This window comes from Homalodisca vitripennis, unplaced genomic scaffold (genome assembly GCF_021130785.1).
Source record: "Homalodisca vitripennis isolate AUS2020 unplaced genomic scaffold, UT_GWSS_2.1 ScUCBcl_1220;HRSCAF=4570, whole genome shotgun sequence".
NCBI classification, from domain to species: Eukaryota; Metazoa; Arthropoda; class Insecta; order Hemiptera; family Cicadellidae; genus Homalodisca; species Homalodisca vitripennis.
The window spans coordinates 1-128,154 of NW_025777368.1; the positions used below are offsets into that span (position 1 = coordinate 1).

The 128,154-nt window shown below is 38.2% G+C and overlaps 1 protein-coding gene across 1 annotated transcript; it reads left to right on the forward strand.

Moving 5' to 3' along the window:
* The first annotated feature begins 861 nt into the window (after positions 1–861).
* On the forward strand, positions 862–61,830 carry LOC124371300 (organic cation transporter protein-like). The gene is given in 13 exon segments (XM_046829637.1): positions 862–1,044; positions 14,061–14,298; positions 17,218–17,324; positions 18,152–18,300; positions 19,807–19,975; positions 27,385–27,535; positions 49,958–50,058; positions 56,584–56,804; positions 57,427–57,479; positions 58,387–58,434; positions 58,437–58,529; positions 60,691–60,738; positions 61,523–61,830. Coding segments are annotated over 13 exon segments (1,608 nt in total). The 5' UTR covers positions 862–901; the 3' UTR covers positions 61,610–61,830.
* The last annotated feature ends 66,324 nt before the right edge of the window (positions 61,831–128,154 follow it).

The window sequence follows — 128,154 nt, forward strand, 5'->3', positions numbered from 1 at the left end:
GGACACGGCATAAACTGTCGCCAAGATCAAGATTAGCAGCTTGCGTACTTGTAGAAGGGTCCACTCGTAGTTGAATCAATCACAACCCAGTGTCACAAGACACGGCATAAACTGTCGCCAAGATCAAGATTAGCAGCTTGCGTACTTGTAGAAGGGTCCACTCGTAGTTGAATCAATCACAACCCAGTGTCACAAGACACGGCATAAACTGTCGCCAAGATCAAGATTAGCAGCTTGCGTACTTGTAGAAGGGTCCACTCGTAGTTGAAATCAATCACAACCCAGTGTCACAAGACACGGCATAAACTGTCGCCAAGATCAAGATTAGCAGCTTGCGTACTTGTAGAAGGGTCCACTCGTAGTTGAATCAATCACAACCCAGTGTCACAAGACACGGCATAAACTGTCGCCAAGATCAAGATTAGCAGCTTGCGTACTTGTAGAAGGGTCCACTCGTAGTTGAATCAATCACAACCCAGTGTCACAGGACACGGTATTATTATCAGTGTCATATGAAATAATATTTTCAAACTCTGCATCTCGAAAACAATACATCCTGGCTATTACAATAAATCGATATTACTTACTTTTTTACGTCCAAGCGAGCATTTCCAAAATGTTACTCATCAGAAGCAGAGATTGTATTTTTCAAAATATTCAAAATACACATTAAATGATATTTTCCTAGAACTTAAATTTATACTACGTACCAAGTAGCACAGAAGGAATGTAAAACAGATATTTATTTTTTTATTTTTGAGGGATTTAGGACTGAATAAATCCGTTTTCGAAAAAATTGTTACATTATAATGGCTTTTCTACATTATGCTCTACTCTAGAGATTGTTGCATGATTTGTACACAGCCTGTATTTACCACCAGGATGTTTCTGCCAGTGTCAGATGGATTTGGAGGTAGTGTTCACGGAGCTGGGACAGTTCGGCAAGTACCAGACCTTGCAGTACGCCCTGCTCACCATACCTCTCTTAGCTTCCGCCTTCGAGGAGATCTCATACATCTTCACGTCCAGCGAGGTCGACTACAGGTTAGAGCACACAAGTCTGTTGTTTTCAATATTATGTGAGTAGTTCGGCAAGTGCCAGACCTTGCAGTACGCGCTGCTCACCATACCTCTCTTAGCTTCCGCCTTCGAGAGATCTCATACATCTTCACGTCCAGTGAGGTCGACTACAGGTTAGAGCACACAAGTCTGTTGTTTCAATATTATGTGAGTAGTTCGGCAAGTGCCAGACCTTGCAGTACGCGCTGCTCACCATACCTCTCTTAGCTTCCGCCTTCGAGAGTTCTCATACATCTTCACGTCCAACGAGGTCGACTACAGGTTAGAGCACACAAGTCTGTTGTTACAATATTATATGAGTAGTTCGGCAAGTACCAGACCTTGCAGTACGCGCCTGCTCACCATATTACCTCTCTTAGCTTCCGCCTTCGAGGAGATCTCATACATCTTCACGTCCAGCGAAGTCGACTACAGGTTAGAGCACACAAGTCTGTTGTTTCAATATTATGTGAGTAGTTCGGCAAGTACCAGACCTTGCAGTACGCGCTGCTCACCATACCTCTCTTAGCTTCCGCCTTCGAGGAGATCTCATACATCTTCACGTCCAGTGAGATCGACTACAGGTTAGAGCACACAAGTCTATTGTTTCAATATTATGTGAGTAGTTCGGCAAGTACCAGACCTTGCAGTACGCGCTGCTCACCATACCTCTCTTAGCTTCCGCCTTCGAGGAGATCTCATACATCTTCACGTCCAACGAAGTCGACTACAGGTTAGAGCACACAAGTCTGTTGTTTACGATATTATATGAGTAGTTCGGCAAGTACCAGACCTTGCAGTACGCGCTGCTCACCATACCTCTCTTAGCTTCCGCCTTCGAGGAGATCTCATACATCTTCACGTCCAACGAAGTCGACTACAGGTTAGAGCACACAAGTCTATTGTTACGATATTATATGAGTAGTTCGGCAAGTACCAGACCTTGCAGTACGCGCTGCTCACCATACCTCTCTTAGCTTCCGCCTTCGAGGAGATCTCATACATCTTCACGTCCAACGAAGTCGACTACAGGTTAGAGCACACAAGTCTGTTGTTACGATATTATATGAGTAGTTCGGCAAGTACCAGACCTTGCAGTACGCGCTGCTCACCATACCTCTCTTAGCTTCCGCCTTCGAGGAGATCTCATACATCTTCACGTCCAACGAAGTCGACTACAGGTTAGAGCACACAAGTCTATTGTTACGATATTATTTGAGTAGTTCGGCAAGTACCAGACCTTGCAGTACGCGCTGCTCACCATACCTCTCTTAGCTTCCGCCTTCCAGGAGATCTCATACATCTTCACGTCCAGCGAAGTCGACTACAGGTTAGAGCACACAAGTCTGTTGTTTCAATATTATATGAGTAGTTAGGCAAGTACCAGACCTTACAGTACGCGCTGCTCACCATACCTCTCTTAGCTTCCGCCTTCCAGGAGATCTCATACATCTTCACGTCCAACGAAGTCGACTACAGGTTAGAGCACACAAGTCTGTTGTTACGATATTATATGAGTAGTTCGGCAAGTACCAGACCTTGCAGTACGCGCTGCTCACCATACCTCTCTTAGCTTCCGCCTTCGAGGAGATCCATCCATCTCCACGTCCAGCGAAGTCGACTACAGGTTAGAGGCCACAAACCTGTTATAGCTCCGATATAAGTATGTTTCGTAGGTAATTTATTATTTTAGAATACATTATTATAATATTCAGCTTCGTTTTAAATCAATAAAATTGAAGTTATTGTAACTACCAACCTGACGTAGTAATTACTTCTAATAATTATCCAGCAAATGGATCTTATTTCTACAGATGAATTGAGAAAACATTCCTGGGCGGAAGCTTGTTATAAATAGGACTTTCCCTACCAAATATATTTTGTACTTTGATACAATACGAAATATTGATATCTAGTAACAAAACTCAGCTATTGTGAAATGGATTGATTCAAAGCTGTTGTGCAAGTTATGAGACAATGAGAATACTCTTAATGTAGATTGCACTATATGTTGTAGTCTAAGTGTTTCTGATGTCGATACGATGTAGTAAGTTCATTTTGAAACTTTTTTCGTCGCCGACTTTTTGATCTCTTCGGACGACCATGACACCTGATTTCAGGAGTCAAGTCTGTGATAAAGTCAGATTACAGACACTTCGCTAAGGGTTAGGTGAACTGGAGCATTCACATAGCCATAAACTTATCCTTCTGTAGACACATAGCCTAATTTATCAGATTATCTTGTATGTTTGTAAAAGGGTTGCTATTTATATTATTAGCCTATAAGTTCACTTTGAAGTTTTTCGTCGCCGACTCTATTTCTAGCCTCGGTAACACTGGAAGTTGTTAGGCACCAGCTGAAAGTTTCCAGAAGCACATTAGAGTAAATGGTTGCTATCTCTTCGGCATTACCAGTCCTGTGGCGAATGTGCCATTGGAGTAAAGTAGGACGGTCAGTTTGGAATAGTTTGCAGAAGTACTTGAGAAACTTTCAGAAAACTCAAATAAAAGACGTATCTCTTCAACATAATAATGCGAGCTTACACAGACCGACTGAAACACAGAGACGGAGTCTTTGACAGTGCAAAACATTGAATTGATCCGCCCTACATCAAAAATACAGCCCTAACTTGGCAGCCAATGACTTTTTTGTTCCCGAATATCAAGAAAAAATTAAGTGGGCAACGGTTTCCTACACCTAAACAAGCGGAAAACCTTCGCAGAGCATGCAAAGGTGCAAGAAACTCAGATAGGAGTCTTTGATAACACGAGTATTCAATCAATAGTGTGTAAGCTTACATTCAGGGATACTGAGAAACCTGTAGTTAGATGGGTAAAGAGCATGCAAAGGTGCAAGGAACTGAGATAGGAGTCTTTGATAACACGAGTATTCAATCAATAGTGTGTAAGCTTACATTCAGGGATACTGAGAAACCTGTAGTTAGATGGGTAAAGAGCATGCAAAGGTGCAAGGAACTGAGATAGGAGTCTTTGATAACACGAGTATTCAATCAATAGTGTGTAAGCTTACATTCAGGGATACTGAGAAACCTGTAGTTAGATGGGTAAAGAGCATGCAAAGGTGCAAGGAACTGAGATAGGAGTCTTTGATAACACGAGTATTCAATCAATAGTGTGTAAGCTTACATTCAGGGATACTGAGAAACCTGTAGTTAGATGGGTAAAGAGCATGCAAAGGTGCAGAGGAACTGAGATAGGAGTCTTTGATAACACGAGTATTCAATCAATAGTGTGTAAGCTTACATTCAGGGATACTGAGAAACCTGTAGTTAGATGGGTAAAGAGCATGCAAAGGTGCAAGGAACTGAGATAGGAGTCTTTGATAACACGAGTATTCAATCAATAGTGTGTAAGCTTACATTCAGGGATACTGAGAAACCTGTAGTTAGATGGGTAAAGAGCATGCAAAGGTGCAAGAACTGAGATAGGAGTCTTTGATAACACGAGTATTCAATCAATAGTGTGTAAGCTTACATTCAGGGATACTGAGAAACCTGTTAGTTAGATGGTTGGTAGACCTGATCCTACCCTACAAACACTACTTTACGTTCGCTCCCTGGTTTAATTTAGTTTTTGTGTAATTTTTAAGTCATAACGAGTATTTTTGGACTCCGGAAATTGTTTTATTTATTGACATAGTTATGACCTTACAGTAAACAGGACATTTTAATTTTGTTTCCGTAAGTAATTACTAGCTGTATATCTAACCACCAGACTAACAAGGTTAGACGTGCATACAGCAATACAATCCACGTTTGACGTAACCAGGAGCGACGCGATTAAAGATTGATTATCTTATCACTCTTACTACACGTCCACTTAGTCAAGACGGTAGTGTCACAGCCTCGTAAATAGAGAGATCGCCGGTTCAAGTCTCGGACTAAGCATAACTTTTTTGCACAAGATTTTACTCTTCATATTTATTTCTCATTACTATTTGTATTATTTTTTTATATATAACTGTAATTAATTTTAATTTATTTAACACTTTTACCATATTTAAAAGTTGTTTATACAATTTTATTACAATCGTTCTTGTTATAAATTAAAAATATTTTATTATTGTTAAAAATACTTGTTAGCTTTATATTTTAAACTCTTGTTATTTGTTACAAAAATTTTATATTTATTCGTTATTTGTTTTTAATATTTTACTGATTTTTAACCATATATTTATTTTATTCTATTTTATATATTCATATCCTCAATTTATTATGAACATGTCGTTTACTGTTGAAAAAGACGAAGACTGGTAAGCCGTGCATTCTTTTTTTAACGATGTTAAATATAGGCAGCAACGGATTCTTAAAAATGGTGAAGTGTCTTGGCGCTGTCTAGGTAAAAGCTGTGGCGCGTCCATTAAAACTGATGCGGGTATGACAAAAGTTATTACTTATAACCAAAAACATAGTGGCGAGCATCCTGTCACGATGGCGTACCCTCCTATCACCACTGCTGAAGTCTCAGTCTGCGACCGCCGCGCTACCTGCGGTGCCTTCTACGCCGGTTGCACCACCTGTACTGGATTGCTGTAGAACGCCCGTCTGCTCCACACCCGCCTTAGATCTCTCACTGTCTGACGATCCGCCTGGTACAACAGAACAAAGAGATATATACAACAAAATATCTGAAGATCCGGTAGCGGAGATTTCCCGACTCAGAACAGAGATTGAGCGCCTTGAGACTGAATACCAAAAGCTGCTAAACCACACTATAGAATCGGACACTCGTTTGCTGGAGTTCACGGACCAGATATTTCAAGTGAACGCATCTCGCGTCGACCAGAGCGCCCGCGCTTTCGCGACGGTGGACTGCGGTGTCCAGTGCGAACCGTCCCCCACTGCTGCGGACTTCGGTACGCAGTGCGACCTATCGGAACAGTCTGTCGATGTGCCGGAAACACTGAGATTATTCGCTGCATGAAAACGACCATAGAAGTTCTAGAAGCAGAAAATCAGTGCTTAAAACATCAGCAAACTTCTTGCAAGGTTTCGAATTTTAAAGCTGAACAGAAATGGACCAAAGTTAAAATTAGAAATATAAAAAACAAAAGTAATAAACAAACGTCTCCAATACCTATACATAATAAATTCCAAATCCTATCACATGAAAAACAAATACCACCGAATCACCAATCCAACAAGACATCTCAAAATGTAAAAACAGATCATTTTACATCAGTAATTATCAGAGGTGACAGCCACGCCCGTCACATCGTGGACTGGTGAGTGACTTGACCGCCCCTGGAACCTCAGTTGATGGCGTGTGCCTGCCAGGGCGCAAAGCTGCTCGACATTCTAAACTCGGACCAAACATCCCCTCGACCCGGAACGCGCTGCGAGGTGTTGATCGCTGGCACCAATGACCTGGCAGTGGGCAAGCAGCAAAATATCTACCGTCACTTAGAGACATACATCACGTCCCGATCAAAAGACACCGAGATCGTTCTAACCTCCCTTCCACACCGTCACGATCTGAAACCGAACCACCCTATCCACGATGAACCGTGCTCGTGAATGCCTACATTGAAGAACTGGCAATTCGACACAACGTCCGTGTCATAAACTTCAATGACATCGGCCGTAGGTATTTCACGAGACATTGAACATTGTCAGCATCTTTCAATGCGTGGCAAGAGACTACTGGCGAGGATGATCGTGGGCGGCCTCGTACTCTCGGGTTCTGCCGGTACAAGACTTGAGACGCGCTCACCACCACCACTCCTAGTGACTGCCCCAGCAGTAACCGTCTCACCCCCCCATCTTGCCGACGTCTGCTGCTACCCACGGTGAATTAAGTTTTGCCCCTCGGCGATCATCTGGTCTCCAGCTACTCACGTACGCGGAGGTGGTCAGAGTACCTTCTACACCGGGAGGTCCGGGCCAGCCTGCGCCTCCACAAACTCAACTGCATGATGCAAACATTAAATAGCATTTCACATCAAACTGTTTTTTTTAGGGACTCCACTTGCCAACAACAGACTAAATTGACAGACACCTCTCCATCACAACAAACAACCACCTCAAAATTTCTCAATCAAAACAATTCAGTCCGACTGCTTCACCAAAACGCCCAATCAGCGAGAAACAAACTGGAGGAACTGCAACTCATTTGTGAGGACGAAAAAACAGATATCCTAGTTGTGACCGAAAACGGTTTCAACGACAGGAACATTGCCCTCTGCAAAATTCCAAATTTCACTTTGGCCAACGCATTTGTAGACAACTCTCCAAAGGAGGGGGTGTCGCCATTTTTATGAAGGAAAATTTTTAAGTTCAACCTTTTTCCAGTCAAGGAAACAATTGAAAAAAGATTTTGAAGCAGTTGGAGTCAAAATTTACACCAAAAAGTCAAAATTAATCGTCGTTGGGCGTTTATAGGTCTCCCCAACGGGAACGAAGATGTTTTCATGTCAAAATTTTGAAGCTTTGCTGACGGAATTGACTACCCAGCAACTGAACTTCGTTCTGATGGGTGATTTTAAACATCGATGCGATGAACCAAACTCATCCGTCGACTAAACGCTTTGTCGATATGCTACAATGCTTTGGCTTGGAGTTGCTGGTCAAAACTCCAACGAGAGTGACGCCCGCAACACAATCTGCTATCGACAATGTCATTTCAAATCTCCCAAATGTCGAAGTGTCCGTGATCAACACAGCAATCGCGGATCATTATGGCCAAGAGGGCTATAATTACAGGACAACAAATCGAGAGGGAGCCCAAAATTAATAAAACAATAAGAGACATAAGGCCTAGCAACATTGCTCTCCTAAACGCCTCTCTTTTTAAAGAACAATGGCACTTTCTAAATTCAAGCCAAACAGTAGAACAGCAGTTCCAGGCATTCAATAATTGCCTAAATTTTCATCTAAATCTATGCTGTCCTACAAAAACAATTTAAAATATGCCAAAAAAAGACAAGAAATACTTGGATCACGAAAGGAATATTGGTTTCAAGAGATAAACTAAAATTCCTTTCTGAAATTTATATAGATCAGATTCAAAATGAAAATTTCAAAATTTATTACCGAAACTACAAAAGAATTTACCGAAAAGTGATCCAAGCCGCGAAATCATATGATGTCTCAAAAAAAATTCTTTCTTCTAAAAATGTTTCTAAAACTGTTTGGGACATTATTAACAATAAAAATAAAGCTCACAAACAGATCAAAATTGAAATTGGAGATACCTTGGTGCAGGATGAAGCTGGGATCGCCCATGAGTTTAATAGATTTTTTGCGTCTGTTGCTTGTGGGCGAGGTCCTCGACCGTCAGAGCCCCAGGTTAATCACGCGCGAAGACGTAGTCCAGTAGAATCAATGATACTGGCACCTGTACTTGAGGAAGAATTGGAAAAAATTATTCAGCAGCTCCCCGGCCAAAAAATCAACCGATCTAAATTTATTGTCCATGTGGATCTTGAAAAAAATGTGCCAAGCATATTGTGAGCCCTCTGACTCAATTGGTAAATCTGTCTTTTCAAACAGGAGTTTTCCCCTCCCTCCTGAAAAATGCTAAAGTACACCCCATTTTCAAAAAAGATGACCCATGCTCCCTTAACAATTATCGGCCTGTCTCTATTTTGCCAACTGTGAGCAAGATTTTCGAAAACTATTTTTGACAAGAATGCTTTGTTTTCTTAGCAAACACAACCAGCTCTCTGAAGACCAATTTGGCTTCAGAACGGGAAAATCGACGGTAGACGCTGTGGTGAGTCTGGTCGAAATGGTTTGTAGAGGGTTTAGAATGTCGGAATCCCACCATAAGTGTGTTTCTCGACTTATCCAAAGCATTCGACTGTGTTGACCATAATACACTTCTTGACAAACTTGAATCTCATGGCATTCGAGGTGTGCCCCTGCTGTGGATTAAATCATTTCTAAGCCATAGAACACAGACTGTCCAAATTACAAATCACCTTTCAAGTCCATTGAATTTGAGATATGGAGTTCCCCAAGGCTCCATCCTCAGTCCAATCCTTTTTCTGGTCTATGTCAATGACATCGAGTCATCACTTCTGTACGGAATCTCGTGCAGTATGCTGATGACACGACTCTCTGTTTTAACGATAAATCAAAAGAAGTTTTTGGAACAAAAAGCTTTTGTTGACCTTAACAATTGCGTCCAACACTTTCATAGCCTCAATCTCACAACAAATTCCACAAAATCTAATTTTCTGAATTTCGCCCTGCGACCAATGGACGTTGGGTGTGGGCCTTCCGTCATGCTGGGAGACTCCACATTAGAAGAAGTTTACTCCTCCAAATTCCTTGGTATATACCTTGATCGAGGTTTGACATGGAATGTTCACATTGATTCAGTTTGTTCAAAATTAGCATCTGGCGTTTATGTTTTAAGATCTTTAGCCAAATACTGCCCAAGTCAGGTTCTGATGGCGGCGTATTACGGCCTGATTTACCCACATCTTTCCTACGGAGTGATTTTGTGGGGAGCTTGTTCGAACAATCAAATTTATGAGAGTTTTCAGGCTTTAAAAGAAAGCGATTAGAACAATCGCCAACATTAACTTCAGAGAGTCGTGTAGACCAACTTTCAAAAAATTGCAGCTGTTGACCCTGCCATGTCTCTATATCTTGGAGGCAGTTTTTATTCTGTAAGTCAAAATGTGCCCTGACTAGGGCCGTGACGTGCATGAATATGAAACGAGAGGCAGAGACAACTACCGTACTGGGCGACACAGAACGGTGGTTTATGAACACCTGCCCTCGCAGGCAGGTGTCCGTTTCATCAACAGTTTGCCGGATTCCATGAAAAACGTACAAACGCCCAAGGCGTTAAAAAACTCGTCTGAAGCGCTTTTTAGCGTCTAAAGCATTCTATAGCGTCGACGAGTTTTTGAATTATAGTTGGGAGACCTCCAATCTAGAAGACTGACACTGGCGTTGGCAGTGGAGAGAATTAGCGAGTAAGTGGTATGGATGAATGTAACGATTGTATGTCTGAATGTGGTATTGTGAACGAATGTAAAAATTATAGATTTATTATTCGGTATGACTTTTGCCACATAATTGTAATATTATCAACGGCAATAAAAGACTTGACTTTGACTTTGACTTTGAGATGGGTAAAGAGCATGCAAAGGTGCAAGGAACTGAGATAGGAGTCTTTGATAACACGAGTATTCAATCAATAGTGTGTAAGCTTACATTCAGGGATACTGAGAAACCTGTAGTTAGATGGGTAAAGAGCATGCTTAGTAGCAGCAGAGTACAGGCATCTCTGTGTTGAGTCACAAGAGAGATCAAAACGTAACGAGGATGTCCACGAGGTGGTGTACTATCACCAAGCCTGTAGTTAGATGGGTAAAGAGCATGCTTAGTAGCAGCAGAGTACAGGCATCTCTGTGTTGAGTCACAAGAGAGATCAAAACGTAACGAGGATGTCCACGAGGTGGTGTACTATCACCAAACCTGTAGTTAGATGGGTAAAGAGCATGCTTAGTAGCAGCAGAGTACAGGCATCTCTGTGTTGAGTCACAAGAGAGATCAAAACGTAACGAGGATGTCCACGAGGTGGTGTACTATCACCAAGCCTGTAGTTAGATGGGTAAAGAGCATGCTTAGTAGCAGCAGAGTACAGGCATCTCTGTGTTGAGTCACAAGAGAGATCAAAACGTAACGAGGATGTCCACGAGGTGGTGTACTATCACCAAGCCTGTAGTTAGATGGGTAAAGAGCATGCTTAGTAGCAGCAGAGTACAGGCATCTCTGTGTTGAGTCACAAGAGAGATCAAAACGTAACGAGGATGTCCACGAGGTGGTGTACTATCACCAAGCCTGTAGTTAGATGGGTAAAGAGCATGCTTAGTAGCAGCAGAGTACAGGCATCTCTGTGTTGAGTCACAAGAGAGATCAAAACGTAACGAGGATATCCACGAGGTGGTGTACTATCACCAAGCCTGTAGTTAGATGGGTAAAGAGCATGCTTAGTAGCAGCAGAGTACAGGCATCTCTGTGTTGAGTCACAAGAGAGATCAAAACGTAACGAGGATGTCCACGAGGTGGTGTACTATCACCAAACCTGTAGTTAGATGGGTAAAGAGCATGCTTAGTAGCAGCAGAGTACAGGCATCTCTGTGTTGAGTCACAAGAGAGATCAAAACGTAACGAGGATGTCCACGAGGTGGTGTACTATCACCAAACCTGTAGTTAGATGGGTAAAGAGCATGCTTAGTAGCAGCAGAGTACAGGCATCTCTGTGTTGAGTCACAAGAGAGATCAAAACGTAACGAGGATGTCCACGAGGTGGTGTACTATCACCAAGCCTGTAGTTAGATGGGTAAAGAGCATGCTTAGTAGCAGCAGAGTACAGGCATCTCTGTGTTGAGTCACAAGAGAGATCAAAACGTAACGAGGATGTCCACGAGGTGGTGTACTATCACCAAACCTGTAGTTAGATGGGTAAAGAGCATGCTTAGTAGCAGCAGAGTACAGGCATCTCTGTGTTGAGTCACAAGAGAGATCAAAACGTAACGAGAATATCCACGAGGTGGTGTACTATCACCAAACCTGTAGTTAGATGGGTAAAGAGCATGCTTAGTAGCAGCAGAGTACAGGCATCTCTGTGTTGAGTCACAAGAGAGATCAAAACGTAACGAGGATGTCCACGAGGTGGTGTACTATCACCAAACCTGTAGTTAGATGGGTAAAGAGCATGCTTAGTAGCAGCAGAGTACAGGCATCTCTGTGTTGAGTCACAAGAGAGATCAAAACGTAACGAGGATGTCCACGAGGTGGTGTACTATCACCAAACCTGTAGTTAGATGGGTAAAGAGCATGCTTAGTAGCAGCAGAGTACAGGCATCTCTGTGTTGAGTCACAAGAGAGATCAAAACGTAACGAGGATGTCCACGAGGTGGTGTACTATCACCAAACCTGTAGTTAGATGGGTAAAGAGCATGCTTAGTAGCAGCAGAGTACAGGCATCTCTGTGTTGAGTCACAAGAGAGATCAAAACGTAACGAGGATATCCACGAGGTGGTGTACTATCACCAAACCTGTAGTTAGATGGGTAAAGAGCATGCTTAGTAGCAGCAGAGTACAGGCATCTCTGTGTTGAGTCACAAGAGAGATCAAAACGTAACGAGGATGTCCACGAGGTGGTGTACTATCACCAAACCTGTAGTTAGATGGGTAAAGAGCATGCTTAGTAGCAGCAGAGTACAGGCATCTCTGTGTTGAGTCACAAGAGAGATCAAAACGTAACGAGGATGTCCACGAGGTGGTGTACTATCACCAAACCTGTAGTTAGATGGGTAAAGAGCATGCTTAGTAGCAGCAGAGTACAGGCATCTCTGTGTTGAGTCACAAGAGAGATCAAAACGTAACGAGGATATCCACGAGGTGGTGTACTATCACCAAGCCTGTAGTTAGATGGGTAAAGAGCATGCTTAGTAGCAGCAGAGTACAGGCATCTCTGTGTTGAGTCACAAGAGAGATCAAAACGTAACGAGGATGTCCACGAGGTGGTGTACTATCACCAAGCCTGTAGAACATAGTTTGTGGATGACTTATTCTGACTCTGAATGAACAGAGCGTGTATTCTAAGAACTATGCAACATGTTGTCATACTCATCAGGGGCAAGTATATGGCCACGTGCACAGAAATGAACCGTGGTACACGGTGGAAGACTCTGAAGGGTACAGGGGCAGGTGTCTGGGGAGCCAGACCTAGAGCCAGTTTTAGACTAGACAAACTGGCGACTGTCTTTCGGGCTGAAGTTACAGTCCTTGCGGAATGTGTAAAGAGGCTACAAAGGCAAAACCATTACCATTAACTCGGATAGCATGGCTGCTCTGCAAGCCTTGGCCAACTATGACTATCTGAATGACAGTATGGGAATGCCATAAGGTCGTGAAATTAATGGCGAAAACCAATACATTTATTCTAACATGGGTGCCTGGACATAGGGGAATCACAAGTAATGAAAGGGCAGACAGTTGTGCTAACTTAGGAGCCAACTGTCCTCTTACTTGTCTGACCCAATGCGTGGGTTTCCTATAACTTAGCACGTAGTTCAGTTGCCAAGTGGGTGTTTAACAAAAATCGGAGAAAAACAGAGGGAAACGTACAAGCAAAGCGGATGCTTGACGGACCATTAAAGAACATTGTAGCAGATGCCTTTAGAATGAGTAGGACGGAGATCCGTAAGATGACTGGTTTTATTACGGGTCATTGGATATTCCAAAGCCTCCTGAACAGAATATGTATTCCGGTTCAGGAAACCCTCTGCAGGAAATGTGGGAGGCTAAGAGGAAATTACAGGTGCAAGAACCTAGCTCTCTGTTTTAAAAAATGCACAAGTGTATCATTTTTCATGAAGAATATTTTGAAAAATTCCGATTTTGTCCTTAAATTTTTATATTTTTATCCTTAGGCCAGAAACATAAATAGCAGCCCTCATAGTATCTTTATTCATTACATAGAGAGCATATTATATATAATTAACATTGATTCTTGATTAATATGTAGTATGTAGAATTTAAGAATATATTGATCATCGTGCAGCTTAGGGGTAAGTTTGCCTCTAACCTACCGTTTCCCCCTAAAACACGTTTATTATACTGATCAATTAAAGCGCTATTCGCTCAGAAAGAACTCACAAAAACTCCATAAAAAGGACATTTTCTATCCGTCAATTCAATATACTGCTGTAGTGAAGCTGCGAACAATATAGCGTTACCGAATTAAAAATATGTGAATTATCTCACTATGTTTTAAAATTGTATTTTTAAACGTCCATTACACTTGCATTCCGATTCTCTTCAAATTGGTATACAACTTATTAAATTGTTGTGGAATGAAAGACTCTTAATTATAGACTTTCAAAGACACCAAAACAGTTATTGATAATCATACGCAAGAGAATTCAAGAGATTCAACGTTATTTTGGCATAAATTTAGAAATCTTGGATTAAAGATCGCGATTATAAATATAAAGTGTTTCTTGCCGACAGATGTCTAGTGCCCGAGTGCGAGCAAGCGAACACGACCGAGTTCTCTCCTCCATGGTTGTCTCTGGCGGTGCCGTACAGAGGGGACCCGCTGCAGCCGGCATGGTGTGACCGCTACGGTGTAAACCTGGCCATCAACACCACGGCGCAGCTCTGCTCTTCGGAGATGTTCTTGACCAACGTGACCCAGACCTGCAACCAATGGGTGTTTGAGTCCAAGGAGAAAACTATAGCCACCGAGGTACCGTACTAAACTTGTCAGGTATCAAGGACAATTTTAGTATAACTTTTAATAATTCTGTTGTACCTCAGTATAATAGAAATGTGATTTTGATTTATGCTAATGTCAGAAGTCTACGGAGGAATTGAAACGACTTCCTATTAATACTTGGTCAAATAGAGTGTAAGATAAATTTCATAGTTCTCGGTGAAATTTGGAGTAGCAGTAACGAAGTCGAACCGCAATCACACTTATCGAGCGGGGGGTGTGATATGTTATATTTCAGATGATATTTGTGTAACTGATTTAAAAATAAAGTGTTTGACTTCTGACTCATTACTTCTAAATATTCAACTTAATAACTTGTTTTTGTTAATCTGTTATGTGTTTACAGACTGAATAACGTCTCACGACGAATTATCAAATAATGTGTCTAATGTTTCACACCCAATTGTATTAATAGGAGATTTTAACCCCAATACTCTAGACAATACACGTAGTACTAACAGTTATTTAATTATGTTACATCGTTACGGTGTTTCACAATAATCAAGGGTCGAACAAGAATCACAGCCAATTCACAAACCTGCTTAGACCATATTTTTTAATCGTGACGACCATTTTTAATAGTGATCTTTTCTATGTAAATTTTAATGATCGTTGTATTTTAATCTTACACATAAGAGCTTCACATTGAAGAAACTTATCGCAATATAATACTACGAGCTAATAATACGAGCTAGGTAAACCTTTTATAGATTTTGATAAACTGAGTAGTGTTAATTGGAGTTCTTGTTTTAGTAATGAAAATACTAATGTCTCTTTTTTACCCTTTCATGAATTCTTAGGTGTCAGTGTTAATAGTTGTAATAAAGCTGTATATGTGAGAAAAATTAGATAAAGCTAAAATCTTAGCCATTGGATCTCGTTATTTTAGAAGATTTTGTTTAGTTAAAAAAATTAAATAAATAATACCAAGAACTTATATCACAGTAAAGAAATAATTAAGCGAAAGGTGATAGATAGGTGGAAAATTGTTAATTATTCTTTAACTGCCACAGTTTTGAAAAATATCTGTAGATAAATAGAACTTGAAAGTGGAGAAATTTGATCCGATTCAAGAGCTTTAGCTCACACATTAAACCAATAACCTGGTAAACGTCAAATATGATCAACAAAAAATTTTTAAAATGAAGTAAATTTAGATCAACAGGTTATGTCATTTTTGCATTTCCGAATGATGGAAATGAGGGTTTAGGAGTTATAAGAGAGTTAAAAAATAATAAATCATCATGATGTGGTGGTTTAAAACATTACTAACCTGTTTTGGCTAAGTTAATAAGTATTAGTTTTTCTATGAGAGTATTACCGGAATTATTGAAATCAAGTATTATTATCCCTATGAATAAAAAGACCTCGTCCTCTAAGTTTGATAATATAGGGCCTATTCGCATACTATCAATATCTTCTAAGATTTTGAAAAATTTATGAAAAAGAGGTTAATTAGTTATTATATATTATTTTTTTAAGTAGAAATTAATTTGGTTTTAGATAAGGTCAACGGAAGAGGCTCATGTACGAATTATTCTAGTTTAAACGTAGGTGAGAAGTCGACAGGCCTTTTTATTTTGTCCAGTTTGAGATTTTACTGGCGAAATTGGAAGCGGCGGGGGTGCGAGGTGTGTTCCTCGGTAATGGGTCGCTGGCAGCGAGTTCGAGACGGGCTGAGTGTGAGCGCGCCTCTCCCCATTACAGCGGGGGTGCGAGGTGTGTCCCTGGGTAACGTGTCGCTGGCAGCGAGTTCGAGATGGGCAGAGTGTGAGCGCGCCTCTCCCCATTACAGCGGGGGTGCGAGGTGTGTCCCTGGGTAACGTGTCGCTGGCAGCGAGTTCGAGATGGGCAGAGTGTGAGCGCGCCTCTCCCCATTACAGCGGGGGTGCGAGGTGTGTCCCTGGGTAACGTGTCGCTGGCAGCGAGTTCGAGATGGGCAGAGTGTGAGCGCGCCTCTCCCCATTACAGCGGGGGTGCGAGGTGTGTCCCTGGGTAACGTGTCGCTGGCAGCGAGTTCGAGATGGGCAGAGTGTGAGCGCGCCTCTCCCCATTACAGCGGGGGTGCGAGGTGTGTCCCTGGGTAACGTGTCGCTGGCAGCGAGTTCGAGATGGGCAGAGTGTGAGCGCGCCTCTCCCCATTACAGCGGGGGTGCGAGGTGTGTCCCTGGGTAACGTGTCGCTGGCAGCGAGTTCGAGATGGGCAGAGTGTGAGCGCGCCTCTCCCCATTACAGCGGGGGTGCGAGGTGTGTCCCTGGGTAACGTGTCGCTGGCAGCGAGTTCGAGATGGGCAGAGTGTGAGCGCGCCTCTCCCCATTACAGCGGGGGTGCGAGGTGTGTCCCTGGGTAACGTGTCGCTGGCAGCGAGTTCGAGATGGGCAGAGTGTGAGCGCGCCTCTCCCCATTACAGCGGGGGTGCGAGGTGTGTCCCTGGGTAACGTGTCGCTGGCAGCGAGTTCGAGATGGGCAGAGTGTGAGCGCGCCTCTCCCCATTACAGCGGGGGTGCGAGGTGTGTCCCTGGGTAACGTGTCGCTGGCAGCGAGTTCGAGATGGGCAGAGTGTGAGCGCGCCTCTCCCCATTACAGCGGGGGTGCGAGGTGTGTCCCTGGGTAACGTGTCGTTGGCAGCGAGTTCGAGATGGGCAGAGTGTGAGCGCGCCTCTCCCCATTACAGCGGGGGTGCGAGGTGTGTCCCTGGGTAACGTGTCGCTGGCAGCGAGTTCGAGATGGGCAGAGTGTGAGCGCGCCTCTCCCCGTTACAGCGGGGGTGCCTCGGTGCTCTGTCAACACTGCTAGTCCCTTCCTAATACATATTAATAATTTGTTGGAATTTAAACGTGTGAAGTGTATAATTCCAAATAAATAAAAAACATTTCTCTGTTTGACTTTAGTTCAAGTTGTTCTGTGAGGAGAACATCTGGCGGAGAACGATGGTGGGAACTGTCAACAACCTGGGGCTCATCACGAACTACATCATCGTCTGCTATCTCTCTGACAGGTTAGCGAGGCCTTGCCTAACACCTGTCATAGATTGTAACCCCTAGCTCACATCTAAAAAGATTCGGCTATTTAGTATTGTCAATCCTAATTAATTGCTATGAAATCTATAAGTGAATTAATTGATAGTTTCTAGAATGAAATTCAAGATTAACGTACGGTTTCGAAGGGGGAATGGAAAATGTTTGCAATTATTCAAAATCAAAATAGAACGATTGATAGGGAAGGTCTACAGTAGCTCCGAAGAAAAGGTTTTTATAAGGAGCTATGCCAACTAGTAACGGATTTACAAAGGGATAAGGGCCCCGTACTTTGTCTAAAGGACCGTTCACTCTCGGTGATAACGCAATCAACTCCGTTATACCAGTAACGGGTTTACAAAAGGGTAAAGGGTCATACCGATAGCTCCCACGATACTCTCGTCTGACGGGCGTCCAGCACAAGGTACCTAAACAATCAGACATCAAGCCATGTCTATCCACCAAGTGGAGACGATCACCCGATCTAATGTCTGGGAACAATGTGTAAGTCTGACCAGTTTATGAGTTATTTTGCACCGAGCACGAGAATACCAAAATTAATATTCTAAGTAAAGAAACTGAATCTTACTCTAATAAAACACAATTTTTAATATTATACATCTTGTTTGTACTAAGGTAACTAAATATTTTGATTTAAACACTATCTCAACGAACACTACCATTTTCATGTCTTTGTTTAGCACTAATAAGGATATAGTATGTTGAAAACAATGAACTATTAGCTAATTCTATTAGCTAATTAGGTTTCTTCTAGTTTTATGTCTTATTTTAACATATTTTATTGCAGATTCGGCCGTAAATCAGCACTATTGACCTTGACTTTAGTCCAAGGACTTCTTGTAATTCTGCAATCCTTTTCTCCATCGTATTCTACGTTCATCCTGTTGGAGTATTTGGTCTGCTTCTGCTCAACCTTCAACTCTGCATTCGTCTTGGGTGAGTACAACACAGTTTGTTTCTTTACGTTGCATGAAGTACCCGAAATAACAGCTTTTATAGAACATGTAACTCGTATATTATAGAGAAGACATGCTGGTAGAGTAACTTAGTATTTCGGAGTGGATTCCAATCATTGTCCCAAAATCAAGTTAGAGTTATTTACCTTATTTGTCAAGGTATATTGACCATGACATTGAGATCCAGGACTAAAATGTAAGGCTGAAGGTATCTACCATTTACCCCCTCCCCTTCCCGACAATTTTCTTCCTGTTCTCTTTGACTCAGATGACGCCCCCTATAACACAGAAAATTCTTACATTGATTTTCCCCAAGTCTTCTACCTTCCCTGGTGTGCAGTGACATCGCTTGGGTCCATTGTCACCAGTCTGAGGCTATGCTGTTGTACTAGTTGTCAGATAATTGCTTTTTACGAACATTTTTCCCCGTTGTGTAATTTAGTTTATTGTGTGGAAAGTCCATCGCTGTAAGATTTTGTTTATTTTACGTATTAGTGATTATTAACCGGGTGTTAAGTTTCACCCCTCGAAGTAAAGAGTTACATATTTTTGAACAACTAGCTCTAGCAAATGTCAAACATTATATTAACGTTTGAACTTATCTATTATCAGCAATAAGCAATTGGTTACGACGAGTAATGGTTTAATCGTGTCTGATTTAAGCTATTAGGATCCGCTATCCAAGTTTGTTCACTTCGAATACCAATCAATGTGTATTCCCTACATAAATGCATGGTTTATCACCTTTTGAAAAGGATAAAATACCAATAATTCGTTTTGAGAAAAGTGTAAGTAAGATATGATTTCATAATATTTACCAACTTAAGACACCTTACCGTATGGTTGCAGCTAAAGAGATGGTGGGCAGAGACAAGCGCATGTTTGCCAACTGCCTGTTGAACACCCTGTACTCTCTAGGAGAAGTAGCGGTCGCTATCATCATGTGTTGGGTCCAGGACTATCGAGTGTTATTGTTGCAGCCATAGAGATGGTGGGCGGAGACAAGCGCATGTTTGCCAACTGCCTGTTGAACACCCTGTACTCTCTAGGAGAAGTAGTAGTCGCTATCATCATGTGTTGGGTCCAGGACTATCGAGTGTTATTGTTGCAGCCATAGAGATGGTGGGCGGAGACAAGCGCATGTTTGCCAACTGCCTGTTGAACACCCTGTACTCTCTAGGAGAAGTAGTGGTCGCTATCATCATGTGTTGGGTCCAGGACTATCGTGTGTTATTGTTGCAGGAGACAAGCGCATGTTTGCCAACTGCCTGTTGAACACCCTGTACTCTCTAGGAGAAGTAGCGGTCGCTATCATCATGTGTTGGGTCCAGGACTATCGAGTGTTATTGTTGCAGCCATAGAGATGGTGGGCGGAGACAAGCGCATGTTTGCCAACTGCCTGTTGAACACCCTGTACTCTCTAGGAGAAGTAGTGGTCGCTATCATCATGTGTTGGGTCCAGGACTATCGAGTGTTATTGTTGCAGCCATAGAGATGGTGGGCGGAGACAAGCGCATGTTTGCCAACTGCCTGATGAACACCCTGTACTCTCTAGGAGAAGTAGTGGTCGCTATCATCATGTGGTGGGTCCAGGACTATCGAGTGTTATTGCGGTTCATAGGAGCCATTAAACTGGTCAACATTCTCTACTTATGGTAACTATTCTTTCATTATATCTCATTAATATTGCTTAACATTCTAACTAATTGTTGATATTAGTTGTTAGGAAGTAGGAAGTTTGGACAGTGGATGGAAGTTATAGAACCCGTACTTTGGTCATACTCGTATGTTACAGATTCTTGAACAGGATGTACTTCAATGTCTGTCATTTGATCATCCGTAAATATCCACAATATTCATTGGCCTGTTTATTCATTTTATTACAATTATTATCACCTGATCTATTGTAACTATGGATTACACTTGTCAATAGTTTGAGGGACCTTGCAAAGTAAGGTTAAAAATGAGAACGGTTGTTTTATTTAAATAACATTTTAATAATCATGTGTACAGTTTAAATCGATTTTTATCAGTAGCCTAGCAAGCGGTTCGTGAAGCAGATGAAACAATGATCTAGATAACCAAAAGTGAAGTCATGTTTATATTTATAAATATATGGTAGTATTTCAAGTATATAGATAACTTTAGACACATAATAAGAAGTATTTCACCTACAAACGATAGATATAAATTGTAGTAAAATGTACCACCATCTTGTGTTTACTTCAAACGATTCCGGCTAACATCTAGACGAAAGTGCAGCAGAGAAGACAGCTAAGGGCGTGGCTCCTACAGCCCCACTACCTAGCCTCAACCAATCAGAGCTGCGTTGGCAGTGTTGCCAAACTGCCCTCCCGGCTGACAGTGACGTTTTCAATATTTAATATTGGAGTTCCAAAAAATACTTGTTTTAGTAACAGAAATATTTTTTGGGCTCAAAATTAAGAGTATTACATCAATATTTCAAACTAATTGTGTAATAAAACTCAGCAGTTTTCATCTTGTATTATATAATAAATTGCAATTTTTTTATAATTTTCAATAATATATTTTACTATACAAACATAATAAGAATATGCGTAAGATGTATACCAATGATGACTAAAGCTTTGAAATATTATTGTTATAAACTGCATTTTGAAAGATATTATGATAGTTATTCATACATTATTTATGATCTGTTCTTATTTAAAAAAAAAAAAAGAACAAAAGAACTTTTACAAACCTGTCAGGTCTTAAGCTTTGTTACTGATTGTTACCTATAAACCATTGTGAATTTATATTTCATATCATTTAATGTTAATATGCACGTGAAGTGCAAAATGTGTAAATATCTTCAGGACACATGCATTATTAAATATTAAACAAATCACCTTTATAGTTAATGTTATAATACAATGGCAATATACAAGTATTTAAATATGTCCGTATAATTGTAAAATACAATAACAATATGCAAATATTAAAATATGTTCGCATTTTAATAGTAATAATTGTAAAATATCTTAATTCGAAGGGAGATGGAAAGTGTTTCATCATTTGTCATGTTGGGCCGAATGAATTTGTGAATGAAGAAGCTAAATGGATTTTTCAATTTAAATTTAAATTTTGCACTGCCGTATGCAGAAGTCATAACATTTAATATAACATTTTGCATTCATAGCACAGTGCCACAGTCATACATACAAATGTTGCACTAATTTACGCCATCTTCAACGTCAAGGTCAGCTTTCAAAATGGTGGTATCTCAGATAGGCTACGCGCTTAAAGCTCGCCTACATTTAAAAATATCATTGTTTTAAAATCAAAACTATAAAACAACAACATTATAAGGAGGTGCTTTTACCAGGAGTGAGGCGATATGTGGCAACAGCGATGTCACACCGTGCGTACAGTCTCTTACGCTTCTATTGGTCGGATCCCAGCCGTCTTCTTTGTTGCTCCCGGGTGTAGTAGGCGTCGATATCTGTGACAGGGTCGGTTATACTCGGTTACGTGGCGTACATTCTCTTGCGCTTCTATTGGTCGGATCCTAGTCTTCTTTGTTGCTCCCGGTTGTAGTAGGCGTCGATATCTGTGACAGAGTCGGTTATACTCGGTTATGTTGCGTACATTCTCTTGCGCTTCTATTGGTCGGATCCTAGTCTTCTTTGTTGCTCCAGGGTGTAGTAGGCGTCGATATCTGTGACAGAGTCGGTTATACTCGGTTATGTTGCGTACATTCTCTTGCGCTTCTATTGGTCGGATCCTAGTCTTCTTTGTTGCTCCAGGGTGTAGTAGGCGTCGATATCTGTGACAGAGTCGGTTATACTCGGTTATGTTGCGTACATTCTCTTGCGCTTCTATTGGTCGGATCCTAGTCTTCTTTGTTGCTCCAGGGTGTAGTAGGCGTCGATATCTGTGACAGAGTCGGTTATACTCGGTTATGTCGCGTACATTCACGACGCACGACTCTCTGTGTTAAAGCCAAAACACTTCAAAACTTGGAAATAATTACTTTTTCTTAGTTGAATTCCTGCATTCAATTTTTTTCTGAAATAAACCTGAAAACAAATGAATCAAAATCAAATTTCATGAAATTTTCGCTAAGCAAACGAGAATCTGAAACAAGACCTTCAGTATTTGTGGATGACCACCCGCTCGATGAAATGGAATCAACAAAATTCCTAGGAATGTTCCTAGATCAAGGACTAACCTGGGACGTTCACGTGGATCATGTCTGTGCCAAGGTTGCATCGGGCATCTTTGCCCTTCGCAATTTGGCAAAGCACTGCCCTATTACGGTATTAAAAACGGCCTATTATGGTTTGATTTATCCCCACTTGGGATATGGAATCAAACTTTGGGGCAGTTGTGCACAGCACAAGCTGGAGCGAGTCTTCAGGCTCCAAAAAAAAGCCGTAAGAGTAATTTTGAATTTAAACAATAAAGAGTCGTGTAGAAGCGCGTTTAGGGAGCTGGGATTTCTGACTCTGCCCTGTCTCTACATTCTCGAGGTGATCATCTACTCCGTGTCAAGGTGTGCTTTAGTTAGGGGACGGGATGTTCACCAACACGGGACGAGAGGCATGGACAACTTGCGCGTCCAACAGCACAGGACAAATGCGTTCAGAAATTTACCATCCCAGGTTGGTGTAGATTGATCAATAGTTTCCCTGATCACATCAAACAACAAAATGGAAAACATTTCAAAACTCAGTTGAAAACTCTTTTAATTTCGAGGGCATTTTACTCAGTTGGTGAGTTTATGATGGGTCGCTGGGATGATTAAAACCTAAAATTCTCAAAGACCATCAAAACAAATAAATTTGCCGGGCCTGTAAATCGTGTGAGAGAGGCATGAGTGATACAATGTATGTCTGAATGGTGTATTGTCAGTATGAATGATTAGGTTAGGTAGGACTATTGTGATACAATGTGTGCATTGTCTGTTCACAATAAAGTTTATTATTATTATTATTCTCTTGCGCTTCTATTTGTCGGATCCTAGTCTTCTTTGTTGCTCCAGGGTGTAGTAGGCGTCGATATCTGTGACAGAGTCGGTTATACTCGGTTATGTTGCGTACATTCTCTTGCGCTTCTATTGGTCGGATCCTAGTCTTCTTTGTTGCTCCCGGGTGTAGTAGGCGTCGATATCTGTGACAGAGTCGGTTATACTCGGTTATGTCGCGTACATTCTCTGGCGCTTCTAGCAATGAAACGGCGCGGCGCTCCTGATATGAGCGTTTTTTAGGTTTATTTTGATTGAAACATCAAAGTAATTAGAAATGTTTTGTGCGATTCTACAACACAATTACACAAGTACTTTGTTCTGATATGTAAGTAGGCAATGAAGGTGGAATATCTGACATACTTAATACTTACAATATGGTTTACTTTTTGGCTGTTGGTAATAACAATAAGGAATAATATGACGGAAATCTCACGCTTGTAAAAACAGGAAAAATAGGATGACACTGAACATTATTAAAATTATATTTTTCACCCCTGTCTAGAAACTCCGTCGTTTCATGAACCCGTTAAAAATACAAACAATTTCGTAATTATATTATTCATTAATGTTTATAAAAACAATAATATATAAAATAATAGAATTTCAGAAGTTGTAATCTTTATATATTACAAAAATTAACATTTCATCCAGCTTCAATAACAAACTAAAAACAAGAAATGATAACTTTGAATTCTATAATAACTATTATATCTATAATATAATAATTAGTATTATTTTATCAGAAAAATTTCTATTAGAAACTTTACAATCAGTTTTCTTAAAGATAGTAAATTTTTTCTCCATACAAAACAATTTCGTTAACCATTTGTTAAAATTATAATGCGATCTGGTTGCGGGGTTCAAAGCAATTCAAGATTAAAGTTTTACATGGAAGCACACGGAAAAGCTGTAATGTTCCCACTCCTACTTTGATACAATTTCCAATCCATATTTGGATCCTCGGTGTCCAATACTTGAGAAGATATTGAGTTATATCACGGTTTTACACATAACACTTCTCAATGCGATGAAAGTAGATGTTAAAAGCACATCAGCCGTCGATTATACCATAATAAAATCGGTAGAAATAATATATTAGCCATTCGATATGCGTTAAAATTTATGTAACTGATCAAAATATTTAATATATTTAAACTAATGTTTATAGAGTTAGTGAAGTTGACAAACAACATGTAAACTTAATTGTTTGAAGACTTCGAATCTGCTCTGTTATCAGTACAGTATGGTTTGTTGTAAAAGACTTACTAAACATGAGTTTTAAGACAATTTAAAGATTATACTCTAGGGCAAAATTTAAATGTTTATTTTACCGCATGAAAGCCTTAAAAATGTAATAGAAAAACACATTAATTAACTATTTATTCAGCTCATGTTATACAACAATTTTATTTTTCAGTGTTTTAAATTGAATCAAAATGCTACCAATATGACAAGTTTGGCAATTTTATGTTTTAATAAAATTGAATCACGATATTTCCGAGATTACTTTATTTGTTAGTGATCATTTGTGTCCAAATTTGTCTCAAAAAGTTTATATTTTTAAGCGTAAACTCCCAACAAGTAAATGTATATAATGGTGTAAAAAATATAAAGAAGTACTGTGGTGATTCGTGTAAAGAAAGCGTACTGCGATGTTTCGTGTGGAGAGTGGATACTGCTATGTTTTACGTAAAGAAAGCGTACTGCGATGTTTCGTGTGGAGAGTGGGTACTGCTGTGTTTTACGTAAAGAAAGCGTACTGCGATGTTTCGTGTGGAGAGTGGGTACTGCTGTGTTTTACGTAAAGAAAGCGTACTGCGATGTTTCGTGTAGCGAGTGGGTACTACTGTGTTTTACGTAAAGAAAGCGTACTGCGATGTTTCGTGTGGAGAGTGGGTACTGTTGTGTTTTACGTAAAGAAAGCGTACTGCGATGTTTCGTGTGGAGAGTGGGTACTGCTGTGTTTTACGTAAAGAACGGGTACTGCGATGTTTCCTGTGGAGAGTGGGTACTGCTGTGTTTTACGTAAAGAAAGCATACTGCGATGTTTCATGTGGAGAGTGGGTACTGCTGTGTTTTACGTAAAGAAAGAGTACTGCGATGTTTCGTGTGGAGAGTGGGTACTGCTGTGTTTTACGTAAAGAACGGGTACTGCGATGTTTCGTGTACACAGTTGGTACTGCGGTGTTTCGTGTAGAGAGTTGCTACTGCGGTGTTTCGTGTAGAGAGTTGGTACTGCGGTGTTTCGTGTAGAGAGTTGCTACTGCGGTGTTTCGTGTAGAGAGTTGGTACTGCGGTGTTTCGTGTAGAGAGTTGCTACTGCGGTGTTTCGTGTAGAGAGTTGGTACTGCGATGTTTCGTGTAGAGAGTTGCTACTGCGGTGTTTCGTGTAGAGAGTTGCTACTGCGGTGTTTCGTGTGGAGAGTTGGTACTGCGATGTTTCGTGTAGAGAGTTGCTTCTGAGGTGTTTCGTGTAGAGAGTTGCTACTGCGGTGTTTCGTGTAGAGAGTTGCTACTGCGGTGTTTCGTGTAGAGAGTTGGTACTGCGATGTTTCGTGTAGAGAGTTGCTTCTGAGGTGTTTCGTGTAGAGAGTTGGTACTGCGATGTTTTGTGTAAAGAATTTGTGTAGAACCGCAAATGCTAAATTTATTTTTTTTAACCGACTTGGGACAATACAAAGTCTAAGGTTTTCGCGGATTCCCGTTATTTGAGGACGACATGTTCAACCCCGTTTCTCAGCGAGCGTCTAAGAGTTAGGACAAACATATGTACAAAGTTTCATATAAATCCATAGTTTTCGATATTTCATGATGATTCAGTCAGTGATATTTGACCAATGTATTTACATAGCATGTAAATAGACGAAGAAAACAGTGATATGTTTGGATTTTGATAGGCCTTTTGGTTTGGGAAAGATATCTTTCAATATAGGAATTGTTATAATTTTTGTCCTCCTTCACCCAACAATAAAAATGTTCAATATTCATCTTATCAGTTTGAGTCAGATTCACAGATAAAAAGGATGATCGAAATGTGAAAAGGATACTGATAACGTATAGAGTGTTTTAATAATTAATTAATCATATTATTTGTATTGAATACATTTTAAGCTTATTGAACTTGTGCCGAAGGCACAACGGTTAGTTATCATGTGGTCAGATAGGCATAGTTGTCTTGCATGATAGAGGGCGCTACTGACGCCGGTTATCAAAGGTCGGGGGAGTCGCTCAAAAGACGAGCGCAGTTGTTCCGGTGGCTCCGTGGCTGTATGGGTGAGATCCTTCCAATAGTTCTTAGGACTTAATTTGGTTAATTTTAGGGGAATTATACTATGGTGCTTTTTTACAGAAGATACTATTACCATTTATAAATGTGGTGCACCTTAGTTGCTGTCTGAATAGGATCACGATTTACGCTTACGCTTACACGAGTACAAGACTTACTACCTGGCAAAAAATCATTGAAATCGCCTATAAATTGTCAACACATTTAATTTCTATAATTTATGTTTGTATAGATCTCTTTTATATTTTTAAATAACTAAAATAGTTACTGTTAGTGTACAATTTACAAACATTTCCCCGTGGACCTCCAATAAACATAAACACTATGTACATCACTGCAGATTATCATCTGGGACCCTACTTCTTCAGTAATGCTCAGAGTGTATAACGACGACAAAAAAGAAGCACTTAAAAATAAATCTAACCTTTTTTCTAAACGTCCTTGGCTTGTGATAACATTTATATTTAATGTGGAAATTTCTTCATAATTGTAAGAGTTAAAATATTTGTACTCTACTTACATTTTAATCAAGTGAATTTCAAAAATATATATTACTTTAAAATACACTTTTTCTGTTCAGTATTGGTTCAATATTGGATTTATAGGAGGTAATTTTCTTTAAAAATTCGCTGAATGGACACTGTACCCATAACTTAAGGCTCAACAAGAAACAGTTGTTAGAGTCTACAAAGCACACACTAGTACTGATACATGCTTATAATATTAGTGTTAATTAATAAGGCATAGCTATAAGTGATTACGGTTCTAACCCAACGTCTGTACAGGCTGGTGAGTGAGTCAGTACACTGGTACCTGACCATGGAGTACTATGAACAAGTGGTCAACGTCGTGAAGAATATTGCAAGACTCAACAAGAAACAGTTGTCAGAGTCTACACAGCATACTCTGGACAATCTGGTCGCCAAGAGAGAAAAGGCAAGTGGGTGTCAATTCCGATGCTTTACCATTCATTCTTACCAGTTCTATTCTATAAATAAATGAATTCATGACTTTTGGAAACGTTTTTATAGCTTCACTACCAAAGTTTGGTCTGCATGATTGAATTTGTTGTTCCAATTGCTTTAATTATATTGTTAGGCAATGGGAATTAGGAAATCAGATTAATGAAAGACCATTTATCATAGTAAACTTATATTGTTATAATAACAAACAAAATATAATATAAGTATTCATTAATAAAACATACAGGGGTTCCCAGTTTTCGTGTTTTTAGGTTTAAACTCCATTGTAGCTTGCAAGTATATTTCGTAATAAAATCAAATTATTACTTAAAACTTTAAAATATCAATAAATTTAGCAAATAAGTAAATACGTTATTGATAATAATAATAACTTAAAACAATGTCGTAATAATATTTAACAATGACATTATTGACACATCAGTGACATTATTGAATATCAAATAGTAAAATGGTTATGGTTGGATTGTTATGTTTAGATCAGCAAGAATAGAAACTGTTGATCTTGACTGCTGAAATTGATCTCATCAACACATGTTTATCTATTAGGTACTATAGCCACTATAACGACAGAGCGATGACGATGAGATTACGCAACGTGTGTGTAGGGTGTTTGTTCTACGGAATGATGTACGAGTATGTTCACTTAGTTTGGCCTGTTTATCAATGAGGTACTACAGCTACTAGATTGACAGAGCGATGGCGATAAGATTAAGCAACGTATGTGTAAGGTGCTTGTTCTACGGAATGATGTACGAGTATGTTCACTTAGTTTGGCCTGTCTATCAGTGAGGTACTATAGCTACTAGATTGACAGAGCGATGACGATGAGATTACGCAACGTGTGTGTAAGGTGTTTGTTCTACGGAATGATGTACGAGTATGTTCACTTAGTTTGGCCTGTCTATCAGTGAGGTACTATACGCACTAGATTGACAGAGCGATGACGATGAGATTACGCAACGTGTGTGTAAGGTGTTTGTTCTACGGAATGATGTACGAGTATGTTCACTTAGTTTGGCCTGTCTATCAGTGAGGTACTATAGCTACTAGATTGACAGAGCGATGGCGATAAGATTAAGCAACGTATGTGTAAGGTGCTTGTTCTACGGAATGATGTACGAGTATGTTCACTTAGTTTGGCCTGTCTATCAGTGAGGTACTATAGCTACTAGATTGACAGAGCGATGACGATGAGATTACGCAACGTGTGTGTAAGGTGTTTGTTCTACGGAATGATGTACGAGTATGTTCACTTAGTTTGGCCTGTCTATCAGTGAGGTACTATAGCTACTAGATTGACAGAGCGATGGCGATAAGATTAAGCAACGTATGTGTAAGGTGCTTGTTCTACGGAATGATGTACGAGTATGTTCACTTAGTTTGGCCTGTCTATCAGTGAGGTACTATAGCTACTAGATTGACAGAGCGATGACGATGAGATTACGCAACGTGTGTGTAAGGTGTTTGTTCTACGGAATGATGTACGAGTATGTTCACTTAGTTTGCCCTGTCTATCAGTGAGGTACTATAGCTACTAGATTGACAGAGCGATGACGATGAGATTACGCAACGTATGTGTAAGGTGTTTGTTCTACGGAATGATGTACGAGTATGTTCACTTAGTTTGGCCTGTCTATCAGTGAGGTACTATACGCTACTAGATTGACAGAGCGATGACGATGAGATTACGCAACGTGTGTGTAAGGTGTTTGTTCTACGGAATGATGTACGAGTATGTTCACTTAGTTTGCCCTGTCTATCAGTGAGGTACTATACGCACTAGATTGACAGAGCGATGACGATGAGATTACGCAACGTGTGTGTAAGGTGTTTGTTCTACGGAATGATGTACGAGTATGTTCACTTAGTTTGCCCTGTCTATCAGTGAGGTACTATACGCACTAGATTGACAGAGCGATGACGATGAGATTACGCAACGTATGTGTAAGGTGTTTGTTCTACGGAATGATGTACGAGTATGTTCACTTAGTTTGGCCTGTCTATCAGTGAGGTACTACAGCTACTAGATTGACAGAGCCATGACAACGGGATTGACGCAACGTGTATGTAAGGTGTTTGTTCTACGGAATGATGTACGAGTATGTTCACTTAGTTTGCCCTGTCTATCAGTGAGGTACTATACGCACTAGATTGACAGAGCGATGACGATGAGATTACGCAACGTGTGTGTAAGGTGTTTGTTCTACGGAATGATGTACGAGTATGTTCACTTAGTTTGCCCTGTCTATCAGTGAGGTACTATACGCACTAGATTGACAGAGCGATGACGATGAGATTACGCAACGTGTGTGTAAGGTGTTTGTTCTACGGAATGATGTACGAGTATGTTCACTTAGTTTGGCCTGTCTATCAGTGAGGTACTATACGCACTAGATTGACAGAGCGATGACGATGAGATTACGCAACGTGTGTGTAAGGTGTTTGTTCTACGGAATGATGTACGAGTATGTTCACTTAGTTTGGCCTGTCTATCAGTGAGGTACTATACGCACTAGATTGACAGAGCGATGACGATGAGATTACGCAACGTATGTGTAAGGTGTTTGTTCTACGGAATGATGTACGAGTATGTTCACTTAGTTTGGCCTGTCTGTGAGTGAGGTACTACAGCTATTAGATTGACAGAGCCATGACAACGGGATGACGCAACGTGTATGTAAGGTGTTTGTTCTACGGAATGATGTACGAGTATGTTCACTTAGTTTGGCCTGTCTATCAGTGAGGTACTATACGCACTAGATTGACAGAGCGATGACGATGAGATTACGCAACGTATGTGTAAGGTGTTTGTTCTACGGAATGATGTACGAGTATGTTCACTTAGTTTGCCCTGTCTATCAGTGAGGTACTATACGCACTAGATTGACAGAGCGATGACGATGAGATTACGCAACGTGTGTGTAAGGTGTTTGTTCTACGGAATGATGTACGAGTATGTTCACTTAGTTTGGCCTGTCTATCAGTGAGGTACTATACGCACTAGATTGACAGAGCGATGACGATGAGATTACGCAACGTGTGTGTAAGGTGTTTGTTCTACGGAATGATGTACGAGTATGTTCACTTAGTTTGGCCTGTCTATCAGTGAGGTACTATAGCTACTAGATTGACAGAGCGATGACGATGAGATTACGCAACGCGTATGTGTAAGGTGTTTGTTCTACGGAATGATGTACGAGTATGTTCACTTAGTTTGGCCTGTCTATCAGTGAGGTACTATACGCACTAGATTGACAGAGCGATGACAACGGGATCACGCAACGTATGTGTAAGGTGTATGTTCTACGGAATGATGTACGAGTATGTTCACTTAGTTTGCCCTGTCTATCAGTGAGGTACTATACGCACTAGATTGACAGAGCGATGACGATGAGATTACGCAACGTATGTGTAAGGTGTTTGTTCTACGGAATGATGTACGAGTATGTTCACTTAGTTTGGCCTGTCTATCAGTGAGGTACTATACGCACTAGATTGACAGAGCGATGACGATGAGATTACGCAACGTATGTGTAAGGTGTTTGTTCTACGGAATGATGTACGAGTATGTTCACTTAGTTTGGCCTGTCTGTGAGTGAGGTACTACAGCTATTAGATTGACAGAGCCATGACAACGGGATGACGCAACGTGTATGTAAGGTGTTTGTTCTACGGAATGATGTACGAGTATGTTCACTTAGTTTGGCCTGTCTATCAGTGAGGTACTATACGCACTAGATTGACAGAGCGATGACGATGAGATTACGCAACGTATGTGTAAGGTGTTTGTTCTACGGAATGATGTACGAGTATATTCACTTAGTTTGCCCTGTCTATCAGTGAGGTACTATACGCACTAGATTGACAGAGCGATGACGATGAGATTACGCAACGTATGTGTAAGGTGTTTGTTCTACGGAATGATGTACGAGTATGTTCACTTAGTTTGGCCTGTCTGTGAGTGAGGTACTACAGCTATTAGATTGACAGAGCCATGACAACGGGATGACGCAACGTGTATGGAAGGTGTTTGTTCTACGGAATGATGTACGAGTATGTTCACTTAGTTTGGCCTGTCTGTGAGTGAGGTACTACAGCTATTAGATTGACAGAGCCATGACAACGGGATGACGCAACGTGTATGGAAGGTGTTTGTTCTACGGAATGATGTACGAGTATGTTCACTTAGTTTGCCCTGTCTATCAGTGAGGTACTATACGCACTAGATTGACAGAGCGATGACGATGAGATTACGCAACGTGTGTGTAAGGTGTTTGTTCTACGGAATGATGTACGAGTATGTTCACTTAGTTTGCCCTGTCTATCAGTGAGGTACTATACGCACTAGATTGACAGAGCGATGACGATGAGATTACGCAACGTATGTGTAAGGTGTTTGTTCTACGGAATGATGTACGAGTATGTTCACTTAGTTTGGCCTGTCTATCAGTGAGGTACTATAGCTACTAGATTGACAGAGCGATGACGATGAGATTACGCAACGTATGTGTAAGGTGTTTGTTCTACGGAATGATGTACGAGTATGTTCACTTAGTTTGGCCTGTCTATCAGTGAGGTACTATAGCTACTAGATTGACAGAGCGATGACGATGAGATTACGCAACGTGTGTGTAAGGTGTTTGTTCTACGGAATGATGTACGAGTATGTTCACTTAGTTTGGCCTGTCTATCAGTGAGGTACTATAGCTACTAGATTGACAGAGCGATGACGATGAGATTACGCAACGTGTGTGTAAGGTGTTTGTTCTACGGAATGATGTACGAGTATGTTCACTTAGTTTGGCCTGTCTATCAGTGAGGTACTATACGCACTAGATTGACAGAGCGATGACGATGAGATTACGCAACGTGTGTGTAAGGTGTTTGTTCTACGGAATGATGTACGAGTATGTTCACTTAGTTTGCCCTGTCTATCAGTGAGGTACTATACGCACTAGATTGACAGAGCGATGACGATGAGATTACGCAACGTGTGTGTAAGGTGTTTGTTCTACGGAATGATGTACGAGTATGTTCACTTAGTTTGGCCTGTCTATCAGTGAGGTACTATACGCTACTAGATTGACAGAGCGATGACGATGAGATTACGCAACGTGTGTGTAAGGTGTTTGTTCTACGGAATGATGTACGAGTATGTTCACTTAGTTTGGCCTGTCTATCAGTGAGGTACTATACGCACTAGATTGACAGAGCGATGACGATGAGATTACGCAACGTATGTGTAAGGTGTTTGTTCTACGGAATGATGTACGAGTATGTTCACTTAGTTTGGCCTGTCTATCAGTGAGGTACTATACGCACTAGATTGACAGAGCGATGACGATGAGATTACGCAACGTATGTGTAAGGTGTTTGTTCTACGGAATGATGTACGAGTATGTTCACTTAGTTTGGCCTGTCTATCAGTGAGGTACTATACGCACTAGATTGACAGAGCGATGACGATGAGATTACGCAACGTATGTGTAAGGTGTTTGTTCTACGGAATGATGTACGAGTATGTTCACTTAGTTTGGCCTGTCTATCAGTGAGGTACTATACGCTACTAGATTGACAGAGCGATGACGATGAGATTACGCAACGTGTGTGTAAGGTGTTTGTTCTACGGAATGATGTACGAGTATGTTCACTTAGTTTGGCCTGTCTATCAGTGAGGTACTATACGCACTAGATTGACAGAGCGATGACGATGAGATTACGCAACGTATGTGTAAGGTGTTTGTTCTACGGAATGATGTACGAGTATGTTCACTTAGTTTGCCCTGTCTATCAGTGAGGTACTATACGCACTAGATTGACAGAGCGATGACGATGAGATTACGCAACGTGTGTGTAAGGTGTTTGTTCTACGGAATGATGTACGAGTATGTTCACTTAGTTTGGCCTGTCTATCAGTGAGGTACTATACGCACTAGATTGACAGAGCGATGACGATGAGATTACGCAACGTATGTGTAAGGTGTTTGTTCTACGGAATGATGTACGAGTATGTTCACTTAGTTTGGCCTGTCTATCAGTGAGGTACTATACGCTACTAGATTGACAGAGCGATGACGATGAGATTACGCAACGTGTGTGTAAGGTGTTTGTTCTACGGAATGATGTACGAGTATGTTCACTTAGTTTGGCCTGTCTATCAGTGAGGTACTATACGCACTAGATTGACAGAGCGATGACAACGGGATTACGCAACGTATGTGTAAGGTGTTTGTTCTACGGAATGATGTACGAGTATATTCACTTAGTTTGCCCTGTCTATCAGTGAGGTACTATACGCACTAGATTGACAGAGCGATGACGATGAGATTACGCAACGTATGTGTAAGGTGTTTGTTCTACGGAATGATGTACGAGTATGTTCACTTAGTTTGGCCTGTCTATCAGTGAGGTACTATACGCACTAGATTGACAGAGCGATGACGATGAGATTACGCAACGTATGTGTAAGGTGTTTGTTCTACGGAATGATGTACGAGTATGTTCACTTAGTTTGGCCTGTCTGTGAGTGAGGTACTACAGCTATTAGATTGACAGAGCCATGACAACGGGATGACGCAACGTGTATGTAAGGTGTTTGTTCTACGGAATGATGTACGAGTATGTTCACTTAGTTTGGCCTGTCTATCAGTGAGGTACTATACGCACTAGATTGACAGAGCGATGACGATGAGATTACGCAACGTATGTGTAAGGTGTTTGTTCTACGGAATGATGTACGAGTATGTTCACTTAGTTTGCCCTGTCTATCAGTGAGGTACTATACGCACTAGATTGACAGAGCGATGACGATGAGATTACGCAACGTATGTGTAAGGTGTTTGTTCTACGGAATGATGTACGAGTATGTTCACTTAGTTTGGCCTGTCTGTCAGTGAGGTACTACAGCTATTAGATTGACAGAGCCATGACAACGGGATGACGCAACGTGTATGTAAGGTGTTTGTTCTACGGAATGATGTACGAGTATGTTCACTTAGTTTGGCCTGTCTATCAGTGAGGTACTACAGCTACTAGATTGACAGAGCCATGACAACGGGATGACGCAACGTGTATGTAAGGTGTTTGTTCTACGGAATGATGTACGAGTATGTTCACTTAGTTTGCCCTGTCTATCAGTGAGGTACTATACGCACTAGATTGACAGAGCGATGACGATGAGATTACGCAACGTATGTGTAAGGTGTTTGTTCTACGGAATGATGTACGAGTATGTTCACTTAGTTTGGCCTGTCTATCAGTGAGGTACTATACGCTACTAGATTGACAGAGCGATGACGATGAGATTACGCAACGTATGTGTAAGGTGTTTGTTCTACGGAATGATGTACGAGTATGTTCACTTAGTTTGGCCTGTCTATCAGTGAGGTACTATACGCACTAGATTGACAGAGCGATGACGATGAGATTACGCAACGTATGTGTAAGGTGTTTGTTCTACGGAATGATGTACGAGTATGTTCACTTAGTTTGCCCTGTCTATCAGTGAGGTACTATACGCACTAGATTGACAGAGCGATGACGATGAGATTACGCAACGTGTGTGTAAGGTGTTTGTTCTACGGAATGATGTACGAGTATGTTCACTTAGTTTGGCCTGTCTATCAGTGAGGTACTATACGCACTAGATTGACAGAGCGATGACGATGAGATTACGCAACGTGTGTGTAAGGTGTTTGTTCTACGGAATGATGTACGAGTATGTTCACTTAGTTTGGCCTGTCTATCAGTGAGGTACTATACGCACTAGATTGACAGAGCGATGACGATGAGATTACGCAACGTGTGTGTAAGGTGTTTGTTCTACGGAATGATGTACGAGTATGTTCACTTAGTTTGGCCTGTCTATCAGTGAGGTACTATACGCACTAGATTGACAGAGCGATGACGATGAGATTACGCAACGTGTGTGTAAGGTGTTTGTTCTACGGAATGATGTACGAGTATGTTCACTTAGTTTGGCCTGTCTATCAGTGAGGTACTATACGCACTAGATTGACAGAGCGATGACGATGAGATTACGCAACGTATGTGTAAGGTGTTTGTTCTACGGAATGATGTACGAGTATGTTCACTTAGTTTGGCCTGTCTGTGAGTGAGGTACTACAGCTATTAGATTGACAGAGCCATGACAACGGGATGACGCAACGTGTATGTAAGGTGTTTGTTCTACGGAATGATGTACGAGTATGTTCACTTAGTTTGGCCTGTCTATCAGTGAGGTACTATACGCACTAGATTGACAGAGCGATGACAATGAGATTACGCAACGTATGTGTAAGGTGTTTGTTCTACGGAATGATGTACGAGTATGTTCACTTAGTTTGGCCTGTCTATCAGTGAGGTACTACAGCTACTAGATTGACAGAGCCATGACAACGGGATGACGCAACGTGTGTGTAAGGTGTTTGTTCTACGGAATGATGTACGAGTATGTTCACTTAGTTTGGCCTGTCTATCAGTGAGGTACTATACGCACTAGATTGACAGAGCGATGACGATGAGATTACGCAACGTATGTGTAAGGTGTTTGTTCTACGGAATGATGTACGAGTATATTCACTTAGTTTGCCCTGTCTATCAGTGAGGTACTATACGCACTAGATTGACAGAGCGATGACGATGAGATTACGCAACGTATGTGTAAGGTGTTTGTTCTACGGAATGATGTACGAGTATGTTCACTTAGTTTGGCCTGTCTATCAGTGAGGTACTATACGCACTAGATTGACAGAGCGATGACGATGAGATTACGCAACGTGTGTGTAAGGTGTTTGTTCTACGGAATGATGTACGAGTATATTCACTTAGTTTGGCCTGTCTATCAGTGAGGTACTATACGCACTAGATTGACAGAGCGATGACGATGAGATTACGCAACGTATGTGTAAGGTGTTTGTTCTACGGAATGATGTACGAGTATGTTCACTTAGTTTGGCCTGTCTATCAGTGAGGTACTATACGCACTAGATTGACAGAGCGATGACGATGAGATTACGCAACGTGTGTGTAAGGTGTTTGTTCTACGGAATGATGTACGAGTATGTTCACTTAGTTTGGCCTGTCTATCAGTGAGGTACTATACGCACTAGATTGACAGAGCGATGACGATGAGATTACGCAACGTATGTGTAAGGTGTTTGTTCTACGGAATGATGTACGAGTATGTTCACTTAGTTTGCCCTGTCTATCAGTGAGGTACTATACGCACTAGATTGACAGAGCGATGACGATGAGATTACGCAACGTATGTGTAAGGTGTTTGTTCTACGGAATGATGTACGAGTATGTTCACTTAGTTTGGCCTGTCTATCAGTGAGGTACTATACGCACTAGATTGACAGAGCGATGACAACGGGATTACGCAACGTGTATGTAAGGTGTTTGTTCTACGGAATGATGTACGAGTATGTTCACTTAGTTTGGCCTGTCTATCAGTGAGGTACTATACGCACTAGATTGACAGAGCGATGACGATGAGATTACGCAACGTATGTGTAAGGTGTTTGTTCTACGGAATGATGTACGAGTATGTTCACTTAGTTTGCCCTGTCTATCAGTGAGGTACTATACGCACTAGATTGACAGAGCGATGACGATGAGATTACGCAACGTATGTGTAAGGTGTTTGTTCTACGGAATGATGTACGAGTATGTTCACTTAGTTTGGCCTGTCTATCAGTGAGGTACTATACGCACTAGATTGACAGAGCGATGACGATGAGATTACGCAACGTGTGTGTAAGGTGTTTGTTCTACGGAATGATGTACGAGTATGTTCACTTAGTTTGGCCTGTCTATCAGTGAGTGAGGTACTATACGCACTAGATTGACAGAGCGATGACGATGAGATTACGCAACGTATGTGTAAGGTGTTTGTTCTACGGAATGATGTACGAGTATGTTCACTTAGTTTGCCCTGTCTATCAGTGAGGTACTATACGCACTAGATTGACAGAGCGATGACGATGAGATTACGCAACGTATGTGTAAGGTGTTTGTTCTACGGAATGATGTACGAGTATGTTCACTTAGTTTTGGCCTGTCTATCAGTGAGGTACTATACGCACTAGATTGACAGAGCGATGACGATGAGATTACGCAACGTATGTGTAAGGTGTTTGTTCTACGGAATGATGTACGAGTATGTTCACTTAGTTTGGCCTGTCTATCAGTGAGGTACTACTATACGCACTAGATTGACAGAGCGATGACGATGAGATTACGCAACGTATGTGTAAGGTGTTTGTTCTACGGAATGATGTACGAGTATGTTCACTTAGTTTGGCCTGTCTATCAGTGAGGTACTATACGCACTAGATTGACAGAGCGATGACGATGAGATTACGCAACGTATGTGTAAGGTGTTTGTTCTACGGAATGATGTACGAGTATGTTCACTTAGTTTGGCCTGTCTGTGAGTGAGGTACTACAGCTACTAGATTGACAGAGCCATGACAACGGGATGACGCAACGTGTATGTAAGGTGTTTGTTCTACGGAATGATGTACGAGTATGTTCACTTAGTTTGGCCTGTCTATCAGTGAGGTACTATACGCACTAGATTGACAGAGCGATGACGATGAGATTACGCAACGTATGTGTAAGGTGTTTGTTCTACGGAATGATGTACGAGTATGTTCACTTAGTTTGCCCTGTCTATCAGTGAGGTACTATACGCACTAGATTGACAGAGCGATGACGATGAGATTACGCAACGTATGTGTAAGGTGTTTGTTCTACGGAATGATGTACGAGTATATTCACTTAGTTTGCCCTGTCTATCAGTGAGGTACTATACGCACTAGATTGACAGAGCGATGACGATGAGATTACGCAACGTATGTGTAAGGTGTTTGTTCTACGGAATGATGTACGAGTATGTTCACTTAGTTTGGCCTGTCTATCAGTGAGGTACTATACGCACTAGATTGACAGAGCGATGACGATGAGATTACGCAACGTATGTGTAAGGTGTTTGTTCTACGGAATGATGTACGAGTATGTTCACTTAGTTTGCCCTGTCTATCAGTGAGGTACTATACGCACTAGATTGACAGAGCGATGACGATGAGATTACGCAACGTATGTGTAAGGTGTTTGTTCTACGGAATGATGTACGAGTATGTTCACTTAGTTTGCCCTGTCTATCAGTGAGGTACTATACGCACTAGATTGACAGAGCGATGACGATGAGATTACGCAACGTATGTGTAAGGTGTTTGTTCTACGGAATGATGTACGAGTATGTTCACTTAGTTTGCCCTGTCTATCAGTGAGGTACTATACGCACTAGATTGACAGAGCGATGACGATGAGATTACGCAACGTATGTGTAAGGTGTTTGTTCTACGGAATGATGTACGAGTATGTTCACTTAGTTTGCCCTGTCTATCAGTGAGGTACTATACGCACTAGATTGACAGAGCGATGACGATGAGATTACGCAACGTGTGTGTAAGGTGTTTGTTCTACGGAATGATGTACGAGTATGTTCACTTAGTTTGGCCTGTCTATCAGTGAGGTACTATATACGCACTAGATTGACAGAGCGATGACGATGAGATTACGCAACGTACGTGTAAGGTGTTTGTTCTACGGAATGATGTACGAGTATATTCACTTAGTTTGCCCTGTCTATCAGTGAGGTACTATACGCACTAGATTGACAGAGCGATGACGATGAGATTACGCAACGTATGTGTAAGGTGTTTGTTCTACGGAATGATGTACGAGTATATTCACTTAGTTTGCCCTGTCTATCAGTGAGGTACTATACGCACTAGATTGACAGAGCGATGACGATGAGATTACGCAACGTGTGTAAGGTGTTTGTTCTACGGAATGATGTACGAGTATATTCACTTAGTTTGGCCTGTCTATCAGTGAGGTACTATACGCACTAGATTGACAGAGCGATGACAACGGGATCACGCAACGTATGTGTAAGGTGTATGTTCTACGGAATGATGTACGAGTATATTCACTTAGTTTGGCCAGTCTATGAGTGAGGTACTTCAGCTACTAGATTGACAGAGCCACGAAAAAGAAATTCGTGTGCTAGCGATTTATTTTTGTTTATTTGTACGTTGTCCTTAAAGTTGAGAGACCAGGTGGGTGTCACCCCAAAAAAGTGACCCCCTGTGCGGCCCGCTTCCGCTACTCCCCTTTGCTACGCCACTCCCTTCAAGTCCTCGAGAAGCGATGAAGAAGCTTTATCCATGAGATGTAACCTTATCTTGAAAGGCTGTGAATTAAACATAAAAAAAATCCGGAGAGAGCTGCGTATCCCGTACCGCTACGACATTATATCCAGACCGCCCTGTATGAGAGCTCCGGACCCCCTACCACTACGACATTATATCCAGACCGCCCTGTATGAGAGCTTCGGACCCCCTACCGCTAGGACACTATATCCAGACAGCCATGTATCAGAGCTCCGGACCCCCTACCACTACATTATATCCAGACCGCCCTGTATGAGAGCTCCGGACCCCCTGTCACTAGTACATTATATTCAGACCACCCTGTATGAGAGCTCCGGACCCCCTACCACTAGGACATTATATCCAGGCCGCCCTGTATGAGAGGATATATTCACGCCGCCTTATATGAGCGCTTCGTCAATGTAATAATAATAATAATAAATAATAATTTTATTCCTTTAGAACATGTACATGTTATAGCAATTGTCAAGGAAGAAAATAAACTAATATTTTGGAATCATACATGACATCTAGATTACTTTCATACTTACAATTTATTCCATCCATCCTACTGCACATTCATTCGAATTTCCCACTCTAGCACCAGCGTCAGTCAGCCAATTATGTGGTCACCCAAACATGTGCCATGAACGCGTCTGTACTGTAAAACGCTTCTGAGAGCAATGCAGTTTTCAGACGAGTTTTAAATGCCTTAGGCATTGCGGCACTTTTTATGAAATTTGGCAGTTTGTTGACAAACTGAGCTCCTGCCTGAGAAGGCAAACGCTCATGTACTACCGTCCTGTGTCTCCCAGTTCGGTAGTTGTCCCTGCCTCTAGTCTCATATGAGTGTATATCACTAACTCTGATGCGATTGCATTTTGAGTTCCAACTCTCTCTCTCGAAAGAAAAGAGTTTAGAAGAGCAATGTTTGAGGGCTTTGTGTTTCTGATTGTTGTTTGTATGATTGGATCCCGTGTTGATTTGAGACCACTCACAATGGCCTGTTGGCCATAGTGGTCTGAGATGGCTGTGTTGATCACAGACACCCGGAGGTCAGTCAAGTTTGATATGATGTTATCTATTGCTGCCGCTGAAGTGCTGGTAATTCTTGTTGGTGTGTCTATCGACCAGAAAAGACCAAAGGACCCCAACAAGTCAGCGAAATGTTTCGTCAAGGGACCATCGGTATCTAGAACATCGATGTTAAAATCTCCCATGACGATAAATTTTCGATCCCTCCTTGTCATGTCAGTCAGAAGTTTTTCAAATTTGGAAAAGAATTGTTTTTCATCTCCGTTTGGGGACCTGTACACTCCAATTACTTGGATTGTACTGTTGTTTCTGTGAATTTTTACCCCTGTGACTTCTAAGTCTTTGTCAGTTGTGCTTTCGACAGAAACAGGGGTAAACGAAAGATTGTTCCAAACAAAAACCACAACACCCCCACCTTTGGCTAATGTGCGACAGCATTTGTATTTGGCTCTATAGAAATGTGTATTTGCACAGCCTCCCCACAAGAACACTCCGTATGACAGGTGGGGGTATATCAATCCATAATACGCCGTCATCAGTACCTGAGTTGGGCAGTATTTGGATAGCTGCCTCAAAACATAAATGCCTGAGGACAATTTTGAACAAATGTTGTCTACATGACTATCCCATGTCAACCCTCAATCAAGGTGTATTCAAAGGAATTTAGTCGAATAGACTTCTTCGATCTCAGTCTCCTCCAACATCACTATAGGACTTTGATCAGAGACGGTCGGCCGCAAACGAAATTCAACAAACACCGATTTTGACGGGTTTGTTTTAAGATTGAGCTCATTGAAATGTTGAATTAAGTTGTTGAGCTCAGTGAATATTGTCATTTCAAGTTGTGTGTTTGATTTTCCTTTGAAACAGAGAGTCGTGTCATCGGCATATTGGACTATTCGTTCTTGGTGCAAAGATGAGCCAGCGTCGTTGACATACAATAGAAAGAGTAGCGGACTGAGAATGGAGCCCTGAGGAACACCACAACCCAGCTCACCCCCCTCCGACCGTACGTCAGAAATTTTTACGAATTGAGTTCTATTACTGAGATACGATTCAAGCCACAAGAGTGGCACTCCTCGTATCTCGTAATACTCCAGTCTGTGAATTGGGGTGTTGTGATCAACGCAGTCAAATGCTTTAGATAAGTCAAGAAACACACTAAGTGTGTCTCTAAGACTTTCAATTCCTTCTACTATCATCTCGACCAGCCCAACGACTGCGTCTATTGTCGACTTCCCACTTCGGAAACCGAACTGGTTTGATGATAGTAAGCTGTGTTTTTCCAAAAAATTCAAGAGTCGACTGAGGAAGATCTTTTCAAAAACTTTACTGAAAACTGGTAAAATTGAGATGGGACGATAATTTTGAACTAATTTGGGGTCACCTTTTTTGAATATCGGGGTGATTTTGGCTTTTTTTCAGAGAAGATGGAAATATTCCTGAGCGAAGAGAGAGAGAGATTTATAAAATGTTCAAGTGGCCTCAACAGGTGCTGTGCACATTGTTTAAGAAGCCACGTCGAAACGATTCAAATCGTTTGATTTTTTTGAAGGAAGATCTCTCATCACTCTGGCAATTTCCTCCTCTGTAGTAGGAGCCAGAGCCATGGAAGCTGCTGGGCTCCGTACCAAAGTGGAATGTGGCTGATACTGCTTTGGACTGAATCCTTGGTCAGCACCAACCGAGGCAAAGAAATTATTGAAAGCGTCCCCGACTTTGGCTGCATCACTGACTTGATCGTTTCCAATCTGAAGCTCAATTTGTCTTTCAGTTGGTGGACTTTTATTTTTGATGATAGCCCATGCCGTTTTTGAACAATTATTTGACGTGAGCAATTTTTTGGTGACGTCATATGCTTTTGCAGCTCTGATCACCTTTTTATAAATCCGCTTGTAATTTGTAAAAACATTTTGAAAGCCTCGTCACTCGAGTGCTTGTTGATTTCAGAGTAAAATCGTAATTTCTCCCTTGAAACCAAAATGCCTCTTGTAATCCATTCACATTTTTTTATTGTAGCCTTTTGATGGATTGTTTTTAGGGGACAGCTCACGTTCAGATGGAAAATAAAATTGTCTTCAAAGTTTTTGAATTGTAACTCAACGGGATCTCTAAAATTTAGGTAGTTCCAACTCTCTCTCGAAAGAAAAGAGTTTAGAAGAGCAATGTTTGAGGGCTTTGTGTTTCTGATTGTTGTTTGTATGATTGGATCCCGTGTTGATTTGAGACCACTCACAATGGCCTGTTGGCCATAGTGGTCTGAGATGGCTGTGTTGATCACAGACACCCGGAGGTCAGTCAAGTTTGATATGATGTTATCTATTGCTGCCGCTGAAGTGCTGGTAATTCTTGTTGGTGTGTCTATCGACCAGAAAAGACCAAAGGACCCCAACAAGTCAGCGAAATGTTTCGTCAAGGGACCATCGGTATCTAGAACATCGATGTTAAAATCTCCCATGACGATAAATTTTCGATCCCTCCTTGTCATGTCAGTCAGAAGTTTTTCAAATTTGGAAAAGAATTGTTTTTCATCTCCGTTTGGGGACCTGTACACTCCAATTACTTGGATTGTACTGTTGTTTCTGTGAATTTTTACCCCTGTGACTTCTAAGTCTTTGTCAGTTGTGCTTTCGACAGAAACAGGGGTAAACGAAAGATTGTTCCAAACAAAAACCACAACACCCCCACCTTTGGCTAATGTGCGACAGCATTTGTATTTGGCTCTATAGAAATGTGTATTTGCACAGCCTCCCCACAAGAACACTCCGTATGACAGGTGGGGGTATATCAATCCATAATACGCCGTCATCAGTACCTGAGTTGGGCAGTATTTGGATAGCTGCCTCAAAACATAAATGCCTGAGGACAATTTTGAACAAATGTTGTCTACATGACTATCCCATGTCAACCCTCAATCAAGGTGTATTCAAAGGAATTTAGTCGAATAGACTTCTTCGATCTCAGTCTCCTCCAACATCACTATAGGACTTTGATCAGAGACGGTCGGCCGCAAACGAAATTCAACAAACACCGATTTTGACGGGTTTGTTTTAAGATTGAGCTCATTGAAATGTTGAATTAAGTTGTTGAGCTCAGTGAATATTGTCATTTCAAGTTGTGTGTTTGATTTTCCTTTGAAACAGAGAGTCGTGTCATCGGCATATTGGACTATTCGTTCTTGGTGCAAAGATGAGCCAGCGTCGTTGACATACAATAGAAAGAGTAGCGGACTGAGAATGGAGCCCTGAGGAACACCACAACCCAGCTCACCCCCCTCCGACCGTACGTCAGAAATTTTTACGAATTGAGTTCTATTACTGAGATACGATTCAAGCCACAAGAGTGGCACTCCTCGTATCTCGTAATACTCCAGTCTGTGAATTGGGGTGTTGTGATCAACGCAGTCAAATGCTTTAGATAAGTCAAGAAAGCTTTAGCACGTCGAGAAGAAGCTCTTCACACAAGAGGGAAAGTTCCATTCTCTTGTTTGTAGCCATTTGTGCATTTTGGTGCAAAAATGTCAAGCTGTCTGAAAATTTGCTTTTCGAATTGGTTTTTTTAAATTTCGATTTGAGGTCAGTCAATTTGTTTTGGTGACTAGTAGTGGGTTCCCTAAAAAATTTTGGTTGTCTAATATATTGCCATGCTGCTGGTGTCCTGTGCTCTTAACGGCGTCAGCGAATGATTCACAAAGCAACATCCTTGGCTGCTTTGGCGTCTCCTGAAGATCGGGGTCCGGTCCTCCTTCGGTTCTCGACATAGCAGTGGGCAGTGAGTGGCTAGGTGCAGCGACAAGCGGAGGTTTGTGGCGGCGAAGGTCTGGTGCCATGGTGGCCAGGTGCGCAATCATGAGGCACGTCAGTAGTCGCTTCCCACTCTCGCGAATATGCTGGCCGTGAGAGGTGAAGAACTGTCGCCCGATGCGGCTAATGTCGAGCATCTCCACTCCCTCACTCCGAACACAGAGCTCGCTGATGTAGGCATTTGCGACTCTTGATGGTCTCCTGTATCGGGCTATTGGGGGGCAGGTCGTACCTTGGAAATAAAGGCGTTATCAGGACTTTAGACGTCCTGCAGTTTTTAATTATTTCTTCAAGGTTATTGAAGATTATGTTCTGCCTCCCTGCAGCCACATCGTTGTTCCCGAAGATCAAGATGAAACAGTTGTCCGGAGGAGGGGCGGCGTCTGGGATGGTGTTGAGGAGGCCGGCTCCGGGTTTGCAGGTTCCACATACATTAGTAACACCGTCCACTCCCGCCCTCACCATACTGGCAAGATGTTTGGGTTTTTAATACTATTGAGTTTTTCAAAATGCAACAGCTTTTCATTTTTTAATGTTTTTATTTCCTCCTCCAAGGTCTTGATGGTAGTCAACATGTTTTGCACTTCCTCTTCTAAGATTGGACACCTCTCACAAGAACGTTTTAAATGAGTCTGTGGTCTGACAATATTGATTTTTGGCGTGAGGCGAAGAAGTAGACATGTTCACAGAAGGACGTGCCACAAAAATCTGATCCGTGTACTCGAGGAGCCTCTGATCCGACTCTATCGAGTGGTTAAGGATGACTTTCATCTGCTCCTGGAGGTCGAAAATCTTCTGATTGAGGGCTTGGTTTTCTAAAAGGAGTTGAGACGGACACGGAGTCGACGGCGTGGGCGGGTCAGGTGTACCAACGACAGCGCAAGGTGGCGAGCCGGCTGGTGCTACAGCAGTAGGTGTGGTAGGGGCTGCAGGTAACGATGGTGTGGCTTCCGGTGAAGATTCTGGGTCGGGCGTGGAGCAGATAGCCGCGGGTGCTGCCGGCGGCGTGTGGGGCGCCGAGGATGCGGGTGACGTGACAGCGCGGGGCAACGGTGACAGGAGCGACCGCATAGTGACGGGGTGTTCCCCAGTATGGGTTTGGTTACCTGCAGTCACTAAAGTCTGATTCACATCAGTTTTGATGGAAGCACCTCAACTTCTTCCCAAGCACCGCCAAGATGTCTCACCGTTCTTCAGAACCCTATGATGTCTGTACTTTATCCCGTTGAAGATGATAATACATGGTTTACCAGTTCTCGTTTTCTCAATTTTAAACATTTGATAAATAATAAATTTCAATTAGTGAATAAATAGTTAACCAATATATAAATAAATAAATAATTATTACTAAGTAAGACAAATAGTTACTAATAAATAAATAAATATATAAAATGTAATAGAATTTTAATAATAACAATACGATAAAAACTTTAATAAAAACAAATTAATTTGATAAGTGTAAGGATTAAAATAAGTTGAGTGGTCACAAGTAATAAAAAGTTATATCAGGTACTAGGTTTCGATCCGTCAATCTCTTCATTCCTACACTGCGACGCTATCGATTCAGCCACATATGGCTGTAGATATATAGGCTCGATGAGAACCTGTAGATTAAGTGCGGCGCTCGGCAGTTCGATAAAACCGTGGTTATTTCTGTGAGCAGGCCTAACCTTGTTGGAGCAGCGATTAGATTTTTTTTTTTTTTTTTTTTTTTTTCCTTTGGGATATTGGGTGGATTCATAGATCCTCACACGTCAACCTGAGCTTATTGTGTGCCCCTTTGATGTTAGAGGGGTAAGCCTATCTTCGTGCCCTTAAATTAGGCTAAGAAGGCTTTTCCCCGATACTAGCATCTGGTTCGTCGCCTGGTTGTTTTGTCACCGAAAAGAGCCCTTCTCCTTGCTCCCAGTCTCTCACAGTCCAGTATTATGTGTTTTGCAGTCTCTTCAGACTTATTGCAGAGTCTACACTCCGAGGCCTCATTTCGTAAACCTAGAGTGTTTAGGTGTTTCCTGAAGTGGCCGTGTCCCAGTGATCAAGGCAATCACTTTGCTTAACCCGATCCCTGCCCAGCCCCATCAGCCATCTGGTGAATCCGGAGCTAGAATCGGCAAGCAGTCTTTTGCCGAGTGCTTGTCCTTGGTGACTCTGCCACCGCACGCGGTGTGTCTTCCTGGACCATTGTTTATACTTTGGTAAGCGGCTGACTTGCTTATACCACAACTCGGTTCTGGACCGGTGTATGGCATGCTTGCTCCGCTTTTGGCAAGCCTGTCGGCGCATTCGTTGCCACCTATGCCTGTGTGGCCCGGTACCCAACCAAGACGCACACAGTTGCGTGATCCAAGCTTGCAGAGAGTGTTAAAGCACTCCCACACAAGCCTGGATGAAATGCTGTTGGAGTCAAGAGCTTTAAGAGCTGCCTGACTGTCTGACATTATACAGATGTTCATTCCCTGGTACCCTTCTGGTGAGGCCTAGGTTGGCACAGGCTAGGATACCATAGATTTCGGCTTGAAATATGGAGCAGTTCCGACCCAAACTGCCGCTAAGGGCAGTTCTAGGGGATTTGACTAAACACTCCATATCCAGTTCTACCCTTAATAAGCGAGCCATCCGTGTACCAGACAAAGCTCTTTCTTATTGTTGGGATGTTATCTTGCGATTTCCACTCATCTCTGGAGTAGAAGTCAACAGAGAATGGCTTATTGAATACGAACTCCGTTCTCATTGTGTCGGAGACCATTTCGAGAATAGCGCTTGGGTTTACAGCTTCAGTGATGGCGCCATGGCTCGCGTTAGACGCGCCATTCCTCCACAAGCCAGCAACCATCAGCCGATAAGCTGACTTACGCGCTTCAGCTTTTATATGGACATCAAGAGGTAGAAGTCCTATAAGCCACCTCGAGGGTCGCTGAGGGACTGCTCCTGAATGCTCCGGTTACAAAGATTGTGCCAAGCCTTTGTAAGCTTTCAAGCTTGGCTTTGGCAGTTACCTGATTTCACCTTTGTCCACCAGACTAATGAACCATAAGTGATTTGAGGCCTTACAACTGCTTTGTAAAGCCATAGTGCTATGTGGGGTTTTACGCCCCATGAGAATCCTGCAAGTCTCCCTGGACGTCATGAGCGCCCACTTTGCTTTGTGCAGGATATTATTAAGATGATCATTCCACGTAAGCTTATGATCTAGAGTCAGTCCTAAATATTTGACTGTCTTTGACCACTCCAGCTGAGTGGATGCGAGTTTCAGCCTAGAAAGAGACTCTAGGTTCTTTTTCCTAGTGAATGGTACAACTACTGTCTTAGAGGGATTTACTTTCAGTCCCTCTCCCTGACACCAGTTGTGTACATGTTGAAGGTTGGTATTCATGATATCAACAACAACATTTGTATATTTTCCCTGTACCATAAGGACTATGTCGTCTGCATATCCTTGGACATAGATTCCGTTGTTAGTAAGGTCCTCAAGTAGACCATCTACTACTAGGTTCCACAGTAGAGGTGACAGGATGCCTCCTTGAGGACATCCCCTTGTGGGTGCGATCACAAGCGATACTTCATTAAGATCGGCCCTGATCCGTCTGGAGCACAGCATGGCCCTAAGCCACCGGCACAGAGCTGGCTCGAGGCCACGTCGCTGTGCTCCACTTACCATTGCAGTGAATTTGGCATTGTCGAAAGCTCCTTCAATGTCTATGAAGGTGCACAATGCCAGTTCCTTGGCGGACAGGCTATCCTCAATCCTACTGACTAGTTGGTGCAGTGCTGATTCACAGGATTTGCCTTGCTGGTATGCATGTTGGTTGCGACGAAGGGGAGTGTCTGAGAGAACTCCCTTTCTCAGGTGCCTCTCCACCAGTCTTTCTAATGTTTTCATAGAAACGAAGATAAACTGATGGGACGAAAAGATTTTGGGACAGAGTAGTCCGCTCTCCCTTTTTTAGGGATGAAGACCACCCTGTTGAGACGCCAGACTTGTGGTATGTACCCATAGGCTAGGCTCGCCCTGAATAGTTCACATAGAAGGGTAAGGAGATTCTCCGGCCCTTGTTGAAGCAGGGCCGGAAAGATTCCATCCCCTCCTGCAGATTTGAAAGGGGCAAATTTAGAAATTGCCCATTTGGCTTTAGAGAGAGTGACAATCCTTCTGGCAATGGCCCAGCTTACCACGACAAGCTCTTGGCCGTGAGCCTGCCTCGCGGTTACCAGACGTTCCAGTGTCGTCATTCTCAAAGATACAGTCAGGGAAGTGAGTCTCAAGGAGAAGTTTGAGGCTATCACTAGACCCGGAAGTGTGTTGACCTCCCTGGGACCTTAAAGATCCCAAGTGACCGGTTGGACTTGAGGCTAGTAAGCGTTGCAGTCCTAGCTGCCGCGCTTAACTCATTTACCTTCTGTGTAAAACTGCCTCCAGGAACTTTGTTTTGCTTTTTTAATCGCTAGGCTGTATTCTGTAAGAGCTCTATGATAGGACTCCAGATACGGCTCCTTTTGCATTGATTGTACAGCTTCCTGACATTAGCCCTTTTGCGAGCGAGGTCCGCAGTCCACCATTAGATTTATAGCCAGCAATCACTTACTAGATAACAGAAGTTCATGTCCGATTCACAGATAGATTGGAACTGATAAGTTAGTTTATATCTACTTATTTGAAACTGGTCACTATCAGTAAAAACCACTCGAAATTAAATTATACTGCGGAGCGTGTGCCACCAGTACGTCCACCTTCTACCACTCCATTCTACCATGTATTCCTGTTTAAATTATGTCGTTACATATATCTCAATCAACATATTATACCTTTTATTAGTTATACTTACCTCACGATGAAAACAAAGACGAACGTTTTAAAATCTTAGCATGGATTGGTACAATTATATTCCATTATTTAGTATTTTAGTGACTCTGTAAAATACTATTACTGTGCGCTTCCAAGTCTAAGTAGATTGCATAACATCCAAGTAGAGTAAACCTTTACTGACAGTTCTAATATTTCGCTTGTTCTACAAGATTTACCTCGTAATATACTAAAATCTTGTTCTGTAGGCATGATTTTTATTAACCACACTATCATAATTCCTCTATAACAAACACAAATAATGTCTCTACGGTGGGAATGGTTGATTCAATGTGAATGTTGAGATAGTGTTAGCTTGTATTATAAATATTTACATAAATCTATTTAATTGTGTTTTCTCGTACACATTTGTTTCAGAAGATGTAGTAGTAGTGTTCTTATTCACCTTATTCCTCAAATGTTAGGATAATTAATACACAAATATGTTGTGCATTAAAATGTTTGGATTTCAGATTAAAAAGGCGGAAGTGAAGGTTCCAACTCGATCTGTCATCAGAGAGCTGTTCAATTCTCGGCCTCTGCTATCTAGATTTGCCATCTGTTCACTTACCTGGTAACTTATAACTAGCCCATATGTATTTAGACATTATATTTGGTCGACATAGTTGAACAAAGCTGGAACAAGATCGACATCTATTGAGTCTTGATTCGATCATAAACGTAACACTTGACAAAGTTTCGAGAAATGAAAATGTCAGAGCTGAGCAATATTATCATTCATCAGCAAGTATCATTCATTGAGTTTGAGCTAATATTAACTGTGCACTCTCCAGTACAGACTGCCGGAGTGCAGATAACTGCTACCATACACTCTCCAGTACAGACTGCCGGAGTGCAGATAACTGCTACCATACACTCTCCAGTACAGACTGCCGTAGTGCAGGTAACTGCTACCATACACTCTCCAGTACAGACTGCCGTAGTGCAGGTAACTGCTACCATACACTCTCCAGTACAGACTGCCGTAGTGCAGATAACTGCTACCATACACTCTCCAGTACAGACTGCCGGAGTGCAGATAACTGCTACCATACACTCTCCAGTACAGACTGCCGTAGTGCAGATAACTGCTACCATACACTCTCCAGTACAGACTGCCGTAGTGCAGATAACTGCTACCATACACTCTCCAGTACAGTCTGCCGGAGTGCAGATAACTGCTACCATACACTCTCCAGTACAGACTGCCGTAGTGCAGATAACTGCTACCATACACTCTCCAGTACAGACTGCCGGAGTGCAGATAACTGCTACCATACACTCTCCAGTACAGACTGCCGTAGTGCAGATAACTGCTACCATACACTCTCCAGTACAGACTGCCGGAGTGCAGATAACTGCTACCATACACTCTCCAGTACAGACTGCCGTAGTGCAGATAACTGCTACCATACACTCTCCAGTACAGACTGCCGTAGTGCAGATAACTGCTACCATACACTCTCCAGTACAGACTGCCGGAGTGCAGATAACTGCTACCATACACTCTCCAGTACAGACTGCCGTAGTGCAGATAACTGCTACCATACACTCTCCAGTACAGACTGCCGTAGTGCAGATAACTGCTACCATACACTCTCCAGTACAGACTGCCGTAGTGCAGATAACTGCTACCATACACTCTCCAGTACAGACTGCCGTAGTGCAGATAACTGCTACCATACACTCTCCAGTACAGACTGCCGGAGTGCAGATAACTGCTACCATACACTCTCCAGTACAGACTGCCGGAGTGCAGATAACTGCTACCATACACTCTCCAGTACAGACTGCCGTAGTGCAGATAACTGCTACCATACACTCTCCAGTACAGACTGCCGGAGTGCAGATAACTGCTACCATACACTTTCTTCAATCTACAGTAGTTAACTGTTCTTAAAGATGAATTGATTATAAACCATTTACAAGAAAACTTTTCATTTTTCCTATCCTTCTTCAGGTCCTCTTGTGCTAAGTTGAAAATAAGATAGCTTTTACCAGATTCATTTAAACTGCTATGGAGTAAATACCAGATATGACAAAATTGCCAGGCTCAACCCCACTGGTCTTTGAAATTGAAGAGACCACCATATTAAATGCATTGCAGAATAAACTAACCAAGGTAAATAAATCAATTTCCGTCAGCACTTGGGTCTGAAATTGTTTAATCGACTTCTCCTTTACATACAAAATGTAACAAATAACACATATTTTTGCCGGAAGGCAATCACTTGGCTTTATTGTCAACAGGACATAGACTACCTCACAAGCTTCTTAGTATAACAGTAAGTTTATACTATACATAAACTCACTACATTATATACACAATTATGTTTTCTATACTTAAAATTATGTATTATACTTTTTAAGCTGCATTATTTACCATCAGATGTCACAGCAGCAGGCGGATACAAAGACTTACAAATAATGCTAGACTGTAATGATTCTTATTTGTAATTTATATATTTTTTATAACACTTATCACACAACTTGTTAATGAGGCTAGTTTAATTTCTCAAACGTATATATGTCACCATGATGTATGACGTATGATGTATTGCCATGATTTTTGTATTAAGAGAAATAAAATTTATTTATCATTTATTCATAATAAGTCTGAATGTTAGTCACAGTTTCAAAGTAACCCTTGACCATCTTTACAGTGGTTTTATTAATAACCTGTTTTAAATATATCAACTGGTGTGTATACAAGGTAATGTATACATTTTACTGTTCTGTTTAAAATGTACTGCTCGCGTGTATAAGTGTTGTCCAAATTACTCTTTTAATTATTATTTACTAGAACCTCTTACAGGAAACATATTAGGCCGTCTTAAAAGATTTTATTTCTTAATTTATTAATATTTTAGAATATCGAATAAATATCATCAGGAAAAAACTTATAGCATCGATTTTTCCTAGTTAAAAAATTAATCTTAAGGATGTCATAGACAGCTGAGTTGTGAACTGTTGACAATAGGTTGGTGAACGTGTTTGTCTACTTCGGCTTCTCTCTGATGTCGGTGACTCTCGCAGGCAACAAGTATGTTATAGACAGCTGAGTTGTGAAATGTTGACAATAGGTCGGTGAACGTGTTTGTCTACTTCGGCTTCTCTCTGATGTCGGTGACTCTCGCAGGCAACAAGTATGTTATAGACAGCTGAGTTGTGAACTGTTGACAATAGGTCGGTGAACGTGTTTGTCTACTTCGGCTTCTCTCTGATGTCGGTGACTCTCGCAGGCAACAAGTATGTTATAGACAGCTGAGTTGTGAACTGTTGACAATAGGTCGGTGAACGTGTTTGTCTACTTCGGCTTCTCTCTGATGTCGGTGACTCTCGCAGGCAACAAGTATGTTATAGCCAGCTGAGTTGTGAAATGTTGACAATAGGTCGGTGAACGTGTTTGTCTACTACGGCTTTTCTCTGATGTCGGTGACTCTAGCAGGTAACAAGTATGTCATAGAAGCTGAGTTGTGAAATGTTGACAATAGGTCGGTGAACGTGTTTGTCTACTTCGGCTTCTCTCTGATGTCGGTGACTCTCGCAGGCAACAAGTATGTTATAGACAGCTGAGTTGTGACCTGTTGACAATAGGTTGGTGAACGTGTTTGTCTACTTCGGCTTCTCTCTGATGTCGGTGACTCTCGCAGGCAACAAGTATGTTATAGAGAGCTGAGTTATGAAATGTTGACAATAGGTCGGTGAACGTGTTTGTCTACTTCGGCTTTTCTCTGATGTCGGTGACTCTCGCAGGTAACAAGTATGTCATAGACAGCTGAGTTGTGAACTGTTGACAATAGGTTGGTGAACGTGTTTGTCTACTTCGGCTTCTCTCTGATGTCGGTGACTCTGTCAGGTAACAAGTATGTCATAGAAGCTGAGTTGTGAACTGTTGACAATAGGTTGGTGAACGTGTTTGTCTACTTCGGCTTCTTTCTGATGTCGGTGACTCTGGCAGGCAACAAGGATGTCATAGACAGCTGAGTTGTGAACTGATGACAATAGGTCGGTGAACGTGTTTGTCTACTTCGGCTTCTTTCTGATGTCGGTGACTCTGGCAGGCAACAAGGATGTCATAGACAGCTGAGTTGTGAACTGATAACAATAGGTTGGTGAACGTGTTTGTCTACTTCGGCTTCTCTCTGATGTCGGTGACTCTCGCAGGCAACAAGGATGTTATAGACAGCTGAGTTATGAAATGTTGACAATAGGTCGGTGAAACGTGTTTGTCTACTTCGGCTTTTCTCTGATGTCGGTGACTCTCGCAGGTAACAAGTATGTCATAGACAGCTGAGTTGTGAACTGTTGACAATAGGTTGGTGTACGTGTTTGTCTACTTCGGCTTCTCTCTGATGTCGGTGACTCTGTCAGGTAACCAGTATGTCATAGACAGCTGAGTTGTGAACTGTTGACAATAGGTTGGTGAACGTGTTTGTCTACTTCGGCTTCTCTCTGATGTCGGTGACTCTCGCAGGCAACAAGTATGTTATAGACAGCTGAGTTGTGAACTGTTGACAATAGGTCGGTGAACGTGTTTGTCTACTTCGGCTTCTCTCTGATGTCGGTGACTCTCGCAGGCAACAAGTATGTTATAGACAGCTGAGTTGTGAACTGTTGACAATAGGTCGGTGAACGTGTTTGTCTACTTCGGCTTCTCTCTGATGTCGGTGACTCTCGCAGGCAACAAGTATGTTATAGACAGCTGAGTTGTGAACTGTTGACAATAGGTCGGTGAACGTGTTTGTCTACTTCGGCTTCTCTCTGATGTCGGTGACTCTCGCAGGCAACAAGTATGTTATAGACAGCTGAGTTGTGAACTGTTGACAATAGGTTGGTGAACGTGTTTGTCTACTTCGGCTTCTCTCTGATGTCGGTGACTCTCGCAGGCAACAAGTATGTCATAGACAGCTGAGTTGTGAACTGTTGACAATAGGTTGGTGAACGTGTTTATCTACTTCGGCTTCTCTCTGATGTCGGTGACTCTGGCAGGCAACAAGTATGTCATAGACAGCTGAGTTGTGAACTGTTGACAATAGGTTGGTGAACGTGTTTGTCTACTTCGGCTTCTCTCTGATGTCGGTGACTCTCGCAGGCAACAAGTATGTTATAGACAGCTGAGTTGTGAACTGTTGACAATAGGTCGGTGAACGTGTTTGCTTACTTCGGCTTCTCTCTGATGTTGGTGACTCTGGCAGGTAACAAGTATAACATAGACAGCTGAGTTGTGAACTGATGACAATAGGTCGGTGAACGTGTTTGCTTACTTCGGCTTCTCTCTGATGTTGGTGACTCTGGCAAGTAACAAGTATGTCATAGACAGCTGAGTTGTGAACTGTTGACAATAGGTTGGTGAACGTGTTTGTCTACTTCGGCTTCTCTCTGATGTTGGTGACTCTGGCAGGTAACAAGGATGTCATAGACAGCTGAGTTGTGAACTGATGACAATAGGTCGGTGAACGTGTTTGTCTACTTCGGCTTCTCTCTGATGTTGGTGACTCTGGCAGGTAACAAGTATGTCATAGACAGCTGAGTTGTGAACTGATGACAATAGGTCGGTGAACGTGTTTGTCTACTTCGGCTTCTCTCTGATGTTGGTGACTCTGGCAGGTAACAAGGATGTCACAGACAGCTGAGTTGTGAACTGTTGACAATAGGTCGGTGAACGTGTTTGCTTACTTCGGCTTCTCTCTGATGTTGGTGACTCTGGCAGGCAACAAGGATGTCATAGACAGCTGAGTTGTGAACTGTTGACAATAGGTTGGTGAACGTGTTTGTCTACTTCGGCTTCTCTCTGATGTCGGTGACTCTGTCACGTAACAAGTATGTCATAGAAGCTGAGTTGTGAACTGTTGACAATAGGTTGGTGAACGTGTTTGTCTACTTCGGCTTCTTTCTGATGTCGGTGACTCTGGCAGGCAACAAGGATGTCATAGACAGCTGAGTTGTGAACTGATGACAATAGGTCGGTGAACGTGTTTGCTTACTTCGGCTTCTCTCTGATGTTGGTGACTCTGGCAGGTAACAAGTATAACATAGACAGCTGAGTTGTAAATTGTTGAAAATAGGTCGGTGAACGTGTTTGTCTACTTCGGCTTCTCTCTGATGTCGGTGACTCTGGCAGGTAACAAGTATAACATAGACAGCTGAGTTGTAAATTGTTGAAAATAGGTCGGTGAACGTGTTTGTCTACTTCGGCTTCTCTCTGATGTCGGTGACTCTGTCACGTAACAAGTATGTCATAGAAGCTGAGTTGTGAACTGTTGACAATAGGTTGGTGAACGTGTTTGTCTACTTCGGCTTCTTTCTGATGTCGGTGACTCTGGCAGGCAACAAGTATGTCATAGACAGCTGAGTTGTGAACTGATGACAATAGGTCGGTGAACGTGTTTGCTTACTTCGGCTTCTCTCTGATGTTGGTGACTCTGGCAGGTAACAAGTATAACATAGACAGCTGAGTTGTAAATTGTTGAAAATAGGTTGGTGAACGTGTTTTATTTACTTCGGCTTCTCTCTGATGTCGGTGACTCTGGCAGGCAACAAGTATGTTATAGACAGCTGAGTTGTGAACTGTTGACAATAGGTTGGTGAACGTGTTTGTCTACTTCGGCTTCTCTCTGATGTCGGTGACTCTGTCACGTAACAAGTATGTCATAGAAGCTGAGTTGTGAACTGTTGACAATAGGTTGGTGAACGTGTTTGTCTACTTCGGCTTCTTTCTGATGTCGGTGACTCTGGCAGACAACAAGGATGTCATAGACAGCTGAGTTGTGAACTGATGACAATAGGTCGGTGAACGTGTTTGCTTACTTCCGGCTTCTCTCTGATGTTGGTGACTCTGGCAGGTAACAAGTATAACATAGACAGCTGAGTTGTAAATTGTTGAAAATAGGTTGGTGAACGTGTTTATTTACTTCGGCTTCTCTCTGATGTCGGTGACTCTGGCAGGCAACAAGTATGTTATAGACAGCTGGGTTGTGAACTGTTGACAATAGGTCGGTGAACGTGTTTTGCTTACTTCGGCTTCTCTCTGATGTTGGTGACTCTGGCAGGTAACAAGTATAACATAGACAGCTGAGTTGTAAATTGTTGAAAATAGGTCGGTGAACGTGTTTGTCTACTTCGGCTTCTCTCTGATGTCGGTGACTCTGGCAGGCAACAAGTATGTCAACTTCCTCCTGATCGCCCTGGTGGAGGTGCCAGCCTATGCCGCCATGTGGCTGGGCATGGAGTTCTTCAATATCGGCCGCAAGACGGCGCTCGCCTGCACGTTCTTACTTACTGCGGTCCCTTGCCTCATCTACCTGTTTGTGCCTTCAGGTAGGCTATATACTGATTCAATTTATTTAGAACGTATGTCCATCACAGTTATAAACTATTATTATTACCTAATTAAAATACGTGTTACAACTTGTTTAACTCTAACAAAATTTACAGTAAAGCTAGATTTTGATAATCTAACTCTTATTTGTAAGTTACGTTTGTGTTTGTTTGTGACGGTGTATATTATAAGCTGGGTACTTCACTTATAGTTATGGATTGTATGATTCTTAAAGAATGCCACATTAAAGATTGAGAGTTCTAAGTTAATAACTGAAGGTGTAATTAATTTTACAACCTTAAGAAATTGGTTATTAGTTATTGTTTTGAGATTTTAAAAATACTGTATGGATACTGTATGTTTTGTTGATAATCAGTTGAATCTTTTTACTGTCATTACTTGTGTGTGTGTCTGTGTGTGTGTGTGTGTGTGTGTGTGTGTGCGCGCGCGCGCGTGTTGCGTCATGCGTATGTATGTATCTGGGTACATATCTATAGACTTACGAAGTATTTTCATTTTCCTTTTCCTTTTTCTGATTTTAAGTTATATTTTGAAGCTTATTTGAATCGCCAAAGTTAAGTGACTATAGTTTTTAAATTAAAATTTGGGTATTAATTGTAGTTATAAGAAGTGTACAGAAGTATCAACCAGGGCAGATGGTCGAAATGACCATAGTATTTAGTGCTTAAATACTTGTTCCTTACTTTGGACTTAATAAATACTAATTTTACTTTTAGAGAGCTAAAGCTAGTTCCTATTAAGGTTAGTGAGGGTAATATTTTGTTTTTGTTTATTGTATATATAGAGCACTTTTTCTTCTTCTTCTTCTACTTTTGGAACAATGAGGAGTTAAAGTGGAGAAAGCTTAAATTGTAAACAGAAAACCGTGTGTTTTCTCCATATTTTTGGCTATTATAATTCAAAATAACACACAAAATATTTTTCTTTTTACTCGAATACATGGGTAAGTACTACCCAATCAGTAAAAACTTATTTCCGAGGTAATTTAGGTGTTTATTTAAATGTGATAGACGTTTGAAGTGAGACGTGTAAACGTGTGAGAGAGGGTGCCGGGACCCGGCTCCGTCAGGGATCTTCTTTAGAAAAACAAACTACATAGTTTGTTGTCAATCGTCGTCACACACATTAAGTGTTTTGTACAAGGCATGGAGAAAAACACTAAATAATGTTATTTTATTTGTTACGAAATGGTCCAAGTTTTTTTCATATATATCAAGTGTGATCCTCTTAATTATCCCTTTAACTATTATCAGTTCTCTTTCGTTCAATTATTTTAAAATTTTTATTCAAAATTTATTTTAACCCATCCGTTTATTTGTATGGTCTATCTCAAAGTTTAAACAATTCTAAGAATCGGTGATTTATTCTGATTATCTAGAAATGCGCGATATGCAGTATTAAACGCACCTTCCGACATTGTATGTTAAGATCCAAGGTTCCTCTTGTTATTCTGTAGGTACTTTCTATACACGTAGTATTTCAGTCTTGTACTGTAACACGATGTACGATGTACGGTATAGATGCTGACACGATACGACTCTGCCTGTTCTGTTGGGAAAGTTTTCCATCACGATCTCGTACACAGTGATCTATGAGGTTGGTGCCGAAGTGTTTTCCCCACCGAGCTGAGACAGTCCATGGTCGGTCTATGTTGTGCAGTTGGCTGCATTGCGGGCCTGTTCGCTCCTCAGATCCCTCTACTGGTCAGTATAAAACGAAACACAACTTAGAGTGCTCTGTCTTCATCATTGTAAATCTCTTTTTTAGGTTAAGCGTTTTAACACTGCCTCCAGTATGTGTTTTAAGTGCATTTTTAGTATGTTTTATGTATGTAAATAAAGAGTTTTGTCGATCTTTTATAACAAAGGTTATTTTAATAACTAGTCTACTCGTATAAAAAATTAACTTTACCAGCCAGTAGTTAAGTACAAGGCCATCAAGTTATATACAGAAAACGCACTGCACATATCAAGGAAATTAAGAGGCAGTTTTAAAAATTCCATTACTATTATTTTATTTCATTTATCTACTTGTATATTATATGTAGTTAACTCGTAGTGTGGATGAATTTATAGTAAGTTGTTCTAAAATACAGGGTTATCGTACAAGAATGATGCGGTTTCAGTAGTTCGTGGGGAGATAGCAGGGATATTTCTAGATGTTATATTTGGTATCTTTGGAAGCCTCCTACATATCAGTTTCTTTAAAAGATGTTCTAACCTTAACATCAGTACTTGCAGTTGCAATGAGTGTAGTAAGTTACTGTGTTCTCAGATAAAGATAAAGCAAAGTGTGTTATATTGTTGGCTGAATTAAAATCCTCCAAAAACAACATCTGCTACTTTCCCTTTGAATGGATGTGTTAGCAGACACAATTTACGAACCTGGGGCTCTGAAAAACTCTCACGTCATTGTTAGGAAACAACGCGATTCGCCTAAAGTTAATTTTTTGTTTGTGAAAAAATTGCGTAGTAGGGCCTTTCTTGTTTTGCTGAAAAAACAAGGACATTGAGTTGTGGTTTCTTGACATGATAACCAATCACAGCTCGAAAACATTTATCAAATTAATTTCCAAAAAAGATGATCCCCCACACTTCAGTGCATTGGCAACGAGCGCTTTGGACGAAGAATTTGTAAATTTCCAAAAATGTGTAAAATTTCCTTACTCAGTAAGTACAAATACTTGAATAAAACTAAGCACTTTGTTTTTTTAACCAAAAACAACATTGTGCAGATTGTGTATGGTTCCAATTTTTAGTGTTTAAATGGTATTTATTTTTATTATTAGTATGAGCATGCATGTGTATATTCTGTTGGCTTTGTTATAAATACGTCGGAAAACAGTGTTGTACTGTTTTGGGTAGTATTCACCCATGTATTACAGCGGAAGACAAATATTCTTTGCTTTTGTGGATTTTTACAACAAAAATAATGAAGAAAACACAGTTTTCTGCTTACAATTTCAGCTTTCTCCACTTTAATTCCTCATTATTCAAAACATATGACAGTAAATATCTTGTACAACATTAATTATTGTACGTCTCTTAAACAACGACATACTAAAGATGGAGAGTTCAAAGTTAATAATTATAGACATAATAAATTTATTTTGTAAACCAAATCGGTTTTAGCTATCATTTTGAGGTTTAGAAAATACCGTATGATACTCTACGTCTTGACCGAGAGTAATGATTAGGATTCATACAATGATTAGCAGGTCTAGAATTCAGTCTTGGGACTGTACCTCTCTTGATCTGCACCCTCGCTCATAAGTAAATACAATCAGTAATAAATATACCGTCAATGTTTAAGTCTAATGCGAATAAATCCAAATCAGTATTCACATCCAGTACGTATTATTTATCATCCAGTATTTTCAAAATTTCAAAGTGATAAGTAACAGCCGATTTTGTAAGGGATACATAGAAATTAATTTACGTCTTTAATTATTACTTTGAACTCTCTATTTTTAGCATTTCGTTCTTTAAGAGACGTATAATTCATGCTATACGATGGTTTACTGTCATATTTATTGAATAATGAGGAGTTAAAGTGGAGAAACCCTATATTTTAAACAGAAAACTGTGTTTTTCTCCATATATTTTGTTATCAATATCCCCTAAAACACAACAATGATTTTCTTTTGCTCTAGAGCAAATACTTAGTACATGGGTGATTACTAACCAAATAGTAAAATATGTTTTCAGATCTAATATAGCTGTATATTTTAATGTGGTAGACGGCTGAAGTGAGATGTTTAGCGTGTGAGAGAGGTCGCCGAGACCCGGCTCCGTCAGAGTTCGTGTTTTGAAAGCTATAAACGCTGTATTACTTGTGACTACTTTAGACCAACACTGTTTGCAGGCCCTGTACATAAACCCCATGCTGCTGTTCTTCTGGTTGTCAGTGGGCGCCGGCTCCGTCAGAGTTCGTGTTTTGAAAGCTATAACGCTGTATTACTTGTGACTACTTTAGACCAACACTGTTTGCAGGCCCTGTACATAAACCCCATGCTGCTGTTCTTCTGGTTGTCAGTGGGCGCCGGCTCCGTCAGAGTTCGTGTTTTGAAAGCTATAACGCTGTATTACTTGTGACTACTTTAGACCAACACTGTTTGCAGGCCCTGTACATAAACCCCATGCTGCTGTTCTTCTGGTTGTCAGTGGGCGCCGGCTCCGTCAGAGTTCGTGTTTTTGAAAGCTATAACGCTGTATTACTTGTGACTACTTTAGACCAACACTGTTTGCAGGTGCCCTGTACATAAACCCCATGCTGCTGTTCTTCTGGTTGTCAGTTGGGCGCCGGCTCCGTCAGAGTTCGTGTTTTGAAAGCTAATAACGCTGTATTACTTGTGACTACTTTAGACCAACACTGTTTGCAGGCCCCTGTACATAAAACCCCATGCTGCTGTTCTTCTGGTTGTCAGTGGGCGCCGGCTCCGTCAGAGTTCGTGTTTTGAAAGCTAATAACGCTGTATTACTTGTGACTACTTTAGACCAACACTGTTTTGCAGGCCCCTCTGTACATAAACCCCATGCTGCTGTTCTTCTGGTTGTCAGTGGGCGCCGGCTCCGTCAGAGTTCGTGTTTTTGAAAGCTATAACGCTGTAATTACTTGTGACTACTTTAGACCAACACTGTTTGCAGGCCCTGTACATAAAACCCCATGCTGCTTGTTCTTCTGGTTGTCAGTGGGTGCCGGCTCCCTGTCTCTACTGCTGCCAGAGACTCAGGGTCGTAGTCTGCCAGACACCAATCATTGCAGGCCGTCAAGTTTGAGCTAGTAACCCGTATATACCAGTCATGCGATCATGCAACATTACTCATCTTTATTTATTTTAATTTTAATTATATTTTTATGTTTATTTTTTACACTTTGGTGAACACAAAAAGAGTGTCACATTTTGAAAAACAGTCTCAGTGCCTGTTCTCCGAGTGGCTTAAAAGTCTATAATGTAAACTTTAAATTTGACTGTGACACTTAAATATACATTGTGTTTTGTTACTTGTTTATTTGTTGTTCACTGCAAACCCGTACCCAGCAACACGGTCGTATCGAGCTCTGTACCGTCTAAACAAAAAGGAGGAAGGAGGTATTTTTTTTCACTTTGGTAAGTTTGAATTACAGTCGTCCTTTGTTTATTTTACGATGAGGAATTTATCAGAAATTTATACATCCATATAATGTTCATTTTGGTAACCAAGTCTAATAATTTTGAAGATTCAGCTCTGGTCGGGACTATCAAGATGATCAGATGGTGAGGTGAAGTCCAGCTTCTGGTAACCACTGTCTACAGATAGTTCTGGAAGATTCAGTTCTGAGGTCCGGACTATCTGAGAGGTTGATCAGATGACGTGGTGTGGTTGAAGTCCAGCTTCTGGTAAACCACTGTCTACAGATAGTTTTGGAAGATTCAGTTCTGAGGTCCGGGACTACTATCTGAGAGGTTGCAGATGACGTGGAGTGAGGTGAAGTCCAGCTTCTGGTAACCACTGTCTACAGATAGTAGTTTGGAAGATTCAGTTCTGAGGTCCGGGACTATCTGAGAGGTTGAGCAGATGACGGGTGAGGTGAAGTCCAGCTTCTGGTAAACCACTGTCATTATTAAAAGTATAATTAGTCTGAGGTCCGGGACTATCTGAGAGGTTGATCAGATGACGTGGTGAGGTGAAGTCCAGCTTCTGGTAACCACTGTCTACAGATAGTTTATGGAAGATTCAGCTCTGAGGTCCGGGACTATCTGAGAGGTTGATCAGATGACGTGAGTGAGGTGAAGTCCAGCTTCTGGTAACCACTGTCTACAGATAGTTATGGAAGATTCAGCTCTGAGGTCCGGGACTATCTGAGAGGTTGATCAGATGACGGAGGTGAGGTGAAGTCCAGCTTCTGGTAAACCACTGTCTACAGATAGTTTTGGAAAGATTCAGCTCTGAGGTCCGGGACTATCTGAGAGGTTGATCAGATGACGGAGTGAGTGTGAAGTCCAGCTTCTGGTAACCACTGTCTACAGATAGTTCTGGAAGATTCAGCTCTGAGGTCCGGGACTATCTGAGAGGTTGATCAGATGACGTGGTGAGGTGAAGTCCAGCTTCTGGTAACCACTGTCTACAGATAGTTATGGAAGATTCAGCTCTGAGGTCCGGGACTATCTGAGAGGTTGATCAGATGACGGAGTGAAGGGACGGTGAAATTTCCAGCTTCTGGTAAACCTGATTCTGTCAACAGATAGTTCTGGAAAGATTCAGCTCTGAAGGTCCGGGGGAACTATCTGAGTGGGTTGATCAGATGACGGATCGTGAGGTGAAGTCCCAGCTTCTAGGTAAACCCAATGTCTCAGAATAGTTCTGGAAGATTCAGCTCTGAGGTCTGGGGTCTGGGACTATCTGATTGGCTTGACAGAGTGGACTTGCATATATAAAAGTTGGTGTTGAGAGCACAGCCACACTGCACCACCAGTTGCACAAGGGGTCGTAGAAAATCTCCGCGCGGATTACGTACTACGTACTCACAGCACACTGCCCACTGAAAAATGAATGGGTTGAAACATCAAACCGTATTTAGCAATTTGAGCACTTTGACTATTTAAAGAAGAAAAAGCTATGTATATGTCAGTAATATTATATAACGTCACTTTAAAAAATGAGAGGAAAATGACATTTCTGTTGGTGATGAATCAAATTTGCCATATACTACCTTGTTTAATAGTAAGTAATAGCTAACCTTTTGTACGTGATCAGGCTACTACCACGATTGCAGTTTTAAAAATCTCTGAAAAATTTGTTTAATTTCTAAAATATTTTAGATTCTACATTTAATTCATAATACTGAATATATAAAGTTTAAAAAAAACATTGCAGTCACTACAACGTTTATAGTTTTTGTAGTTTACCACATTTACTAGTAAATTTGAATCACCAACACATTAAGAAAGCGAAAGTCATTGAGTGAGTGTGTTGAAGTCTACAGTCTCGGTGCCTTGCTGAAATCACAGGCGTTTTGAGTGAGTAAGTGTTATGAGAGTTCCCACAGTTTTTTGTTGCTGCAGGAAAATAAGGCACATGAGTGTGAAATGAGAGTAGAGTTGTGTTGGAGTACAGTCATGAGTGAGGTGAGTAATTGTTGGTGAGTTACAGTTCATTGAATGAGTAGTTGTGTTGGAGTACAGTTTATTGAGGGTGAGTAGTGTTGGAGTACAGTCATTGAGTGGGAGTAGTGTTGGAGTACAGTCATTGAGTGAGTAGTGTTAGAGTACAGTCATTGACCGATGAGTAGTGTTTGAGAGATACATACAAGTCATTGAGTGAAAGTAGTGTTGGAGCAGTACAGTCATTGATTGGAGTAGTGTTTTGGAGTACAGTCATTGAATGAGTAGTGTTGGGAGTACAGTAATTTGAGTGCGTAGGTGTGGAGTAAGCTACAGTCATTGAGACGGTGGTGTGTGTGATTGAGTACATTCATGTCTTGAATGAGTAGTGTTTGGAGTACAGTCATTAAGTGAGTATTGTTGGAAGTACAGTAATTGAATGAGTAGTTTAGTGTTAAAGTTACAGTCATTGATGAGTAGTAGTGTTGGAGTACAGTCTTGATTGAGTGAAGTAGTGTTTGAGTACAGTCATTGAGTTACTAGTGTTGGAGTACAGCCATTAAGTGAGTATTATTGGGAGTACAGTAATTGAGTGAGTAGTGTTGGAGTAAAGTCATTGAGTGAGTAGTGTTTGAGTACAGTCATTGAGGTTACCTAGTGTTGGATGTACAGCCATTAACGTGAGTAATTATTATGGGAGAAGTACCGTAATTGAATTGAGAGTTAGTGTTGGAGTTTGTAAAGTCATTAAAGTGGACTATGAGTATTGTTGTTGGGTGCAGTAGTAATTGAGTGATTAGTGTTGGAGTCTACAGTCCTTCAGCCTCGGTTGCATGCTGCTGAGCATAGAGTGTTGAATGAGTAGTGCTGTGTTTGTAGTACTCCAAATTTTTTAATATTGCGTTCGTTTATACGTTGACGGATTTCATTGAAAAAGTACCGCTTGAATTGTTATCAACATTCAACATTACAAAAATAGTTGTTAACATTTGTTCTTTTTCTATTTATTCTAAGTATTTTGTTATTTGACTTATTTAAAATTTTTTCGTAAGGCTCCCAATTTGTTTAATATCATAGCTAGAATTTAAGCATATTTTTTTTTATTTTCCTCCTGCTGATTTCTTCTAAATACTTCTGAGTAAAATATGGTATATCTGGGTTATTTTTTTTAATAACTAAAATTTTTAAAAAAATGATGTTAGTCACTAACGACACATGTTTTAGCTATATTTTTATACGACATTTTTGTTGTGAATGATGAGTTTTTTTTTTTAATTTTATACCGAACATTCGTGTTGTGAATGATGAGTATATTCGCAATAGACGGTTTGTGAAAACCTTTACGCATAACACAGTAAACATTAAATATATTGAAGCAAACTAATGGAAATTTCAAGTACATGTATGTATAATAAATGTGGGGTTACTTGTATAATACAATGGGTTTTATTATTAATGAAAGTGTTTTACTGGAGTTTGCCAATTTCCTGCCAATTTCCTCTCGTGTTACTAAAATGCAATATACTTTTGCCTTGTACTAAAAGTGTATACTTTAGGTTTGCATATTATTCATTATTCATGTACCGTAATTTAAAAAATTGAGTTTCGTTTCATCCAACGTCTAATTCCAAAATCACAATCACTTTACTGTTAATATAAAAAGCTTGAAATACTTAATGTGTTCTTGAATGTGTGTTATGATTTTGAGTTTATTACTACAAATTAAATCTAGATAGTTATGGTTTTAAATGTCTTTAATGGGCATGTATTATTATCACGATTGTGGTTGTCTTGTCTTCACCACGAAGCAAAACACCTGCAGACTGGGACAGCTTTTACTACATATTTTCAGCTCGTCACTTCTTTAATTACGGTGCCAGGATTCTTTATGCACATGTGGTGCTTGGAGACAAGCAAGTTTAACTCACGCTGTCAAAGGCAAGCAACGAGATCAGTGTGTTCTGGTGTTTAAAAACTGACTCCAGGAGTGGAAGCTCTCTGGGGAACGATCCTCTGGGATGTCTCACAGATGAATTTATCGCCCCCCAAGCCAGAGAGACAGGTGCGGTTTGCGGTTCGGTGTCGTCACGAACAGAGAGCCTCCCGGGCTGAAACAGGAATCGGAGTTCAAGCAAATAGGAGTAGCATACCTTTTTGAATAAATTTAATATTACACACCATTCATCATTTTGATAAAAAAAAAACAGTTTGATTAACCACCCAAATTTTATTAAGAATTTTGATTACATTTACATAAGTGTCATTTTCAAATAAGTAAATTTTTTTTTAAAACTCGAACATATTAATGAAAACAACAATTCAATAAATTTGTTATATAAGCTTACCACATGTAACAGTGTATTACTAAAAAAAACAAGGTTATAAATAATTAAGTTGTGAAAGCAGCAGTTGGTTTATGTGTATTATAATAAAATTAGTGTATTCATCAATTTACAATATATTTAAAAAAAATGCACAGTTACTACATAATTTAAAATTAATTGTTTTTTAATAATATTTTAGAATTTACTATTTATAGCGACATTTCATAATAGACAATTATTACTGACAAAATGTGATGTTGAAAAAAACAAATAATGTGCAATGTGCAGTATAAAGAACGATTAAAGAAAATGCAATATAAAGAATCCAATGGAATAGAAGTAGTGTTGTTTTTCACTACTACCTTCTCCAGTGTTAAGTTAAAGAGTACTTAAAGAGAGAGAGCAGCCAAAGTTATATTTTCATAATTTATATTAGGTGTGCTTTTTACAATAAATAAATCTAAATCTACTATTAAATATAAAAATGATAATCATCATCAGCATTTTTAAGTAGTATTAACATATAACCAATCAATAATCAAAAATGTGCTGATGTGAATCTATTTTCGGATTTGAGTATGAAGACTTATAACAAGATATTTTAACTTCTTTTGTAGTTCCGCATTTATAGTGGATTGTCAATGTTTCCTACTAAACATAGTAATAATCTAGCATATAAAATTTACCTTCAAAAGGCCCCTATATAAAGCTGTCAGTAAGAAATATGTTTGTCGAGTCGGGTACATGTTCGGGACACCTCTGAGAGGCGACAACAAACATCATAGTGAGCGGGGAACCTGGCAGAGTGGCTGGCCTGTATGGGTGTCACCACACACATATGTTGGTGGTGGTCTGTCACATCCAGAGTCTCGAGTCTCGCATGATCTGTGCCAACTAGCAAATCAGTCTCCGTACTCGGGTCAATCAACCCCTTGTCACTCTGTCCTCCCGCTTTGGCACACGCCCTACAATATCAAACAGTTTATATTATCAAATTATCCAGAACTTGAAAGATACCCAAATAACCCAAAGTACTTGCAACCCCCTGTTTTGGCTTAGAGCCTCTAAAATATCCAAACAGTTTATCTTTATTCAAATACCAACTTGAGAAACCAAAATAACCCAAAGTACTTGCAACCCCCTGCTTTGGCTAGTGCCTAAGATATCCAAACAGTTTATCATTATTTTCAAATTTACCAACTTGAGAACACCAAATAACCAAAGTACTTGCAGGACCCCCTGCTTTTGGCTAGAGCCTAAATATCCAAACAGTTTATTTTCATTATCAAAAACCCATCTGTGAGACAACCAAATAACCAAAAGTATTTGCACCCCCTACTAATTGGCTAGAGGCCTATAAATATCCAAACAGTTTATCATTTTATGCAAATACCAAACTTGAGAAACCAAAATATAACCCAAAGTACTTGCATATCCCCTGCAATTTGGCTAGTGCCTTTAAAATATCCAAAAAGTTTATCATTATCAAATACCAACTTGAGAAACTAAATAATGAAACTAAAATAACCAAAAGTACTTGCAACCCCCTGCTGCTTTGGCTAGAGCCCCTAAAATATCCAAACAGGTTTAAGTTTTATCATTACAAAATATCCAGACTTGAGAAAAACTAATATAACCAAAATACATTTGACCCCCCCTGCTTTGGCTAGAGCCTAAATATCCAAACAAGTTTATCTAGAGCCTAAATATCCAAACCAGTTTATCATTATCAAATTACCAACTTGAGAAACTAAATAACCAAAGTACTTTACAACCACCATTATTGGCTAGAGCCTAAAAATATCCAAACAGTTTATCATTATCAGAAATACCAACTTAAATAACCCAAAAAAACCAAAGTACTTGCAACCCCTGCTGCTCTTGGCTAGCTAAGCCTAAATATCCAACACAGTTTATCATTATCACGAATACCCAAGCTTGAGAAACCAAATAACCAAAGTACTTGCAACAACCCCCTGCTTTGGCTAGAGCTCTAAATATCAAACAAACAGTTTATAATTATATCAAATTACCACTTGATAAACCAAAATAACCAAAGTACTTGCATACCCCCTGCTTTGCTGGCTTGAGCCTAAATTATCCAAACAGTTTATCATTATCAAATACCAACTTGAGAACCAAATAACCCAAAGTACTTGCAACCCCCTGCTTTGGCTAGAGCCTAAATATCCAAACAGTTTATCATTATCAAATACCAACTTGAGAAACTAAATAACCAAAGTACTTGCAACCCCTGCTTTGGCTAGAGGCCTAAATATCCACCACTGTTTATCATTATCAAATACCAACTTGAGAAACCAAATAACCAAATTACTTGCAAACCCCCTGCTTTGGCTAGAGCCTAAATATCCAAAACAGTTTATCATTATCAAAAATACCAACTTGAGAAAACCAAATAACCAAGTAGTACTTGCAACACCCTGCTTTGGCTAGAGCCTAAATATCCAAACAGTTTATCATTATCAAATACCAACTTGAGAAACCCAAATAAACCAAAGTACTTGCAACCCCCTGCTTTGGCTTAGAGCCTAAATATCCAAACAGTTTATCATTATCAAATACCAACTTGTGAGAAACCAAATAACCAAAGTACTTGCAACCCCCTGCATGTGGCTAGAGCCTAAATATCCAAACAGTTTATCTATTATCAAATACCATTTGAGAAACCAAATAACCAAAGTACTTGCAACCCCCTGCTTGAGCTAGAGCCTAAATATCCAAAACAGGTTTATCATTATCAAATACCAACTTGAGAAACCAAAGAACCAAAGTACTTGCAACCCCCTGCTTTGGCTAGAGCCTAAATATCCAAACAGCTTTAAAACCAAAGTTTATCATTATCAAATACACAAATCTTGAGAAACCAAATAACCAAAAGTATTGCAACCCCCTGCTTTGGCTAGAGCCTAAATATATCCAAACAGTTTATCATTATCAAATACCAACTTGAGAAAACCAAAATAACCAAAGTACTTGCAACCCCTGCTTTGGCTAGAGCCTAAATATCCCAAACAGTTTATCATTATCAAATACCAACTTGAGAAACTAAATAACCAAAGTACTTCGCAACCCCCTGCTTTGGCTAGAGATAATCCAACTAAATATCCAAACAGTTTATCATTATCAAATACCAACTTTGAGAAACTAAAAAACCAAAATACTTGCAACCCCCTGCTTTGGCTAGAGCCTTAAAATATCCCTAAACAGTTATCATTATCAAATACCAACCTGAGAAACTAAATAACCAAAGTACTTACAAACCCCCTGCTTTGGCTAGAGCACTAAATATCCAAACAGTTTATCATTATCAAATACCAAACTTGAGAAACTAAAAATAACCAAAGTACTTGCTCACCCCTTGCTTTGGCTAGAGCCTAAATATCCACACAGTTTATCATTATCAAATACCAAATTGAGAAACCAAATAACCAAAGTACTTGCAACCCCCTGCTTTGGCTTAGAGCTAAATATCCAAAACAGTTATTAATTATAAATACCAACTTGAGAAATACCAGTATAACCAAAGTACTTGCAACCCCCTGCTTTGGCTAGAGCTTAAATATCCAACACAGTTTATTATTATCAAATACCAACTTGAGTAACCAATAATAACCAAAGTACTTGCAACCACCTGCTTTGGCTAGAGCCTATAATATCCAAACAGTTTATCATTATCAAATACCAACTTGAGAAACCAAATAACCAAAGTACTTGCAACCCCCTGCTTTGGTAGGGCCTAAATATCCAAACAGTTTATCATTATCAAAATACCAACTTGAGAAACCAAATAACCAAACGTACTTGCAACCCCCTGCTTTGGACTAGAGCCTAAATATCCAAACAGTTTTATCATTATCAAATACCAACTTGAGAAACCAAATACCCAAAGTACTTGCAACCCCCTGCTTTGGCTAGAGCCTAAATATCCACAACAGTTTATCACTTATCCTAAATCAAAACACCAACTTGAGAAACCAAATAACAAAAGTTACTTGCAAACCCCTGCCCTGCTTTGGCTAGAGGCCTAAATATCCAAACAGTTTATCATTATCAAATTACCAACTTGAGAAAACCAAATACCAAAGTACTATGCAAACCACCCTACTTTGGGCTAAAGCCTAAATATCCAAAACAGTTTATCCATTATCAAATACAACTTGAGAAACCAAATAACCAAAGTACTTGCATCCCCCTGCTTTGGCTTGAGCTTAAATATCCACACAGTTTATCATTATCAATATACCTAAACTGAGGAAACACAAATAAACCAAAGTACTTGGCAACCCCCTGCTATTGGCTAGGAGCCTAAATATCCAAAAACAGTTTCATCATTATCAAATACCAACTTGAGAAACCAAATAACCCAAATACTTGCAACCCCCCCTGCTTTGGCTAGAGCCTAAATATCCCAAACAGTTTAATCATTATCAAATACAACTTGAGAAACCAAATAGCCAAGTACTTGCAACCCCTGCTTTTTGGCTAGAGCTAAATATCCACCAAAACAGTTTATCATTATTCAAATACCAAACTTGAGAAACTAAATAACCAAAGTACTTACAAACCCCTGCTTTGGCTAGAGCCTAAATATTCCAAACAGTTTATCATTATCATATAACCAACTTGAGAAACTAAAATATCCAAAAGTACTTGCAACCCCCCCCTGCTTTGGCTAGAGCCTAAATATCCACACAGTTTATCACTTTATCCAAATACCAACTTTGAGAAAACCAAATAACCAAAGTACTTTGCAAACCCCCCTGCTGCTTTGGCTTAGAGCCTAAAATATCCCCAAAACAGTTTATTACATTATAAAATACCAACTTGAGAAACCAACATTAAACCAAGAGTACTTGCAAACCCACCTGCTTTTTGGGCTAGAGCTTAAATATCCACACCAGTTTATCATTATCAAATACCAACTTGAAAAACCCAAATAACCCAAAGTACTTGCAACCCCCTGCTTTGGGCTAGAGCCTAAATATCCACACAGTTTATCAATAATCAAATACCAACTTGAGAAACCATAAATAACCAAAGTACTTGCAACCCCCTGCTTTTGGCTAGAGCCTAAATATCCAAACAGTTTATCATTATCAAATACCAACTTGAGAAACCAAATAACCAAAAGTAACTAGCCCCCCTATTTTGAAAAACCTTTCCAAAATTTTATCAAAAAATCCCCATTAAAAAAAAAAAAAAAACCAAAGAAATTCCCCCCCCTGCTTTGGGCTAGAGCCTAAATAATCCAAACAGTTTATCATTATCACATACCAACTTGCTAACTAAATAAACCAAAGTACTTGCAACCCCCGGCGTTGGGCTAGAGCCTAAATATACCACACAGTTTATCATTTTTGAATCAAATACCCAACTTGAGAAAAATTTAAAAGTTTTTAAAAAAATTTTTAAAAAATGGGTTTTTTTTTTTGTTTTTTTTTGGGGGGGGGGGGGTTTTTGTATTTTTTTTGGTGGAAAAAATAAAATTTTTTTAAAATTTTGGGGGTTTAATAAAAAAAATGGGGGTTTGGGAAAAAGAAAAAAAGTTTTTTTAAATAAATTAGAAAAAATAAAAGTTTGAAGGGTGGGAAAAAAAAAAAAAAAAAAAAGGAATTTTTTGGGGGGGTTTTTTTTTTTTTAAATTTTGGGAAAAAAAAAAAGTTTTAAAAAATTTTTTTAGGAAAAAAAGGGGGGGGGGTAGGGGGAAAAGAAGAAAATGGAGGTGGGGGGAAGGGGGTGTTTTATTGGTTTGGGGGGGGTGGGGGGGGTGTTGGGGTGGGGTGTGGGGGATTTTTTTTTTTTTGGTAGTTTTAAGAGAAGGGAAGGGGGGATTAATATGGAAATTTTTTTTATGATAATTTGGGGGGGGGGGGGGGGGGGGGGGGGTTGGGTGGTTGGTTTTTTGGGGGGGAAAATAGAAAAGAGGTTGTTTTTTGTGTGTTGTTTTTTGTTTAGTGAGTAAAAAAGTGGTGGGAAATTAATATTATAAATGATAAATGGGGGGGGGGGGTTTTGTTAGAGGAAAGTAAGGGGGTATAATATTTTATAAAGGGGGTTGGGGGGGGGGGGGTTTTTTGTGGGTGGTTTTGGTATATTATTTTATAAAATTAATATGAATTTATGGGGTGATGATTTGTAATAGGTTTTTAGTTTGTTATTTGGTAGGATAAAAAAGGAGGGGATTGTAAGTTTGTTAATAATATGGGATTATTGTGATTTTTAATTAGTGGTTTACCAAATAACCAAAGTACTTGCAACCCCCTGCTTTGGCTAGAGCCTAAATATCCAAACAGTTTATCATTATCAAATACCAACTTGAGAAACCAAAATAACCAAAGTACTTGCAACCCCCCTACTTTGGCTAAAGCCTAAATATCCAAACAGTTTTTATCATTATCAAATACCAACTTGAGAAACCAAAATAACCAAAGTACTTGCAACCCCCTGCTTTGGCTAGAGCTTAAGGGGAGCACGAGGGTAAAAAACTAAAAAATTTTGACTTTTATTTTTTTAAATTTTTTTTTATGAAATACGGACTTATTGCGGACATTTTGATATATATATATAACACATGATGAAAAGACGTTTGGAAATGCACATAAATAATTTTTAAAGATATGATGTGAACGCGCGAAACGACAAGCAACATTGTTATTGTGCGTTACTATAGTACTCGCAACTCATTTACAAACTCTAATGATTTCAGTTTCTGGCTGTTGGCTAAACCCTGTACTAGTGTCATCTGTAATAGTAAGTGAGAACTGTGTAGTGGGCTTTAATTGCTGCTGTATTGTTTGTTTTACATTTCAGTCAAAACATTGTTATTGTGGTTTCTTTTTTTCAGTGGTTGTTTTGTGTTTTTATGGTTCAATTATGGCAAGGAAGACCAAGAAGACCTAATACTGTGGTTCAAAAAAAGAAGAAATGTAGTAAATTCCTAAAGCTAACTTACCTTTACCTCCTCAAAACCAAGTGACAACCTAATTCAAAGTAGGGCCTAACACATTGGATAGTCCTAGGCCTAGCACATCTCAGTTACAGGTTGTTGATGAACTCGAACCAAAACAAAGTACTTTCTGAAAAGAAGATTGGTGATCTGGATGATGTATATAGCATGTACAGTGATTCTAATGTAAATAGTGTAAATATAGTTTTTTAGATTTATCTTTATATTGTGTGACGCTTTAGCTCAGTCTGTGGATTGTTCGCTTTGTGGCGAATCGGGGATCGAAGTACGATTAGTTTAGTAGCATTGGTTTATGGCCCTCAAACCTTGAAAATATTTTGTAAAAATTGTTCAAACAAGCATGATTTCAAATCATCCAAAAAGCTGAACAATTCCAAGCTGTATGAGAGTAATGTTCGATTTGGTGTATGGCCCTTCGCTCCATTGGCAAAGGTCAATTAAATCTGCGCAAACGTCTACTTGGAATAATGAATTTGCCCCCTCCGCCCACACATTTTGAGTCCTTATAACGATGTTTTGGGCTCAGTAGCAGAAGATATTTGTTTTCAGAGCATGAAAGATGCAGTGGAGGAAGCTGTAGTTGTAAATAATGGGATTCGAGACTTGGCAGTGGCTCTCGACGGGACATGGCAAACAGAAAGGCCACACATCTCTCAATGGAGTTGTTACTGCCACCAACCCAGCTTTGACACTGGCAAGGTAATTGACTGTTCAATACTGTCCCAAGATATTGTAAATGCCCCAACAAAGAAAAAGCATAGCCATCAATGCACTGCAAACTATAAAGGCTCCAGTGGAGGGTATGGGAAGGTGCAGGGGGCAGTAGAAATTATTTAATCGGTCCAAAAGTGCGTATAACGTACGTTATACTGAGTACCTTGGAAGATGGGGATTCTAAAGGGTTTGCTGCCGTGAAAGAAATGAATCCCTAATGGCCCAGACTGTGGAAATCAGCAAATTAGAATTGTCTGGGACATGTAACAGAAAAAGGATGGGTTACTAGATTAAGAAAATTGAAAAATGAAAACACAAACATTTAAAACTTAGTGACGGTAAAAGGTTTGGGTGGCAAAAAATAGGCTATCTAATGCTGTCATTGACAGATTTCAAGACCTATTATGGCCTAGCCATAAGGAGAAACACTGACAATGTACAGAATATGGGTAAAAGACATTTGGGCCATGTACTATCACAAGCTGTCTACTGATGATGACCCACACCATGGACTATGCCCTAAGAGTGGAAACTAGTTGGTGCGGCTACCAAAAGTCTATTATAGGAAATAAAACTTATTCCCATAAGAATAGTGTACCAACCTGCATTAATGGAGTTTATCAAACCTGTGTTTAAAAAGCCTAACAGATAAAGAGTTGTTGAAGAAATGTCCTGCAACGGGAAGACCCAGAACCCGAATGAAAGCGTGAAATCTGTGATTTGGTCGAGGTTGCCGAAAACCGGGTTTGTCGGACTGAAAACTCTACAATTTTTGGAGTTTAATGAGCTGTGTCATCTTTCAACGATGGAAACATCACTAAGTGCAAAGTCATAAGTAAGCTAGGCATGGACATAGGGAAACACAACCATCAACGCAGCATGAAGAAAATGGATGAACTCCGAATACAAGCTTCTAAATCGGAACTCGTCCTGAAATGGAAAAAACAAGCAAGGCAGAAGAAAAGACAGATCAAGAGAAGGTTGGAGGACACTGAAGAAGATCCTGATGATCCAAGCTATGGAGCTGGGCCTGTTTTTAGGATGCCAAAGGTACTGTAAATAAATATTTTGTGTTTTCTTCTCTTTTTATCTCAGTTGTTCTTCCCGAAAACTATGTTTTTACAAACTTGGTGCACAGTTTTCTCAGGAAACTACTGCATATAATTGAACCAAATTTTTTACCACTTATTCCTAACATACTAAAGCACACTTTAACACAGGAAAATAGCATTATATCTCTTTTTGTTCCAAATTTATAAAAAAAAACAACACGTTATATTTAAGAAAAATATAAGTAAAATTTTAAAATTTAAATTAAATTTTTATTAGTGGCTTTATTTTTAAATCCTTGTGTTAAAGTGTATAACTTTCATATGTAAAAGAATATATGGTAAAAAATTTTGGCTCAAATATCTCCCGTAGTAGTTACTGAAAAAACTGTGCACAAAATATTCACAGTTACCATGGAAATAATAACATTAGTGCTCCCCTTTAAATATCCACACAGTTTATCATTATCAAATACCAACTTGAGAAACCCAAATAACCAAAGTACTTGCAACCCCCTGCTTTGGCTAGAGTTTTAAATATCCACACAGTTTATCATTATCAAATACCAACTTGAGAAACCAAATAACCAAAGTAATTGCAACCCCCTGCTTTGGCTAGAGCCTAAATATCCAAACAGTTTATCATTATCAAATACCAACTTGAGAAACCAAATAGCCAAAGTACTTACAACCCCCTGCTTTGGCTAGAGCCTAAATATCCAAACAGTTTATCATTATCAAATACCAACTTGAGAAACCAAATATCCAAAGTACTTGCAACCCCCCTGCTTTGGTTAGAGCCTAAATATCCAAACAGTCTATCATTATCAAATACCAACTTGGGAAACCAAATAACCAAAGTACTTGCAACCCCCTGCTTGGGCTAGAGCCTAAATATCCAAACAGTCTATCATTATCAAATACCAACTTGGGAAACCAAATAACCAAAGTACTTGCAACCCCCTGCTTTGGCTAGAGCCTAAATATCCAAACAGTTTATCATTATCAAATACCAACTTGAGAAAACCAAATAACCAAAGTACTTGCAACCCCCTGCTTTGGCTAGAGCCTAAATATCCAAACAGTTTATCATTATCAAATACCAACTTGAGAAACCAAATAACCAAAGTACTTGCAACCCCCTGCTTTGGCTAGAGCCTAAATATCCAAACAGTTTATCATTACCAAATACCAACTTGAGAAACCAAATAACCAAAGTACTTGCAACCCCACGTTAGCACATTCTCTTCTGTGCTCGGGTCAACCCCTGTCACTCTCTGCCACCCGCTTTGGCTAGAGCCTAAATATCCAATAGTTTATCATTCTAAAAATTCAACTTGGGCAGAAAAATAACCAAAGTACTTGCAACCCCCTGCTTTGGCTAGAGCCTAAATATCCAAACAGTTTATCATTATCAAATACCAACTTGAGAAACCAAATAACCAAAGTACTTGCAACCCCCCCTGCTTTGGCTAGAGCCTAAATATCCAAACAGTTTATCATTACCAAATACCAACTTGAGAAACCAAATAACCAAAGTACTTGCAACCCCACGTTAGTCGAGCACATTCTCTTCTGTGCTCGGGTCAACCCCTGTCACTCTGCCACCCGCTTTGGTCAGTGGATGGTTTGTTTGTGTTCTGTCCTGGGGAGTCAGGAAGTCCTATCTCCTATCTACTGTCAGGAATTTTTCAGTATTTACGTAGTTAAATAAAGTTTGTTGTTGTTTTAAATTGAATATTACAGTATTAAATCCATTTAAATGTTATATACTTCATGCATAAGTAGACACAATTTCATTTTAATGCTAAAATAAAATATCAAACAAAACTAAGTTAAATGCTAAAATTAAAATTTTTAAATTGCAGATCTTTATAGATCTTTTCATTGACCAATGCTTTTAATTTTGCTGCCCATGCCTTAGAGCTTTCAACCACTTATGCACCCTCTACTCTGGTTCTACGCTTCACTCATCTACTTATGTACCCTCTTACTCTGGTTCTACGCTTCACTCATCCACTTATGCACCCTCTCACTATGGTTCTACGCTTACTCATCCAATTAAGCACCTTCTCACTCGTCTTCTACGCTTCACTCATCCACTTATGCACCCTGTCACTCGGGTTCTACGCATCACTCATCCACTTATGCACCCCCTCACTCGGGTTCTACGCTTCACTCATCCACTTATGCACCCTCTCACTCGGGTTCTACGCTTCACTCATCCACTTATGCACCCTCTCACTCGGTTCTACGCTTCACTCATCCACTTTGCACCCTCTCACTCGGGTTCTACGCTTCACTCATCCACCTATGCACCCTCTCACTCGGGTTCTACGCTTCACTCATCTACTTATGCACCCTCTCACTCTCATCCATCCACTTATGCACCCTCTCACTCGGGTTCTACGCTTCACTCATCCACTTATGCACCCTCTCACTCGGGTTCTACGCTTCACTCATCCACCTCTGCACTTTTTATTGTGGTTTTTAACACTTCACATAAGCGTTGTTGACATTATGTGGCTAAAAAGATCTTTCTTGCTGAAAACAGTTCAGTGAGTTTTAAATTTATAAAACTGTTGATGGATTTATTATTTTCTAACTTTATAGACAGCAAACTTCAACAATGTATACCAATACAAATGGCGTTATTTTAATATTCAGTGCATTTGCATGTTTCGTGCTTTGTTTACTGAGAAAACATACCTCACACAAAAATACCTCCACCGCATCCAACATCTAGAATATTTATTCCATCCAGAAAGAATGTCTTCGCAGCTTGCTCTGGAGTAATTTGTTTTTGTTGCTAGGAGTCCGTTCTTGACCAGTGAAATTCTGTAACAGCAAGTTCTAAAGTTACTAACCGTAATTAGAGTACAAATTAGGAGTTACATAAATTGAAATACTGTATACATTGACTGTATTACGAATACATATGAAGAGTTTCGTTGTGGTGTGTAGTGTTAACTTATTAACAAAGTTACTATTGGTTTTAACTAAGGTAAAAGTCTCCTGGTTCACGCCGCGTTGATACCTTGCTTACACATTAACTTCTCGAAATATTTTCGCCTAGTTACAGAGTCAGAAGATGTTAAACTGAAAAATTTTCAGCCACTTAAACTTCAAATTTTTAAGTTTTAAGATTTTGTTCAATTTTCATTTTTGTATAGTTTTTTATTTTTATTATTAAACTGTATAACACAGTTTAGGCGTTTTAAACTATTAAATAATGGAAAATTACAATAGTACCAGGCCAGAATATTTTACAAATAAAAGAATATGAAATATAATATTTTAAAGAAATCACCGTAAATAAGAATAAAAATTATTCAACAATTTGCCAAAGAACGTGAAATAAAACATCAACAATTGAACAACTTTAAACATTAATTCATGCAGTAGCAGAGAAATATGTTTAGGACCCAGAGTGTTTTTGAGATACTTTTTAAATTTTCAAAATAAGCAATTGTTATTATTAACACAAGGTAAGATATATTTACTAACAAACACCATTGTGTATATGTATTATGTATATTTAGTGAATGAAGATAGCTTCAATAAACATTTCAAATGTGTTACGCATACAAAGGGTTATGAATCATTGGATATGTGGCATGGACTGTAACACACTTATCTGAGTTTGTTCATGGGTGTGAAGTGCCCGCATGGTACCATTGGTACATGGTGTTACACATACAGGATTATGAATCATTAGATATGTGACACGGACTGTAACACACTTACCTGAGTTTGTTCATGGTGTGAAGTGCCCGCATGGTACCATGGTACATGGTGTTACACATACAGGATTATGAATCATTAGATATGTGACAACGGACTGTAACACCACTTACCTGAGTTTGTTCATGGTGTGGAAGTGCCCGCATGGTACCATGGTACATGGTGTTACACATACAGGGTTATGAATCATTAGATATGTGACAAGGACTGTAAACACACTTACCTGAGTTTGTTCATGGTGTGAAGTGCCCGCATGGTACCATGGTACATGGTGTTACACATACAGGGTTATGAATCATTAGATATGTGACAAGGACTGTAACACACTTGCCTGAGTTTTGATCATAGTGTGAAGTGCCCGCATAGTACCATGGTACATGGTGTTACACATACAGGGTTTATGAATCATTAGATATGTGACACGGACTGTAAACACACTTACCTGAGTTTGTTCATTGTGTGAAGTGTCCGCATGGTACCATGGTACATGGTGTTACACATACAGGGTTATGAATCATTAGATATGTGACACGGACTGTAACACACTTGCCTGAGTTTTGTTCATAGTGTGAAGAGCCCGCATAGTACCATGGTACATGGTGTTACACATACAAAGGGTTATGAATCATTAGATATGTGGCACGGACTGTAACACACTTACCTGAGTTTTGTTCATGGTGTGAAGTGCCCCGCATAGTACCATGGTACATGGTGTTACACACATACAGGGTTATGAATCATTACATATGTGACACGGACTGTAACACACTTACCTGAGTTTGTTCATGGTGTGTGAAGTGCCCCGCATGGTACCATGGTACATGGTGTTACACATACAGGGTTATGAATCATTAGATATGTGACACGGACTGTAATACACTTACCTGAGTTTGTTCATGGTGTGAAGTGCCCGCATGGTAACCATGGTACATGGTGTTACACATACAGGGTTATGAATCATTAGATATGTGACACGGACTGTAACACACTTGCCTGAGTTTGTTCATCGTGTGAAGTGCCCGCATAGTACCATTGTACATGGTGTTACACATACAGGGTTATGAATCATTAGATATGTGACACGGACTGTAAAACACTTGCCTGGGTTTGTTCATAGTGTGAAGTGCCCGCATAGTAGCATGGTACATGGTTGTTATACATAGAGGGTTATGAATCATTAGATATGTGACACGGACTGTAATACACTTGCCTGGGTTTGTTAATAGTGTGAAGTGCCCGCATAGTAGCATGGTACATGGTGTTACACATACAGGGTTATGAATCATTAGATATGTGACACGGACTGTAACACACTTGCCTGAGTTTTGTTAATAGTGTGAAGTGCCCGCATAGTACCATGGTACATGGTGTTATACACATACAGGGTTTATGAATCATTAGATATGTGACACGGACTGTAACACACACTTGCCTGGGTTTGTTCATAGTGTGAAGTGCCCGCATAGTAACCATGGTACATGGTGTTACACATACAGGGTTTATGAATCATTAGATATGTGACACGGACTGTAACACACTTGCCTGGGTTTGTTCATAGTGTGAAGTGGCCGCATAGTAGCATGGTACATGGTGTTATATACATACAGGGTTATGAATCATTAGATATGTGACACGGACTGTAACACACTTGCCTGGGTTTGTTCATAGTGTGAAGTGCCCGCATAGTACCATGGTACATGGTGTTATATACATACAGGGTTATGAATCATTAGATATGTGACACGGACTGTAACACACTTGCCTGGGTTTGTTCATAGTGTGAAATGCCCGCATAGTACCATGGTACATGGTGTTACACATACAGGGTTATGAAATCATTAGATATGTTGACACGGACTGTAACACACTTGCCTGAGTTTGTTAATAGTGTGAAGTGCCCGCATAGTACCATGGTACATGGTGTTATACACATACAGGGTTATGAATCATTAGATATGTGACACGGGACTGTAACACACTTGCCTGGGTATTTGTTCATAGTGTGAAGTGGCCGCATAGTAGCATGGTACATGGTGTTATACATACAGGGTTATGAATCATTAGATATGTGACACGGACTGTAACACACTTGCCTGTGTTTGTTCATAGTGTGAAATGCCCGCATAGTACCATGATACATGGTGTTACACATACAGGGTTATGAATCATTAGATATGTGACACGGACTGTAACACACTTGCCTGAGTTTGTTAATAGTGTGAAGTGCCCGCATAGTACCATGGTACATGGTGTTATACACATACAGGGTTATGAATCATTAGATATGTGACACGGACTGTAACACACTTGCCTGGGTTTGTTCATAGTGTGAAGTGCCCGCATAGTACCATGGTACATGGTGTTATAACACATACAGGGTTATGAATCATTAGATATGTGACACGGACTGTAACACACTTACCTGGGTTTGTTCATAGTATGAAGTGGCCGCATAGTAGCATGGTACATGGTGTTATACACATACAGGGTTATGAATCATTAGATATGTGACACGGACTGTAACACACTTGCCTGAGTTTGTTCATGGTGTGAAGTGCCCGCATGGTACCATGGTACATGGTGTTATACATACAGGGTTATGAATCATTAGATATGTGACACGACTGTAACACACTTGCCTGAGTTTATTAATAGTGTGAAGTGCCCGCATGGTACCATGGTACATGGTGTTATACGTACAGGGTTATGAATCATTAGATATGTGACACGACTGTAACACACTTGCCTGAGTTTGTTCATAGTGTGAAGTGGCCGCATGGTACCCTTCTGATCCCACCACTGGGCTCCCTGGGCCTCGTGCGCCTGTATCTCCGACTGCAGCACGTTCTTGTCCACTTGGCCTGCAACAGGTTCATGTTAAGTGGTACCCTTCTGATCCGATAATTGGGCTCCATGGGCCTCGTGCGCCTGTATCTCCGACTGCAGCACGTTCTTGTCCACTTGGCCTGCAACAGGTTCATGTTAAGTGGTACCCTTCTGATCCGATAATTGGGCTCCCTGGGCCTCGTGCGCCTGTATCTCCGACTGTAGCACGTTCTTGTCCACTTGTCCTGTAACAGGTTCATGTTAAGTGGTACCCTTCTGATCCGATAATTGGGCTCCCTGGGCCTCGTGCGCCTGTATCTCCGACTGCAGCACGTTCTTCTTGTCCACTTGGCCTGCAACAGGTTCATGTTAAGTGGTACCCTTCTGATCCGATAATTGGGCTCCCTGGGCCTCGTGCGCTTGTAACTCCGACTGCAGCACGTTCTTGTCCACTTGGCCTGCAAACAGGTTCATGTTAAATGGTACCCTTCTGATCCGATAATTGGGCTCCCTAGCCTCGTGCGCCTGTATCTCCGACTGTAGCACGTTCTTGTCCACTTGTCCTGTAAACAGGTTCATGTTAAGTGGTATACCCTTCTGATCCGATAATTTTTGCTCCCTGGGCCTCGTGCGCCTGTATCTCCGACTGTAGCACGTTCTTGTCCACTTGTCCTGTAACAGGTTCATGTTAAGTGGTACCCTTCTGATCCGATAATTGGGCTCCCTGGGCCTCGTGCGCCTGTATCTCCGACTGTAGCACGTTCTTGTCCACTTGTCCTGTAACAGGTTCATGTTAAGTGGTACCCTTCTGATCCGATAATTGGGCTCCCTGGGCCTCGTGCGCCTGTATCTCCGACTGTAGCACGTTCTTGTCCACTTGTCCTGTAACAGGTTCATGTTAAGTGGTACCCTTCTGATCCGATAATTGGGCTCCCTGGGCCTCGTGCGCCTGTATCTCCGACTGTAGCACGTTCTTGTCCACTTGGCCTGCAACAGGTTCATGTCAAGTGGTACCCTTCTGATCCCACCACTGGGCTCCCTGGGCCTCGTGCGCCTGTATCTCCGACTGCAGCACGTTTCTTGTCCACTTGGCCTGCAACAGGTTCATGTTAAGTGGTACCCTTCTGATTCCCACCACTGGGCTCCCTGGGCCTCGAGCGCCTTTATCTCCGACTGCAGCACGTTTCTTGTCCACTTGGCCTGCAACAGGTTCATGTTAAGTGGTACCCTGTTGCATTATCGCTAATTTAAACTTCAGAGAGTCGTGCAGGACAGCGTTTAAAAATTTGCAACTGTTAACTTTGCCATGTCTCTACATCTTAGAAACAACCTTATATTGTTTGTCTAAATGTTGCCTTAACCAGAGGACGAGACATACATGAATATGAGACAAGAGGCAGAGATAACTACCGTACGGGAATGCACAGAACGGTGGTTTATGAACATTTGCCTTCGCAGGCAGGTGTTCATTTTATAAACAGATTGCCAAACAAAATAAAAATGCCTCAACGCCCAAGGTGTTAAAAAACTCGTATCAAACTCTGCCTGGCGTCAAACGCTTTTCTACAGTGTTGATGAGTTTCTGGCATTCAACTGGAGACCACGCGATGATGAAACTGACTCCAGCGCCGAAAGTGGGCGTAATTGGCATGGAATGAATGGGGAGTGAATGTTTGAATGTTGTAAGTTTAAATGTGGCCTTGTTGTGGGATGAATGGAAAAAATTTAGACATGAAAATTGACGTTTGCTATGCAATGTATATTGTCAACTGCAAATTAAACGATTTTGATTTGATTTGACCCTTCTGATCCCATCACTGGGCTCCCTGGGCCTCGTGCGCCTTTATCTCCGACTGCAGCACGTTTCTTGTCCACTTGTCCTGTAACAGGTTCATATTAACAATCTAGAATCCAGAAACTTTATTGTCATTAAGTAATCAAGTGTACAATAGACATTGTCATGGACATAGTAAACATGTACAGTACTGTAAATAAAAATTATATTACAATACAATTATTTTCCTTTTAGTGGTTCGTGTTTTGTGATCTGAAGAGTAACTTATTCTAATGTTAAAAATTAAAAAGTGATCAAATAACATACACAATTAATCAAATAGAAATACACAAACAGGGAGAAAAAACAATTAAGTACCAACAGTGTGGCTGAAGAACCTTCAAAGCTATCGCTTATAAGTCAAGCAATTAAAAATATCGTTTAAACACATTTATAAATAAAGAATGGAGTTAAAAAAAGATACAATAATTTTTTAAAATAACAAGGTTTACGGTTGTAAGGTACTTGTATCACAGTCCACAATAGACAATCTTTATTAGTCAAAAACATTAATAAAAATGTATAGCAATGGTAAAGATAAAATGAAATGTCGCTAAGCTGTAGTCATGCTTAATTAAAACAATTGTCTGTATCTAAAAAACAAAAATTTTAAAAATCAAGAATGGCGTTCTTCGATTAACACTTGCACAGTGATAAAGTAAAAAGACACAGTCTCTGGAATTATCCGTCAAAATGAAAAAAAGGTACCAAACTAAACACCTGGGGCTTGTTTATCTGTTTTTTATTCTTGATTTTTATGTGTGTAGTGTTGTGTTAAAATGGGTGTTTATATATTTTTGTTTTGTTTGTCTAATTTATTATTTCGGGTTACGTTTATTATGTAAAGTGATTTTAGTAATAGGGTGTAAAACTTTCATTTGTTGTATCAATGACAAGTAGTTTAGAATTTGATCAAGAGCCTTTGTCTTTAAGTAATTTAAAGGACATTTTTAATAGTAAAACAAAGTTTTCTAAAGTTAGTTCATGTAAACGTTGAAAGTATTATCGCTCATAGAGATACTTTTTTAAGTACCTTTAATGATAAACTGTTTGATGTTATAGCAGTATCGGAGACTTTCTTAAAAACCAAATATTCCATCTGTGTCTTATTTTATAGATGACTACACATTTATACGTCATGATAGGGAGGATGATAAGGAAGGAGGGGGTTGTAGCTTTTTTATATAAAGAACCATATTAGTTATAAATTTGTTGCCTCATCTGAGAAAAAAATATAGTAAGAAACCTGAGTTTATACTAATTGAATTGTGTTGTAATTGAAGATTGTTATTGTGTGTTATGTACCGGCCACCTAAAGCAGGTTATATGTGTGAATTTTATTAATTAGTAGGAAATTTGTTACCCTCTTATGATAATGTTATTTTGATAGGAGATTTCAATATTGATTTGAAGGACTGATAGATCTTTTTCAGAAAGAGAAAAAATGTTTAAACTTTGTAAATAATTTAAGTTTATATATTTTGCCATTGAATTCGACTTATCATAGACCTGATACTGTACTGATTCTTTATTAGACTTGATAATAACAAATAATGAATCTAGAATAATGAAATTTGTTCAGTTACATGTATCTGGAATGTCTTATATGTTGAGATAAATTTAAAGAACAAACTGTTAGCTAGTAAGGGTAGTATTGCTATAAGAGATTTAAAAAAATGTAAATTTTGGAACATTTGAAACAAGTTTGTAATTCTCTAGAGTGGAATGATGTTTTTACGAGTGAATTCAGAGATGATAAAGTACTATATTTGGAAAATAATCTCAATAACTTATTTAATAAACATATATGTGTTAGAAGTGTGTCAAAACAAAAGGAACCATGCCCATGGTTAAATGATAGAAATAAAAATTTGATGAAAGAAAGGAATGGTAATTTATAAAAGATATGTACAAATTAAAGATTATCAAATGTGGGAAAATTATAAAATTATTAGAAATAGAGTAAAGACTGTAATGAGAGATGCTAGAAATCAATATTTCTCAATTGTGCTGGGGCCAGATAAGAGTACTAAAAAAGTATGGGGTGCCTTAAAAAAACTTTGGAAGTAGCAAAGAACCAAAAAGTAATCCAAGTCCTGTAGTTGATTTTAAATAGCCTTAATGAGTATTTCTGTGGTATAAACAATTACATTGATATTGATCTAATAGATTATTACAAATCCAGAAAGAAATAGTGCTAATTATGGTAGTTTTTAAAGTTTGACCAAGTTAATAGTGAAGTAAGTTATACACAAAGCTTTAATGGATATATCATCAAATGCCGTTGGTAATGATGGTATTCAAGTAAGGTTTATTGAATTAATTTTTGAAGAGATAAAACTTTGTATTGTGTCATATTTTTAATTATTCATTGAGAAATGTGTATATCCTAGTCAGTGGAAATATTCCTTGGTCTTACCACTTTCTTAAAATAAAAAGTCTAGTAGAGTGTAAGCATTATAGACCAATAAACCTTATTATGTGTTTTAGGTAAAGTATTAGATAAGTTAGTGTATCAACAAGTATATAAGTTTTTAAATGATAACAATATTTTATATAAATATCAGTCTGGATATAGAGCATCATTTAGCACCAGATTTGATTAGAGTAACCGATGACATAAGAAGAGCAATGGAATCAAAGGCAATTGACCTGTGTTAATGTTGCTTGATTTTTTCTAGAGCCTTTGATACTGTAAATCATGAACTTTTTACTGTCAATATTAGAGTCATATAATTTTTAGTTTTGATTGCAATAAAGTGGTTTGGTGCTTATCTTTGTAACAGACACCAAAGGGTCAAAACAGCTGAAGGCAATTTTTCGGATTGGAAATTGAATAGTGTCGGTGTACCCCAAGGGTCTACTTTATCAGCAATGTTGTTTTCCATTTATATTAATAGAATAGGAGATTTGGTAGTGTTTAGTAAAACCATGTTGTACGCTGATGATATGCAGCTTTATATCCATAGTAATTGTGACAATATTAATAATGCTGTTGAATTAATTAACGTTAAATTAATTAACGAAGATTTAAAAGTTTTGTATAGATGGTGTATGAATCATGGTTTACATCTTGATATATCAAAATGTAAACCTATAATTATTGGATATTCACGAATTTTAAATAACATTGATTTTAATAATATAGTGTCAGTAAAAATTAATGAGGAATCATTAAATTATGAGAAATGTGTTGTTAATTTAGGTTTAAGATTAAGTAATAATTCTAAGTGGTCTGATCAAGTTAACTATATAGTTAAAAAGGTTTTCCAATTTATATATCAATCTAAAAAGATGTGTTTCAAGCCGTCAATTGAAATAAAAAAGCGCTGATTTCTACATTGGTTTTTCCATTTATAGATTATGTTTGTGCAGAGCCGTGTGCGATTTAAGTAATAATGAAATAAACGAACTTCAAAGGGCACAAAAATGCGTGCATACGGTATAATTTTGAATTTAAAAATAGATGAACACGTTTACACCATATTATAAATTGTTAGGATGGTTAAAAATAAATGAAAGGTTAGAATACAGTGTTTTTGTCTTTAATGTATAAATTGTTAGCTAAAAGAAAAACCTGAATATCTGTTTGAAAAATATATAACCATGCAAAATGTACATTCTAGGCAGACTAGACAGGGAAATACAACTTTACAATATCCTATACATAGAACTGTGTTTGATACGAATTCTTTTCATGTAAAATCAATTAGATTATGGAATACCCTAAGATAATGATATTAAACAAGCATCTGGTGAAGCTATCTTCCACAAAAGACTGAAACAAAAATTTGTAATAAGGTATAACTAAAACAGCCTATAATTTGTAAATGAGTTGTAAATTTGATGCCTGTCCTGATGGAAGAGCGGAACAATGGACCGAATCAGGGCAGGGGAAATAAAGAAATCTCTCTCTCTCTCTCTCTTTATATTGATCATATCAGTAAGATATTTTAATTATTTTTTTATGGCTTACTTTTATCTTAAATTTGGATGTGGTAAATTCAATATTAAATGTCAATTCAGCATTGGATCACATCAGTAAAACTCTGTTATACGAGATCAGTCGAGCTGATAAACCCTATAACTGACTATAGTGTTCTATTACTTCTTATTTATTTAAGATGCTTTTTTGTATGTTCCGGAAAACTGGTACTTGTGAAAATGCACTCATGTGACTGAGATGATATGTAAGAAACAGAATGCATTATGTTGTAACAAACCATGAATACCCCAAGACATTGATAGATAAAATGTATTTAATGATCTGGGACTCCCCACCATAATACTGTGCTCCACGATCATAAACACAATAACTCTTGTCATCTGTATTGCACAATATTACATTCGCAAATACATTGTCAATATAACTAAAGCTGGCCTAAGAATAAAATAAAATTAAACATAATAAATAAATAAGTATATAAAACTATATACAGCACATCACAGACTTTAAATAATACATATGTATAGGCTACATGCGCTGAATATTACAATAATGCATAATATTTAAAAAGGCTAAAAAATTTTATAATTTAAAAATTGTTTCCTATTCAAGGAAAGGATTAAAGTTCTAAATCTAAAAATGTTAAGCTAAAAATTTTACACGTTCAAAGAAAGAAAAGGTTATGAAGTTAAAAAAATAAATACTCTCAGCTCTATGTCGTTATAACAGTTATGTGCGAGTGAAGTATTCTTCAATACTCTAAAAAACAGTGAGCGAAGAGAAACTCTAGAGTTACATTGTTAAACATCTTAAGCGATTGTCCATTTGAAATTTTGTTTGGGAAGTGGTTATAGATGGTGATGCAGCTGTAATAAGGAGATTTATTAAGTAATTAAGTATGAGCGGCCTCCTATCGAGATCCATGAGGAAGAATTAGGGCACTAATCTCAAAGTCATGTCCCCCCGAAGAAGGGGCCAGCTCAGAAACAGCCTCTCCAGTCAAAGCAGGCAGGGGTGGCACATCCTTGTTGAGGCTAGCAAGAACATCTGAGGTTAGGGAACAAACCCCACCAACTCCAATAGTCATCTCCTAGACAGTAGACTTATCGAATTGCCCTTGAACCCCATAATCTCGACATATGCGGTTAGTGATGTGCCGCTCCTGGACATCCATAACGTTGCCCAGATTTAAGTGACACATCGGTTTTTGCTGTACCCAGAGGTAGGTTCAACTGGAAGATATAAACCAGCCAGAAGTGATCCCTGCTGGGTAACAAAAAGCACTTATTACGGGATAAAAATACATAGGTAAAGTTCTAAAATACTGAACAATCTGATTTTAGTATGGATTCAATTGATGAAATAAATTTAATTTCCTCAAATACCACTTATAGGATTGGAGAAAGTTCATTTCACTTTACACGATATCTCGAAAACGAACTGAGCGAAATTTGTAACTGAACGAAAACGAAATTTTTACAGTACTAGCTGTTTTCCCGCGGCTTCGCACGCTTTTCGTAAGTTTTTGCCCGCGTATGAGCGTTTCTGGTTGAAGTGATTTATTTTTCCAACGCTGATGTAGATTTTACCTTGATGTCACGATCAAGAAAATCTGTAAAAAATGTATTTTACATGCACATGTACTTTATTACAAAGTGGTCTACCACTCAAGCTTTAAGTTCAACCAAAAATTTAGTTTTAAAGACAAATACACATCATAACTTAGCGCCTTCAAATAGTGTTTCACTTTTTAATATGCGTATCTATCTCGTAATTGCAGTTTATAATGTGCAGGCGCTTCGAAAACTTTTCTTTTAAAGCGCCGCCTGGTGGCGACTTAACATCAATGGGCATAGCATATAAACCTTCTCCGTGGCAAAATACATATACATACAAATTTACATAATGATCGGTCAAATATTTTACGATTTCATAAAGGAAAAACATACAAACATTCATTTATATATATATATATATAAATATATATATATATATATATATATATATATATATATATGAGTTTACATTTCTACAGTTCTATGATATGGTGCAAGGGATTTGGCTGAGCGTCATCGAAGCCTATATCACTCAGTAGACTGACACAATTTGTCTTTTGTTTGCCAAGGATGTCAACGTTTCTTGTGCACCATTCTATCTGGCAATAATAAAATGAGCTACAGCCTTGATATTTCGTACCAAACCTCAGCGGAGCCTGTACACCACACGTGGGGTGACGCAGTCCTGTCTTGTTAATAACAAATACAACAAATAAGTAACACAAATGTTGACTTTAACTGTGGGCTTTAGTTGGTTATGTCCTATACACAATGAAAAATAAAATTTTGATAAATAACTGTATCTTTTAAATTAAGATGATGTAGCTTAGCGACATTTTATTTTATTTTTTTTTACCATTTTTACGCTTTTTAACTAACTATTTTGATATAAAAGATTGTCTATTGTCTAACTGTGATATAAGTTCATTTATGTAAACTATAACATTTGTTATTAAAAAAAATTATTGTGTCTGTTTTTAACTTTGTTATTTATTTATAAATGTGTTTAGGCGGTAATTGTAATTGTTTGAATTTTAACTTAGTGTTGAAGGTCTTTTGTCATACTGTTGGTTACTTAATTGTTTTTTTTCCTTTTTTTGTGTATTTCTATTTGATAATTTGTGTATTTTAGTTGATCACTTTTTAAGTCTTACACTAGAATAATGTTTATCTTCAGATTACAAATACTGCAGCCACCCATAGGAAAATAATTGTATTTGTAATATAGTTTTTATTTATAATACATGTTTACTATGTTTATAACAATGTCTATTGTAGACTTGTGCATTTAATGGCAGTGAAGATTCTTGATTATATATATATAAAGATTGGTGACCAGAAATACTTTCTCCACCAAAACAAGAGTGCAAATGTAAATTTTCTATCAACCTCTTCATTCATGGCACAATACAGATTACAGCACAAAACTCAAATACTTTTTATTTAAATCCACTGTATTTTGCGAATTAAAATAACTTTGATTTGTTTAAAACATAAATATATCACATTGATGTATATTATCATTTACATAGTCTCAACAATGTAAAAATAATAAAAACCTCTATTTAGGGAAAAACTCTTTATTCACACAGTTTTTTATTTTAATTAAATTAGACCAATAATTGTGCAACGGTATATATTTGATCAAAATACACATTTTAATAATTTTTTGTAACACAATAAAATAACTGGGATCAATATTTTATTTTGTTTTATAAATTTTTCTCGTCCAAAACCACTCACCTGAACTGTCCATATTGTCAATAGTTTATTGTGCCAACTCGATCACGATCACTTGACCCAACCGCCTCAACGGTCAACAGCCGACTGGTGAGGATGTTGTCTCCAACTTCCCCCAAGGATTCTTTCAAGGTTCAGCTACAACAATTAATAACGAATATACACCAGTCATCATGTGAACATTAGTTTGGGGAACGCTAATGTACATCACCTACCAGGGCTGTAATCTAGGACTTGGTCAGAGAAGGGGGCTCTAACAGACGCAGATTGACGTTAATCTAAATTATGAAGATTTTTTATACAAAATATATTGTGTGACATAAATAACTATAATAATAATATTATTATTCTTTACTTTACTTTTTTATTTTTATGATAGTCATTTGTTATACACTAATGTATTTATCTAGAATCTTGAAACGTAATGACAGGTAAACCTCAATGTTATGTGGTGACATCTACTTCACCAAGTATAATAATAATAAAAAGTGTCTTACTGTCGTATAAAGTTTTCATTCATTGACAAAGTCATTATTGCAACTTAAGAGCCAAGTCAACTATAAATTTCATTGTACCTCCGTACGTGTATAAACAATATGTACAAAGTATCAATCAAGACACTGAGAAAGTTACGAAATTATATTGGAAATTAGAAAACTAAGATTAATCAAAAAAATTTGTTGAAGGAACTAACAATTAAAAATAATATGCCTTATGTTAAAAAAAACTCATCAATTGTATAAAAAGGATTTTTAAGAAAACAATTATAAAAATTTATGACAGAGAACATTTTTTTGATGACTGAGTAAATGACGTAATTTGTTATAAATTGTCAGTGACACAATATAGTAACTATTAGCCATTTGTTTAACTCCTAGTTCTGTAATTATGTGTGGTTAGAGTTAGAGGTGTCAGTATAAAGGTCTGCTACCCTGTTCTGAAAGAGAAAGTGGAACCAGAAGACTAACAGGCTAGAGAAGGTCATTGTTCCTCAAACAAACAACTGATGAAGCTAACGAGTAGTTGTTCAAGTGAGTGAAGTGGACAGTTATAAATAAATCAGTAACAGTTTTTTCTTTTTGAGTAAATTTTATACAAACAATTAAAATTTGTACAGAAACTTTTGAGTAGGTATGAAAATGAAAGAGGAATATAAAATTTCATTTTCTGTGAAATAATTATCTTAATAAATATAAATAATATCAGTATTTAATAGCGCATGTTTTTTGCTCAGTGGAATTTAGTCCAATTGAAGCAAAAAAGGACAAGTAATGAAGAGTAAATAATATAACAGCTTAAGCAATTCTTATCATACTAAAAAAATGAAAAGTTAACAGAATTAGAAATTAATTTATTCAACTTACTCAAGAATTTAGAAGGCAGTAGTAGGTGACCTGCTGTTGGCTGCTGAGGTGAAGACTGTTAGACCACACACAGCAGACATTAATGTGCTGGTCAAACTCGTATCTTCCTGCAATGAAAAAGCTCTTAAAATGATGTATTGTGCATTTTTTATCCTCAATTGGATTATGGTATTGAAATACATTAAAAAAAAACATTAATACAATTTTATTGATACAAAAACGCAGTACGTTATGTTTCTGGTATTGGTTATAAATATTCATGTAAAAAAAATTTCAAGAACTTCATATTTATTTATTTTTTTATTTATTTATTTATTCAAACAATTTTATATGACAGCTACAGAAACATGTTCCAGAAACAGCTATCTTAACTAAGTTACAATATATAGACAATAAATAGTAATGTACAAGTTATAATGAAAATAATATTCTGAACAGTCACGTTAAAAAATAACCAAAAGCATATTTTTATCTAAACTTAAACTAATTCTATGAATAACTCTAAACTCAATTAGTTAAACTAAACAGGAATATCAATATAACTAATCTAAATCAAAAAAGGTTGCTACATTTCATTAAAAAAATACACTTAACTTATCATTAAAAACATCTAGATCGGAAGCATAACAATTTAATAATCCCCTATCAATTATATTTTGTAAATAAAGGAAAGTTAAAATGTGACAGTGTTTTACACCTTGGTAAGGAAAACAAAATTAAATGTTCTTACACTTCGTCCCAGGTACATATAAATGAATGTTGTCTAATAAAAACCTGCTATCGATAGAACCATTTAAAACTTTGTGTGTTAAGGATGCTAATGAAAGTTTTCTTCTCAGAGACAGTTTAGGGGCAGCAAAAATGTTTCTCAAATCGGAAGTAGGAAAATCAAAGGGACATGAACGAGAAAATCTTTTGAAATATAAATATCTTAGAAATTTATTCTGGAGAATTTCTAATTTTATCACAATCAGACTTGGTTAATTGAATCCCACACTACCGCACAGTATTCCAATTTGCTTCTGATTAAAGTTTGGTACAACCTTATTATGGCTTCTGTATCTTGGAAAGACCTAGTATTTCTTTTAACAAACCCTAACAGCTTATAAGATTCAGCTATCACGCTATAATACGTGATCATTAAAAGTAAGAGTGGAATCAAAGATTATGCCCAAGTCCTTTATTGTATTGACTGACTTTAACGGAGTACTTCCAATATGATATAAATTATTGATAGAAACATTTCTCCGAGAGTATGACATAGCAAAACATTTCTGGACATTGAGATATAATTTATTAAATAAACACCAGGAACTAAGTTGATCAATTGAGATTTGTAACAGTTGTGTATCTAATGTAACTGTTTTATTGGTTTGAATATTTTTAAATCATCAGCAAACAACAAACACTTGCAGTCAGAGAAGCAGTCTGGTAGATCATTAATAAAAATTAAGAAAAGAAGAGGCCCCAAATTTGAGCCCTGGGGCACACCCGAAGAACTGTGAAATATTGAAGATCTAGTACCAGAAATTGAGACATACTGAGGTCGATTTTTTAGATATGAAGCCATCAAACTGCAAGCCCTCATTGAGAACCCCAAATTTAATAATTTATTTAACAGAATATCATGGTTAAACTTTGTCAAATGCCTTAGAAAAATCTGTATATATTACATCCAGCCTACCCCCAACATCGAGTTCAGAAGAAATATTAAAAGAAAATTCCATTAGATTAGTCGCGGAAGACCGTTTAGGAAGAAAACCATGTTGCTCAGGCGAATTTTACTCCTAACCGCATTGAAAATTTGTTTAAATAAAAGTAGTTCATAGACCTTAGCAAATGAATTTAATAAAGAGATAGGCCTATAATTTTCTATTTTATCTTTATCGCCAGATTTAAAAATAGGAGTCACCTTTGCTTCCTTCCATCTGTGCGGAAATACACAGGACGAAAGCGATAAATTAAACAAAAAACATAAAGGTTCAGCTAATACTTCACCACAACCCTTTACAACATACGCTGGTATACCGTCAGGTCCCGATGACTTTTTTTGATTTCATTTCTTTGATTGCAATACGTACTTCTGATGGAGTAAAAGGTTGATATTTGAAAGTTATCCACAGATGAAGACTCACAACTTAACTGGTATTTGGAAGGAGAACTATCATACACAGAAGAAAAATAACCTGCAAATGCATTTGGAATTTCCTTATTACTGATAGTATTACCCTCACACGTCATACTCTTAAGTGTACCAATATCAAAGCCACTTCTGCTATTTATTGTCTTAAAATAATTCCAAAAATTTTTAACATTAGTTTTAATGCTATTTTCAACGTTACGTATATAATTTCTATGGGCAAGTCTAATATTTTCTTTAATACGTTTCCTTAATTGTTTAAATAATTCGTCATGATACTTTGAGTACTTTCTCTTTTTGGATAATTTATTTTTCATTTTTAAGTCATGTTTAATTTCAGACGTAAACCAAACTGGATATTTACTTTTTACTACAAAGCTTTTCTGGGGTACAGTACTATCGACACAAGAGAAGAAAACTTTATAGAAAAAATCTAAACAGTCATCCACACAAGTAAGACAATACATTTCAAACCAATTAATTTCTCTCAGTCTACAATACAAGTCAAAAAAATTCGCATCTTTAAAAACATAATATTTCTTTGGCAGACAAACATTTGTAAACTTAAATTGGCTACAATCACTCATAAAAGATATAGATAGTGGAGGGTGATAAGCATCTGGTGCCAACAGGGGAGACTCACTTTTTTCAACTTTAACATCCTTTAAGTTACTTAAAACTAAATCTAATGTAAAATTATCACAATTACGTATGTTATTAAAGGAGTTCAAATTATATTCACACATGAGTGTATTAATTACTCCGGCTGAGGATCTAGCAACAGAGAAGTCAAAATTTGTACCGTTTATTCTAGGAATATTAAAATCACCCAGAATTATGAAACCATCATATTTAATATTCAAATTATCATATGAATTACAATAGTTTAGTGTAAAGATGAGCTGAGCGACCGGGAGGAATATACAGCAGGCTAACAAGAACCGTGCCTTGAGGCGGCGGCAGTGTCAGCCGAACCAAGAGCAAGTCAAGGTCATCCGCTATCAGTGGATGAGTCATCAACACAGCTGAGACGCGCCGGTGCACTGCCAACAATACTCCTCCTCCCCGCCCTTTACCTGTCGCCATCTGATCCCTATCCTTACGAAAAAACTTCATATCTTGCATCAAAGATTTCAGAACTACTTATACCGGGTTCGAGCCATGTTTCAGTTAATGCTATTAAGTCAAAATCCTCACCTAGTATAGATTCATAAAACTCAAAAGTTTTTTCGTTCTCATGCCACGCACATTTTGATAGTAAATATTTAAACTATGCTGATTTACCATTTGTAATCAAATAAAACCAAATATGCCTTAATTACTATTAAATTAGAATAATAATCAATGACGAAAAAATTAAATAAACTCAAAGTACTGTTGTATAGTAGATCAAACCGTACAGACTTACGTACATTAACTTTAAATTTACAAACATATACATATATATATAAACTACAAACAAGTAACATTAACAAAGTGAAACAATATATTTTGACAGAGTAAAATTCAGATTAACCCACAAAACAAATCTAAGACCCCTTTGCCTCCCTACCAACCAGTCCAGCCAGCTCGTCCTCATTGTTAATCACAATCACCCTACTAGCCTTATCATCCGATTTTCTGACTTTCACCCGACCAGCCCTATCCACCCAAACATATTTATAATTAAAGTCATTTTTTAACTTACGGGCCTTCGCAAATAGTACCCTTCTTGCTGGTGCCAAGGACAGGTTGACGTACACCGGAGAGTCCTGCTGATAGCCAGACAGGTGTCTGGTGGAGAAGTCCCTCTTCACCTTCCTTCTCTCGATCAGGGCGTCTGCGTCATCCCTACGAAGGAACTTGACGATTATTCCGGACGTCGGTCGGTTGCTGCCTCCGTTGATGCGATGACAAGCATCAATTCCGGCCTCAGAAAGAGTCGCACCCAACGCTGTTCCAATCTCCACAACCTTCCTTTTCAAAGCTTCCGAGGTTTCATTTGGACCTTCAGGCACCCCAAAAATCTCCAACGTATTACGTCTTGAGTACTGCTCAAGATCAACCTGACGGTTTGACAGTTCCTTAACTTGAACACGCAGCCGGTTGTTTTCCTCCTGAAGACTCGATATCGCTTCTTGTTGTTCCTCAAGACGCTTCTGCTGACTTTCGATTAATCTGTTATTTTCAGCAATCCTCTCTCTGAGCAGTGGTCCAGAGACTTCCCAAGCTCCAACTCCAGATTAGTTTGACCCTGTAATATTTCCTTTTTCATCTCTTCAAGTAAGGACTTAATATCTTCTAATAGATACAGACATTTTTACTGGGACTCGCACTTACTGAAGAAGAATCAGAAAAACTCCTACTCACTCTTTTCTTTTTTGTACAAGCGTCACAGTTCCAGGCGGTGTTAGTAGCAGCAAATACTTCAATTTCAGCCTCCGTTAATTTCACACAACTCCAGTGGAAATAACCACGGCAAGACTTACACTGCACTTTGTTTTTATCCGATCTAGCAACAGGTTTAGAACACTTAACACAAACACTCATGTTTAGATATCATTTCCAAAAACAAATTATTTATCACGTGCACGATGATATCAACCGCTTTGAAAAATAAATGTAAACGACTGATAAACTAATACATCAAAATGGAAGAGCGGCCGCATTATAATATATGAGTCAGAGTTATAGTTGAGGTTATGTAACGTGAGCGAGACAAGACTACACCCGAACGCTCTGACTGCCAGCGCACAACAGACAGTCTTTATGACAGTCTTTTGTTTAGTTTTATGGCTGTTGCATACTGTTGCTGCTGCAAAGACTTTATATGGCTACGTGAAACAACTTAACATATCAAAACATTCATTAATATAACACAAGAGCAAACAATATTTTAACTAAAAATCTGACCCCCAAACAATATTCATTAGCTATTCATTATCTCATGGACCAAAATTATGGAATGCAGTGCCAAATATATTAAGATCACTGCCATTTGTATTTTCCAAAGTGAAATTGGTTTCTTCCTCTTGGAACACCCATTTTATGAAGTGGATGAGTTTTTTTGTGATTAATGATGAATTAAAAATTATCGTTGATCATAGGATAAATTCTTTTTTATCTCTGTTGTAAACGGGTTTTTAATTAATTATTTTTTTACGTTTTTTTATTTATTTAATGTATTACTTCTTTTAAAGATCTGGACGAACCAGAGGATTGCATTTCTCTTAACATTGAAGTGTACAATGATGTGTTTTCAATGTGACAATGTATGACAAATTGTACCAGTAATAAATGAGTATTATTGAGTATCATGTTGTAAATCAACAATATATAAACAATCCAAACTACTATTGTGCCACAGCCTAATCTGTATCAGTTTTACATTGAAGTGTACAATGATGTGTTTTCAATGTGACAATGTATGACAAATTGTACCAGTAATAAATGAGTATCATTGAGTATCATGCTGTAAATCAACAATATATAAACAATCCAAACTACTATTGTGCCACAGCCTAATCTGTATCAGTTTTACATTGAAGTGTACAATGATGTGTTTTCAATGTGACAATGTATGACAAATTGTACTAGTAATAAATGACTATCATTGAGTATCATGCTGTAAATCAACAATATATAAACAATCCAAACTACTATTGTGCCACAGCCTAATCTGCATCAGTTTTTACATTCAAGTGTACAATGATGTGTGTTTTCAATGTGACAATGTATGACAAATTGTACCAGTAATAAATGAGTATTATTGAGTATCATGTTGTAAATCAACAATATATAAACAATCCAAACTACTATTGTGCCACAGCCTAATCTGTATCAGTTTTACATTCAAGTGTACAATGATGTGTTTTCAATATGACAATGTATGGACAAATTGTACCAGTAATAAATGAGTATCATTGAGTATCATGCTGTAAATCAACAATATATAAACAATCCAAACTACTATTGTGCCACAGCCTAATCTGCATCAGTTTTACATTGAAGTGTACAATGATGTGTTTTTTAATGTGACAATGTATGACAAATTGTACCAGTAACAAATGAGTATCATTGAGTATCATGCTGTAAATCAACAATATATAAACAATCCAAACTACTATTGTGCCACAGCCTAATCTGCATCAGTTTTACATTGAAGTGTACAATGATGTGTTTTTTAATGTGACAATGTATGACAAATTGTAACCAGTAACAAATGAGTATCATTGAGTATCATGCTGTAAATCAACAATATATAAACAATCCAAACTACTATTGTGCCACAGCCTAATCTGCATCAGTTTTACATTGAAGTGTACAATGATGGTGTTTTTTTTAATGTGACAATGTATGACAAATTGTACCAGTAACAAATGAGTATCATTGAGTATCATGCTGTAAATCAACAATATATAAACAATCCAAACTACTATTGTGCCACAGCCTAATCTGCATCAGTTTTACATTGAAGTGTACAATGATGTGTTTTTTTAATGTGACAATGTATGACAAATTGTACCAGTAACAAATGAGTATCATTGAGTATCATGCTGTAAATCAACAATATATAAACAATCCAAACTACTATTGTGCCACAGCCTAATCTGCATCAGTTTTACATTCAAGTGTACAATGATGTGTTTTTTAATGTGACAATGTATGACAAATTGTACCAGTAACAAATGAGTATCATTGAGTATCATGCTGTAAATCAACAATATATAAACAATCCAAACTACTATTGTGCCACAGCCTAATCTGCATCAGTTTTACATTGAAGTGTACAATGATGTGGTTTTTAATGTGACAATGTATGACAAATTGTACCAGTAATAAATGAGTATCATTGAGTATCATGCTGTAAATCAACAATATATAAACAATCCAAACTACTATTGTGCCACAGCCTAATCTGCATCAGTTTTACATTCAAGTGTACAATGATGTGTTTTCAATGTGACAATGTATGACAAATTGTACCAGTAATAAATGAGTATCATTGAGTATCATGCTGTAAATCAACAATATATAAACAATCCAAACTACTATTGTGCCACAGCCTAATCTGCATCAGTTTTACATTCAAGTGTACAATGATGTGTTTTCAATGTGACAATGTATGACAAATTGTACCAGTAATAAATGAGTATCATTGAGTATCATGCTGTAAATCAACAATATATAAACAATCCAAACTACTATTGTGCCACAGCCTAATCTGCATCAGTTTTACATTGAAGTGTACAATGATGTGTTTTTTAATGTGACAATGTATGACAAATTGGTACCAGTAATAAATGAGTATCATTGAGTATCATGCTGTAAATCAACAATATATAAACAATCCAAACTACTATTGTGCCACAGCCTAATCTGCATCAGTTTTACATTGAAGTGTACAATGATGTGTTTTTCAATGTGACAATGTATGACAAATTGTACCAGTAATAAATGAGTATCATTGAGTATCATGCTGTAAATCAACAATATATAAACAATCCAAACTACTATTGTGCCACAGCCTAATCTGCATCAGTTTTAAATTGAAGTGTACAATGATGTGTTTTTCAATGTGACAATGTATGACAAATTGTACCAGTAATAAATGAGTATCATTGAGTATCATGCTGTAAATCAACAATATATAAACAATCCAAACTACTATTGTGCCACAGCCTAATCTGCATCAGTTTTACATTGAAGTGTACAATGATGTGTTTTCAATGTGACAATGTATGACAAATTGTACCAGTAATAAATGAGTATCATTGAGTATCATGCTGTAAATCAACAATATATAAACAATCCAAACTACTATTGTGCCACAGCCTAATCTGCATCAGTTTTACTATCTGCTTATGTTAAGTGGTTCTGCTCGAAGTGTCAAAATAAATTAGATATGCTGTTTAAAAAATCAAGACTTATGGATGATTCAGTCTCATGTGAGTGGCCTTCCATTCTAAATGTTGTATTGGATCAATTAGATATCCAGAACGATAATAATTTAAATTTATGCAACAGGATGGACATATTAACTGAACAATACTCAAAGTTAAATGAGAAACTCATGGAGGTGTGCTCTGGGTCTCAGTTTAACTCTTCTACACCGTCCCTAAATAATTACTCTAATACCGATGACACTCGGTCTTCAATAATCTTGAGTAATACAGATAGGCCTAAGGGTAATAATAATAGGTCTATAGGTAACAAACCAGGTTTAGGTTTACGGTTTAGCAAACAACCTCAAATGGAAAGTGAGCCTTTGCATAACTTAAATTCTAACAAAGTAGTACAGTCTCAAACTACCTTGGGCCTTCAGTCAAATTTAACGTGTGAGAATGAAGAAACAGTTTCCACTAGGACAGAGACTAGTTCTAATGTTAATGGTAATATCCAGCAAAATTCTGAGCGGATATTTACTAATTCTAACAGAGAGTGGAAAACTGCAAGTTACAGAGGTCGACGTAGTGGAAATAACTACAAAAGTAGGCCTTACATGGTTAAACCTATAACAAAGGTGAAACAATTTTCAGCCTCGGAGACTAAGTCTAAAGAATCTGTTCTTCAGCCTAACTCAACCAGGTTTAGTTACAGTGATGCAGTAAAAACTGTAAAAAGCAATGTGGTGCACGGTACTAGACAGGTTAGTGAAAACATGTTATTAAAACCGGCCAAGAAGCTGTTTTGGTTGTTCCTATCAGGGCTAGACCCTTCTGTTAGCTCAGAGGATATAATAACTTACCTAAAGTCACTTAAGGAATCTGAAACTTTTGTGTGTGAACGACTTGAAACAAGGTATAATACATATAGTTCTTTCAAGATTGGAGTTCCTTATGCCTTGGGAGAAGAACTTATGCATCCCAATCTATGGTTCGAAGGTTGCATTATTGGAAAATACCGTGCTTCGAGAAATAGGCCTTAGCCTACTGTGAATATCAGTGATTCTTTTTTGGACAACAATTCCCAGTCACTTCGAGCTACCTAAATGTTCCTATTGTGGAACCAACTCAACTTCAATGTGTAGACTTTACAGTGGTCCATTGGAATGTTCAGGGGATTCTCCAAAAAATGGACGAAATTATTCTTCTTTCTAACAAATTTGATACTCATAGTGATTTGTATATGTGAACGCTGGGAGCACAGAGATAACCTTACATCCCTAGGTATTCCTGGTTATATATTGGCAAGTGCCTATCACCGTCCTTTAGCAAAACGTGGAGGCACGGCAATTTTCCTAAAGTCTGTTCTGAAGTTTAAAGAGTTAACCCACCTTGTGAATCTATCCATACCCTCAATATGTGAAGTTGCTGCAGTGTACATTGAGGAAGTTAATGTTTATTTGTTTAGAAATATATAGAGTGCCAGAGCATGACAATTTCGATAGTTTTACCGAAGCTCTGAATAATGTACTGAATGTTTTAGTGAGTAAAAAATAAAACTAATGCCTCTATTATTATTTGTAATGATTTTAATGTTGATTTTTTAAGTAATAGCTTGCAGAAAAGGGTTTTAGAAAACTTGTTTGTTAGTTTCAATTTGAGGAATTCTGTGTATGATGTAACTAGACCTGGCCTATATGGTAATAGTGTTACCTGTATTGATAACATAGCTGTATCTATGCACCCGGATAGGATTATTTCTGCCTTTGTGGAACTGATGGTACTGTCTGATCACCATAGCGTGATATTCAAGGGTAAACTTGATTCAGTTAATAGTTGTGGTTCTTGCTCTAAAGACTACAGTAGGTCTGAAAGTCATTGTAAAATATCCAGAGCAATTGATGATGTAAATAGTGCATATTTTAGATTACTATTAAGTAAAGTTAATTGGCTAATGTTGTACACTTTATCCTCAATAGAAGATAAGTTTGATCTTTTTTTTAGTATGTTTTTAGATATTGTTGATATAGCCTTTCCAATTAAATACAATAGGGCTTGTAAAAGTAGGCCTAAAAAGCCAAAATGGTACAATGAACAACTGAGGTTTACTTAAAGAGCAATGCTTGCATACTTATACTATTTTTAGAAGTACTGGTTTGGATTTTCATAGAGATTCATATAGAGCACTTAGGTGTAGATATAAATATGAGGTAAGGCAAGCTAAACTAGCTTTCAATGGTAGTAAAGTTAAGAACGCTATTAACAAACCTAAAGCAATCTGGTCTATTGTCAAAGACAGTTTAGGTGGTAATGAATGCCCCTCTGATAATAAGTTAGACTCAACTTTGTCTAGTTCTGGTTTTAATAATTTTTTTCTTAGTAAGTGTTTAAGTCCTATTGCCCAGGATGTGCCTCAGGCAAAACATGATATGTCATACTATTTAAATAAACTAAAACTTTCTGGTGTAAATAAACATAATAATGTAAAGGAAGTCTTTTCGTTTTGTCGTGTAACTGTTGAAGAGGTTCATAGTGCAGTGTTATCATTGAGTAGCAGTTCATGTTTTGATGTTTATAATATTAATTCTCATATTTTGAAATTAGCATCACCTTTTATAGCTGAAATAATGTCTTATTTGTTTAATCTCTGTATTGAGTGTTGTATTGTCCCACAGTGTCTTAAGTTAGTTAAGGTAATTCCTTTGCATAAAAAGGGTTTTAAAGAGTGACTTTGCTAATTACCGGCCAGTGTCGATTGTACCTGTTGTGTCCAAGGTTCTTGAGATTTTGCTTAATAATCAAGTTATGAAATTTTTTTGAGAATAATTTTTTGTTTTCTAATAGTCAATATGGTTTTAGACCTGGTAAGAGTACTAGTATGGCTGTAATTAATTTTATGAAAGATTGTAGGCCTACATTAAATGTAGATGCAAAAAAAATGTGTGGTTGGTAACTTTTATGATATGTCGAAAGCTTTCGACACTATCGATCATCTTATTCTTTTAAAGAAACTAAAATTTTATGGATTTGATGTTAGGTCTGTTAATCTTATGCAATAATATTTGTCTGAAAGGTTTCAATCTGTGTTTCATAATGGTTGCTTTTCCTCAATATTTTTACAAGTGCATACTGGTGTACCGCAAGGTTCAATTCTAGGACCGACTATGTTTATTGTATATATTAATGACATGCCATCGGCTCTTAGCAATGTCTGTGTCTCATCCTCTATGTATGCAGATGATTTAGCAGTACAAATAAGCTGTTCAAATTTTAATTTGGCTAATCAGTTGTTGTCTCATTTTAACTCAGTAGCTGAGGACTGGACTGCAGCTAATGCTCTCTGCCTTAATATGGATAAAACTCAAAGCATTAAGTTTAGTTTAAGCAACTTTGTCAGTTATAGTAAAGTTACATTTTTGGGAGTTCTGTTGCAATCAAATCTTAAATGGGACTCACACATTGTAAATGTTTGTAAAAAGATTTTCTAAATGTACTTTTATGATTAGAAAGACTTAAATTATCTGTAAATTTAGATATATTGATGTCTGTTTATTATGCATACATTCAAAGCCATTTGTCATATGGAATAATTGTTTGGGGCTGTGATAATAATGTAAAAAAGCTTTTAATTTTGCAAAAGAGAGTTTTAAGAATTAATATGTGGTGTTAGCTGTAGAACTCATTGTAAGCCTCTATTTAAAAGTCTGGGTGTTCTTACTGTCCCTTCGTTGTATCTGTTGAATTTGTTAATGTATATTAGGGCTAACTTAGATCTAATTCCTACTAACAGCTCAGTTCATGATTATTTTACTAGACAGAGTAACTTTCTTAGAGTTAGGCAATGTAATTATCACACAACAATTAAATCGACATTTGAATTAGGTAAGAAAATTTATAATATGTTACCATATGAAATAAAATGTCTTGATGAAAAAAATTTAAATTTAAGTTAAAATTACTGTTGATAGAGCTAAGTGTATATGACATTAAGGAATTTATTGAATTTTGCAGCCTATCTCAAAATGTATGAATCTAAATGTTTTAAGTTGTCTTTTATGTAGTCTTTAATCTTAAAAAATTTTTTAAATTTTTTAATGTAATAACTCATGCCCTACAGTCGATATTATATTTGTGAAATGTTCTTAATATTTTTTAGTATTAAGTTGAATTTTTATTCTTGTTCCTGTTCTAATTTGACGATGCCATGCTTGTGAAACTTGTATAAAGGCAATAAAGAATTTGATTGATTGATTGATTGATTGATACATTGAAGTGTACAATGATGTGTTTTCAATGTGACAATGTATGACAAATTGTACCAGTAATAAATGAGTATCATTGAGTATCATGCTGTAAATCAACAATATATAAACAATCCAAACTACTATTGTGCCACAGCCTAATCTGTATCAGTTTTACATTGAAGTGTACAATGATGTGTTTTTTAATGTGACAATGTATGACAAATTGTACCAGTAATAAATGAGTATCATTGAGTATCATGCTGTAAATCAACAATATATAAACAATCCAAACTACTATTGTGCCACAGCCTAATCTGTATCAGTTTTACATTCAAGTGTAACAATGATGTGTTTTCAATGTGACAATGTATGACAAATTGTACCAGTAATAAATGAGTATCATTGAGTATCATGATGTAAATCAACAATATATAAACAATCCAAACTACTATTGTGCCACAGCCTAATCTGTATCAGTTTTACATTCAAGTGTACAATGATGTGTTTTCAATGTGACAATGTATGACAAATTGTACCAGTAATAAATGAGTATCATTGAGTATCATGCTGTAAATCAACAATATATAAACAATCCAAACTACTATTGTGCCACAGCCTAATCTGTATCAGTTTTACATTCAAGTGTACAATGATGTGTTTTTCAATGTGACAATGTATGACAAATTGTACCAGTAATAAATGAGTATCATTGAGTATCATGCTGTAAATCAACAATATATAAACAATCCAAACTACTATTGTGCCACAGCCTAATCTGTATCAGTTTTACATTCAAGTGTACAATGATGTGTTTTCAATATGACAATGTATGACAAATTGTACCAGTAACAAATGAGTATCATTGAGTATCATGCTGTAAATCAACAATATATAAACAATCCAAACTACTATTGTGCCACAGCCTAATCTGCATCAGTTTTTTACATTGAAGTGTACAATGATGTGTTTTTCAATGTGACAATGTATGACAAATTGTACCAGTAACAAATGAAGTATCATTGAGTATCATGCTGTAAATCAACAATATATAAACAATCCAAACTACTATTGTGCCACAGCATAATCTGTATTAGTTTTACATTTAAGTGTTCAGCTTGCCTTTCAAAAACCTCTGAATTTTATGAAAATAAATGAGTATATGTATTTGTATCTATGGAAAATAAATAAATAATATATATATATAAAATGGATATTGTCCATAGTATTTCTGAAACTAGTGTGTCATGACACTATTAGCTTCATATTTTAACTGAACAAGTTGGGATTGGGCCAGTTGAAAAAATAGTGAAACTAGTGGGCAACCTACTAGAACAATGCAATTATCATGTAATTGCACATGATAAGTTAAACAGTAAATATTTGTGTTTGGTGTAAAAATTTAACGAAATGGAATTTAGTTTGAAAAGTAAAATATCACAGAATAAATTTCTGTTGGAAAAAATGTTTTAACTAAAAAAGGAAAAATACTCCAAATGTTCATTTTTTTTTAAATTGAATAATTTTGTTATTAGTAATAAATTGAATAACAGAAAAGTCAAACTAGAAACTCTGAAATCAAAAATAAGTAAGTTAAAAAGGCCTTGGACCAGGAGGAAAAAAATAAAAAATACATAAACAATGGGCAGATAAACTCTGAAATTTACCAGACAAATGCTATGAACAACAGCCCTGGTGTAAAAAATAGAGCTCAGGTTAAGAAGAAAAATAGTGAAACATTTCAATAATACCCGCAAATGCTGGCTCACACCTTCAAAAACCAGCAGCATAAAAAAGGTGATTTTCATATTGAAATACAAACCGCTTTATACAGGTTATACAGGTAGCCTTAGCTACTAGTGTTAGAGAAAATAAGGATTTAAAATTGAACTATACAAACTACAGAAGCAGCTCAAGGAAAAAAATGCTGGAGCACACAATATTCTAATCAAACAGATGGCTTCTGAACGATCAAATTCAAATTTATTTTGATGTACTCCTAAATAGCGTTATTCATTCAAGGAACAGAGTGTGCGTACTTAATCCAAGCACGTCCTGAAGCAATTAAGTTCTTCGGCACTAATGAGACTGCTAACATTCTTGATCCCCTGCAAATAAAGGATTTTAATGTACTTATCATCCCAGTCAATGATTCAACGGAAACACACTCCACACAATAATGTGGTCAAAGCACTCATACTGCCTTATTTTACTTACTACAACAGTATGATGAACGACATGACTGTGGTTTTGTGTGAAAAACTGCCGAGAACCCAAAAATTGTTTGTATGTGAAAGTGGCATTTTGATCTCAGGAGAGATAAGCAACATAACTCTATATTGCATTAGTTAAAATATTTTGAAGTTGAATGACCTTAGATCAATAAAAACCTTAACACTGGTCCATTAAATTTAAATTCTGGCTTTCAAAATTATTTCCTAAACGATTTCCAATTTGTCTCCCCAAGTTTTTGTGAATAGAACTCGCTCTGGTTCGTCTGTGCTCCGCATGCCGTTGCACAGAACTGCTGTACATGACAAGTCTTCTGTAGTAACGGCATGTCGTCTGTAGAATTCCCTTCCTCGTAGCATAACATCCTTAGAGAGTCGTTCTGGTTCGTGACGTCGGTGAGGGAGCACTATCTGGGGCGGATGGTTGGGGAGGAGTCGGCATAGGTCTCTTCGCTGCGGTTGCACTGGCATGAGTAGTGGGTGTGAGGATAGTGTGTTTCTAATCTTCTATATATATATATATAAATGCGAATGTTTGTTTGTATGTTCCGTTATAACTCTGGAACCAATGAACGAAACATCGTGAAATTTTGTACAGTGATTCTACACGTTCCTGGAAGTAACATAGGCATACTTTTAGAGAGGTGGCTGTTTTCGCTGTTTGTATGTATGTCCTTTATAGAATCGTAAACTATTTGACCGATCATTATGAAAATTTGTATGTTATATTTATTTTTCGACGGAGAAGGTTTATATGGTATGCCTATAGATGTATCTCGCCACCAGGCGGCACTGCAAAAGTTACAAGTTTTTTAATCGCCTGTACACTATAAACTGCGATTACGAGACAGTTAAGTATATTAAATAGCGAAAAACTATTTGAAGGCGCTAAGCTTTGATGTATATTTGTATTCTAAATACATTTCTGCTTGAACTTAAAGCTTTAGTGTTAGACCACTTTATAATAAAGTACATGTACGTAGAACAATGGCTATAAACATACACTTTTGACAGATTTTCTTGATCGTGGCAACAATACAAACTGTACATCGTCGTTGAAAATATAATTCATTTGAACCAGAAGTGCACATACACGGGCAAAGCTTACGAAAAGCGTGCGAAGCCGCGGGAAACAGCTAGTGTACATTAAATACGAGTACATTGTTATTATTTTGTGTGTTTGTTTATATAAAATGTTTACCATTGTACATTTTGTTATATTCTTTAATAAAGTTGGACTTTTTGTTGTTCATATTAAAAATGTTTACAGTAAAATATTTAGTTTTATTATTATTAACAAATAAGAATATTTTGTCCTAGTTTCTATATGAGGTTAAATATAAGAAAGGGCCATGAAGCCCGCATTTCGCCTCAAATAAAGAAATATTTCATTTACACACAGGTTATTACACTAGGTGGCCGCTTTAGTCTCCTTACAAAGATTAAAGAGACCTTTACGTTGTATCATTATTAACACGACTAACACTCAACTACTAGACTTAAACTTTGAGTTTCCTAATTTTGGCACTGTTGAATGCACGCAAAACAGAGCTATTATGACGTTTATCATAGAGAACAGTAAACAGGTTAATGTGTGTACAGTGAAAGAAAGACCTTATCTGTGGCAAGGAAGGATACACAAAACCCTGTACAGAAAATTAAGTGGAGTCTACTATGGGTAACACTAATATAACGGAGCTATCTGAAAAGGCTAGCAATGATTTACAACTAAAGAGTACACCAGTAATTGATGCAGAAGCTCAGACAGAGATCTCTTGGCCTTTGGAAAGTAGGATTTCTACTGCTGAAACTAATATTACTATTCTAGGTGACCTGTTCTTGTAATGGCTGGTTCTAATGACATCTAATATCACAAACCCTTAAACACATTTGATTAATTCTTCTCTGATATCAGGAATGTTTCCAGTTACTTATAACCAATTTTTAAATAATCTGGACATAATTGCCTGAGCATAGTTTTTTGCAAAATTTGTCAACATGAGATCTCCAGTTTAGGATTGTGTCAACTATGATGCCAAAATGTTTACTGAAGGATTTTACTTCCAACCCAGGAAGTGTAAGATCCACATTTCTGTGTTGTGCAGTAAAATTCATCTGTTACAGTGTTTCTCATTTAAACCATAGTAGCAGTATTGTTTGGTGATGTTTAGCGTTGTATTTGTGTTTCTGTTGAGATGGTCTATTGATTTATTTGCAAGTGTGCGGACTGTGCCATTCGCATACATAACTGTGGCTGGTATCTTGTAACCAGTCGGGCAGGTCATTGGTGAACAACAAGACTAGTACTGGGCCCAGCACTGATCCCTGCGGCACTCCCTTTGTACATCTGTGAGCTCTGATTGGGCCCTTTCCATGGTGTTGGAATTCTACAGGCTGCTTTCTATTTCTTAAGAAGCTCTGAAACCAGTTTAGTTCTGTTCCCTCTATGCCCATAGTCCTCAGCTTGTGGAGTGAGTGACTGTGGTTGAGACAGTCAAAAGCTTTGCTGAAATGAATGAATAAGGCTGGTTCTGTAAAGCACTCTTCTAACTTATCAATAATGTGTTCAGTACCCAGTGTCTCGTGATCTGGGACTCCTTACTCTTGCGGATCGCAGATTCTCCGCTGACGTTGTACTGCTGTCAAAGATCCTTAACGGCAAGATCGACTGTCCCCGATATGCTGAGCCAGATCCTCATCAGGACCCCTTCAGCCACTCGCTCCAGAGACCTGTTCGCTATGCAGCAACATCGCACCAACCACGCAGCAAACAATACGATGTACCAACTTCAGAGTTCTGGTAATAGCGTCGCCGACATCGTTGACTTTTTTGTGGACAGTATACCAGTGCTCAAGAGGAGGATCGCCGGTCTGCATGAGTTATCTGCCTAGGAGTTGCACAATGACACTCGTTCTCATACTTTTACCTGTACGTCTCTCATTGCTGTTATTTATATATTGAGTCTTGTTAATTCTTGTCTATTCTTGTTTATTCATGGTTTTATTCTCATTGTTTCGTGCTAATTTATTGCTGTTATTATTCGTTGTTTTCCATAGTTCAAATCACGGTACACTAATAATTAATTACGTTTATTGTCATTCATAGTTTATATCCGTTTCGACACTTAAATAGTTTATTAATCGTTATTGCTCTATTTGTCACTGTGGTTGTTTACTTTCATTGTTTGTTTATTGTTCAAAACTGTAAAAATGGAGATGTCCGTTGAAATGTAAAATAAAATAAATAAAAATAAGTACAATGGATTAAAGCCGTAGCTGTTAATCTGCGTTTTATAAATCCATGTTGATGACTTTTTAGAATGGTGCGATGCTGGAGACGAATGCACCAGATTTTTAGGAAAATTCTTTTCAATAATTTTGGAAATTTAGAAGTAATGAGAACGGGAGCTAAACCCAACATTCTCATTACATTCAGCATTATCAAAATTAATGGAACACATTAGCAAAGACACAAATGAATATTATCAAGCAGCCTTGCTTAAATGAAATAGAGATAAAACAACGACTATCTACCAGATACAAACAAGGGCATTTTTAACTACATACATTACTGCATTAATTAGAGAGCACACTTTTCTAAAACAAAACTGTGATTTATAAAATAAACTATGGGTTTCAAAATAGTTAAGTTGCCCTCGCATGTTTGCATTTTTTTAAACACAATCGAGACAGGTGAAGTTATCAAAATAATTGCTAACTTACTAGTAATACTTATATCCTTTCTCAAAAGTTGGAATAATTGTAAAAATGTTCATCAAGTCAGAAATATATTCACGCAAACAGACATTTGTTTGTAATGTATGCTACTGGTTTGTTATATATAATTCAATTTAAAGTAAAAAAATAAACCCTAAACATTTTGAATTTGAAAGTTTGGAAACAGTGTTAGTTACTATATATCCCTGCTCAATAAAAAGTTTAAAAGATGCAACTGACCTGATGCGTAATTAATCATAAATAATGTTTCTGTTAGTGACCAGGACGTTAATGGCCCACAGGTTTACGGAGTGATTAATATAATTGTTAGTTTGACTGCACAATGTCTCTCACACGCGCGATCAACGATACCCTTGAGAAATAACATCCCACGCATGCTGACACTTGATAAGAGCCGCATAAATGTACAATCATTTTTTGCAGTATACGGTTGGCTGACTGTACTCTCTCAAGTCTACTGGCAGGTAGAAAACAGATTTAGTGTGAATTCCCTTCCCTTGGCTCTTTTCTCAGTGAACATGTTTGCAGACTGAAAGAGCTGCAGTGCCTCAAATTTACACATTGCATACTAATATTTTAATTAATATAAAACAATTAACTATAAAATTGTAAAAAAATTTCATTACAAGTCGGTGACGCAAACTGTCCTAGTATTATCTCATGAAAAATTTTGAAAAATTTAACAATGTAAGTTGACTATCAGTACTAGAGAATGCCAAATAAGTACAATGGCGGTGTTTGAATTTTGGTTGTTGTCAATTCACTATTGAAGTCACCATATATTTTTTTGCAATAAGCCCTTTTTAGAATTAACTCAAAATTATGTATGATTTCATATAGTCAAACAGGTTTCATATATAAGAACTAAATTCGTTAACTAATTTTACATGACTAAATTCATAACCAATTTCAAAGTTAACTTTGTTTGTTCAACTTTTATAACGGTGACGTAAAGTTCCATTCTTTATGTAAATAAATGACACTTCATACTTTACTTTTTTCAATAAGGTAAAAATTAAGTAACCACAACAATGTTCGAGTTCAACATTTTACTCTTTATACTTTGAACAGTTCGCCGAAGCAGATTTACATTACTAGGGGCTATTTACTTAGAATATTCACTATTTACATTACAAGGGGCTATTTACTTAGAATATTCACTATTTATACATTACAAGGGGCTATTTACTTAGAATATTCACTATTTACATTACAAGGGGCTATTTACTTAGAATATTCACTATTTACATTACAAGGGGCTATTTACTTAGAATATTCACTATTTACATTACAAGGGGCTATTTACTTAGAATATTCACTATTTACATTATTTATTATATATATATATATATATATTATATATATATATATATATATATATATATATATATATAGATAGATAGATAGATAGATAGCTTTTTAATTCGGCTTCTTTCCTTTTATTTTTGTAGTATTAGCATAACAGTTTTTACAAAAGTTTCTCTGTGACATTGTTCACAGAGCAGGACAATATGCTATTGACAGTGTGAGATATAGTGAGGCAACCTTAGGTTTTACTCCATGAGAAAAATGTTAAACTTCAAAAACACTTCAAAAACCAGGAACTTTGGACATATAATATGGGAGGTGTCTCGTTTTTTTAAATATTTTCAATACCACCCAAACGCTTAGGCCTACGTCCGGTTATCGTTCTTAAAACTACGCTTAACATTTCAACGACCGCTTGACTGGACGTAACAAAAAAATTATTAAAAATTTAAAAAAAAACATTTTATTATTTATAAACGTATGTTTTTAAATAGATAACCATGCTTATAGTATACAGGGTGTTTGAAAAGTATGGGTAACGCTTAATATTTTAAAAACAATAGGAGATAACATCTATAAACTTTGCACAGTGTCATATGGCTATGTAAACTATTTTTCCTTGCTATTACCATGACATGCCAACCATGGGGGGACGGCCCACAGAGGAAAACATGGAAATCTTAAATTGAAGCATGGGTCGAGTGATACCTCATTTCAAAGAGCTCCTTTAGTAGAGTTGAATTCCGCATACCGCATCTCAAAAGGTTTATCCAATCAGAAATGGCGGGTTGTTTTGGGTACACATTGTGAAGTACATTATGCGCTGCCATTTCTGACTGGATCGTCGTATTCTGATGCGGTTGGCGGCGTTTCACTCTACTAACCAATGTTTTTTCACTGACTTTTTTAATTAGCAAATTATGTCATAAATTTATAACACAAATAAATAAAACTAAAATGTCTAATAAAGTGGCCTTTTTCTGGTCTTTCAGGCATAACAATAGTTTATAGCATGGCTTCTGGGAATAGCCTTTTCCTACACAAATAATAACATCACTTCTAAAATACACACCACTTGTTAATGCTAGTAGCTCAAGAGCAGTGGAGTGTGTGAGTAGAAATATATTCAAGGTGATCCACCAAAAAAGGTAGATGCTATCACTTTATCAAACATATGGCAGAGATGGGAAAACTCTTTAAACAGTTTAACACAATATCAGACACACGCGAAGGACACATGTACTCCAATAACGAAATTAGACGTTTTCTTAACTATGGGAATCGCCTTGTTTTTGTCTTAGCAGCGATTCTAAATACTGTTTCAGACTTATAACCTCTTTTAAAACCATCTTCAAAATGCAGGAGGTTTTTTAAAATTGGACAAATTTCTATGTTCTTTTTTACGTATGTCCAATGATTTTCCAAAATTATTGAACCAATTTGATGAAAACTTTTTTTAAACGAAAAAGGGCTGCCCAGATTGGTCCCACTTGACTTTTGTTATGGATTAAACAGGTTCTGACCAGGAAATTACTTTAGAAGTTTTACATGTAAAACCATATGGAAAAGCCAGACAAAGCAAATTTGTGGAGATGAGATGTTCTTATATGACTAATACTTGCCTCAGAATGGATAGGAACATCACTTTTTATGTTTGACGTCAGAATGGTGTCCCTGTCGTAAACAATATAAAAACCATCCTGAAATTAACGGGACAGGATGCATTGCCGAGTTTGAAATTTTCCAAATCACTGTAAGTTACATCAGAATTGTTGTGGGACGTTTCTTAGTCTACATGAGGGTCCAACAAATTCCTGTAGGAGTCCTTTGAATCACGATGCTCCAGCAAGGGTACGGTGGGATATTGAGATTTACTTTTCTTCTAATGATCATAACTTACTTGACAGATGCTAGGGAACATATTGTTTATCATAGTAATGGTAGTAATGAGTAACATCTCTGTTGATGTCAAAGTGGAATATTATGGATTGAATGCGGAGATTGGAATTATTGAAATCACTATTTGATGCCTCAGAGTTGCTTGAGGAAGCTTCTCGGGTTACATGAGGATTCCAAATAATATTGTTTCTAGTAATCGTGTGAATCATGGCATGGAGCAATGAGATGGAATAAGTTGCTGAATTGTATATTTCTTTTAATGAACAAAACGACTCATAGGTGCTACGGAATACACCACCATGTAGGCTACGTTCATACATTGTGGTGAGTTTTCTATTGGAAACAATGTGAAGTATAGCTTACCCCACAGACAGTTGAGAAATATTTACATACGCAAAGAGGAACAAGGTGGAATATCTTGCTGAGATGTACTTATACACCACCATGTAGGCTACGTTCATACATTGTGGTGAGTTTTCTATTGGAAACAATGTGAAGTATAGCTTACCCCACAGACAGTTGAGAAATATTTACATACGCAAAGAGGAACAAGGTGGAATATCTTGCTGAGATGTACTTATACACCACCATGTAGGCTACGTTCATACATTGTGGTGAGTTTTCTATTGGAAACAATGTGAAGTATAGCTTACCCCACAGACAGTTGAGAAATATTTACATACGCAAAGAGGAACAAGGTGGAATATCTTGCTGAGATGTACTTATACACCACCATGTAGGCTACGTTCATACATTGTGGTGAGTTTTCTATTGGAAACAATGTGAAGTATAGCTTAACCCCACAGACAGTTGAGAAATATTTACATACGCAAAGAGGAACAAGGTGGAATATCTTGCTGAGATGTACTTATACACCACCATGTAGGCTACGTTCATACATTGTGGTGAGTTTTCTATTGGAAACAATGTGAAGTATAGCTTACCCCACAGACAGTTGAGAAATATTTACATACGCAAAGAGGAACAAGGTGGAATATCTTGCTGAGATGTACTTATACACCACCATGTAGGCTACGTTTCATACATTGTGGTGAGTTTTCTATTGGAAACAATGTGAAGTATAGCTTACCCCACAGACAGTTGAGAAATATTTACATACGCAAAGAGGAACAAGGTGGAATATCTTGCTGAGATGTACTTATACACCACCATGTAGGCTACGTTCATACATTGTGGTGAGTTTTCTATTGGAAACAATGTGAAGTATAGCTTACCCCACAGACAGTTGAGAAATATTTACATACGCAAAGAGGAACAAGGTGGAATATCTTGCTGAGATGTACTTATACACCACCATGTAGGCTACGTTCATACATTGTGGTGAGTTTTCTATTGGAAACAATGTGAAGTATAGCTTACCCCACAGACAGTTGAGAAATATTTACATACGCAAAGAGGAACAAGGTGGAATATCTTGCTGAGATGTACTTATACACCACCATGTAGGCTACGTTCATACATTGTGGTGAGTTTTCTATTGGAAACAATGTGAAGTATAGCTTACCCCACAGACAGTTGAGAAATATTTACATACACAAAGAGGAACAAGGTGGAATATCTTGCTGAGATGTACTTATACACCACCATGTAGGCTACGTTCATACATTGTGGTGAGTTTTCTATTGGAAACAATGTGAAGTATAGCTTACCCCACAGACAGTTGAGAAATATTTACATACACAAAGAGGAACAAGGTGGAATATCTTGCTGAGATGTACTTATACACCACCATGTAGGCTACGTTCATACATTGTGGTGAGTTTTCTATTGGAAACAATGTGAAGTATAGCTTACCCCACAGACAGTTGAGAAATATTTACATACACAAAGAGGAACAAGGTGGAATATCTTGCTGAGATGTACTTATACACCACCATGTAGGCTACGTTCATACATTGTGGTGAGTTTTCTATTGGAAACAATGTGAAAGTATAGCTTACCCCACAGACAGTTGAGAAATATTTACATACGCAAAGAGGAACAAGGTGGAATATCTTGCTGAGATGTACTTATACACCACCATGTAGGCTACGTTCATACATTGTGGTGAGTTTTCTATTGGAAACAATGTGAAGTATAGCTTACCCCACAGACAGTTGAGAAATATTTACATACGCAAAGAGGAACAAGGTGGAATATCTTGCTGAGATGTACTTATACACCACCATGTAGGCTACGTTCATACATTGTGGTGAGTTTTCTATTGGAAACAATGTGAAGTATAGCTTACCCCACAGACAGTTGAGAAATATTTACATACGCAAAGAGGAACAAGGTGGAATATCTTGCTGAGATGTACTTATACACCACCATGTAGGCTACGTTCATACATTGTGGTGAGTTTTCTATTGGAAACAATGTGAAGTATAGCTTACCCCACAGACAGTTGAGAAATATTTACATACGCAAAGAGGAACAAGGTGGAATATCTTGCTGAGATGTACTTATACACCACCATGTAGGCTACGTTCATACATTGTGGTGAGTTTTCTATTGGAAACAATGTGAAGTATAGCTTACCCCACAGACAGTTGAGAAATATTTACATACGCAAAGAGGAACAAGGTGGAATATCTTGCTGAGATGTACTTATACACCACCATGTAGGCTACGTTCATACATTGTGGTGAGTTTTCTATTGGAAACAATGTGAAGTATAGCTTACCCCACAGACAGTTGAGAAATATTTACATACGCAAAGAGGAACAAGGTGGAATATCTTGCTGAGATGTACTTATACACCACCATGTAGGCTACGTTCATACATTGTGGTGAGTTTTCTATTGGGAAACAATGTGAAGTATAGCTTACCCCACAGACAGTTGAGAAATATTTACATACGCAAAGAGGAACAAGGTGGAATATCTTGCTGAGATGTACTTATACACCACCATGTAGGCTACGTTCATACATTGTGGTGAGTTTTCTATTGGAAAACAATGTGAAGTATAGCTTACCCCACAGACAGTTGAGAAATATTTACATACGCAAAGAGGAACAAGGTGGAATATCTTGCTGAGATGTACTTATACACCACCATGTAGGCTACGTTCATACATTGTGGTGAGTTTTCTATTGGAAACAATGTGAAGTATAGCTTACCCCACAGACAGTTGAGAAATATTTACATACGCAAAGAGGAACAAGGTGGAATATCTTGCTGAGATGTACTTATACACCACCATGTAGGCTACGTTCATACATTGTGGTGAGTTTTTCTATTGGAAACAATGTGAAGTATAGCTTACCCCACAGACAGTTGAGAAATATTTACATACGCAAAGAGGAACAAGGTGGAATATCTTGCTGAGATGTACTTATACACCACCATGTAGGCTACGTTCATACATTGTGGTGAGTTTTCTATTGGAAACAATGTGAAGTATAGCTTACCCCACAGACAGTTGAGAAATATTTACATACGCAAAGAGGAACAAGGTGGAATATCTTGCTGAGATGTACTTATACACCACCATGTAGGCTACGTTCATACATTGTGGTGAGTTTTCTATTGGAAACAATGTGAAGTATAGCTTACCCCACAGACAGTTGAGAAATATTTACATACGCAAAGAGGAACAAGGTGGAATATCTTGCTGAGATGTACTTATACACCACCATGTAGGCTACGTTCATACATTGTGGTGAGTTTTCTATTGGAAACAATGTGAAGTATAGCTTACCCACAGACAGTTGAGAAATATTTACATACGCAAAGAGGAACAAGGTGGAATATCTTGCTGAGATGTACTTATACACCACCATGTAGGCTACGTTCATACATTGTGGTGAGTTTTCTATTGGAAACAATGTGAAGTATAGCTTACCCCACAGACAGTTGAGAAAATATTTACATACGCAAAGAGGAACAAGGTGGAATATCTTGCTGAGATGTACTTATACACCACCATGTAGGCTACGTTCATACATTGTGGTGAGTTTTCTATTGGAAACAATGTGAAGTATAGCTTACCCCACAGACAGTTGAGAAATATTTACATACGCAAAGAGGAACAAGGTGGAATATCTTGCTGAGATGTACTTATACACCACCATGTAGGCTACGTTCATACATTGTGGTGAGTTTTCTATTGGAAACAATGTGAAGTATAGCTTACCCCACAGACAGTTGAGAAATATTTACATACGCAAAGAGGAACAAGGTGGAATATCTTGCTGAGATGTACTTATACACCACCATGTAGGCTACGTTCATACATTGTGGTGAGTTTTCTATTGGAAACAATGTGAAGTATAGCTTACCCCACAGACAGTTGAGAAATATTTACATACGCAAAGAGGAACAAGGTGGAATATCTTGCTGAGATGTACTTATACACCACCATGTAGGCTACGTTTCATACATTGTGGTGAGTTTTCTATTGGAAACAATGTGAAGTATAGCTTACCCCACAGACAGTTGAGAAATATTTACATACGCAAAGAGGAACAAGGTGGAATATCTTGCTGAGATGTACTTATACACCACCATGTAGGCTACGTTCATACATTGTGGTGAGTTTTCTATTGGAAACAATGTGAAGTATAGCTTACCCCACAGACAGTTGAGAAATATTTACATACGCAAAGAGGAACAAGGTGGAATATCTTGCTGAGATGTACTTATACACCACCATGTAGGCTACGTTCATACATTGTGGTGAGTTTTCTATTGGAAACAATGTGAAGTATAGCTTACCCCACAGACAGTTGAGAAATATTTACATACGCAAAGAGGAACAAGGTGGAATATCTTGCTGAGATGTACTTATACACCACCATGTAGGCTACGTTCATACATTGTGGTGAGTTTTCTATTGGAAACAATGTGAAGTATAGCTTACCCCACAGACAGTTGAGAAATATTTACATACGCAAAGAGGAACAAGGTGGAATATCTTGCTGAGATGTACTTATACACCACCATGTAGGCTACGTTCATACATTGTGGTGAGTTTTCTATTGGAAACAATGTGAAGTATAGCTTACCCCACAGACAGTTGAGAAATATTTACATACGCAAAGAGGAACAAGGTGGAATATCTTGCTGAGATGTACTTATACACCACCATGTAGGCTACGTTCATACATTGTGGTGAGTTTTCTATTGGAAACAATGTGAAGTATAGCTTACCCCACAGACAGTTGAGAAATATTTACATACGCAAAGAGGAACAAGGTGGAATATCTTGCTGAGATGTACTTATACACCACCATGTAGGCTACGTTCATACATTGTGGTGAGTTTTCTATTGGAAACAATGTGAAGTATAGCTTACCCCACAGACAGTTGAGAAATATTTACATACGCAAAGAGGAACAAGGTGGAATATCTTGCTGAGATGTACTTATACACCACCATGTAGGCTACGTTCATACATTGTGGTGAGTTTTCTATTGGAAACAATGTGAAGTATAGCTTACCCCACAGACAGTTGAGAAATATTTACATACGCAAAGAGGAACAAGGTGGAATATCTTGCTGAGATGTACTTATACACCACCATGTAGGCTACGTTCATACATTGTGGTGAGTTTTCTATTGGAAACAATGTGAAGTATAGCTTACCCCACAGACAGTTGAGAAATATTTACATACGCAAAGAGGAACAAGGTGGAATATCTTGCTGAGATGTACTTATACACCACCATGTAGGCTACGTTCATACATTGTGGTGAGTTTTTCTATTGGAAACAATGTGAAGTATAGCTTACCCCACAGACAGTTGAGAAATATTTACATACGCAAAGAGGAACAAGGTGGAATATCTTGCTGAGATGTACTTATACACCACCATGTAGGCTACGTTCATACATTGTGGTGAGTTTTCTATTGGAAACAATGTGAAGTATAGCTTACCCCACAGACAGTTGAGAAATATTTACATACGCAAAGAGGAACAAGGTGGAATATCTTGCTGAGATGTACTTATACACCACCATGTAGGCTACGTTCATACATTGTGGTGAGTTTTTCTATTGGAAACAATGTGAAGTATAGCTTAACCCCACAGACAGTTGAGAAATATTTACATACGCAAAGAGGAACAAGGTGGAATATCTTGCTGAGATGTACTTATACACCACCATGTAGGCTACGTTCATACATTGTGGTGAGTTTTCTATTGGAAACAATGTGAAGTATAGCTTACCCCACAGACAGTTGAGAAATATTTACATACGCAAAGAGGAACAAGGTGGAATATCTTGCTGAGATGTACTTATACACCACCATGTAGGCTACGTTCATACATTGTGGTGAGTTTTCTATTGGAAACAATGTGAAGTATAGCTTACCCCACAGACAGTTGAGAAATATTTACATACGCAAAGAGGAACAAGGTGGAATATCTTGCTGAGATGTACTTATACACCACCATGTAGGCTACGTTCATACATTGTGGTGAGTTTTCTATTGGAAACAATGTGAAGTATAGCTTACCCCACAGACAGTTGAGAAATATTTACATACGCAAAGAGGAACAAGGTGGAATATCTTGCTGAGATGTACTTATACACCACCATGTAGGCTACGTTCATACATTGTGGTGAGTTTTCTATTGGAAACAATGTGAAGTATAGCTTACCCCACAGACAGTTGAGAAATATTTACATACACAAAGAGGAACAAGGTGGAATATCTTGCTGAGATGTACTTATACACCACCACCATGTAGGCTACGTTCATACATTGTGGTGAGTTTTCTATTGGAAACAATGTGAAGTATAGCTTACCCCACAGACAGTTGAGAAATATTTACATACGCAAAGAGGAACAAGGTGGAATATCTTGCTGAGATGTACTTATACACCACCATGTAGGCTACGTTCATACATTGTGGTGAGTTTTTCTATTGGAAACAATGTGAAGTATAGCTTACCCCACAGACAGTTGAGAAATATTTACATACGCAAAGAGGAACAAGGTGGAATATCTTGCTGAGATGTACTTATACACCACCATGTAGGCTACGTTCATACATTGTGGTGAGTTTTCTATTGGAAACAATGTGAAGTATAGCTTACCCCACAGACAGTTGAGAAATATTTACATACACAAAGAGGAACAAGGTGGAATATCTTGCTGAGATGTACTTATACACCACCATGTAGGCTACGTTCATACATTGTGGTGAGTTTTTCTATTGGAAACAATGTGAAGTATAGCTTACCCCACAGACAGTTGAGAAATATTTACATACGCAAAGAGGAACAAGGTGGAATATCTTGCTGAGATGTACTTATACACCACCATGTAGGCTACGTTCATACATTGTGGTGAGTTTTCTATTGGAAACAATGTGAAGTATAGCTTACCCCACAGACAGTTGAGAAATATTTACATACGCAAAGAGGAACAAGGTGGAATATCTTGCTGAGATGTACTTATACACCACCATGTAGGCTACGTTCATACATTGTGGTGAGTTTTCTATTGGAAACAATGTGAAGTATAGCTTACCCCACAGACAGTTGAGAAATATTTTACATACGCAAAGAGGAACAAGGTGGAATATCTTGCTGAGATGTACTTATACACCACCATGTAGGCTACGTTCATACATTGTGGTGAGTTTTCTATTGGAAACAATGTGAAGTATAGCTTACCCCACAGGACAGTTGAGAAATATTTACATACACAAAGAGGAACAAGGTGGAATATCTTGCTGAGATGTACTTATACACCACCATGTAGGCTACGTTCATACATTGTGGTGAGTTTTTCTATTGGAAACAATGTGAAGTATAGCTTAACCCCACAGACAGTTGAGAAATATTTACATACGCAAAGAGGAACAAGGTGGAATATCTTGCTGAGATGTACTTATACACCACCATGTAGGCTACGTTCATACATTGTGGTGAGTTTTCTATTGGAAACAATGTGAAGTATAGCTTACCCCCACAGACAGTTGAGAAATATTTACATACACAAAGAGGAACAAGGTGGAATATCTTGCTGAGATGTACTTATACACCACCATGTAGGCTACGTTCATACATTGTGGTGAGTTTTCTATTGGAAACAATGTGAAGTATAGCTTACCCCACAGACAGTTGAGAAATATTTACATACGCAAAGAGGAACAAGGTGGAATAATCTTGCTGAGATGTACTTTATACACCACCATGTAGGCTACGTTCATACATTGTGGTGAGTTTTCTATTGGAAACAATGTGAAGTATAGCTTACCCCACAGACAGTTGAGAAATATTTACATACGCAAAGAGGAACAAGGTGGAATATCTTGCTGAGATGTACTTATACACCACCATGTAGGCTACGTTTCATACATTGTGGTGAGTTTTCTATTGGAAACAATGTGAAGTATAGCTTACCCCACAGACAGTTGAGAAAATATTTACATACGCAAAGAGGAACAAGGTGGAATATCTTGCTGAGATGTACTTATACACCACCATGTAGGCTACGTTTCATACATTGTGGTGAGTTTTCTATTGGAAACAATGTGAAGTATAGCTTACCCCACAGACAGTTGAGAAATATTTACATACACAAAGAGGAACAAGGTGGAATATCTTGCTGAGATGTACTTATACACCACCATGTAGGCTACGTTCATACATTGTGGTGAGTTTTCTTATTGGAAACAATGTGAAGTATAGCTTACCCCACAGACAGTTGAGAAATATTTACATACGCAAAGAGGAACAAGGTGGAATATCTTGCTGAGATGTACTTATACACCACCATGTAGGCTACGTTCATACATTTGTGGTGAGTTTTCTATTGGAAACAATGTGAAGTATAGCTTACCCCACAGACAGTTGAGAAATATTTACATACACAAAGAGGAACAAGGTGGAATATCTTGCTGAGATGTACTTATACACCACCATGTAGGCTACGTTCATACATTGTGGTGAGTTTTCTATTGGAAACAATGTGAAGTATAGCTTACTACCCCACAGACAGTTTGAGAAATATTTACATACGCAAAGAGGAACAAGGTGGAATATCTTGCTGAGATGTACTTATACACCACCATGTAGGCTACGTTCATACATTGTGGTGAGTTTTCTATTGGAAACAATGTGAAGTATAGCTTACCCCACAGACAGTTGAGAAATATTTACATACACAAAGAGGAACAAGGTGGAATATCTTGCTGAGATGTACTTATACACCACCATGTAGGCTACGTTCATACATTGTGGTGAGTTTTTCTATTGGAAACAATGTGAAGTATAGCTTACCCCACAGACAGTTGAGAAATATTTACATACGCAAAGAGGAACAAGGTGGAATATCTTGCTGAGATGTACTTATACACCACCATGTAGGCTACGTTCATACATTGTGGTGAGTTTTCTATTGGAAACAATGTGAAGTATAGCTTACCCCACAGACAGTTGAGAAATATTTACATACGCAAAGAGGAACAAGGTGGAATATCTTGCTGAGATGTACTTATACACCACCATGTAGGCTACGTTCATACATTGTGGTGAGTTTTCTATTGGAAACAATGTGAAGTATAGCTTACCCCCACAGACAGTTGAGAAATATTTACATACGCAAAGAGGAACAAGGTGGAATATCTTGCTGAGATGTACTTATACACCACCATGTAGGCTACGTTCATACATTGTGGTGAGTTTTCTATTGGAAACAATGTGAAGTATAGCTTACCCCACAGACAGTTGAGAAATATTTACATACGCAAAGAGGAACAAGGTGGAATATCTTGCTGAGATGTACTTATACACCACCATGTAGGCTACGTTCATACATTGTGGTGAGTTTTCTATTGGAAACAATGTGAAGTATAGCTTACCCCACAGACAGTTGAGAAATATTTACATACGCAAAGAGGAACAAGGTGGAATATCTTGCTGAGATGTACTTATACACCACCATGTAGGCTACGTTCATACATTGTGGTGAGTTTTCTATTGGAAACAATGTGAAGTATAGCTTACCCCACAGACAGTTGAGAAATATTTACATACACAAAGAGGAACAAGGTGGAATATCTTGCTGAGATGTACTTATACACCACCATGTAGGCTACGTTTCATACATTGTGGTGAGTTTTCTATTGGAAACAATGTGAAGTATAGCTTACCCCACAGACAGTTGAGAAATATTTACATACGCAAAGAGGAACAAGGTGGAATATCTTGCTGAGATGTACTTATACACCACCATGTAGGCTACGTTCATACATTGTGGTGAGTTTTCTATTGGAAACAATGTGAAGTATAGCTTACCCCACAGACAGTTGAGAAATATTTACATACGCAAAGAGGAACAAGGTGGAATATCTTGCTGAGATGTACTTATACAACCACCATGTAGGCTACGTTTCATACATTGTGGTGAGTTTTCTATTGGAAACAATGTGAAGTATAGCTTACCCCACAGACAGTTGAGAAATATTTACATACGCAAAGAGGAACAAGGTGGAATATCTTGCTGAGATGTACTTATACACCACCATGTAGGCTACGTTCATACATTGTGGTGAGTTTTCTATTGGGAAACAATGTGAAGTATAGCTTACCCCACAGACAGTTGAGAAATATTTACATACGCAAAGAGGAACAAGGTGGAATATCTTGCTGAGATGTACTTATACACCACCATGTAGGCTACGTTCATACATTGTGGTGAGTTTTTTTCTATTGGAAACAATGTGAAGTATAGCTTACCCCACAGACAGTTGAGAAATATTTACATACGCAAAGAGGAACAAGGTGGAATATCTTGCTGAGATGTACTTATACACCACCATGTAGGCTACGTTCATACATTGTGGTGAGTTTTCTATTGGAAACAATGTGAAGTATAGCTTACCCCACAGACAGTTGAGAAATATTTACATACGCAAAGAGGAACAAGGTGGAATATCTTGCTGAGATGTACTTATACACCACCATGTAGGCTACGTTCATACATTGTGGTGAGTTTTCTATTGGAAACAATGTGAAGTATAGCTTACCCCACAGACAGTTGAGAAATATTTACATACGCAAAGAGGGAAACAAGGTGGAATATCTTGCTGAGATGTACTTTATACACCACCATGTAGGCTACGTTCATACATTGTGGTGAGTTTTCTATTGGAAACAATGTGAAGTATAGCTTACCCACAGACAGTTGAGAAATATTTACATACGCAAAGAGGAACAAGGTGGAATATCTTGCTGAGATGTACTTATACACCACCATGTAGGCTACGTTCATACATTGTGGTGAGTTTTCTATTGGAAACAATGTGAAGTATAGCTTACCCCACAGACAGTTGAGAAATATTTACATACGCAAAGAGGAACAAGGTGGAATATCTTGCTGAGATGTACTTATACACCACCATGTAGGCTACGTTCATACATTGTGGTGAGTTTTCTATTGGAAACAATGTGAAAGTATAGCTTACCCCACAGACAGTTGAGAAATATTTACATACGCAAAGAGGAACAAGGTGGAATATCTTGCTGAGATGTACTTATACACCACCATGTAGGCTACGTTCATACATTGTGGTGAGTTTTTCTATTGGAAACAATGTGAAGTATAGCTTACCCACAGACAGTTGAGAAATATTTACATACGCAAAGAGGAACAAGGTGGAATATCTTGCTGAGATGTACTTATACACCACCATGTAGGCTACGTTCATACATTGTGGTGAGTTTTCTATTGGAAACAATGTGAAGTATAGCTTACCCCACAGACAGTTGAGAAATATTTACATACGCAAAGAGGAACAAGGTGGAATATCTTGCTGAGATGTACTTATACACCACCATGTAGGCTACGTTCATACATTGTTGGTGAGTTTTCTATTGGAAACAATGTAAAGTATAGCTTACCCCACAGACAGTTGAGAAATATTTACATACGCAAAGAGGAAACAAGGTGGAATATCCTTGCTGAGATGGTACTTATCTAGCTGTTGCTATCATTTACCTCATAGATGCCAAGAAATATTTCTTGTACAACAGTACGTATAATAGGTCTTTTAAAACTCCCCATTAAGAATTTCGGTGCGTTCTCCGACAAAAAAACTCAACATTTTTTAGCTAAATGTAGTCAACCAAATATTGCGTTGTAGACTCTGACTATCTTAATGCTGTAATTCCTAATTACAAAACAATACACAACATCAAGCCATACAAATAAAGAATAGTTCTATTTTTTAAAAATACAAATAAACTAACTTTAATACATGTTCTAAATATAAGGAACTAAAAAATAAAATACGACTTTAATTTGATCAAATTAAAGTTAACCCGAAGCCAATACTTTATAGTTTTTGAAAGATGTCACAAAATTTTTAAAAAACCTACTAAAGAGTAATTACGTGATACAAAAGATGCAATTTGGAGATAGACAAACATTTTGTACTCGAACCGGTCTGTTTCTGGGATATAGTTAAGACAATTTTTCTCAAACAAACCCAATCCTAAGATATAACCAATGATAATGCTAAGTGTTCTTGTCAAAGTCAAAGCCTTATCTTCAACTGTGATGATACATATTATGACAATATAACCAATTATAGCAATTTTCTGATTACAGTGAAACAATGAAAAGGCCATTACAAAGGAATGGTGAGATTTAAAACAAACCCACTTAAGAATATTTTTCTGAATATATACATCTTAGTAGTTCGCTAACTTGTTTTATTCTAATGTATTATACAGAGTGAGTTTTATGTCCTGGCACACCTGGATATAATTTAAACGGCCCGAGATATCTATGTGAAACCTTGACCCTACCTATTACATACATATTTTTTTAATTTTTCAAGTTGTTGAAAATTTTCCCTCCCTTTCTCTAAAGGGGGGTAAAGGGGGGGCAACTAAACATTTTTCAAATACAAACCCCTATCATGTGACCCCTCAATTCTAAAGGGAATAAAAAAAAAATTCAATAATCACAAACTAGAGGTCTCTACGTTCATTGTAACTGATATTTATGACAAATTTAATAATAATAAAATCAGTAACTTTCTCGTCCTGTTTATTCGTAACATGAGTCAACACTAACGCAAATTTCTAAAAACAGTTTACCTGTTTTAATGTAGCAGGTGTTTCAAATGTTCACCTTCGGATGTTCGACAGTGTGCTAAGACGTGTTGTAAAAAACTTCAGACATGATAGGGGTTTTGTATTTGAAAAATTTTTTAGTTGCCCCCTTTACCTCAGTTGTAAATTTTATCATAGCATCAGTTAAAAAACACACAATGAAAAGGTGGGGAAATTTATCAACAACTTGAAAAAATTAAAAAAATATGTTATAATATGTAGGGTCCAAGGTTTCACATAGATATCTCGGGCCGTTTTAAATTATATCCAGGTGTGCCAGGACATAAAACTCACTCTGCATATGTTAATAAAACGAACATCGAATTTCATCTTTCATCTCGTTGGCAAACTTATTCATTGGTTTACATAACCACAGCATTATCCACGCTATTCTACGAAGGCCATTATCCTATTTTGCGTATAAGCTTTATTATTGCGGTTCACATTTTTAGGTTATTTTGGTTTTGCGGTAGACAATTATTTTGATTTTATTACCAACTTTTTTTCAAATATTATTGTATTAAAACCTTTTAAGTTAATTCAGTCATAATAAATTAATTTTTAATGTTCTTAATATATAATTGAACATTTTTATATATTTATTTATTTCTACAGGTATGTTTTTTATCAAGAGTTTTTACAGTTTGTAAAAACACTAGACAGGTTTAACGACTTGGAAACTTGTATTCGTCGTTGTGTCTTGTGTTTTATGGGTGAATAATATCATATTGTTTTTGAGGATGATATTAGTTTCTTATACGACAAAAGGTATGTAGCCTTCAGTTTTCATTGGCATTACATTTAACTATTAATTTTCAATTTAATTTTAATTATCTTGACTAGCTAAGAACACAGTGTCCATGGTCAGTACGGTAATACTTGTTACTTATTTGAGTGTAATGTACAAATTCATTGTAATATACTCCGTACTTGTGCCCATTCGACACATTTTGTTGCAACTGATAACATATCAATTATACCTCTCTGCCCCGGGTTATTCCTACATCTCAATATGTTTTTGTCTTATAAGAACACTTCATTTTTTAACTACAGCATTTTTGCAAATTGTGAAATAATAAGGTAAACCGACCTAAATATCAGATACTTTTTTGTTAGGCTTAATTTTTACTTACCTAAATATCCTTAGAACCACTACCAAAATTTGGTCAAAACTTCAAAAAAAAATAAATCCTGGCTACAAGTTTATTGAACTTTTTTAATATTGAAAACAACTACATACTTACAAAAAAATCTTCTTTCAATAAAATATTGGACTTTTTGAGAGTGAAAAAAAACCGTTCCTAATATCGGATAGGGGGGTTTCCAATAAGGGATACAGTTTTTAATATAGGGAAAAAAAGACATTAGTTTGAACTCTGAAAAACAACATTTTAATTTATGTGTGTTCCGACTTCCTTTTTTTCCTTTTAAGCTTATGACCTTTTAGGTATATAGTCACGCTTGAACAACTGTAATTCCTGTTTCGTCAACATTGTAAATTTTTTTGTGGGTGCAAAATTTCAACAGTTCTGGATGCAAAATGTCAAAAAAAATCCCTTTTTTATTAACTTTTTTCTTTTGTAAAATTTTTTACTCTTGACAAGAGATACTGCACGGGGTAGCGGACAGCGAGAACTAGGGTTGCGCCTTAGAAACCC